Source organism: Tinamus guttatus, unplaced genomic scaffold (assembly GCF_059628265.1).
Source record: "Tinamus guttatus ecotype Peru unplaced genomic scaffold, ASM5962826v1 Tinamus_guttatus_pri_ptg000628l, whole genome shotgun sequence".
Lineage (NCBI taxonomy): Eukaryota > Metazoa > Chordata > Aves > Tinamiformes > Tinamidae > Tinamus > Tinamus guttatus.
In genome coordinates, this window is record NW_028289162.1 from 1 (window position 1) to 128,528 (window position 128,528).

A 128,528-nucleotide genomic window follows, 5' to 3' on the forward strand; every position below is an offset into this window, starting at 1 on the left:
CTGCCCATCGCGCCTGCAGCGTCCCGGCTCCATCCCGACACCGGGATCCAATCCCACTGCAGGGCTCCCGAGCGGGAGCCGACGCCGTGCCGGAAAGGCCGCGGGCAGCGTTTCCGCCGGCGCGGGCGCCTTCCCAGCCGCGTCCGGCGCGCAGGCTCCTCCCCGGCTCCGAGGATGCCCGTAAAAGCCCAACGCCAGGAATTACGCAGCTGGGAAAAATGCAGCCCGGGGCTCCGGTGCTCAGGATGGCCTCACCGGGGACACTGGGTGGCCTGGGGACAGGTGGGGAGCCAGGGCTCTGCCCCGGTGACACCCCCCCCGCACACACAGTGAGGTGTCCTCATCACCACCCCCCCGCCCCAGCCGTGCCAGCCCCGCTGCCAGCCAGAGACTTAGGGGGGATCAGGGAAAGGGTTTAAATTAAATAATAATAAAAAAGGCGGCTTTGGGATTAGGGAGTCAGGGCAGGACAGAGCGCCTCCCCCGCCCCCCCCCCCCGGCGCCCTGGGACCCGGCTACTGCGTTAATCCGGGCGCCTTGGGCAGGCAGCCGATCCCCATCCTGCCCCGCCGCTAATCCCCCGCGCCGGGTGCTCCGTGCGCAGCCCGGGGCTGCCGCAGCTCCCAGGCCAGCATGAGCAAGCAAGTGGGCCTGGCTGCTCCACTCGCTCCCGCCTTTTCCGCTTCCCTGGAAAAGCCTCTCCGCCCTTCCCGGCTCCCACGGGCCTCTCCATCCCTAGGGGCCCTTGCGGATGCTCAGGAGCCGCCTCCTGGCCCAGCAGGATGGATCCTGGTGGGGGTGGGACACAGGGTCCCCCATGCACCCAAGTGCCGAGGCTGCCACAGCCCCCAGAGCAGCAAGGGCCGGGGGCTCCCACGTGGCCTAGAGGTTGGCCGAGGACTTTCGGACGCGGCCCAAAGCCACTGTCACTGCTGCTGGAGGCAGGCGGGACAAGGGAAGAAAGCGGGCGGCAGCAGTGGTGACACCCTCGTCCCCTGTGATTATGGTCTCTGCTTCCAAAATCACCCATCCCACAACATGGAGTGGCTCCCTGAGGCACAGAGTGCCCTGCTGGGTGCATGGAGAAGCCCTCCCATGGGGCCACGTAGACCAGAGAGTATCTCACCAGCTCGTCCAGGTTCTTCAGGTCACACAGGGAGATGCGCTGGGCCTTGCTGGGGTAGACCAGAGCCTCAGAGTCCAGGCTGTGGCTTTCCCGGTGCATGTCCAGCACCCCATAGGCAATTTGGTCCCTCATCTCCTCCTCGATCTCCTCCTCCATCTGGATGAGCATGGGGGCAAGCATCCCAAACTTGGAGCCTCGCCTGGCCACCTCCAGCAAGCAGAGCACAAAGTTCTTCTCATTTTTCTTCAGCACCAAGTCATTGGTTTCAAACATCAGGACATCCTGGATGCCAAGGTCCTGCCGACACCACTGGATGAAATTGGAGATGTTATCCCTGGCGATGAAGGAGCCGGGCACCACATTCTTGGCCTGGAAGATGACCTCGTTCTGAGGGATGCGCATGCGGGCCGCGGCCTCGGGGTGCTGCTGCTGGAATTCTAGGGCGGTGCGGTTCACATTGTTGGCGTGTTGGCAGAGGTCGTAGCCCGTCTCCAGCGTCTCCATGAAGTTGTCAACGTGGATGTCCAGGTCGTAGAGGGTGTTGAACCACTCGGCGAGGTCCTCCTTCATGGCATAGAGGTACTCCTCGCTGGAGCGGAACGGGCGGATGCTCTTGGAGGCGGCGCTCTGGATGTTGCTCTGGTCGGCCATGGCGAGCGGCTCCGCGCCGCACGTCTCGCTTTGCGAGGGAGGGCATGGGCACGTTAGGGAGGGCTGACCCCACCGAGCTGCTCCCGTGGCCCTGCCAGCCCCACAGGATCTCACAAGGAGCAGAATCTGGTCTGGAATCAGGCCCTTCCACCCTCCCTGGCCTCCGTTTCCCCCTCCTGTTGGCGGCCGGCAGAGCCGGTCCCACCTCCACAACCTTCTCCCCTTTGGACTTGCCAGCTCCAACCTGCCTGGGGTTAATGAGACCCTTGTCACCACTGGCCCCCAGGCAGCCGGGAGGGAGGACCCCCCCTCATGAAGGCACTTGGGCTCTGTCACCCCGCAGGAGTGTCACCGCCACAGGGTGTCACTGGAGGTGTCAGGACAGTTGCCTATACGGCCCCTGCTCCCGAGGGGTGGCCGGGCTACAAGCCCCATGTCCCCACGAGCCCCCACGTGGCTGCCTGGGCTGGGGATTGGGGAAGGTGCTGGTCACGCTGTGCCTGTGGGGGGGGGCATTTGCTGCAGGCCCTCCTGGGGGGGGCACTGTCCCCACTGTGAGCCTGGCTGGTGGCCCCCACTCAGAGCTGGTGCCACCAAGACCCTCTGTCCAGGGGGGTCCCTGAGCCCTAGGGGGAGGCCCTGAGCTGTGGGGGGGGGTCTTGGCTCCCCGGTGGGGGCGGGTCTGGCTGGCAGGGGGGTCCCCTCTGTCCTGGGAGGGGGTTCCCCCGGGGGATTGGGTCTCTGTCCTGGGGATGTCTCTGCCGGGGGGTTGGTTCTCTGTCCCGGGTGGGTCTCTGCCTGGGCTGGGGGGGAAGGGGCTGTCTCAGAAGAACTGTCTGTCCGGGGGGGTCTTGGGCCCAGGTGCTCCCTGCTGGGGGAGGTCTCTGTTCTGGGCAGTCTCTGTCCCGAGGAGGTGACACTGCTGGGGAGTCTCTCTGTCCCGGGGGTCTCTCTCCCGCGCAATCTCTGCTGGCGGGGCAGAGGAAGCGATTTTGTTGCTGGCGGATGGGGACGGGAAGGGGGTTGGGAGCGGGCTCAGCACCTGCGAGGCAGATGCCGAGTTGGGCGGGCAACGCAGGGGACACCCACGCGGGGACGCCCACGCGCAGGGACAGCGGGACGCGGCGACCCCCGCGCGGAGCCCCCCCCCCCCCGTCACCCCGCACTCACCGCTCCGGGGCTCCGGGCCGGGCCGCTCCCGGCAGCGCCACTACCCGCCGGGGGGGCCCCGCCGCCGCCGCCGCCGCCCGCCGCCATCCGCCATCGGCGCCGGGGCCGCCCGCAGCGCCCGGAGCCCCCGCAGCGCCCGGAGCCCCCGCAGCGCCGCCGCCGCCGCCGCGCAGCCCCGGAGCCGCCCGGCCGCTCCCGGGCCGGGAAGTTGGAGGCGGCCCAAAAGGGGCCGGGAGCAGCGCGGCCGCCGGGAGCGCCGGGGCGGGGGCACGGGCGGCCGCGGGAGCAGCGCGGGCGGGAGCAGCGCGGCCCGGCCCGGCGCGCGGCGCGACCTACAGGCAGACACACACACGCACAAGCACACACAGACACAGGCACACAGACACACACAGGCACACACAGACACACACACAGACACACACAGACACACGCACAAGCACACACAGACACAGGCACACGCACAAGCACACACAGACACAGGCACACGCAGACACACACGGACACATGCACATACAGACACACGCACAGGCACACACAGACACATGTACAGGCACACACAAACACACACAGACACACACACAGGCACACACAGACACAGACACATGCAGACATGCACAGGCACACACACACACAGGCACACACAAACACATAAACACAGACACATGTACAGGCACACACAGACACATGCACAGGCACACACAGACACACGCACAGGCACAGACACCCAGACACACAGTCATATACACACATATACAGACACTCACACAGTCACACACACACTCAGCCCAGGGCAGTGCCAGGGCACCCGGATGCCTGGGCTCCTCAGGGCCAGGCTGCAGCAAGAAGGGGCAGGAGGGGGCGATGGGGCCACTCTGGTCACACTGGTGGCCGTAAGGGCAGACTGGGGTTGCCAAGGCCAGGCGAGGGCAAGAAAGACCAGAATGGGGTGACCAGGTCCTGCAGGGGCCAGTAGGACCAGACTGGGACAATGGGCCTGAGCTGGGCCAGCCCAGGACTAAGGGGGCCAGCCCAGGGTGCAACACGGGGCCGTGTCACCCTGCATGGGACACGGGACTGGGACACCCCAATCACGGCAGCAGCTTCCTCCCCTCCGCGGCCCTGCCATGTCCCAGCCCCGAGGGGAAGTCACAAAGCAGAGGAAAGTCCCCGGCGGCTGGGACAAGAGAGAGGCCCCGTCCCCAAGCGCCACCTGGCACCTCTGCGGCCTGTGCCGGGGGGGTGCCAGGTCCTCCCCATCTCCTCTGCATCTTCCTCCGATCCAGCAGCTTTCCCGGTCGGCATCGAGATGCCAGCTCCTGGCTGCTGCTCCGACAGCAGCAGGTTTCTCAAGATTGAGGCCAGAAATGGTACGTTTAGAAACAGGTGGAATTTTATTTTAAAAAAACATCACAACCATTAACATCGTTACAGTTAGTCGCCGCCTCCGGGTTCTGCGCATGGTGACAGGAGCATGCTCACACAGGGGGGTTGCGGCCGGCGGGGATCAGTTAACAACCATTTTAAAAGGAAAAAAAAAAAAAAAAAAAAAAACTCGGCACACTACCATTGAACTTGGTTTTAATGTTTCTCCACAAATGGTGAAAAATACTAAAGTACAGACAAGGAATAATCATAATGTTGTGGCCAACATTATAAATATGGAATTATAAATTTAAAACATTTTCTGGTTTAAAAAATAAATCTGGTAGTAAATGCAGCCGGGCGGGCGCGCCTCTAGTAGGGCCGGTCTCTGCGCTCCTGGCGGTGCTCCCCCCTGCAAGCGGAGATGCCGGCTGAGCCACGGCGCCCAGGAACGCGCCTGCTCCGAGCGCTTCCTCTCTCCGGCGTTTTCCCCACGGCTCCCGCTCGGGCGCCGGGCCCGCTCTCCCGCCCCTCGGCCCGTGCTCCCCTCGCTCCCCTACGTACTTGTCCATCTTTCCTGGTCCGCCGCGCCGCCCGCCTCGGCCTCCGCCTCCCATCTGCTCCAGGAGCGGCCCGGGAGGGCCGCCGGGTCCTCCTCCTCGCCGTCCTCCTCCGCCGTAGCCGCCTCGATCCATGCCCCGACCCCCACGGAAGCCGCCTCTGTCGCCGCCACGGCCACCTCTGAACATGCCGCCGGGTCCCCCGCGGTCCATGAGGCCACCTCCTCTTCCGCCTCTCATCCCACCGGGGCCGCCTCTACCGCGCTCTCCACCTGGGAGAGAGGAGAACGTTCCCAGGAAAAGAGCAACTGAGAGCAAGAGCTGATGGACACAGGAAAGTTGTGCTCCAAGAGCCGCTTGCAGGCCAGGAGATCTCTCTGCCCCGTTATGGCTGGGGGCAGCAGGACCAAGGGACCGGGCTGCTGGCCCAGCGAGATGTATCCAGCGGCGACCAAAGCCAAACTGGGGCTCCGAGTGTCCCCGGGCTTCCCTGCAGCCTGGAGGGACGGGACTGATCAAGAGGGCACTGCTGGGAGGACTGCGCTGCTCTGGGGAGGCCCCGGGAAGAGGTTCCTGGGAAGCGCGGGAGCGAGTGCAACTCTCCCCGCTCCGCTCACAGTGAAGTCTCCCCGGGGCTGGAAGCGGCCCCACGGCCCGCACGTACCTGGAGGGGGGAAAGGGGGCGGCAGGAACCCTTCTGGCTTGGGAGCCTTGCACTGGTTGCACTCCGTTCTCCAGGCGAAATTCTGGTTTCCGCATCCCCTGGACAAAAGCAGCAGTCGGCAACGCTTGCGCCCGCGGCCCCAGCACAGCAAGGGGAGTGCGGCGTCCCAGAGCCACCCCACGGCCGGGATTCCGAGCCACGCAGGGAGGGCAGGTTCCGTGCGGTACTTACGGATTGGGACACTGCCAGTCCCCGGCGCGGTGCTGGACGCTCCCGCCGGAGGGGTTTCCTCTGGATCCCCGGGGTCCCCTCGAGGAGAAGCCACCCCTGTCTCCACCTCTGCCTCCCATGCGACCCATGGGCCCACTGGGCCCACCGGGACCACCCGGCCCGCCAGGACCACCCGGACCTGGAAGGAAAGCTCTGTTAACTCCAGCGACAGGCAGAGCGGGGTGCAGCTGTGCGGGTGGCGCGGCGGGGGTACGTCACCTGTGCGGAGCGGGGGCGGCATCCCGCGCGGCTCGCGCGGCGGCAGCCCGCCCCGCACGCTGTTCATCGGGCCCTTCTTCCGCGCGAGGCTCACTTTGATCTTGCTCCCCTGGAAGTCCTTCCCTAGGACGAAGAGGGCAAGAGCCTCACTTTGTGCTGGGAGCCTCCGCTCTTTACGAGGCTCCAATACCACACGCATCTTTCTACCAGCCTGCGGAAGGGCAAGGAGTCACTGACTGCACAGAAAAGGCCACCCAAGCGTCAAGGGCAGAAAGGAAGAAGTCAGCCTGAGTGGGACTAGGATGAGCTCCAGCTACAGCAGAGTAATGGAGAGAGGAGCTGAGACTCCTGGGACAACCGGGACCCAAGCAGCGTTCTTCTGTTCCAGCTAAAACCTGGAAGTCGTGAGGCAAAAGCCTGCATGACGACGTGGAGCAGCTTCCAACAACGACGACCCTGCCTGTCCCCAGGACAGAAACAGCCACTCCCATCAGCCAGAGATCTCCAGGGAAGCGTTTCCAGCACGGAATGCGCTCCCCGTACTCACCATCAAACCAGTCTATGGCCGTTTTGGCAGTGGACGGGTCATCGTAGGACACTGTGGCATCTCCTTTGGGCTTGCCCGTTTCCTTGTCGATGTACAGGTGGATCATAGGCTGCCCAGTCCTCTTGTTCATCTGGTAGGGAACAGACCATCATCTCAAACCACCTCTCGCCCATAAGCTGAACGATTCCCTGCTCTGTTCCACTGTTCAATCCCATACAGCTCAGCGCAGTAATTCCCGGCTCCCCCCCCCGCAGGGGTCCCAAAAAGCATCGCCTGGCACAGAAGCCTCGCCTGCAGTGCAAGAAATGGGCTACGCAGAGACAGAGCCAAGAGGCAAAATCTCTTGAAGACAAAATCTCTTCTCACGCTCTCCCATCTCTCCCCAGCCACCCGCTCCCTCCAGCCTGCCGGCAGCAGATCCACAGGGACACAATTCCTCCATCCCAAGAATATGAGCACAGCTGCTTCCGTAAATCCCACTGGGATGTCAAAGGACAAATCCTGCGCAGCTTCCTCCCCATGGCCCGAGGCACAGGTCAGCTCCGGGCTGTGGAGACGTCAGTGCCCCCGGCAGGAGCCCTGTGTGGCTCCTGGATGGGGAGGGTCTCAAGGACATGAGCCATTTGGTGGCAGGAAGGAGCAGGCCAGTCCTTGTCCCCCCTCCGTGAGCCGGGGACACGCTGACCAGCCCGTGCTGCCCCTCACCTTGACAACACCGCACTGCTTGAAGAAGTCTGCCAGATCCTCCAGGGTCACATTGTCATTGAGTCCCTGCACATAAACTGAGCTGTTGTCCAAGTCCTCGTCCGGCTCCATAGGAGGGCCTAGGAGGGAATTCACAGCGTCATGACAGTGATGGAACATGAGGGACACCAAAACAGTGGGGTGCTTTCACCAGGCCAGCCCCCAACGGGCTGCTGCTTCTCTGCCCAGGACTGTTTCCATATGCATATATATATGGAAATCCTGGTGTTTGGAGCAGCAATTCTGCAAGGCCTCCTACAAGCGGGTAGGGGGAACAGCACGAACGCTGCACCGGCCGCCTGCAAGGGCCTCGGCTTGGGCACAAGCCGGGCTGCGTCCATGGGCTGGGATCCTTTATCCCAGTGCAGCAGCCGGGCAGACGCCCGGCCGGGTAGTGCCAAACTGCAGGGATGAAGCACATGGCTGCCACAGGGGCATCTCAGTGAGGCTGCTACTCAAAGGGCCACGTCTCTCAAACATGGGCCATTCCCACCCTGCAGGTGTTCTGAGAGGGAGGAATAAACCAAGTGGCCACAAAAAGCCTTGTAAATGACCGAGCATCCGCGTGCTTCTTCTCCAGAAGGGCAGTAAGAGCGGAGCAGAGGAGCAGCACAGGAGAGCCCGGGGCAGGGAAGCCGAGCAGCTGTTTACAATTACCTAAATCAAGGTCTGGTCCTTCCTCCATGTGTCCTGCCAGTCAGGAGAGAAGCACAGAGAGCCCAGTTAGTGCACGTCTTGCAGGCCGAGGTGACACACACAAAACTATCTACTTATAACCACCGTTCGATGGCATCGGTTAAACTCGAATCTGACCTGCATTGCACAAATGTCAGCAATGCACCTTTTACTTGGTGATCGGTTTGCTATTTTTAGCAGCCTTTCAAAACCATTAACCACTATCACACTTTTTTAATGCTTTACCAGGCCAATCAGTTTTAAGCTTATTAAAAAAAAAAAAAGTTACTTTACAAAACGTTATTAAATCCAAACCAGTTATTTTCCCCAAATTACAGAAGTGGTTTCAATTCCTCCACGTTACCCTGTGTCCTGTAACCGCATACCCCTAGGCATTGCCGGCAGTACCCATTACAGTCTTGTTGCACATGTCATTTTAACCACTTATCAAACTAATAAAAAAATTACACTTTTTTTTTTTTCTAAAAACTGACTGCAATTTTCATTTTTTTTTTAACACTATCCAGCGTAATGCTCAAAAACTTACCACCAGGCTTATTGAAGCCACCTCGCTCTCCAGCGCTGCTGGGGGGATAAACGAAGAAATGAAGGCCTGTCCCTTTACAAAGCCAGCACCGCTGTGAGCCTCTGCGGCTCACGGGGAAGGAGGGCACTGGCTAAACATCTCCAAAGAATGCATCTGTCTGTCTCTCTCTCATCTCGTCACTATGCCTTTCTTCAGGGCAGCTTGCTCAAATTTCCTTTTACATACGCAACCTCGCTCGGCTGCTTTTAGACACCACTTTTGCTGTCGGTACCCTTTCGTCACTCGTACTTGTATTATCGGTGCAATACTTGGCTGAGAAAAATCCACGTTTCTGAGCGCTCCGAAGCGGGGCTGGCTCTAAAAGTAGCCCCGGGGCCACGCGCTGGTCAGCTCCCTCCCCTCGTGTGTACACAAAGGTGCACCCTCGGCCTCCCGCACGGGGAGCGCGGCGAGCCCGCAGGGCCCGCAGGAACAGGTGAAAAGGCAGGAGACAACCACACGCGATGCCTACAACACAGTTCAGCTGACATTTCCGCTAAAAACCTCCGTATAAAGCCATACATTCAGGTCGCTACTGGATTTAACAAGTCTCTGTGGAAGGAGAACTTACAGAATACAGCGAGGGCTCCAAGGCCTGGGGTGCAGCTTTGTGGACACGGGCCAGGACGGCAGATTTGGGCGCCGCGGCTCGAGCGGACGCTCCGCAGCAGCTCGCGGCTTACGACCGCTTGCAAGCGCCGCTCCCATAGCAAAATGCCCCCCGAGGAGGATTCTTTAGGGTTCTTTTTGGAAAGGCAGAACTTGGTTGGAAGGAGACAAGCAGAGGAGGGAGAGCACCACCTATTTTCTAGCAAGTATTGCACCTCTAATACTGGAAAGAAAAGAGTTGTCAATACACAGTTTCAAGCTGTTGCATGCAGCTTTGCCTCCTTGCGTTAAAGTACACACCATATATGTAATGTCTCTCTTTTTAAACACATACTTTTACACTTTTTAATGTTACACAATTCTAAAGTAGTATACCTCCTCTGGTTTTATTACCAAAAAACAAGTATGCAGTTACCAAAGTTACAGAAGGATTCCATTTATACAATGAATACATTTGGTTAAAAATATTCTATGTATATTTTTCCTCTCCATATGGACACCGTGTCTAGTCCCACTTTTCATTATGCTGCCGGCTGAGTACTGAGTACGGGTACTTTTTAAGTATTGAAGTGTATACAAGGCTCTCACTTTGTAACCTGTAGCATATAAATGCGACAAAGCATGTTAAAAAGTTTCCATGTTTAACAGCCAATGAAAATATAAAATAATTGAGTCAATGAAAAAGGGCATGTTAATAACATTGAGCTCCTTACCTGCTGGAGACACTGAAATCCATCACCACAGCATGTTAAGAAGGGCCGAGTTCCCCTACCTGCCCTGGGCGCCCATGGAAAGGCCTCCTTTTCTATGGACAGCAGGAAATCCATGTCCATAGAGCAGGGGGCCCTTCTAGTCAAGTGGGAATCACTACGTTCGTTAATTTAATCTCGGATTACGGGTGTGATTAGAGATGGATGGCAAATCTTTTGCAGTGAGAAGCTCTGAAGGAACTAGAAATTTTCAGATGTGATGATAGATATTTCAAGTGTCTACATCTACTTTAAACCGTTAGAGATAAATACATCATGGGTGAAATCTTTATACAGAACCAAGGGACTCGGCTGCACTTGTGCCAATTCAAGCCAAATGTCTTCCAACAGGAGTAAAATCTTTTCCTTCCATTTCCACAGACAGTTGCGTTTCTCCGATAAAGATTTCAAGCCACTTCAGTTCATTGGGACAGAGCTATGCAGACTGGCACTGGCACTCGCCCAAACTCTGGCTGCCCCCGGGCTATACGACCTGCTTGCCAGGTCGCCCACGCGCAAACAGCTGCCCGCAGGGCCGGGACCCCGTACCCCGCGCGCTGCTCCGCGCACCTCCGGCACCCTGCATAGCTCTGCGACGCCGCGGGGGATGAACACACACAAAGCTGCTCCCTGCCGCTCTCCTGAGCCGGTGGGACCAGGCCGCCTTCCTCACCTTCAGTCAAACACACCCCATGGGCGGGGGGACAAACTGCCCAGCCGAAGGCCCAGGGTTACTAAACCAGGTTTTGCCATCGGTTGAAACGGCCAAACTGATTTAGATTCCCCAGCAGCTCCGAGGGGGAGCGGTCCTGGAGGCCAGGGCAGGTGTCGGTGTTGTCAGGGCTGTCCTGCATGGGCCAGCGGAGCTCGGGGTGCCCCACGCACGCACCGAGGACAGTGGCTACTTCTAAGGCGAGAGGCTGACACGAGGCCTGGCCGTGCACGTACCTGGACTGTCAGGATCCCCTTCGCGAGGCCCAGGAAGGGGCTCCTGGGCCTGGCGGAAGGTTTGTGTGTGTTCGATCCGAGGTTACTGTTAAACCCTGCAGAGGATTTTGCCTCTGTGCAACCATGAAGGGAGCTGAAAGTTCCAGATTTAGCAACACCCGTAATTCCCCCATGCCCAACCAGCTGCAGGAACAACAAAAAGCAGATCCTGCTCCTATTTCCCCTAGGAGAATGTTTCCATGGATTAAAAGCAATGCTGCTACAAAGGTTAGCTCCATGGAAGTGTAACTGGGATTGTCAACCTTTCAGTCCCCTCTTTCCATTCCAAATCCTATGGGTAAAACGGATTTAGGTAAAAGGAGAAAAGATTTGCTCTTACCCCATTCCACCGCGTCCTCCTCCCCGCCCACCTCTGCTCATGCCTCCGCGATCATATCCCCCTCTGCCCCTGCCCCGGCTATCGGGGCCGCTCATGTTCCGGTTCTCTCCCGGGCCTGAAAAGCCTCCGGATTCCTGTCCGTAGACACTCATGCTGCTGGGATGGTCCTGACGGAACGAACCTGAGGAGTTTGTAATGGACACGTTAGGCAGTTGCAGACAAGAGCCGGACTAAGATGCCCAGCCCCTACTAAGCCTTTTCTTCCCCCTCACTTTCAGAACATAGGGAGCATCCCCAGACAACTGTCCACTCCGTTCCCCCAGCCTCAGTGCTGTTTCAACGCCAAGTTTTATCAGTCCAAACTCTCCCAGGCTGTCACCTGGGAAGACACAGCTGCTCACGCCGAGTCCTGCCCACCCCAGGCCGCACCAGCATTTCGTATTTCGGTGCCTTTCAACCACTCACCCACCTTCCCCACCCCGAGGCATCCACTGTGCTTTGCCCCGAGCCAGACATGCCAGTTTGCAGCAGGAAGGGACCAGAACAGCCCCAGTGATGCTCTGCCCTCGATGCAAAGCAAGCCCTGACCTCACATGCAAAGCCTCTCTCTGCACACAGCGCATCTGGCCATGTGAGAGCCATGGAGGCAGCCCTGCAGCTGCTGCTAAGCACGTGGCTCGTGACCCACTCACTCTGCTGGCCGTAACTGCTGCTCTGCTGGCTGTACTGGCTGGGGGCCTGGCTGTAGGATCCCGTCTGGGGCGGGTAACTGGTTGGGGGAGGCTGCTGCCCGTAGCTGCTTTGCTGCCCATAGCTCGTCTGCTGCCCGTAGCTGCTCTGCTGCCCGTAGCTGCTCTGCTGCGAGTAAGTGCTCTGATCGTAACTGCTCGGCTGCGTGGAGGAGTAGCTGAAAGACAGGAGCACGGAACACGCAGAGGAATGAGTCAGTTCCCCGGGACGGGTGCATTAGCCTGCGCAGCGTCTCGCTAGGGAGTAATGCAATTTTAAGCCCTATGTATTATCGAAAAACAAACGAACAAACAAAAAAAACAAACATTTGAAAAGATGAAGTCAGCTTGCAGAGGCTATTCTGATGCCAGGGGAAAAAATAAATCTGCCTGATATTGCTTTCAGCAGGCTACAAGACCACTCACGTTTTGTACACAGCTCAAGAGAGAAGCAAAAGCATCAGGGTTAAACTCAGAGGCAACGCAGACAACAGGCTTCCCTTCTGCCTCAGTGCTGAAATGTTCCTCTCTGATGGAGGGTAAAACAGTTCTGCTTCAGGTATTTCAGGCTTTGAGAATTTCAAAGCATGCCTGCTAGAAGTCAGCAGCAACTCCGCACCTAAGAGCGGGTACTAGGGACAGCCGAGGTCACAGCCACATTCAAGGACGTGGCCAAGGGGCACTTTCACACTCCAGATCCAGGAAACTTCTTAAAAGCATTTGGCATTTTTGCCTTGTTGGTGCAGGTATGAATGCACAGACACCTATTCACCTGCGCATAGCCTCATCTTCCTTATGAGAAGGAGCAGACCTGCCTTCCCGCAGGACATCAAATCTCCCTTTACATTTGTTCATATAAGATCCCTTTCCTCCCCCCCAAAAACATGCCCAAGCTGAGGCATCAGTTCCAAGCTGAGCTGCCCCAGGCTTAGCCTTTGCCAAGAGTTACCTGGTGGGAGGATAGGATGGAGGCGCCGTGACGGGCTGCATGGGGTAGCTGGCAGGCACCTGAGGATAACTGTAGTTACTCTGGCCGTAGCCCAGGCTGGGCTGGCTGTAGCCCGTCGTACTCGACGGGGGCTGGCTCGTCTCTGCTGGTTTGCTGCCATCCTGGGGTCTGAAAAGCAGCATTGAACAGTGAGGAAACACGGGCACAAAGCTCAGCAGGTAAAGCCCCGGATCCGCCCCCTCCTTACATAAAAGTGTGCTCCCTGTTTCTCAGGGAATTGCTACAGGCTGGCATCAAATCGGTGCCCAGTCATTCTGAGAGCAGCTAATACACAGCAGTTACACAGCAAATGTTTTGCCATCGCTGGTAGGTGCTTTATCCACTCTCCTGCTGCCAGGAAAGGCCTGGGCAACATCGTTATGGAGCACTTAAGAAGCACTAAAGCTGCTGTTGGCCGGCTGCACTGTGAAGCCTTAGGCCAGGGATTGAGACTTTGGCTCTTGAGTGACTGGAGGATGCGGCAGGGCCGGGAACCGGCAGCGGTCACTGCGCTCGGGCTGCTTCGTCGCAGCCCTCGTAAACCATTAGCTTGAAAGCAGCCAGAAACTGCCAGTTAAAGGCCTCTCTGTTTGGCTTCGAGCTCAGGGCCATGAGATCTTGCTCCATATAAATTATCCAGTGCCTGGGGAGCAATGTTTGGGATGAACCCTAAACATCTGAAAATGAAGAGGGCTCTTGCACGGAATTCACACTTCCCCTTCTTTCAGTTTTGGCCCTTCCTGTTTATAATGTTACAGTGTTTCCTCAAAGCCAAGTGAAAACAATTCAACTACTTTTGCTGTGGAAGCTGGGAAATTATTTGTTTTAAATGACATCAGAACTTTGCTTATCTGAAAGATAGGGAGAGAGCTGTGCTAGGCTCTATCTTTCCTAACCAAAGCAGTTACTGTAAGCACCAGGTAAATGAATAAAGCAGCTCGTACTTGCTACTAAATGAGGTTTTATTATGTATTCTAAAAACTTCCTGTACTGAGCAAACACGCAAACAGCGCCGGGGGCTGAGTGGTTTAAAGAGCAGCCTGCCTCCCGCACGTGCACCTCTTCGCCCCGCAGCCCCCGGGCGAGCTAGGGTGCAAGGAGAGGCTCTGACCTGCTCAGTCTGCTCTGTCACACGCGCCCGGCGCCCCTTTGGGCTGGGTTTTGCTCTTCCCACCTCGTGCTCACGGTGCTGACTCCCTGCACTGAGCAGGAGCTACTGCTCGGGCGCCAGCGCCTCGGAACGGCGCTGGGATGCAGCAGAGCAGAGCTCCAGCAGGAGGGGCAGAGAGAAGGCCCGTGCAGAGCCAGCGGGGCCAGGGCCTGCCCCGAAGGGCAAACGTGGCTCGAGAAGCTGGTGGGAGGCAGAGGGTACCTGGCGGGCGCCGACGTGGCCGGCTGCTGCCCGTAGCTGGGGTAGGCGGGCTGGGTGCCATAGGCGGACGGGGCTGCGTAGGAGGCCTGCGTGGTGCTAACCGTGGCGGTGTTGGTGTCGTAGGCAGCCGTGCCGTACCCCTGCACGGGCTGACTGTAGGCCGGGGGTGCCGCCGGCGCGCTGTAACCTGCAACAAACAACAGCCGTGTCAGGCGATGCCCCGCACTCCCTCGCGGCTCCCGAGGCCGCAGGTGCTGCTCAGGATCAGTCATTTCAAGACGTGGCAGGGAGCCTCAAAACGACACCCAAACGCGCTACCCTTCCTCGGATAACCCCCGCAAAGGGAAACCTCCTCCTGCATCCCAGGGCAGCCAGGAGCCCCATTCCCGGACCTCAGGGAAAGGCACCTGTCAATGGGCGGCTACAGGCGGAGCATTCACAGCTGCCGCCACTCGGAGGCCACGTGGGACAAGCGGAGACACGTGGGGCCTTCTGCAAAGCAGGAGGGCTCACAAAGCTCCCGCTGGCTTTACAGTAAAATAAATGCAAATGATTAGAAAGGGGGAAAAAAAAAGTTCAATCCCATCTTTTCAGCATGAAAATGAAAGCACAGAACAACCCTGGAAGTTCGTACAACTGCATTTCTGAACAACTGCCCAAGAATATCCGAGATCCCAAATGATCTACATTTAGATCAGTCTTGCCAGCGGCCACCACGGGACAGTTTAGCTGATGGTTTGGTTCGATACAAAGATGAAAATCAGGTTTTAGCCTCAGTTAGGAAACTTCCGAACACGTTTTCAAATCGCAGAAGACTGCACGGAGAACTTCACCAATGGAAAACGTTGCCAGCAGAGGCCGACTTACTTAAAATACAAAACTTTGACTGCCAAAGAGCATCCAACTGGTCTCTTAGTATCGTGTCCATAATTGCATCAATTAAAACAGCAGCTTCTCCTTTGCTTGTTGTTTTTCTTAAACGTAAGACATGCGTGATGTACTCTTCCTTCTAGATACACAGCATTTTAGACTCACTGCAATGTAGTGTTTTTTGTTTCAATTCCCCAATTTGCAAAGAGCAAGGAGAGTGAAGCTGATGAATCTGCAGCTCCTTCCTCTTCCTCACAAAGTCCCTTCCCAGCTCGCTGGGCTTTGCAGGTACCTGCCACCACACCAGGCCCCTTCCCAACTGCCTGGACCAGGAAGAAAACGGGAAGAAGAGTGAGAGGAGGAATCGCTAAAGCACGAGACGAAACTTGTCTCCCACCAGGAAGCACCCGCACGAACTGCCAGCAAAGCAGTTCTCAAAATGGTTCAATCCTTTCTGCTGAGAGGATCTCTGAACAGCAAAGTCCTGTTCCAAGCGCTTCTGAAAAGGGTGAAGATAAGTTGACCATGAGGCAGCAGTGTGCCCTTGTGGCCAAGAAGGCCAATGGGATCCTGGGGTGCATTAAGAAGAGCATCTCCAGCAGGTTGAGGGAGGGGATCCTGCCCCTCTGCTCAGCCCTGGTGAGGCCACATCTGGAGTATTGTGTCCAGTTCTGGGCTCCATAATACAAGAGGGATGTGGAGCTGCTGGAGAGAGTCCAGCGCAGGGCCACAAGGATGATCAGGGGCCTGGAACATCTGCCCTATGAGGAGAGGCTGAGGGAGCTGGGCCTGTTCAGCCTGGAGAAGAGAAGGCTGAGAGGGGACCTGAGCAGTGTCTAGAAGTACCTCAAGGGAGGCAGTGAGGAGGATGGTGCTGGTCTCTTTTCAGTGGCAGCCACCGACAGAACTAGAGGAAATGGCTGGAAACTGACACGCCAAAAGTTCCACTGGAACTTAAGGAAAAATGTATTAACAGTGAGGGTGACAGAGCACTGGAATAGGCTGCCCGGAGAGGTTGTGGAGTCTCCTTCTCTGGAGATCTTCAAGACCTGCTTGGATGCAGTCCTGTGCCACGTGCTCTAGGTGACCCTGCATGTGCAGGGGGTTGGACTAGATGACCTCTAGAGGTCCCTTCCAACCTTAATGATTCTGTGATTCTATGAAGGATGCTGCACAGGATAAAACAAACACGACTTAGAGCCTCAGGCAGACTGAAACAGCCCCAGTGTTTAACGGGAGCTACCCAGGACACTGCACCAAGACTAACCAAGCCAAGAGTTGAAGGAATCCTTATATTACAGGGCTCACGCCTGAAAACTGACTGAAAAGGATTACAGTCTGCAACCAAGGCGATTTGAAAGTAAGCGTCACGGAAACCAAAGCCCAGTCTCACCCCACGCGAGTTCTGTCACCGCTAAGAGGCACAGAGAGGTCTTCCCAAGCCTGAACCCCTTTGGAGCAGTTAGTGGTACCCGTATCCCTCAAAAAGAGAAGGGGGGAAAGAGATTATCCTGAAATTTAATGTTTTAGCTGGAGCGTTTCCTTTGTGAAAATGTGCCTACCGGTAGTCTCCCTGCAAACAGAAAGGGCTGCAATTTAAAACTCCCCTGGCCTAAATTCCCATTTCAGCAACTCAGTTCAGATGCATGGAAAACCCTCAAGACTATTTTGTGTGTGTATGTGGGGGCGGGGCATTAACACTGCATCTCTTCCCACCATTGAGAGAGGCTGCAGGACAGGTACCGTAAGAGGAAAAGCAAGAGAAGAGCTTTGATAACCTGCTTTAAGTCTGCTTATGTGGCTCAGTTTCCTTTCCAGGTATCCACGTCTGCAAGCAAAGCCACAATTTTCGTATAACACATTATTGCAGTAGTCAATACAGCTATGGCTGAGTTAAATTGAAATTTTAAGTATTTTTTTAAAAAGGCTACATATCTAACTCCTAAATTTCCCAGGTAAAAAGAGAAATGGGAGCTGGTTATTTATAGAGGGTAGGCCCCACTTAGCTAGTTAAAGAGGTTTCGTACTTGGATATTTGAAATTCTGCATTTGCCCCCAAATGCCATTTTCAGCAATCCAATAACCGCAGCAGATGTAACTCTTATTTACTCCCGTAGTTCATGCTTAGACACTGCACTGATTAAAGAGCAAACCTCGCCTGCAGATTTGATGGGGCCGATTAATCCTCTAATCCACTTTGCGAATGGGGAGTCGCACACGAGTCTGCGGATTCCCGACCCCCAAGTCCCTCTCTTTCTTATCAAGGTGACATGATGACTCCAAGACACCTTTTCCTGTGGCCTTCTGGAGGGGAGAAGTAACCTGTGTGTTAACTGCCCCCTCGAGCAGCCCGCGAGGGCAGGTTGCTTCATCCTGCGCAAGGTGGCCAGGCAGGTTCAAAGAGCCCTGATCTGAGGGGATGCAGAGGAACCGGCTCTGCCGCTCCTGCAGACTCAGGAGGCTGCGTCTGCCCAGCGCGGGGACAACGACAGCAGCATCTTGCACAAAAATGGGCTGCTCACAGAAAACGGCACTCTGCTCAACTAACTCCAGTCGCTCCCCTGCTAGAAAAAGTCAATCCCTAAGAGAAATGCATTGAAATTTGATGCAAAAACCGCCAGTCTCCTTTGGGCACTGAGGTTGATGCACCGGGCAACACCATGAAAGACCAAGCGAGGATGAGGAGGAGCAAGAGCGATCGCAAGAGCGGCCTTCAGCACCGCCTGCTTCGCCGGCCCCGGCGCACGGAGAATACGTGTGGTTCCACCACCAGGATGGAGGCGATGGTATTCGCAGGCCTGATGTGATCTTCCATTTCACTGCTTTTTAAGGGCTTTTTTTTTTTATGAAAAACATAAGCCTTTTTGCCTAAAAATAAGCTGTACAGGCAAGATTTATTCTCACTAATTTATTATTCTTCCAGCAAGGCTACCCTCAAACCAGCAGGGCAGGCAAAAACTCATCCAGCACCAGCACCCATGACCCTCGCAGGCCCAGAGCCAGCGGTAAGGACTAAGGAACTCGGGCACTTACAAAAACAAAATCCTAGGAGTCTACGTTCTCCTACAGGTTTATATAGTTTATATATTTTCTAAAACATGGCTTATATAGTGTTAAAGGGAAAGAAGAAGCGCACAGTCTACTGTGCCACTGACTAAAGGCTACTTGTTTTTCACTCTGCAGGACACGAGGTAACTGCCAGGCAGAAACTTCTGTCATCCATAAAGATGTTTAATCTTCACATCCATAAAGATCTTTAATCTCCACATCCATAAAGATGTGAAGTGCTGCAGAGCTGGATATACTACAGGAGAGTTTTCTTCCTCTCTACTTGCTCCCTGAAAAGCGTCTCCTACGGTTTCTGGAACCGGACATACAAGCACAGTGCCCATTCGTGCTGGTACTCACAGTCTCTGGGAGTATTTAAGAAAGCTTCTGCTGTAGACGTTTGTCTTTCACAAGAAAGGGTGGATCTGCAGAAAATGGTACTTAGAGCACTGTATGAAGGAAACCTTGTATTTTTTCTTCAGCAGCTTCTGAGTAGTCAAGGCCAGATACGAAACTGTCTCAATAGTTTCTTTTCAATAGCAAGGCATTTTCACAGAAGTCCAGTTTAAAGAGCGTAAGTCAGAGGAGTATACAGAGCACTTATGAAGATGTGAGGGATGCATCTGCACTGGAAACCCAGAGACAGAACACAGAACATGCAAGGGTGGTGGTCAGCATGCCTGACGAGTCTAATCATACTGTTCACCCTTTAGGAAATGATACAACAACGGGTTAGATTCACCTGAAAACTCTTGGAATGGCTGTTGTTACTGCAGGGGAAGTTTTATCCATAAAGCAAGTTGCTCAGATGAACTTTTCACAGCTGCTCATTTGAGAGATGGGGAACTTGTGTTACAGCCTAGCAAAATGCTCACCGTATCTGGGCGGTATTGTGAGCACTGTGATGCTGGGGGCTTCTAGTGCTAAAAGGGACACCTAAGGGGTTAACACCACAAGTCTAGACAGGACGAGACAGCATTTCCCATGCAAGAGTGAGCAGGATAGTCAAACCTGTACTGGTCCCTTCTATTGTGGGAAGTACAAGACAAAACGTAGAGGGAACACTATGAGAACAGACCCCTGGGCACGAGCACCGCTCCGATCTTCCGGCAGCTGGGAAGTGTTCAGGGAAAAGGCTGTGTGCACGAGTGCCGAAGTCAGGCATTCCCCCCGGATTGCTGCCCGGTGGAGGGGGGCTGCTTTACTCTTTTTAAGTAAAAAGGATGCTCTGTGGCCACGCTTAGCTCCACAGCGTAAAGCAGCACCCAAAAGGTTCCCTGTAATATCGAACGGGCCTGTTTGTTCACTCCTGGCACTCGGCCTGCGCATCCTCTTGCTGCCCTCTCCTGCAATCAGCCTCTCGAGGCAGTAAAACCCTTTCCACACCAAAGCAGCACAGCAATTCCGTGTGGTTTAGGCTGGAGTTCCCCAAGACAGATAAACTAAAGCGTTGAGCTCAGCTCCTTCCCCAGCACGAGGCAGATGCTGCAGCGGCACTTACCGGTCGGGGGCTGCCCGTAGGACGTCGCGTACGCGGTCTGCCCGTACGTCGCCGTCGTCTGCGGCTGCGTGTAGCTCACGTCGGCGGGCTGGCCGTATGTCCCGTAACTCTGCTGCCCATAAGTCTGCTCCAGAGATGACAGGGGTTTAGCTGGGGAAGGGGCTTACGCGCGTCGCGCGCACACACACTGCCCTGGTGACGCACGCAGCACAGCCCGAGCCCAGGCTGCTACGAGGGTTTGGTGCTGCTGCAAACTGCCATCCAGGGAATTCACGAGGGCAATTTCTCAGGGCCATGACTGGAGGGGGATCTTCTTAAATTAGCACAAAACACCCCTGCTCTACGCAAAGCGAAACACGAAAACGTCTGGCTCGTCACTATCTAGGCACACAGGAGCATTAGCTGCTTGGGTCTGCTAAGAGGGCAGGACCGCACTACAGAAAATAAACCCAGTCACCTCTGCACAAAACTGCCTCAGCACTGACTAAGAGGGACCCATTTGAACTTTCAGTTAGGAATATTCTTTATGCCTACTTGACAACAGTCTTAAAAACGAGAGCCTATGTGGGCATCCTTGGGTTTACCCTTCCCCAAAGGGTCCCAGTTAGGGTATGTCTCTTTTGGTGCCCTTGAGGATGCGTTTGGCGAGAGCCCTGGAGCACACAGCCAGCTCCACCACTAGGGCCACCACTAGGGCCAGCTTATGCTCCCCGCCTCGCTCAGTGCCAAGGGCAGCAACACGAGCAGCAGCCCTGGCTCGCTGGATTAGTGCTGAGCTGCTGCTGCTGCAGTTTTACCAGCTTAGGAGCTATCTGTGCCACCGGCTCAAACGTCAGGAGGCAGCCAGCCTCAGGCGCACCCGGGTGGTCAACAGTTTGGGTTAGGACAAAACTCTACTTACGGCTTGAAAAGCAGCACCAAGACAAGCCTTAATGCTAGATTCCTGAAGCTATTTACTGACTGCAGGGAGAGCTGGATACCTAATTGCCTTTTTGGATCTAAGCTGGTCTCACTAAACTCAAACCACAGGTCTTAACCAAGAGCCGGAAAGTTTGACCAGACTCGATTAATCCCCGTTAGTCAAAATCCACAACACCAAGAGGCAGGAGATGCTGTCATCCTGCCATGGCTATTCGCCTGCAGCTGAGTTTGAGACAAGTCAACCTCACACTACAAGCACGTTGATGAGGTCTGTTTTTCTGCGCTCACCAGGGCATTTTCACTTATTTTTCTGCATAACCTCTGCATTCAGAAATAGTTCTTGGAATTGTTCTGTCTCAATGTATTTATTCAACACAAAAGTCTTCGTAGGCACCATTTCGGATGACCCAAATGCCAGGAACGAGCCTCAGGCTCCTCCTGTAACAGTGTTATTTTTACAAAGCGCATTTTTACACTGCAGCAGTAAGTTAAAAAAAAAATAAACAAACTAAAAAAACACTTGGAATGTACATAAATGTGTTTGGACCCTAAGGATTAAAAAAGCATCATTTAATTAATCTCTTAAAGATTGTTGTCATTTTGCAGTCTAGTCAACTGAAAATATTAATAGCTTAAACTTAATGCAAAATCTGTTCTCGCCTCCAACTGCTGCAATTGCACAAACGGCATCTCCTCTTATTTATTTACTTATTTTTTAAAGGTTTCTCTCCTACCCTGCACACCAAGCTCAAGATTTTTGTAACTGTCTCAGCACCAACAATCTCAGGCTAGGAAATATCAAGGGGACTGCTGAAACTCTTTGCCTTTAAGTTGTTTTTTAGGGAGGTAGTTCTGATTGCACGGGAAGCCACAAGGCAACTTCTTAATGATGGTTTTTGACACTGATATTTCATGTTTTTCACGGCTGGCAGAGCCCTATGTAGGAAGACACGTGATTCTGTAGCAATTAGAAAAACAATCCATGTTTTACCTGGGTGGTCTGTGCATATCCCTGCGCTGGCTGAGGTGCGTACGCGCTGTAGCTGTAAAACGAATTTAAAGACACTTAAAATGCAGCCCCGTGTTCCCGACCTCGGTAGCATATGCAGCACACACGGCAATTTTCAAGTATCCAAATGACTTCTGCTGAAATCCCAAGGCAAAAAAGAATCTAAGATTTAAGGGAAAATCGTAATACCGCACCTATACTTGAGTTAAAATATAATTATTATACCTTTTTAGAGGACAGAAGATAAGACTATGGTGCTACTTACCCCTGCTGGGCTGCAGCTTGGCTATAGGTACTATAATCTACAAAGAAAGAAGAAAAAAAAGGTTGAAAAGGCATTTAACAAAATTAACAGGGTAAGAGCACAGCAAAGATGTTTAACAAAATCCACAGTGTAAAAGCAGCTGGAATTTTCTCCAGCAGCTTGAAAAGAGAAAGGGCAGCTATAAACCCCTGGAAATCATAGATTGGGAAGGCCTGAGGTATATGCACTTTTACAGTCTTTTTTGAAGGAAACAAAACCTCTCTTCCCCGCATTGTTCGGGCTGTTTGTAGCAGCAACTTTGATCTCAAATGACCCCATTTTAATTTAACTGCCACCTTGGATAACACCCAGGCAGACTGGCAGGAGGGTGTTTTGTTTGGGAACAAAAGAAATGCTGGGGCTGACACTTAGATACCCTCCCTTGCAGAAGGCCAGGTCGGTTGCAGCTCTTTGGGTCACAGACATGACGATACTTCCCGCTTTCTATTTAACTTTCAGGGGCAAAAACAAATTGCTGGAAAGTTCTGCCTCTCGGAATCAAAGTTCAAGAGAGGCCGCTGGCAATAAATCCCTTCCCAAAGCCCTGACCCGAGGCAGGCACCTGATCCAGAGGAAACCCAAAATTCGGAACCGCATGCAAGGAAAGTCTACCCTGAACCGCCCGGCGCTGCAGGGGATGGGAAACTCAGCCGCAGGGGATGGAAAACGCAGCCGCACGGCAACTTCCAGGCTATATTTGAGATGGTTACAGCTCCTAAAGGGAGGCTTCCCCTCAAACTGCAAAGACTTTCCTAGTTTCCGCCCGAACGCCTCGAGCAAACAGTAGCGACGAGTTCGTCACTTCGACCAAACCTTCCCAGACAAATTCCAGCTCTGCTAGGATCGGACGAGTCCCACACATGGACTGCCCAGACCAGGAAAGAGGCCAATCCCTGTCCGTATTTGCCGCTGTGCTGGAAGCCGGCAGGTATGAAATCCTGTCACAGCTTCTCTCATGCAGAGCCAGGCAGAGAGAGGTTTAGGTGTTTCTGCTACCACACCACTCGGAATCAGTTAATCTCTGGTAAAAACCTGATGCTCACGGGTCTCGGAGCTTCACAGCCACCAGTTATTCCAGCTTACAAAAACCTCCTTGATCCCATTAGCACTCCAGCTGTTTGCAACTCGACCCGACAGCACCAGAAAACATTTCCAAAATCTTATTCTATGATTCTATGATTTTCTGAGTTTCCTACACCAAAGACCCCCGTTTCCTGAAGCCACGGACTCATCCACAAGAAAACTTCCTTCTCCTCTTCCTAGCCCCTCCAGGGGAGGCAATTTCTCCTCTTTCCCACTCCTCTCGCGGCAGGAGCTCAGGCGTGGGGTTCGTGTTGATAGAAACGCGTTAGAGAAGAGATGCCAAAACTTTGGTGGCAGTTTCTGACAGACGTAAAGTACCTCGCGCTGGCCACAGCCCAACGCAAAGATGCTCAGCTGCTCCTCAAGGGCTTCCAAACACCCGAGACGAGCCCCGGAGGGAGCTCTGCCAAAGGCCAAGGAGCACCGGCACCGATTCCGCCCATCCATCCGGGCTTCTCCCAGCTCCTGCTGCAAACCCAGGGAGGTCACTTCAACCTGCAACTCATCTCCAGGAACTGTCCTCTCATTTGCCAGAACACGGATTAACAACCATATATATATACATATATATATATATATATATAAAACACACCCCAGCTCTTATTTCCAATGGGAAACCAATCTCCATCCTTCTGGTCCACGCAGCTCCAGTGCGGCCCTAAAATAGCGGCTCCCGCCGAAGAGCATTTCCATTTATTAAGCGAAAAGGCAGCTGTATTGTCACCCCCCTCCTGACACTCGTGTCCTTAGTAACCCTTTTTCCTAAAGGCTCCCCGGCGCTATCCGTGCTGCTCGGCAAAGAGGGGGCCAGGATCTCGCACAGACCCGCGTTGGGAACCCTAGATCTGGGCTGTTTTCCCCTCCGCGGGCCCTCCTGGCACCGGCGGCGGCTCCCGAGGCCTCGGGGAAGCGGGCGCAGGGGGCCCATCCGCACGGCGGGATAGGTTCACCGCTGCCACTGGCTTGGCTTTAATTAAGATTAATTTTAAAAGAGGAAAAAAAAAGGGGGGGGGGTGCTCCCTGGGTTTGCAGCTGTGAGGGGTCACCTCAGGGCAGCAGAGGGGACCCGGTAGGGACATTGCGGGGGGGACCCGGCCCTGCCGCACCGGGAGGGGGGGCGGGTTGCCTGGAGGCCCGCGCCGCCCCCGCGCACCGCGAGGCCGCGGCTGCCCCCGCCCGGCGCCGAGCCGCGGAGCGGAGCGGACCGGGCCGGAGCGGACCGGCCGGGACGGGCCGGGCCACAGCCCCGCTCACCCGTCGACGCCATTTTCTCGCCTTCCTCCTCGGCGCTCCCAACGTCCGGCCGCTGCGGGCGCCGCCGCCCCGCGCCGCGCATGCGCCGCCGCCCCTCCCACCGCGGACCGCACCACGGCTCCCGCGCGGGGGGGGCCTCTGCGGGGAGGCCCGGCCACCGCCGCCTCTGGGGGAAGCGCGCACCGCCGCCGCCGCGGGAGCGGGTCTGCAGTGGCGGAGCTGGGATGTGGGGCCGGGCTCCGGGGCGGCGGGTGCCGCTGGGAGCCGCGGCGCCTTTGCCCTCTCCCGAGCCCCCCCTCGCGCGGCTCGGTGGTTCGGCCCGCCGCGGTTAGGGAGCGTCGCGCAAGAGCCGCCCCGCTTGCGGGGCGCCGGCGCCGCCTGACGTCACGCGGCGGCTGGTGGCGTCTCCGCGCGTGATGTCACCGCCTGACGTCACGCGGCGATCGCCGCGATGTCAGCAGGGATCATGGCGCACGCGGCGCCGCGGAGCGACATCACGGCAGCTCCCATCCGATTGGCTGCTGCGGGGGCTCGAGCGTGATGTCATGCCGCCACGCTACATGACCTCGTCCTCCCGGGGACTGCCAGCCAGGCGTGACGTCATGCAGCCGGGAAGGGCACCTGGGCTGGGCTGGGTGTCCCTGTGGCCCAGACTGGGCATGAGCTGAGACCGGATCCAACTCGTTGCCCCTGTCCCCTCCCAAGCTGGCCTGGGGGGAGACTTGGGCCCGGCTGGGGGGCCCCCGATGTCCCCAGTGTCCCCGTTCCCGCAGGCTCCCCACTCCCGCTGGAAGCAAACGCACGCAGGCCGGACACAAGCTTGGGGCAGGCATTTAATGTCCTCAGGGGGCGGTCAGTGCCCAAGCAGCGGGGCGAAGCGGGGAGCCCATCCCGTGGCGCCCGGCGACGCAGGGGAGGACACACGAAGCGGCGTCAGGATGCGGCCGGGGCGGCTGAGAGCAGCACCGGGAGGGCAGCGGGGGCACCCATCGTGGCTCATGGGGTGCTGGCGGGCGGGCGGCGGGAGCGCTGCGGCTGGGGGGCGCCGGGCGGCCCCACGGCGCCGCTGCCCGAGCCGGGCTCCGGTCCTGCGGGAAGAGGAGGTGTGAGGGCCTTGCACAGCTCCCACCGCGGATGGGGGCCCTGGGGACCTGGCTCCCAGTGGCACCGTTCCCGGCGGCACCGTGTGCGGCAGCCCCTGCCCAGCACCCGGCTGGCACCCACGGCAGGTGGCAAGGAGCCCCCTCCCCGCGGGTAGGAGAGCAGGTTGGGGGGCAGAACGGCACCCACGGGCGCCTCTGGGGTCTCCCCCAGCCCAGGAGGGGCCCCGTGGTGTGAGAGAGGCTCCCGGGGCTCCCTGGGGCCTTGGGGAGCTCTGGGGGCTCCCTTGATCCAAGAGGTCTCCCTGGTCTCCCTAGACCCAAGATGGTCTCCATGGTCTCCCCTGGGTCAAGGGATTCTCCAGGGTCTCCCTAGTTTCCAGAGGGGCTCCAGGCTCCTTCTCCCCGTTATTCCTTGGGGAGCCCCAGGTTCTCCCTCTTGGATCAGGGGTCTCCATGGTCTCACTTGGCTCGAGGGGGCTCTGGAGCCCCCCTGCTCCTGGCGAGCTCCGGGGACACCCTCGCTCTGGGCAGCCCGGACGCCTGGGCCCGCCGGCGGGGGGACGCGGCAGCCGGGCGGGGGCGGCAGGCGGCGGCGCTGTTACCTGGCCAGGTGACAGCTTCCAGCAAGGTGACCCTTCCAGCCAGGACCTCCAGCTGGGCCTGCTGCCGCCGGAGGCTGTGGGAGCTACTGGCCTGGGGGAGAGCGAGAGAGCAGAGCAGAGAGCGCATTCGCCACGGGTGACACGGGTGATGCGGGCAGTGCGGACGCAGTGCTGGGGCTCTCGCGCACGCACGGGGAGGGTGCTCGCCAGGAGGCCGGGTGCTCGCGGGGATGCCCTGGTGCCAGCGGGTGCTGCGGGGCCCCTGGTGCCAGGGCTGCCGGGTGCTCCCGGGGGATGCCGGGGCCTCCCTCGCTCCTGTCCCCCACGGTGCCTCCTTGGGGGTGTCCCCATGGGCTGCAGATGTCCCCCTGAGGGACACAGGGCTCCCCCCACTCTCCTGCCCCACCACACATGGACCCCGTGCAGCGCTGGGCATGGGGGCGTTGTGTCCCCAAGCTGCCCTGGTGGCACCTGGTGTCCCCAGCGTGGAGACAGGCAGAGGCATTTGTGGGCTGCCCCCATGACCCTGTGCCACCAGAGGGTCCCCTGGCCCTGCAAGCAGGACCCGGCGTCACAGCTTGACCGCTGGCGCCAGCGATGGTGTCACGCCATGGCGATAGTGGCCGCGGGGGCTGCGGCTCCCTACTCACCGTAGAGCCCGATCATGGTTTCCAGGATGAGAACCCTCTCTGCTAGGATCTTCAGCGCCTCACGGAGCTGGTGTAAACCCTCCCCCTGCGGAGCGAGACGCGGTGGCGTGAGGGCGCGTGGGGCACCCGCGAGTGCTGGGCGCTTCGGGGCCCTGCAGCTACCGCCCCACTGCAGAGCTGCCCCCCGGGCTGGGTGCACCCCGGCACCCCTGACCCGCCGCGGTGGGGAGCAGGGATTTGGGGTGCCCCCCTCCAGAGCCATCCCTGCCCTGCACCCTGTGGCCCTGCAGTGCCACCCCCACCTGGGGACATCGACACCCTGGCATGGGCAGCTGCCACCAGCCTCGCATTTGGGGATGGGCGAGCAAGTGCAGCAGGGACTCCGTGCCATCGTTGGAGTCCCAGGGATGTGACATGGGTGCTGGGCACAGCGGGGGCCCCCCTGCCATCACTGGCACCCCCAGGGGTGAGAAGCGGGTCCAGGCACAGTGGGGACCCCCATGGCATCATCGTCATGCCGGCGATGAGTTCTGGGTGCCGGGCGCAGACAGGTCCCCCCAGCAGCACAGGGGTCCCCAGGGTGGCATGTGGGCACCAGGCACAGCGGCGACCTCCGTGCCATCGTCAGGCTTGAAGGGACGAGACACGGGTGCAGGGCACAGCAGGGACCCCCACACCAGCGTCGAGGTCCCAGGAGTGACATGCAGGCACCAGGCACAGCTGGGCACCCTCATGCCACCATAAGGGTCTCAGGGACGAGACGTGGGTGCAGGACACAGCTGGAGACCCCCACGCCACCGTCGGGGTAGACAGCAGCAGCACACTCCCGTGCGGAAGGTCCGCGCCATCCCCTTGCTGGGGTGGTGGCCCGTGGTGGCATCATGCGGGGCCACCGAGTGTGCCTGGCATCAGTACGAAGGACGCGGCCGGCGGCAGTTCCCCCTTGGCCCACGTGGTGGCACCCGCGGCGGGGGCACCCACCGGCCACCTTGTCCCCCGGCTGCCTTGTCCCCCGGCCGCTTGCCACTCACCCAAGTGCCCTTGTCACCCGGCTCGCCCCTGGGGCCTGGCTCGCCCTGCAACACAGAAAGGAGAGGGACTGGCAAAGGAGGGGAACAAGGGGACAGGTGCGTCCCCCTCCCGGCGCCGGGTCCAGCCACCTACCTGTGCCCCGTCGCGGCCGCGGCTGCCCGGCTCTCCCTGGGGGCCCTGGCGAGCAGGGGATGGGGGGTTAAACAGTGGGGACGTGGTGGTGCAGCCCCCGTGGGGAAACGGGCACCGGAGCAGGGCCCGGCTGCCAGCGTGGTGCCCCCTGCACCCGCTGCGGGTGCTGAGACCTGCCGAGCTCGTTGCAGATGTGACGCCCGCCCTGCCCTGAGGCCGGGCACCTGGAGTGCCAGCACGGGGCCGGGTTGGAAGCGGGGACAACGGTGACAACTCACCCTGTCTCCCTTCTCGCCGGCAGGGCCGGCAGCCCCGGGTGGTCCGACTTTACCCTGTGATGAAAACACCCGGTCTCAGCCCGGGGGTGTCCAGCGTGGTGCAGAGTCACCCAGGGCTGTTGCTCCTGGCACTCACCTGGGGTCCGGGGGGCCCAGGCAGCCCGACAGGGCCGGGGGGGCCTGGGGGTCCTGCAAGGAGATGGTCATAGCTCAGTGGGGGGGGGGATCACATGAGCTGCCCCCCCAGCCGCCCCTTGGCAAGGGGGACACTCACCCACGGGTCCTGCAGGGCCGGGGGGGCCGGCAGGGCCCACGATGCCCCCGGTCACATCCGTGAAGCTGTTGGAGAGCAGCGGGTCCCCTGCGGACAGCGGGCGCCGTGGGGGCGGGCAGTGGGCTCACCCCCCTCGCTTCCCCGTGCTCTCCCAGGCTCCCGGTGCCACCCAGGATGCGCCGGAGCTGCCGCAGCCTGGCAGCGCCTCCCGCCTTGTCCCCAGCCCCGCGGGGACACGGACGTGCTAGATGTGCCCGCACCCCCCAGCGGGCCGTGGCTCCCGGCTCATTCGAGCCGTGTTTGCTGGCGGAGGCTGAGAGCTTCCCACGAGACCCGGGAAGGCCGGAGGGGAAGAGCCCTCCGTGCCTGCTGCGCAGAGGGGCGCAACCCCTGTATCAGACAGCAGAGAATCCACCACAGCGCTGCCCGCTCTGCCAGCGGGGACCTCCCATCCATCCCTGCGGCACCATGGACCCCCCGGGGTGGTTTCCCCCTGGAAGCCCTTGTGGCGACCCTGGGGGGTGGCCCCAGGCCCCCCGCCCTGTCCCCAGATCAGCGCTGCAGAGGGGCCCTCCTCACCTGGGCTGGACACGCGGGATATGGCCGGTCCTATGGGGGCCCGGGGAGGGCCAGGGGGACCTGGGGGTCCAGGGAGCCCTGGGGTCCCCTTCTCCCCGGGGAGGCCCTTGGCTCCATCGCGGCCGGGGGCTCCGGGGGGGCCCGGGGGCCCTGCAGGGAGGAAGAGGAGGGCGAAGGCTCTGACCATGCTGGGGGGACTCCCTGGAGCCCTCCCCATCCCTGGTGTCATTGGTGGTGGCCCGAGGGGTAGCTCTGACCTGGAGGGGGGTCACCTCCATCCCAGGGCAGGCCCTGATGGAGCCGGGTTGGGAAGAAGCCCAGAAGGGCAAAAGGAGGGGATGGCTCCGGGCTCCATGCAGCATCACCAGGAGCTCGAGGGGAGCTGGGGATCAGTAATATTTGGGGGAGGGGGTGACAGGGAGCTCTGAAGGCTCAAGGAGGGGCTCCGTGTGGCAGGGCAGGAGTGGGTGACATGGGGCACTGTGGGGACCCGAGAGGCGTTTGCGGGGGACGGGGCAGAGGAAGGGGGAGAAAGGAGAGACCTGGGGGTGCCAGGGGTCCCTTGGGCGGGACAGCTCACCTGGGGGCCCCGTGCGGCCCTGGGCTCCGGGCCCCGCGGCGGGACCCCGGCCTCGCACATCGCCCTCGGGGCCGGCTCGCCCTGCACCGGAGCAGAACCTCAGGGAGGCCCCTCGCCTCCATCCCCCCTTTCCCACCAACTGGACCCACTGCCACCACGCCCGGACCCCCGGGGCGCCCCCCCCCAACACTTACCGTCCTCACCGGGGCTCCCGCGGGCGGCCGGGGACCCCCAGAGCTGCCCAGGGCTCCGTCCCGTGGGGGGACCCCAGGGTGCCAGCGAGGGCGGCGGGTCGGGCGCCGCGAGCCGGGCCACCTGCAAGGAGAGGGTGGCACTGGGGGGACACGGAGGCGCCCCCCTCGGCGGGGCGTCCCCCCGCGCTCACCTGGTGCTCCAGCGCGGCGAGCCGGGCCGCGAGCTCGCCCAGGCGGCTGCAGTTGAGGCACCCTGTGGGTGCGCGGGCAGGTCAGTGGGGCCGGCGTGCGCCCGGGCCCGGGGCCGCCTGCCGTGTCCCCACCGTGTCCCCGCCGTGTCCCCGCCCCCGAGGCACCCACCTGAGAAGGCCGCGGGGGGCCGGCCGGTGCCCCCCCGGCCGGGCCGGGCCGCGTCCCGCAGCGCCAGGGAGCCACGAGCGTCTGCGGAGGGGAGGGGGCTGAGGCGCCCCGCACGGGGACACCCATGGGGACACCCCTGGGGGGGCCCGGGCTGCACCCCGCGAAGGGCGAGTGGATCTGCAGGGCCCCTCCATGCTCCTGTCCTGTCCTTGCGCCCAGCACCTTCAAAGCCCCAAACCCACCCGTGACCCCGTGTCAAGACCCCCCCTCTCCATGGCCAGGAGCCAAATTTGCCCCCCAGAGCACCCAGTGCTGTGAGCCAGGACCCTCAAAGCCACCCAAGACCCCGAGCCAGATCCTCCCAAACGACCAACATCCTGAGCCACGTCTCCCCAAACCCACCCAGGACCCCCCAAGTCCTCAGGACCATGACCAGGTCTCCCTGGACCCCCCACCCAGCAAGACTCCCCAGCTCAGCTCAGAGCCTAGGGGAGGTGGCAGGGGACATGTTCCCTTCGCAGCAGGACAAGGGTGTCTGGGGCAACGTCCCGCCCGCACTACCACCACACCCAGGCACTGCCACCTCCGGAGGGGACAGCCAGCGCGACCATAAGCGGGGCCAGATGTGGGGCACAGGGCCAGCGCACAGCAGGGAGGAGGAGGAGGGCAGAGGGAAAGCACGAACTGAGAAGAAGGAGGAAGGGCCTCCCCTTCGCAGCTGCCACCCAGCTGGCCCCAGGGCCCCTGGGCATGTGGCAGCTGCCATCCCGTGGTGACCGAGCCCCAGGCCCCCCAGCCCTCCGCACCACCCCACAGTCCCCACAAGTGTCCCCGTGTGGCAGGGCCATCTGCTGGGAACGTCCCCCTTCCCGGGGGCAAGGCCACCCCCACCCCAGCACAGCCAGTTAGGCCTGTGACGTGGCCCAGTGCCCGCTCTGCTTGTCACTCGCGGGCAGGCACAGCCGCATGTGGGCACAGCCACCCGGCCGCTGCCCACCCACTCAGCCACGCACATGGGAGCAGCCACCCACGCGGTCCCTGGTCCACAGGCACAGCCATCCGTCCCACCATCCCTCCTTTTATCCACTCACCGACTCATTTACCCCTCCATGCATCCAGGAACATTCTATATCCATCCAACCAACCATCCATCCACATGGGATCCATCTGTCCATCTTTGCCCCCACACATTCATGGGTGCCCAGTCCACAGAACCTGCCAGTGCCCCTACCATGTTCTGCATGCACATCCATGAGCAGCATCCATCCACCCATCCATGGGTGCACAGCACCCAACACTTGCTTGCTCTCCTGCCCCATGCTGCCTGGCCCTGCGGCAGTGGCGGTGACTGCAGGGACACACTCTTGGAGGGCCACCAGCGGGTCCACCACTGGGTCCTACCTTCCTCGCAGCTGGGGCCGGCGTGCCCGGGGCAGCACTTCCACTGCAGCGCCGTGAGCGTCTTGTAGGCCACGCGGTACATGGGCCGCACGACGGTGCGGTAGCTGCTGGCATGGAGCGGGGCACCCGCGTCACCCGTGTCCCCAGGCTGCCAGCCAGGCCCTGGCACCACGACTCATCTTACCTGCCGCCGCCGCAGGCCAGGGGCCACCGGCAGCTCTGGAAGACGCGCTGCAGGAAGGTGCCGTTCTGCACGTGGCACGACACCGTCCGCGTCACCGGGTAGGAGCACCAGTTGCTGCAAGAGGAACCGGTGGCACCCGCAGCCCTTGGAGGGGGCCCTTGGGTGCCAGGCACGGGTACCCCAAAGCACAGGGGGCTGAGAGTCCCACTGCTAGAGCTGCCCGACAAGTGCCCGTGGTGCCATCTGCCTCCTGCATGGGCTGGCTGGCACCCTGCGGACCTCATCCCTGCTCCAGGGGGGCTGGGCAGGATGGGACCCTCCTGTCCAGGCAGAGACCCACAGGAGATGCTCCCAGGTGGCATCTGCTGCGCCCCACGGACTGGGGGCCCCCGCATTCCTGCCGCATTCCCGGGCGGCTCGGGGCTGGCGCCAGCTCGACGTCCGTGCTGGAGCGGGGCCGCTGCCCCCCGGCGCCCCGCGCCCCCGTCCCATCCTGCACAAAGGCTCCTTTCACCGGGCGCCTCCACCCGTGTAGCTGGTGCCAGCCCAGGGGACCATGGCGGGGACAAGCACGGTGCTCCCAAGCGCAGAGTCCGTGCACCGGCCCGCCAGGTGGGTCAACACGTGGCAAGAGCGCAGAGCGGGGATGGTGCCCGGAATGCTGGGATGCTCCGGGAGAGGTCCCAGATGCCGCGTGCCAGTGGCAAACAGGCCCCAGCCCGTTCAATCTCCCCATCTCGGCACGGGCTCCACTCCCGCTCCAGGGAAATGCCCGGCTTGGAGGTGTCTGCGGAGGCTGGGCCCGGAGCGTGCGAGCGCTCACATGGCCCGGCCTGACCCGACCCACCCCGGCACTCGTGCAACGAGCATGCCTGGGCTCTGCACCTGGTGCTCGGCGCCGGGATGTGCTCCGAATCCCAACAGACCTCCCTCGGAGCATCCTCTTGGCTCTGTGCCCCTGGCTCGGGCACGTGGGACCCCAGGGATGTGCTGGCGCGCCAGGAAGGGGGCCGGCGGGCACCAGTGGAGCGATGGACACCGCAGGGGCTGAGCATTGGGCTGGGGGAGCCCGAGGCAGGACAAGGACAGTTGGTGCCAAAGTTTCCTGGGCTTGGCCGGGTGGGAAGGGGAAATGAGGCAGCTTCTGCCCGTCGCCTCGCTGACCTGAGCGGAACCGGGAGGTCCCGGCAATCCGGTGCCGGAGCCGGGGCCCGAGCCAGAGATTTCCTGTAAACAACCCCCCCGGCCGCCCGCCTGCCACTCTGGCGGCGTGGGGACAGTGGGGACGGGGTGTCATGGGCCTGTGGTCCTGGGGACACCAGGGTTCCCCCAGCGCTGCATCCCCGGACACAGCAGGATCTTGGGGATGGGGCGGCTCCCAGGAGAGCCCAGGAGTCCCAGGCAGCCCCAGGAGCCTGGAGGGGTCGCAGTACCCTCCCCGTATCCAGGCCTCCCACTGCTCCAGTAGCTCCATTACCCCTGGTTAGTGGGTCCCAGAATTCCCATCAACCTTGTATTTGTGCCGGCCCTGGTGGCCCCAGAGCCCCATGCCAGCCCTGGTGGCCCCAGAGCCCTGGTGGCCCTGCTGGCCGGGAGCCAAGCAGCCCCTCCGTGCCCGGTACCAAGTGCTGGGCTACACCGGGTGCTCATGTCCCCATACCCAGTGCCTTGCCGCCCATGCCCCGCTGTCCCTCGTGCCCACTGGCCCCCGGTGCTCCGTGTCCCCAGCAGCCCCCGAGCCTGCTGGTGCCGGTGGCCCACGCTACCACCGGTGCCGGTACCGGTGCCGGTATCGGGCCGTACCTGCGGGCGGAGGGCTGCAGCGCGGCCGGGCTCCATGTGCCGGAGCCGGGGGACGGCAGGAGGCAGCAGAGCCCCAGGGCGAGCAGGCGGCGGGGCCAGGCCCCCCCGGCGCCGCCCGCCATGCCCGGTACCGCCCGGCCCGGCCCGGTTCGGCCGGTTCGGCTTGCTGTGCTGCGCGGCCACCGGCGCCGAGAGGGGCGGCCGCCGTTGCTGCTCGGGGAGGCGGCGAACGAGGAGGAGGAGGAGGCGGAGGAAGAAGGAGGAGGAGGAGACCCTCCGCCCCCCGCCGCCTTCCGCCCGCCCGGCCCGCGGGTCCCGCTGGCGACGGCGGGAGGGGAGGCGACCGGCACACGGGGCAGCTCCGGGGCACCGGGCGTGGGGGGGGGTCCGGTCCGAAGCGGGGGGTCCCGTTGCGGGGGCTGGCTGGGCTGGGATCTGGTGCAAGGGGGCGGGCCCGGGGGCCCCGAGAGGGATCGGTCCAAGCGGGGACGCGGCTCTGGGGGAGCCTGGTCCGGGGAGGGTCCGGTCTGGTCCAGGGGGATCCGGTCCAGGGATCCTGCCGGGGTCCTGGAGGGAGCACGAGTGGCTGGTGCCAAGTGGCTCCATGTGCGTGTGTCCCCATGTGGCTGTGCGTGTCCGAGCTGCTGGCAATGCCCGCGTGGGTGTAGGTCAGCGTGCGTGTGCCTGTGAGCCTCCGAGTGTTTGTGTACAGGTAGCAGCGCACACACGTCACTGGGGCTCGCGCCGCTCCTCGTGTTTGTGTCTGTCCGGCTGTGCATCCGGCTGTGTGCGTGCATCCGGGTGCGTGTGTGTGCGGGTGAGCGTGTGTGGTCTCTGCTCCAGGGCTGGAGGAGACGAGTGTGTGCACGGGAGTGGGTGGTCTCCAGAGGGGGTGTCAGTGTGTGTAGCAGTGTGCGGGGGGTCCGCACAGGCGGCGGGTGTGGATGTGCAGGGGGCTGTGTGTGCACGGGGTTGCAGTGCTGGTGGTGTGTGCACACCCACACAGGGTGTGTGGTCTGGGTGTGACTGTGTGCGTGCAGGGGTCCGGGGTCTGTGTCACCCCAGCGTGATGCCCTGTCCCCATCTTCCCCCCTGGGCCTGTCCGCATAGCAGTGTGGGGACACGTCCCGCGGGGTGGCTACTTGGGGATAGGGGTGACATGGGGCCCTGTCCCCCACTACGAACCAAGGGACAGCAGCTGTGGGGAGGGGGCCCACGGGTGCCAGCCTCCCCTGCAACCACAGGGACAGCAGAAAGGGGACCCTGTTCCGGCGCGGCCGGCACCGCCGGTGCCTGCCCCAGCCTTGGCCGTGCGCCCGGCACGTGGCAGCCCTGGGGGCGTCTCGGCGCGGCCCTCTCGCCCTGCCTCCAAGGGGCTCTTCAAAGAGCCTCTTTTCTCCCTCTTTTGTGATGCCCCCCCCTCCCCGCGACGCGCCGCAGGCGGCGCGGGAAGAGCCGAGCGTTTCTTCCCGCGCCAGCGGGAGCGGAGGCTGCCCGGGCATCCGGGAACATGCCCGGCGCGGTGGGAGCATGGCACTCACGGCAGCGCCGCGCTGGCAGGCAGTGCCATCCCGCACCACCACCCCGGTTCCCGTGCTGCCTCCAGGGTGCCACCGCAGCCACCAAAGGAAGGGGAGATGATGCAATTGCCTGCGCATCAGCACCCAAGGGTGCACTCGTGCCCATTGTGGGTGCGTGGCCCCGTGGGCTCCCCCAGCTCCGCGCACCCGGCTCTTGCCGTGGCACCAGGCCAGGCGGCCGAGGACGGCAATGGGCAGCAGGCCAGGGAGCTTAGCGCAGCCAAGGCTGCCTGGGCCGCGGCCAAGGAGCTGGGATGCACCGGGCTCCTTGCGCCGCCTCCTTCCTGCCCCTGGGGCCGCACGGCCATGGGCAGAGCCCTGAGGTGGCACCGGGACCCCACGTGATGAGCCCCCTGCCACCCACCCAGGTGATGCTGAGTGGCAGTGAGGCCAACCTGTGGGGCCACCACAGGGCTGGGGCACACGTGTCCCCCCATGTGTCCCAGCATCACCGGGGCATCAACGCGAGGTGGCTTCCCTGTCCCCAAAGGGACACCAAGCCTGACCCCAGCGCAGCCGCTCTCCTTCCCTCTGGGCAGCCCGGGGCCAGGTGCAGGGAGGAGATGCCAGAGGCTCCCAGGGCTGGCCGGGCAGGCAGGGCCTTGCGGAGTGACCGGCAGCCATGTTCAGCCTGCCCGGCCCTCTGGGAGCTGAAGGTCACCGCGCTCCTCCTCAGACTAAACAAGGCTGAGGGAGGGCCTTGGGCTAAACTGCAACCTGAGGCCCGGGCAGGGGCTGCGTGGGGCTGTCCACAAGGGACCCGCCCTGTGTCCTGTCCCACTCCCTGCTCTGGTGCTTGGAGGCCTCCTGGGCTCCATGGTGGTGAGTGGAATCCTGTCCCGTGTCCTCGTCCCGGCTACATGGCCCCTATGTGGCCCTGTGCCATGGCCCTGTCCCACCTCCAAGTCTCTGTTTCCTGTTCTTGTCCTTATCTCCATATCCCTGCCCCAGTTTCATTTCTCAGTCCTGGCTCCATATCTCAATGCCTTGTCCCTGTCCTAGCTCCCTGTGCTGCCTCCATGACCCTACACCATGTCCCTGTCTTGGTTCCCTGTCCCACCCCCATTTCCCCATCCTTCTCAATGCAGTCCCACGTGCCTAAACATCCCACGTCCTCAACATCCAGAGTGGCACCATCCGGGTGCCGGAGTTTCCCCAAGATGACTGATGGGCACCCTTCAGTGCATCTCCTGTCCACAGTGATGACTGCAGGGGAGGTCTGTGGGGTCCTGGTGCTCTGGGCAAACTCAGAAGCCACAAAACTACCTGCAGGTCCCCGAGCCTGGCCAAGCAGTGCCAGGGTGACGTCAGGGTGATGGTGAGTGGCGCAACGAGGTGTGTTCTTGTGCATATGTCACCTCCAGCCATGTCATCTTTAAGGCCCTAAGCTCAAGTGGCCACAGGGGCTTGTTCCTCCCACTGTCTCTGTGGCCAGTTCCATAGGTTGGACCATGTAGTCGATGACCAAGGGACCCTCTGCCAAGCTCCATCACGGCAGTGTCTGCTGGGTTCTCCAAACCCGCTGCAGAGCCAAGAGCACCCTCATGGCTCCAGCACACAGGGTGGTCACACTCCGCATCCTGGCGGATCTGGGGCCACCCCAGAGAGCAGGTGGTGGCTCCCGCAGCATCTGCACAGGGTGGTGGGAGCAACAGGACCCACAAAGGCCCCGCGGTTGCCAGGCAAAGCAAGGGCAGGTGAACGGGCGAGCCAAAGGCAGCTCCGAGCTGGCAGCGGGCGCCTTGCAATGGAACTTGGGCACAGAGCGGGGTCTGGGCTGAGATGCAGAGGGGCTCTGGGGCCGTGGGGAGATCCCAGGTGGGGCTGCAGCACCCTCAGGAGTCCCCACCGGGCTCCCCGTCCCTGGCTCGTGTCCCGTTCAAGACCCCCAGGCCCTCGTGCGGCTGCTGCCCAGCGGGTCCCGCACCGCGAGGGCCCCGATGGGCCCCAAGTGGCCGCGGCTGGGACGCCCCCCCGTGGCGCGGGAGCCCGTTTGGGCCCAGCCGGTGCCCCGGCTCCCTGCACGCTCCCGCCGCAGCCTCCGCTGCTGCTGCCCACGCGTGTCCGTGTGGCGGCGCTGCGCGCGCACCCGGGCAGCCCCGGCGCGGGTGCCCGGCGCGGCCGCGCGCGCCGCCGGTGCCCGTGGCCGCCGCCGCCCGGCCCTGCGCTGCCGCCGCCGCCGCTGCTCCCGGGGCGGCTGCGGCTCCCGCTGCGGATGCGGCCGCCGCAGGTAGCGGCGCGGGCGGGGGGTGGCACCGGCGGCGGCAGCGGCGCGCGGTGGGGAACGGGGCAGCGGCGGCGCGACCGGGAGGCGGAGGGGGCTGCACCGTGCGGCGGGTGCGGGGGCCCCGGGGGTGCCGGGTACTGAGCGGGGGGACCCGGGGACTGGGCCCGCCTCTCCACCCCCCCGGGAATAACCGGGCTCCGGGGTGGGGGGGATTGCACTGGTTGCCCCCCCTGGCCGCCTCTCCTGCACCGTGTTTTGGGGGGTGCTCGGGGCTCCCGATGGGTGTTTGGGGGGGGTGGCTGGGTTCACCCCCGTGGGAGGTGCGTGGCCGTGGGGTGCCTGGGGCTGCCGCACGCCACGGTCTGTGTGTGCGCCTGTCTGTGTGAGGCTGTGCGTGTCCATGTGTGTTTGTGTACGGCGGGCGGCAGCAAAACGCATCCCCGTCCCCCTCTGCATCGCTGGTTCCGTGGGGTTGGGGGAGTCAAAACCTGGGTGGGGGACACGGGCAGGGGGAGCTGGTGGCCCGGGGTGACCCCCCATGGTGGCACCTGCAGTGCAGCTCATCAATCAGTGTGGCTGGAGCGGGTGCGCGGGGCCCGGGGGCTTCACGCACGACGCAGCGGGTGCGACGGGGCTCCCCGCGGCCTGTGCTGCCCCCAGCGCTGCTGCCACTGCATGGATGGGCCCCGTGGGGGCTGGCCCGGGGGGAACATCATGGGCACCCACTGGCGCCGTGTGGCTGTCCCCAGTGCGGCCAACCAGCACCGTGCCCCTGTTTTGCAGGTGACATTAACCCCCTCGGCTGTGCTCTGGGGACAGCGGCAGAGCCATTGGGGACACAGACTGAGTAGCGGGGCCTGAGCAGCACCAGGAGGGGGGCCCCCTGCTCCAGCCATTGGGGACACCACATTTGGGGACTCCACTGCCGGGAACATCACCATTGGGAACATCAGCACTTGCCACCCACCGGAGGGCCACCGGGGCCACCTGTCTGCAGCATCCCCTGGAGCCGGCTGCCACTGCGGGATCCTGTGCCCTGAGCCCCATCCTGGCACACGGAGTGCAAGGACGGGGAATGCGCAGCAGACGGGGACGCTCCCGGGCTGCCGGTGCCGCTGGGTGATGGATTGTCCCCGGGCCGAGTGGCTGCCCCGCGGGAGCGGTGCCGGGTGGCCGTGGAGCTGCCGGGAGCCACCGGGCACCTGCAGAGCCCTGCAGTGATCCCAACGCCTGCAGCATCTCCCAGGGGCCCACGGAGAGAAGAAGGGTGACAAAACCCAGCCAAAAGTTGCCTCTGCGGCCGTCCTGCTGAGCCGCCATGGCCCGGCCGGCGCTGCTGGCGCCCGGTGGCTTCCCAGCGCGTGCTGTGGTCTGGGAATGGCTCAACGAGCATGGGCGCTGGCGGCCCTACTCGGCTGCCGTGTGTCACCACCTGGAGAAGGCACTGCAGGAGGACGCGCGGGGCCGCGTGCCGCTGGGCCCGGCCGATGGGCAGCTCGCGCCCTACGTCATCGACCTGCAGGCCATGCACCAGCTGCGCCAGGACACAGGTAAGGGACGTGACACCCACTCGTCCGCCCGCCCCACGGGGCCGCCTCTCCGTGCCGGCCTCATCGCCTCCATCCCAGTGCCTCTCCGCTTGTTGATCTGCACTCCGCTCCTACCATCAGTCCAAGTGCCCTGGTTTCTATCCATTTATCTGTCATTTCTTCCGTGCATCCGTCTGGCCGGCACGCGGCCTGCTCTCCGTCTGGCCTGTTTCTGTCGTTCCTTGGCTTGGCTTCGCTGTGCTCCCATCTGGCCGGGAATGTCAAGAGACTCTTCCTCCCTCCTTCCTTCCCTGCCTCCTTCCTCCACCGCAGGTCCCTTTTTAGTGGGGGGTGGCCCCTGCCCCCAGAAGCCAGCAGGCACTGGGCCACCACCGTCCTTCCCTTGTGGTGCAGCCGGAGTCTCCGACCAGGATGCAGGGTGCACTTAGGCTGTGCATCCTCGCAGGAGCCGGGATCCCATCCCGCAGCTCCGTGCTTGGCCGCCTCCATCCCTGTGGAGCCAGCACTGGCCGGGCATCAGACCAGCGGCCTCAGGGCTCTGTGGCTGCCGGGATGCCCCAGGGATGGCCGGGGATGGCCCTTGTCAGCTTTGGCTTGGACCTGGCCAGCACGGGAGCTGCCTCCAGCCCCGGAGCCACTGGGATGCTGCTGCGAAGGTGCCCTGGTGCATGGGGACACCAGGGCCCGGGTGCAGCGGGGAGGGCCGGGCCCGCTCCGCAGCTGCGGCAAAGCTGACGGTGCGAAACAAGGTGACCCCATTCCCTGCTGCAGGGCCACGGCTCTGCTCCCCATGGTCCCAGCGGTGCCGGTGATGCTGTGGATCCGGCACCTTCCTTGGTGCATCCATCCCCATCCCTTGCTTGGATAGCGATGGGGCTGGGACACGGATGAGAGCGGAATGAGGCATGGGGTGCAAAAAGGGATGCAGGATGGGGATGTGGACAGGATGCGGGATACAGATGTGACAGGGATGTGGGACAGGGATTGGAGTGGGATGCGGGATACGGATGTAAGCAGCGTGTGGGATGGGGATGTAAGTGAGATGTGAACTCAAGAGGGTTGCAGATGCAAGGGGGAAGTGGGACGTGGATGCAAGTGGCAATGGGATGTGGGGCACAGACATGAATGGGATGCAGGACACGGGACACAGGTGTGAGCAGAGTGCGGGAGGTAGGGTACTGATGTGGCTGGGCAGCAGGGTGCAGGAATGGATGTGAGCGGGCAGTGGGATACAGGATGCAAGAGGGATGTGGGATGCAGAAGGATGTGGATACGAGCAGGCAGCGGGATGCAGGACATTGGTGCGAGCGGGATGCAGATGCAAGACATAGGATGCAGACATGAGCAGGCAGTGAGATGTGGGTGCAAGCGGGATGCAGGACGCGAGCAGACAGCGGGATGTGGGACACAAGCAGGATGCCGAACGTGGGGCACGGATGTGAGCAGCATCGGACGCGGATGCAAGTGGGCAGGTTTCCATTGGCGCCCCGCGGCGCTGGCTCAGCATGAGCAGTGCTGGGGCCGGGCTCTGCCGCCTGCAGCGGCGGGTGATTAATGACCCTTATTAGAGTCGTTAATAGGGCTGGGTAAACGGGACTGGAGAGGGGAAAAAAAGCAGCGGGCGCTTGAGGAGAACCAGGTGCAGCGCTGCCCTCGCCCGGGATGTCCCCCACACAGTAGCTGCGCGTGGGGCTCCATGGGGCCCTCTGCACCCACCATGGTGCAGGCTGCTGGCAAGCCACCGTGGGAGCAGCACGAGCCGCAGCGGCCACCGGTGTCACCGCACAGAGTTCCACGAGTCCCCGGGGAGGGCGACAGCCAAGGCAGACGCTGCCATCGATCAGGCCGTGGGCAGGTGCCGCGCGCTGCAGTGGGGAGCGGGGTGCCCCACGCTGCCGGCCCCTGCACCCGGGTGGCCCGAGGAGCTGCTGCTCTCACCCTGCCTCTGCTCCTCCTCTTCCTCTTCCTCCTCCTGCCGGGAGCAGGGTGAGGGTGCTGCCTGGGGCACTGAGCGCTGCATGAGCCCTCGGGAGGGACTAGTGCAGCCCTGCAGGCAGGGTGTGTGCTGGGGTGCTGTGCCGCGGTGCCAGGGTGCTGCCCTGCGTGCCATGCAGGGTGGCATGGTGGTGCCGTGTAGGGTGCTGCACTGGGTGCCATACAGGGTGCTGTACTGGGTGCCGCACATGGTGCTGCACTGGGTGCTGCCCCGGGGTGTCGCACTGGATGGGGGCCATGCCAGGCACCCCGTGCCCATCCCTCACCCATGGGCGCCCCGCAGGCACTGTGCGCCCTGTGCGCCGCAACTTCTACGACCCGTCGTCGGCGCCAGGCCGGGGCATCGTGTGGGAGTGGGAGAACGACGGCAGCTCATGGACGCCCTATGACATGGAGCTGTGCATCACCATCCAGAACGCGTACGAGAAGCAGCACCCGTGGCTCGACCTGTCCTCGCTCGGCTTCGCCTACCTCATCTCCTTCAGCAGCATGGCCCAGACCAACCGGCAGACGCAGCGGCGGCGCCGCCTGCGCCGCCGCCTCGACCGGCCCTACCCGCTGGCTCCCGGCGCGCTGCCCAAGTCGCGCTCGTGGCCGCCGGGCGCCGCGCAGCCCTGCTGCTGCCAGCAGTGCCTGCAGCCGCCCGCACCGCCACGCCGCCGGCCGCACGCCGGGGCCCTGGGCGCCACGCGGCGTGGGGGGCCTGCGGGCGCCCGGGGAGAGGTGACGCGGGCGCCCGCCCGCAGCCAGAGCGCGCCCGGCGCGCCGCTGCCCAGCCTCAACGACCTCAACCGGCCCGGCGGGCGCCGCGGCGCTGCCGCCCGCCCCGCGCTGCCGCCTGGGTAAGCAGAGCTGGCGCCACCGCAGGGGCTTTGGGAGCAGGAAGGGCCGGGGACTCGCCCCCAGCCTCCATAGTGCTGGCCCCTGCAGGGCTGAGCCCTGCCAAACTCAGCGCTGCAGTGGCAGCAGAGGGGACCAAGTCGAGCGGCTCTTCCCCGTGGTCCTGGTGCCAGGGTCTAGGCAGGGCAAGGGGAGAATTAATGTGGCTGCCCACAGGGATGCGTGGAGGCAGCTGCATGCGTGGCTGGGCTTGCCAGCGTGGCCACAGCCAAGCGCACACAGGCGCATGCACAGCCATGTGCACGGTGTTGCACAGCCGACAGCGCACACACACAGCCACTGCTACACACACACAGTTGCACAGTTGCACTCATGGCCGCATGCAAACACTTGCACCCCGGTCACACACACAGGCGCATGCGCCATCGTGCTCGCAGATGCGCTGGCCCTGCCCTGCTGTCCCCACTGAGACCCCTGTGAGCAGCTGCACCTGGGCCAAGGAGGATGCTCCAGGGGTGGGGGGCACCCAAGGGTGCTGCCAAGGCCATGGCTGAACATGGGGGTGATGCACAGGGGACACATGAGCTCCCCTTTCAGGAGGTGCCCAGGAGGCATCTTGGAGGGGTGCAGAAGGAAACAACTTCTCAGATGCTTCTGGGAGCCACCCAGGCCCTGCAGGTGGCACTGGCTGACACCCACCAGTGACAGGACAAGGGACGGGGTCTCGGGCAGCACCGGGGCTCAGGCCGCTTTCCCTCCTGTCCCCGCACAGGGTGCCGGCCCTCCCGGTGAAGAATCTCAATGGCACCGGCCCAGTGCATCCCGCCCTGGCAGGTAAGAGGGAGTGCCGGGTGCTGGTGCCAGGTGCCGGTACCAGGTCCTGGTGCCAGGTGCCGGTGCCAGGACCCGGTGCCAGCTCCAGCGCTGCCCAACGTGATGGGGCGTCTCGGCGCAGGCATGACGGGCATCCTGCTGTGTGCGGCGGGGCTGCCCGTGTGCCTCACCCGCGCGCCCAAGCCCGTCCTGCACCCGCCGCCCGTCAGCAAGAGCGACATCAAACCCGTGCCCGGCGTCAGCGGCATCTGCAGGAAGACCAAGAAGAAGCACCTCAAAAAGAGTAAGGAGGGAAACCGAGGCACGGGCGCTGTGGGACCCTCATGTGATGGGCTTGGTGGACCGTGGGCACCACTGGCCATGATGGAGGGTCCCTCGTGTCCCCTTGGCCACATCTCCGCCGTGACGGTGGGGAGTGGATGGGGGGCTTGGGTAGACCTGCTGCCCCACGCGCAGGACCTGACATTCCTTTGTGCCCGCTCTCCCTGGGCAGGCAAAAACCCCGAGGACGTGGTGCGCCGGTACACGCAGAAGGTGAAGAACCCCCCGGATGAGGTGAGGTGACCCCTGCTTTGCACTGGGTGGGTGCCCAAGCGCTTTGCATTGCCACCCCAGGGGGGTGGCAAAGGGCCCGGGGACATGGGTGGCCCTGGCGCGGCACTGACGCCGCTGGCGGTACCGCCAGGACTGCACCATCTGCATGGAGCGGCTGGGCAGCGCCTCGGGCTACGAGGGCGTCCTCAGCCCCAAGGGCACCAAGCCGGAGCTGGTGGGCAAGCTGGGCAAGTGCGGCCACGTCTACCACGCGCTCTGCCTCGTGGCCATGTACAGCAACGGCAACAAGGTGAGCCCGGTGCCTGCGAGACCCCCGCGCAGCTCCGTCACCGGCTCCAGGTGGCGCCTGGGGTGGCATTGCTGGTGCCTGTGGGGACACAGGGACGGGTGCTGCCGGGACTCTGCGTGGCTGCTGTTGGGGCATCACCGGTGCCTGTGGGGACACAGGGATGGGATGTGGGTGCTGCCAGGGCATCGCCAGTGCCCAGGGGGCACCCAGGGTGCTGGCCCCTGAGGTGCTGCCCCCCAGGATGGCAGCCTGCAGTGCCCCACATGCAAGGCAATCTACGGGGAGAAGACGGGCACGCAGCCCCCGGGGAAGATGGAGTTTCACCTCATCCCCCACTCGCTGCCGGGCCACAGTGACTCCAAGACCATCCGCATCATCTACGACATCCCCACGGGCATCCAGGTGAGCGCCGCGCGGAGGGGCCGCCGCGTCCAGGTGGGCGCCCGCTCACCCCTGCCACTGCCACCAGGGCCCCGAGCACCCCAATCCCGGCAAGCGGTTCACGGCGCGCGGCTTCCCGCGGCACTGCTACCTGCCCGACACTGAGAAGGGCCGCAAGGTGAGCGCGGCGGCGCGGGTGCGCAGTGGGGGACCGAGCTCACGGCAGGCGCCTGACATCCGTGTCCCCACGCAGGTGCTCAAGCTGCTGCTGGTGGCCTGGGAGCGGCGGCTCATCTTCACCGTGGGCACCTCGAGCACCACGGGCGAGTCGGACACCGTGGTGTGGAATGAGATCCACCACAAGACTGAGTTTGGCTCCAACCTCACGGGCCACGGCTACCCTGACCCCAACTACCTGGACAACGTGCTGGCCGAGCTGCGCGCCCAGGGCGTCTCCGAGGCCAACATCAAGGACTGAGCGTCCACAGTGCCCCTGGACCCCCGATGTCCCTGACGCTTCGCCGACGGTCCCCTGTGCCATGTTGTGCCACTGCTTGTCCCAGGGGTCCTGGCACGGGACCACCGCCTCCGCCTTCGTGTGTGTGAGCAGCCGTGTGCCCACCCGCCCCGAGGGACAAAGCCGTGTACAGTATATATTACATAGAGATATATATCTGTATATAGACAGTATATGCGATATAGATATATATCTGTATATGGACACTATATGTTATATAGATATACATATATCTGTATACGGGCAGTATATATTATATAGAGATTATATATCTGTACATGGGGAGAGCAGAAGAGGGGCCCCGCGCGGAGGGAGCGGGCGAGGACTACAGCGCCCAGCATGCTTTGCGCGCGCCGACGTGCCGGGCGCCGCGGGGCACGCCGGGAGTTGTAGTTCGGCCGGCGGGTGAGTGCCCGAGCGCCCCCGTGTCCCAGCGCCCCGCCCATTGCGGCGGGCCACGCCCCCTGCGCCGGCCACGCCCCCCACCCCAAGCCGCCAGCGCGGCTCGTGGCCGCCACCAAGGGGACATGCGTGGGCGCCAGGCCCGTGGGCGCGCGGACAGGGCAGCGCGCACGCAGGGACGCGGGTGGCACAGAGGAACCGGGCCTGCATGTCCCAGTGTCCCCAGTGCAGCCGGGCCGGGGTGCTCCAGGTGCTCCCTGTGCTGCCCGGGCTGAATCCCCCCGCTCCCAGTACAAGCTGGCCCCGGACCCCCATCAGCGGGGCCGGGCACCCACCGGTGAGCCCAGCACGGCCAGGAGCGGCAGCCCTGGCGGCACCAGTACGGCCAGGACCGGGTGTCCCTGGCATTCCCAGTACAACCAAGGCTGAGCACCCCAGTGATCCCAGTAGAGCTGCAGGGCGGAGGCAGCCCCAGTATTCCCAGTACAACCAAGGATGGGCAGCCCAGTGGTACCCCGGGTGTGGGTACACACACCAGTGATCGCAACAGAGCCAGGGATGGATTCCCCAGTGCCCCCAGGGCAGGGCACCCCAGGATCCCCAGTGCAGCCAGCCCCCAGGGCCACCCTATCCCCTGTGGCCTGCCACAGGTGCCATTGAGACGCACCAATGTCTCTGCAGGTGCTGCCTCTGCTTGGGGGTGCCAGGCCGCCGTGGGTGGGACTGAGCCCCATGCCCCAGGCCCCAATGCCCTCCTTCCCTCCCCATCCAGCCCGCAGCTGCCCCTGCTGTCCCCAAGACCCAGCACCATACCAGTCCCCTCCTCCCTCATGTCCCCAAGGCCATCCTGTCGCCTTGGTACTGCTGCAGTCACCATGGCAGCAGGATGCTGCCTCCGTCGCCTGTTCCTCTCCCATGGTCCTTGTCGCTGTCAGGTGCGCAGGCCACAGTTACAACTGCGCACATTGGACCCCCCCAGCCTGCTCCCAGCACAACCCATCCAGCCCCCTGCCTCAGTTTCCCCCCCCATGAGGCCACTTTGATGCCCCCCAGGGAATGTCCTCGAGGAATGCGGCTCAGCCCCTTTTCCTCTGTCCCTGAGCTGCCTTCTGCCACCTCTGCTGTCCCTGCTGCCGTCCCTGCTGCCCGCTACCTGGCCTTGATGAGGTGGCTCTGCAGCCCTTGGATGCACAACTGAGCCTCCGTTTCTGTAGCAACCCGTGTGTTGCTACACCATGTGTCACCGTGTCCTGCCTGCTGCATGTCACCGTGACACCAGGCCTGGGGCCCTCCCTGAGCCGAATTTCTTTGACAACATAGGATGGAGGAGCACGACAGGGGAAGCTGGGGAGCCTCAGCAGGATGGAGGGGACAAGGGCTGGAGCCAGGGCAATTTTGTCCCTGCTTTCAGCCACCTCTGGGGACTGCCCTGCCCCTTCCCGCATTGATGCCCCCAGACCACCAGCTTTGGGGGATGCCTGTGCCTAGGGCTCAGCCTGCTAGGGATGGGGATGAGGACATGCTCTGGGGTGGAGAGGGCCCTTGGGGACACCCTCCTTCCACCCTGGGCGTCATTGGGTGCATGGCAGAGGGGAGCATTGCTTGCTGCCTACACAGCTGCAATCAGGAACCCCCAAACCAAGGGGTAAAGCTGGGCACCCCCCGCTTCCCCCGCTCACACCTGGGGAGGGGGGAAGGAGGGACAGAGCAAAGTGACACGTGGTGTCGCCAGTGAAGGCTGGAGGACAAGGGGTTGCACGTGGAGCTGGAGACCCCCGTGGTGCAGAACCTGGGGATGGGGGCTGCTTGGGGACAGCATCCCCTTCGAACAGCCATTCCTGGGCACCCTCGAATGGGACTGGGTACCCGGGGGCCACCTGGTCCTTCTGTCCACCCGTGGTGGGTGATGCTTTGTGGAGGGCCCAATGCACCCACGTTCATCCCATGTTCCTGCTTCTGTCAATCCTCTTGTTCACTGGGGACAGCAAGTCTCCACGTCTATTAACAGTGTGTGTGTGTGTGTGGTATTTGGGTGACGAAGGGGACAGTGCAGGGGTATAGGGCGGGTGGGAAGCCTGATGGTGTCTCATTGTGTGACTAATGGCAGCTGCTGAGGACTGCCAGGGTGTCACCAAGTGGGTATTGGGTCCCCAGGGTGTCCCTGCCCGGACGGGTGTCACCATGGGGACAGCAGTGGGACCCGAGACACCCTGCTCGGGAGCACCGCAGCCCCCAGCCCGCATCTTCCCGTGTGGGGAGGTCGCTTTTGGGCTGGGAGCTGGCAGGGCCCCGGCGTTCGGGACCGGGGAGGCGGGAGTGCGCGGTCCGGGCTCCGCATTTGCCATTCGACCCGTTCCACGGGCGGGGTGGGGATTCTCGGGTGTCTCGTAGAGCCGCCGGCCTTGCGCCGCGGCTCGGAGGCGGCGCCGCGCAGGCGGGGGCGGCCCGTGGGCCGGGCTCGGTGGCGGCGGCGGCGGCTGGGCCCATCCGCGCCCAGCGCAGCTGCCGGGGCGGCGGTGGCGGCCGCGGACGGGCCCGGGCCCGGGCGGGCGGCGCGGGGCGCAGCGCGGCCATGAAGCCGAGCGCAGGTGAGCGGAGCGCCGGGCCGGGCCGGGAGCGGGGCCGGGGACTCGGGCGGCCGCATCCGGGGCGGGCCCCGTCGGGGGAGACGCGCCCTCCCCGCGGCGCCGCTGCCACTGCGGAACCGCCGCGGGAGAGTCCGGTTCGGGCCCCGCTCCGGCGGCGGCGCCTGCGGGCCCGGCCCCGGCTCGGTGGCCTCGCCGCGTGTCCCTGCCCCGCGGTGTCCCCGGGCCGGGCAGCCTCCCCGAGTGTGGCAACGTCTTCTGCGCAGAGCGAAGGTCGTCCCCGTGCGGCAGGACGGGGCCACCCACTCTCGTGGGTGCCGCTCGCGCTGCCGTCCGGGAGGTGCTGGCAGGGGACACAGCGAGGGATGTGCCCTGTGGGAGCCTGGCCCTGGGAAGGCTGTGTGCCCATCGGGCTCCCTGGGAGGCCTCCATGTGCCAGGCTCTGGGCACGGCGGCACATCCCAACGGCCTGAGGCACTCCCGGATGGCGCAGAGGGTCCCCTGCTCCTGGCCACAGGCAGATCCCCAGCTCTGCATTCAAGCTCACTCCCTGGCCCAGCATCCTCCACTTGTGCCCTGTCCATCCGTGCAGTAATGTCCCTGGATCCTACAGGGCAGGAAACCCCGGGCCGCTGGCCCTGCTGTGGGGCTATTCTTGGTGGCAGACGGAGCAGGGCTTCCAATTTTGGCCACCAATTTGGGCACGTGTGCCCTGCGCTCCTGGTGCGGGGCGGGCAGGACCTACAGCTATCGGGAAGGGGGTTCTCCTTGGAGTAACATCGCTGTGCGGCCATCCAGAGGAGCCGGTGCTGCTGGCGGAGCTGAAGCCCGGCCGGCCGCAGCAGCACGACTGGAAGTCGAGCTGCGAGACGTGGAGCGTGGCCTTCTCGCCCGATGGCGCCTGGTTTGCCTGGTCCCAAGGGCACTGCGTCGTCAAGCTCATCCCCTGGCCGCTGGAGGAGGCCGAGCTGTGAGTACTGGGCTACCCGCAGTGCATCCCGCCCGGAGGCAGCGCGTGGTGGCACAGCAGGAGCGGAGGGGACCGTGTGGTGGCAACGCTACCCTCTCGCAGGAGCTGCAAGACCTTGGAGCGCAAGAGTGGCAAAGCGGAGGCGAGGAGCCGGGCAGGCGCCAAGGAGAAGACGCTGGAGTGCGGCCAGATCGTGTGGGGCTTGGCCTTCAGCTCGTGGCCCCCAGCTGGCCCCCGCACCGCTGGCCTCCCCTGCCTTGTCCTGGCCACCGGCCTCAACGATGGGCAGATCAAGGTCTGGGAGGTGCAGACAGGTGAGCAGCACCGTGTTGGTACCGCAGCCGGGGTGAGCCTGGCTCCCTCCTTCCCTTCTCCAGCGTATTTCCTGGAGGTGAGCGGGAGCCGCTCCAAGGGGACAGCCTCCATGCCAGGGACACGGCCCCATCCCCTGTGGCGAGGCAGTGCTGAGCGCAGCCCCTCTCCGCAGGGCACCTGCTCTTCAGCCTCCTGGGGCACCAGGACGTGGTCAGAGACCTGAGCTTTGCTCCAAACGGAAGCCTCATCCTGGTGTCTGCTTCGCGGGACAAGACATTGCGCGTGTGGGACCTGAGCAGGGATGGTAGGAGCCTCTCCCAGGACCGGGTCACCTCGCTTTGGTGCTGGGGAGGGGGGAAAAGGGTCTTGGGGGACAGTATTTGTGGCCACACCCTGCAGTGCAGCACAGAGCCACCATCTCCAGTGGGACCCTGGGTGCAGAGGGGTTTGGGGAACTGACATGGGCCAATATCCCGCCCATCCCACATTCCTCCTTGCGGAAGGGATAATGGGAGTGCGCAGGGGCGGGCCGGCCCTGCCTCTCAGTGCTGCCCGTAGGTGACTCATGCGCTGCTGTCCCCAGGGCGGCAGGTGCAAGTGCTGACGGGCCATGTGCAGTGGGTCTATTGCTGCTCCATCTCCCCAGACTGCAGGATGCTCTGCTCCGTCGCTGGTGAGAAATCGGTGAGTCCCAGAGTGTGGGCGGTCTGGTCTTCCCACTCGAGCAGCCTCGGTCCCCTCCGTTGGGTTGTCCCCGGTGCCATCCTTATGCGGCGCCGCTCACCGTGTCCCCAGGTGCTGCTGTGGAGCATGCGGTCGTATGCGCTCATCCGGAGGCTGGAGGGCCACCAGAGCAGCGTGGTGTCGTGCGACTTCTCACCGGACTCAGCGCTCCTCGTCACCGCCTCCTACGACGCCTGCGTCATCATGTGGGACCCCTACACGGGGGAGCAGCTGCGCACGCTGCGGTATGGGGGGATCTGAGCCTTGCTGGCCCTCCTGGCCTCTGTCCCAGTGCAGGGAGCTGCCGGGCTCCGGTTCCTGACCCCATGCGCTTGCTCCCTCCCCAGCCATGTGCCCCTGCATCCGGGGCTGGAGAGTGGCAGTGACGTCCACACCAGCTCCCTGCGCTCCGTGTGCTTCTCCCCGGAGGGCTTGTACCTGGCCACGGTGGCTGACGACAGGTAAGTTGGTCACAACTGCGACTGGGGGGTCTTCAGAGGGGAAAAGCACCAAGAAGCATCTTGGGGGACGCTGGAAACCTCCCCTGGTGTTCAAGGACCCAAAGGTCTCGTTTGGGCTCCGATGGCTTCTACCCTTGCTCCAAACTTTCTCTTTAGGCTGCTGAGGATCTGGGCTTTGGAGCTGCGCTCGCCAGTGGCCTTCGCGCCCATGACCAACGGCTTGTGCTGCATGTACTTCCCGCACGGCGGCTTCATCGCCACGGGGTGCGTACAGCAGGAGCGCGAGCGCCGGGGTGAGCGGAGGCGCACGCGCCAGAGCCGCCTCGCCACGGCCTGGCCTCTCCCCGCAGGACCAGGGACGGCCACGTGCAGTTCTGGAGCGCGCCGCGGGCACTTGCCTCACTGAAGCACTTGTGCCGCCGGGCCCTGCGCACCTTCCTCACCACGTACCAGGTGCTGGCACTGCCCATTCCCAGGAAGCTCAAGGAGTTCCTCACCTACCGCTCCTTCTAGCACAGCGGGGACAGCGGGGATGCAGCCCGGGGCAGCACCGGAGGATATACCAGTCACGGCACCAGGGACCGGCCCCTGCCCTCGCTTGTGACCGCGGAGGTTGTTTTGGCCGAAATGACGCTGGAGCCCAAGGAAAACGCGGGTGGGGGCGGAGGTGGCCCCCCGGGGGACACGGGTCCCCCCCACTGCCTGCGGGTTTAGGGGCTGCTGCTTTCGCTTGCGGGGCAATGTCGTGGGTTGACGGTTCGCAGGGGGGCTCCGGGCAGAGCTGCTGCCCTCGTTGGGGTTGGGTGGCGACAGCCACCCTTGGCAAGGCCAGTGGGCACCCTTAGGGGCAACCCTGCCACTCTGGAGGGCTGGAGGAGACCCCCCTGCAGAGCCGAGGGCAGCAGTGACAATAAAAGATGGTCCCTCACTTCCTTGGCGCTCATGAAGGTGCTGGTGGGCGATGGGGACGCGTGGCAGGTCAGGCTCTGGGACCCAGCGTCCCCACGCTGCCTGCAAGGGGCTGCGCTGGCAACAGGGAGGTTTGCTCAGGCAAACTGCTTGATGCCGGCGCGTCCCCTGCGTGCTCGAGCGCTGGGTCTGCACAAAGCCCTGGGCCAACCCCAACCGTTTTCCCCGCGGCACAAAACACACAGGGCAACCTGCTGGGATCCGGAGGGGCTGCATTTCCCGGGGAGCTGGCTGTGGGCAGAGGGATTGCTGCAAGAAAAGGAAGGGGAAAAACGGAGCAATACGCGGCTCTGCCCAGAGGCAGGACCCCGCGCCGCAGTCCTAGGCTTCGGCCACGATCAGGTCCCTGGTGACTTGGAAAGCTGCGATGAGGGAGCTCAGCTGAATCTTTTCGCTCGTCCCTGCTGCCAGCCGGTACCTGCAGCAGGAGGAAGGGGCCAGGTTAAGCACCAAGGTCCCAAAGTGACAGCCCTGCTGGGATGTGCACAAGGAGCACCCATGCCTGGGAGCCTCACGCTTACTCGATATCTGCCATCTTGCTCAGCAGCTGGATACGGATCGAGGGCGGGAAGTCGACTGCGGAGAGAGGAGAGGGAGGTGAGGGGCGAGCGGAGCGGGGCTGGGCGCACGGTGGGGACCCCATCTCACCCCTGTGCACGAGCAGGTGGATCTCGGTGAGGATGTCGTGCAGGGCCAGGCCCTTCAGCGTCTTCAGCTCGGCGATTTCTGGGCCATGAGTGAAGGCATTTCATAGAATCACAGAATGCTTAAGGTTGGAAGGGACCTCTAGAGTTCATCTAGTCCAACCCCCCTGCACATGCAGGGTCACCTAGAGCACGGGGCACAGGACTGCATCCAAGCGGGTTTTGAGATCTCCAGAGAAGGAGACTCCACAACCTCTCTGGGCAGCCTGCTCCAGTGCTGTCACCCTCACTGTTAAGAATTTTTTCCTTAAGTTCCTGTGGAACTTTTGATGCTTCATTTTCTGACAACGGAAAAGAGGCCGGCCCCATCCTCCTCACTGCCTTCCTTGATTTGCTTGTCTGCTGTGGGAGCCCAGCTGTGCCCTGACCCGCCTGGGGCAGAAGGCAGTGGGCTGAGGTGCTGGGCAGGAGGAGGGTTTGTAACCATGGGGATTAGGCCCACGGCTGGGGGAATTAGCAGGGACTAAGTCTGGTTGGAGCGCGCGGGGCCCCGGCCCTCGCGTGGCCTTCGGGCTGGGGGAAAGAGGCTGGGGGGAAAAGGATACTCCGGTAGGCAGTGGAAAAGTCCTGGTTGAGCATCCAGTCAAGGATGTTGGCAATGTCACACTTGAGGGGGTGGCCGGTGCAGGTGTAAACGTTCTCCTCTGTCACCGTCCCGAAGGCCATGCTGGTGCTCTGCGGAGGAGGAGGAAAGGGGCTCTCTGGGGCCAGCCCTTCCCTGCGGCTCCCTCCGGAGCCAGGACAGCTGCCTCCGGATGACACAAGGCAAGGAAGATACCCTGGTCGGTACCTGCAGGATATTGAGGGCTCTGCGCATATCGCCGCTCGAGAGGGTCACCAGGGCCTTCATCCCGTCCTCCGTCACGTCCACCCTGGAAGACAGGGAGAACCGCGGCTGATGCACAGGGCAAGGGAGAGCCACAGGCTGGATGGCTCCCTGGGCACCAGCAACCGCCTCTGTCCTGGGAATATCCACAACGGAGCCTTGTGGCACGGGCTGCCTCTGAGACACTCCCACGGAGCCCAAGGATGAGGCCGGGAGCTCAGAGGTGGCTCCAGCTGTCTGGAAGTTTGCAGCCACCCCAGTAATTATTTAATGGCAACTTGGGGCAGGCAAGGGTAAAAAGTGGATGTTGTCCTTTGCAGACCCCAAAAGGAACATTACGGCTCCACCAAAACCAGCTGAAGAGAAGGTTAAATACAAGGTTGCTGCAACTCTGAAGACTTTTGTGTCCTAAAGCAAAAATTAAAAACCAGCCGTGGGGTGAATTTTGCTCAAAGTACACATTTCTTTTTTGTCCCCACCACCACGCTGGCTCACAGCAGCCCTAGCAGGGGACAGAGGTGGTGGCTGTCCCTGAGCATTGCTAGAAGCCCCCACGCTGCAGGCCCGGGTGGATCTGTGTGTGCCCATTGGTCTCCTGGCATGGCCCACAGCTGCTCCAGGGCAGGAATAGCCATGGAGAAGTGTCACTAGCTGGACAGGAGCGGAGATGGGGGGGATCCTACCCCTGGGAGTCAACCCTGCTCAGGGAAGAGCCGCAATAACTTGCTCCAAGCAACCCTGGGACAAGCAGTGAAGCTGCTGTCCCCTCCCACTTGGTGCCCGTGTCCCCCACTCACTTCTCCTCCTCGATGACATGCTGCAGCCGGGGCACCATGAGCTCCGGCGTGAGCGGGCCGAAGCGGAAGCGCGTGCAGCGGGACTGCAGGGCCGGGATGATCTTGGACAGGTAGTTGCAGATGAGGCAGAAGCGGGTGTTCTCCGTGAACTTCTCGATCACTGCAAGGAGAAGGCAGGAGAGGCTCCAGCTGCCGCGGCCACAGTCTCCATCCATGACGGAGGACCCAGGGCACGACCCTCATGGAAGGGGGCTGCTAGCCATGTCTAGCCTCTTCCTGGCTGGAACAGCTTGGGGGTGCCAGGAGCTCAGGGTGACACCCCTGGCCTGACTGAACCCCCACAGCACCCACCTCTCCGCAGGGCGTTCTGGGCGTCCTGCGTCATGGCATCCGCCTCATCCAGGATCACCAGCTTGAAGCCTTTCCTGAAGGAGAGAAAGGAGCCGGCTGGGTCCCGCGGGCCCTTTCGGAGATGCCAGGGTCGAGTCAAGCTGGACACTGGAGAAGAGGGGTCAAGAGGCACCAGTCCCCAGCCCAGCCCTGGCTGGAAGATGCTGCTTAAAGCTGAGGCTCCCTCTGCTTGTCCCACGTCCCTGCAGCACCACTGTAGCCCCAGCCTTGCTCCCACTCTCTGGGCCAGTCGGGCATCCCGAATCCTCTGCCAGCCGCTCAGGCATGGAGCCCACCCCAGCAGCACAGGCTTCCTTGTCCTGCCACCCCCCAGGACCCAGGGCCTGGCTGGGGGAAAGTGATGGGGGCAGAGCTTTGGAGCGGGGAAACACAGCCCCTCCTGCTTACTTGAAGATGGTCCTGGTGCTGGCGAAGCTCAGGATGGGCCCTCTGACTATATCAATTCCTCTGTCATCGGAGGCGTTCAGCTAGAGGGGGACAGAAGGGGGACACAGCAGTGGCAGATGAGGCCCTTCTACCTCTGGTTCATGTCTCTGGTCTTTGGTCCTCCCAGGGGAGCCCAGGCTCCATGCAGGGTGTAAGGAAACCAGGATGGCCACCCAACCGCAAGCACGGTTGGCCAACCAGAACTCAACCTGCCTGCCCCGGTCCTTGTCTCTTGGTCTGGATGGCACCAAAGCGCCCATCCCACTTACCTCTAAAACCATGGAGTTGAATTCCCGGTCCTTGTAGAGCTGCCGGGCGCAGGCGAGGATGGTGGAGGTCTTGCCGGTGCCAGGCGGCCCGTAGAGCAGGAGGTGAGGCAGGCGGTCCTCGCTGATGAACTTCTGGACTGGGGACGGGATGCGGGAGAGGAGGCAGCGGGTGAGGAGCGGGGCCATTCCCGGTGGCAGCGATGCCAGCCCGGGGCGGGCGGCTCCAGCTCCTACAGGGACGCGGGACGAGCCGGGGGGGCCGGGCCGCTACTCACTGGTGCTGAGGATGTCCCGGTGGGACACGAGGTCGGCCAGGGCCTGCGGCCGGTACTTCTCCACCCTAAACACGGAGAGCGCCGTGAGAAGCGGGGAGCGACGGGGCGGTCCCGCCGCGGGTCCCGGTGCGGATCCCGGTGCCGCTGCGGGTCCCGGTGCGGATCCCTCCGTACCAGGGCAGGTTGCGGGGCCGTCCCCCCGCGCCGCTCCGCTCGCCGCCCGCCGCCTCCATGGGGCCGCCGCTGCCCGCGCTGCCGCCGCGGGGGAGGCGCCTCGGCGGCCTCGCGAGAGCGCGCGCGGGGCGGGAGGCGGCGCCGCGCCCGGGCCGCCCCGGTTCCGCGCGGGCTGCAGCCTCCTGAGGGGCGAACGGCCTCGTTTAGTGGGTGCCGGGATGCCCCGGGGTTCGGGTTAGGGAAAAACGGCTGCAGCGGCCAAAGCCGGGCCGAAGTAAAAGTCTCCCGCTCGAATAGTGCTCCAGCTCGAGAGCAACTGTCCCCAAAAGCGGGGCATGGAGGAGAGCTGAAGTCAAAAGGGCAAAAAATCCCTTGGGAATCCCGCTGCCAGCGAGGGAAGGAAAACCCCAACGTGCTCCCGGACTATTTACACAGCACAGCCCCGAGGCTGCTGGAGGGAAGTGGAGAGCTGGGAGCTTTAGCGCAGCGTCCTGCTCGCAAAGAGGTGCCAAGTGACACGCTGGGCCACCAGCACGCGAGCGCATCACGTCATCCTGCAGCCCCCAAAATAGCCGGGCGCGCGGGATGGGGTGACTGTGGCTGCCTGGCGCTGCAGAGGATGAGCGCGTTCCGAGCGGCTGCTCCGTCCTGCTCCTCCCGAAGGGAACCCATGGGATGGTGGGATGTAGGGATGTGCAGAGAGAAATAACCCCGGGGAAGGGGATGATTGATCCATGTGGCAAACAAAACTGCGGTCTCTGGATCCCTGTAGCTACAAGTGTTCAGAGTAAATGGTCAGAGGTACACGGCTGGTGTGGAGAATGGGATGCGCGGGGGCCCATGGATTGGGTTGTGGCAATAACCTGTAATCTTCCTCCAACACCACTTTATGGAAGAGGGAGCGCGGCTGAGCTGCGTGGCCCCGCAAGCCTTGGCTGGCGCGGAGAGGATGGTGAGGGCTGACGAGGAAGCAGCGAGCACCTGGCAGCTCTGGGGGGAAGGCGATGCCTGGCGGCCCTGAGCTGAACCTTGCAGCCGGATCGCATTTCTCTCGGGTCGGTTGCTGCGCGCTATTAAGAAATCCAATTTTCCAGTGTGCACCAAACACCCAAATGCTAAATAATCCGCAGGGAAATCCCTCGCCCTTGTGGCTCGGTGGTGCGGGGAGCCACAAGGCTCCGTGTGTGCAGTGCGCTGGAGCGGGAGGGCAACCCAGCGCGCACCTCGCGAGCACCTCTTTCTAATTTCTTTTTGTTTTTGTTGCAACTGCAGAAGGGGAAGCAGCCGCGCGACGCTGAGCTCAGCAAGCCTCATCTGCTCCTCCGGACACGTGATGGCCAGGCCAGATGGCCCCGCGGAGAGCGGGGCGGCGAGCTCGGCGTGCTCGGGCTCGCCTCTGCTCGCTGTGCGGGGCAGGCAGTGCGAAGGGAAAACGGGTGTTTGCTCATGGCTCTGGGGCTGGGGCCGGCACTGGGGTTGGCTCCGCGCTGCTTCCGGCCCCAGTGCAGCCACTTGCTCCGCAAATGGATAGATCCTGTGTCCGAGATGGGAAGAGGCTGGATCGGGTTTTGCAGCCTCCCCAGTGCCAGGGTTTGTGCCTGGGCTCCGGAACCCTCTGGCAACGGTGAGCAGCAAAATGACAGTGCTGCTCGCTGAGATGTTTTCAGCAAAAAATATCTGTTGTTGCAGATGCCCTGAGTACAAGGAGTGCCGGGCCCCGTTATCTCTGTTTTGGTTATTGCAAGACTCAATTAACCACAGAAGCCATCAGGAGAGAAAAATTCCTTTTTTTTTTTTTTTCTTCTTTTTTCCCCCTGCCATGCTCGGGTTAATGACACAAAAGCGGTTGCGTTTCAGACGCAGGTGGGATTTCAGCACCTGCCTCTTGCTGCCATCAAAACCTTCCTGTTGCAGCCGTCGGTGGCACCCCGTGCCCTGGAGCACCAGACCTTGTCATTCCTGGGCTAAATCCTGGCGGAGCAGGAGGGTGGTTGCGCTCTGGGATGAGTCGGTTTGGGTATATATGTATGTTTGCATTTGTATGTGTACACCTACCTATACACATACATATGTCTCTGGGACTGGGCTGGTTTGCACCACATAGGAACCTGGCCCTCTCCGTTACCCTGGACTAAAAGGGAATGTGCAGATGTGTGTGTCTATAGGAAACACTCCAGCTAAAAATTCCAGTTAAAATGTAAATATATAAAAATATGTAAGTACATGTATATGTATGTACGTGCTTTCTGGAGGGGCTTTTTGCCCTTGTGTCTCTGCTATGCTGTCTCTGAGCACGTGGCTTGCAAGGAGCCTGGAGGGATGAGCTGCTCTTGAGGGTCAAGTGCCCGAGCAGGGATTGATGCTCTACCCTTGGGGCCTGCGGAGCCTCCTGCTTGTCCCCTTCCCATCTTGTTCCCTTGGGGAAGGATGTGAGGGCAGAGGCAGGACTGGGGCATGTTGTATTTTTGCACATTATGCCACTGCACAGGGTGTTTTTGCACATGCAGCACGAGAGCTGGAGCTGCCTCCTGCCCCCGAATCCTGTCCTTGCGGCACCAGCTGCCCGGGACACCCACGGAGCAGCACCGGGACCCACTGCAGGAGCCCACACTTGGCCTCGAGGGGCATCTCGGTGCCCTCCTCCCACTCTGGAGCACACAACCCTGGGTCTCTGCTCCCATTCCGGAGCCCCAGGGGTTCCAGATCCAAGGGGTGCCATTTCGGAGCCGGGCAAGGAGGGGGAGCCGCGAGTGGGGGAGGCGTTGCAGCAAGCCTGGCAGCAGGCGCTTGGCATTTTGCTTTTGGTTATTTTTCTTCTTTGATTATTTTTCTTTCTGGCCCCTCTGCAGCTCCCAGGGCTTCCTCTTGCGGCCCCAGCTCAGCCTCCTCAGGCTTTTGGGGGCATCTCTGTCCCCCGTAGCTGCGCTCCCTGCCCTGGCCCTGCACGTGACCTTGGCCTGGCTGCCTCTGCACTGGGGGCTGCCGCGGGGCCCCCGTCACAGCACGGCCCCTGTTGCAGCAGCTCCTGCCCTGCTGAAGGAGGTGACCTCATTGCACTGCCCCCCCATTGCAGCAGGACACCCCAGTTGCCGGACCCCCCCATGGCAGCAGCCCCGCACTTTGCAGCAGGGCTCCCTGTTGCTGCAGGCCCCCCCACTGCATCAAGGTCCCCGTGATGCATTACGGCCTCCTGTTGCAGCAGGTGTCCTCTTTGACACAGACCCCCCGACTGCATCAGGGTCCCCAGAACCCGCCTGCCGTCACCATCCTTTCATAGCGCCCCCTCCACCTGCACCCCCCTGGCCAGGCACCCCCGGGGCTCCTGCAACGGTGCGTGGGGTGCGGAACGGGGTGGGGGGATGTTACGGAGGGTCTGGGATGCCGGTGTGTGGATGTGGGGGGGGGCGCGGGGGGAGGGGGATGGAGGAGGGGATGGGATACCGGGTGCGGGGGGATGCGGGGGGGGGATCCGGGATGCCGGGTGCGGGGGGGCGCGCAGCGAGCGCGGCCCCGCCGGTGCCGGAGCGCGCCGCCCCCGCCCCCGCCCCGCCGCGCCCGGGGGGAGGCGGCCGCGGCGGCCGCGCTCACGGCTCGGTGGGCAGCGCGGCGGGGCCGCGCCGCGCCGGGCCGGGCCGGGCCGGGCCGCGGCGGCCCGCGGGGAAGATGCTGCGGGCGGCGGCGCGGGGCTGAGCGGCGGCGGCGGGGGGGTGGGGGGGCGCAGCCCGCATCCGGGCGGCGGCGGCGGCGGCGGCGGGGGGGCGGCGCGGCGCGGCGAGCGATGGATGAGGCAAACATGACGAGGAGCGAGGAGCAGCAGCTGAGTTTGCAGAAAGCCCTGCAGCAGTGCGAGCTCGTGCAGAACATGATCGACATCAGCATCTCCAACCTGGAGGGGCTCCGCACCAAGTGCGCCGCCTCCAACGACCTCACGCAGCAGGAGATCCGCACCCTGGAGGTAGGGGCCCGGCCCGGCCCGCGCCCCCCCTCCCCGCCGCGGCTCCCCCGCGCCGCTGCGGCCGCCCCGGAGGGGCTGCGCGCTCGGCAGGTGGCCCCGGGGGGCTCCGCGCACGCCGAGAGGGGCCACGCGCCGAGAGGGCCGCCGGCCGCGCCACAGCCCTGCTGCAACCTCGCCGGTAGCTGCAGCGCCCGGGCCGGCTGCAGCGCCGCGGCCGGGAGCATCCCTGCGATTGGGAGCGTCCCTGCAGCCAGGCTGCATCCCCATGGCTGGGAGGATCTTTGCACTGGGAGCATCCCCATGGTCGGGCTGCATCCCTGGGCTGGGAGCATCCTCTTAGCCAGGAACATCCCCTGGGCCTAGGCTGCATCCCTGTGGCCAGGAGTTTCCCTGCAAACAGGGGCATCCCCTAGGCTATGGCTGGGAGCATCCCTTGCCCTGGAAGCATCCCTAGGCCGGGAGCGTCCCCTGGGCCCGGGCTGCATCCCCACAATCAGGAACATCCCCATGGCAGGAGCTTCCCTGGGCCAAGAGCATCCCTACAATCAGGAACATCGCCCAGGCCAGCAGCATCCCTGTGGCTAGGATCAACCCTTGGACCAGGAGCATCCCTGCTGCTGGGTGCATCCCCAGGCCCACAGCATCTCTGCAGCCAGGCTGCATCGCTGTGGCTGGGAGCACTGCTGGGTTGGGGAGCATTCCCGTGGCTGAGAGCACCCGTATGGCCAAGCCCCAGCCTCCCTGGCAGGCTGCATTCCTGTGGTCGGCAGCATCCCCATGCCAGGCTGCATCCCCACTGCCAGGAACATTTTCTGGGCTGGGAGCATCCCTGCAGCCAGGCTGCATCTCCTGGGCCTGGAGCATCCCCACAGCCCGGATCATCCCTTGCGCCAAGAGCGTTCCCCGGGCTGGGAGCATCCCCGTGGTGAAGCTGTGCCCCTGGCTCTGGCCTCTCCAACAGGCTGCATCCCTGTGGCCAGGACAATCCTGTGGCACGCAGCATCCCTTAGCCAGGCGCCATCCCCAGGGCCGGGCTCCGCTCTCTCCGGCAGGCTGCGTCCCTCAGCCGGGCTCCATCCCCTGGGCTGAGCTGCCTCCTTCCACCGGGCTTCAGCCTCTCCTTCGGGCTCTGCCTTCAATTCCCTGTGGGAAGGGGAGGCCTTGGGAGCCAGAGCCTCTGGCAAGGCCTGCAAGGCCTTTGGCATGGTGGGAATCACCTGTGCCCTTGTCCTGGTGTCTCCCCTTAATGCGGGGCAGACGGGCACAGGGAATTTAGGAGGGTTTCTGAGGCCTGAAGCCCTCCAGCATGGCACACATGAGGCCTTGCCAATGGAAATCCCATTTATCACCTACATTGTGGGGTGTAGGTGGGTAAAACTTGCACACGGAATCCCCTGGGTGCAGGAAGGGACGGATGGACCCGGTTCCCATGTCCTGGCGTGAAGAAACTCCCTGGGAGCGAGCTGAGTCCGCGCGCTTGGGCTGGCCCCTTGCTACCATGTGGGGCATGGGTGGCACGAGGCTGTGGCCGGTCCCGTCGCGTGGCCTGGTGGCACTGTGGGGACACCACAGGTCTCCAGCCTGGCAGATAGAGGAACCGGCATCCACAGGAAGCACCGGGACAAGCTGTGGGGTGGCCCCAGCACCTCACAGGCCCTGCGGCCAACAGGGCACGGACTTTTTTTGGATCCAAGATCTCATTTTTTATTGGATCCAAGATTGCTTTTTTTTTCTGGTTAATCCTGATATGCTAAAGCCTGATTTTGCAGGATTAATAGTAGTGCCATGATTCATTATTATTTTTTCCTTTTTTTAAACCATCTTAGAGTAGAGGCAAGTGCCGATGTTTTCCACACTGCGATTGCCCAGGGAGCTGCTGGCACCGGTCTGGGCCTGGGCTCCTGCCTCGAGGCGCTTTGGGGATGGATTCAGGAGCCATTGGCCAGGTCGGGTGCCTGTCCCTAGGGAACGGAGACTTCCAGGTCTCGAGCAGGTTCCGGGAAAAGTTACTGGCTGGCGCAGGAGCATTCAGTGCTTTGGGAGGAAGCTCCTGGGAAAGCATGGTGGCCATGTCCAGGCGTGCGAGGACTGTGGCAGAGAGAAGGTTACGGGCTGCATTGCACAAGCCGGGGTTCCTGGGATTTCCTTCCTCGCCACCAAGGACGTGGATTCCCTGGTGTCTAATACAAAGGGCGAACACGCTGCTCCCCATCCCTGCCGCTCGCTGCCCTTCTGTGATCTTACCCGGCTGACCAGATTTCTACGTTTCACTGCCATGTGCTACCATTCCATAGTGGGACTGAGGCCGGGCACCCGCCGGAGGCCTGCGCTTGCTGCCTGGCATAGTGCCAGGGAAGAAGGCTTTCCCAAGACGCTGCCAGCGGGATCGTCCCCGCTGGGAGCCGGAGCACCGCGTGGGCACCGCGTGGCCACCAGGCAGGGCCGGCCCCAGTGTTGACGTCTATGAGGCTCCATGGGCACCGGGTGCTGCCACTGGCCACTCGCTTGGCGAAAGGGGAGGGAAAATGCCGGCTGAGGCTGGGAATGGCATCCCCACCGCGTGGCAGCTCCTCCGGGATGAGCCCCGCGAGGCTTTCCTGGAATTGCCCTTGCTCCTGGGGCTTGCGGAGCCCTGGCTCTCTCTCTGCTCGCTTCTACTATACCACATATATATTTTTATGGATGCTTCTCATATACCTCTACCTACACGTATACACATGCATTCTTTTATTGAGAATTTAGTGTTTCTTTGGGATAAAAGTGGACATAGCGGATGCTTCATCTCATATGTAAGTGGCTCTGGCTCACGGAAGGAGCAGGGCCCAAGTGTCCTGGCTGCTGCCTGGTGCCGCAGCCCAGGAGGGACCTGTGGACAGTTTTGTCTTTGGGACTTTTGGCTGAGCTGGAGCCCCAAATATTGCCCCCAGGGAAACAGGGGAGCAAGAGCCACTGAAATACAGGGCTTAGCAGGATGGATTTGCAGACCAATCCCCCAGGTGCTGCTGGCAGCAGGTTGAGTTGCTTGGGTGCTAATTCAGCTCTCACTTGGTGGCCCCATAATTTGCCTATAAATAAGCAGGAATTAAAGCACCTCAGGCCTAGGCTGGCTCCTGCCAGGACTTCCTGGGCCTGGTGGCTCCCTTCCTGGAGAGCAGGGCTGGCAGGTGCCTGTACTGTCCCTGGTGCTTAAGGGCTCTTGTCCCCAAGGTGTTTTGGACCCCTCTGCTCACCCATTGCTGCAATGTTTGGGGCTTTAGCAGGGAAACTGAGGCAAGGAAGGGGTGCCCGGCTGCGGGGATGTGTCGCTGGGTGTTTGGGGGCTGGATGCTCCTCACGAGGACGAGCTGGTGGCCCCAAGCAGCACCTGTGCTGGCTGTGCATCCCCGAGCAGCGATGAAGGCTGGGACCATGCTCTGCCTCCCCACCTCGCCCGCTCTGCGGGCGCCTGGGCACCAGGTGCGAACCCTTCCTCGCTGGCAGGGGACCCGCAGGCACCGCTCGCCCCTCTGTGCGCTTCTTCTTGGGGTTTTCCCGGCTGGTGAATGGCCTGATACCACCCGAGCTGTTTCCCTCTCTCTTGGTGTCCGTGGGGCTTCCAGCAAAACCAGAAGAGCCCTGAGCTGCTCCGATCGGGACGTGGGGTTCCCTCTATTCCTGGCTGTTGCTTATTACTTATTTTTAATTTTATTGCTCTGGACTCTGTTTTCGGGGCCGCATGGTGGTGGCATAGCACCATCTAGTGTGAGCGGGGACTGATCCATTGGGAAGCGAGCTCAGGAAGCACTGGTGCTGCAGCGAGGAGGCTGGTGCCCTGCGCTGCTTTATACCTGGGCTCTGCCGGGCCGTTGGATACTCATTTCCCGTTGGAAAGGAACAAGGAGCAGATGTTCCTGTTCCCAGCCCTGGCCCTGGGCAATGCTGGGGGATGCTCCAGCTGGTGGGGGTCTCTCTGCCCCAATCTTGGATATATCGGATGTGGGGAGACCAACCCCCTGGAGCCCAGGGAGGGCTGGGGGGAGAGGATCACGCGTTGTCCTTCTGTCCCCTCCGGGGCGGCAGCGAGGGTGGTGCAGTCCCTGGATGGAGGAGATGCTTGGGAAGAAGGGTGGCTGGGAATGGGGAAAAGCACAGCTCCAGGAACCTGCTTGTGTGCCAAAGGGGTCCTTCTTCCCCACGGGAGTCCCATGCGTCCCTCCTTGGGACATTCAGGGAGCAGTCTGGGGATCCGCACCCCAAAGTGGAGCCCCCTTGGTTGGGAGGAGGCCGCCAGCCCTGGGAGCTGTGGAGCTGTCACCATGAGCAGCCCCGCGCAGCCGAGGGCTCCCACGGCGCCTCTCGCCCTGCCTTGCAGAGCAAGCTCGTCAAGTACTTCAGCCGGCAGCTCTCGTGCAAGAGGAAGGTGGCCCTGCAGGAGCGCAACGCCAAGCTGGAGGGCTTCCCGCAGCTCCTGCACTGGTTCCGCATCGTCGACATCCGCAAGGAGGTGATGGAGGTAACGGCCCCACGGCACGCGGGGCGGTGCTGCCGGGGGGCGCCGTGGCCGGGGGACATTCTGGGATGCGGGTGCTGGAGGAGTCTCCCTGGTGATGCCCAGCAGGTTGGGAAGGGCCCAGCCGTCTCTTGGGCAGGTGTTCTTGGGATGGGGCATCTTTTCTCCTCCTCTCTCACTTGTGCTCTCCCGCAGGAAATCGCGCCGGGGCAGCTGAGCCTGGAGGAGCTGCTGGAGATGACGGACGACCAGGTCTGCGCCACCGTGGAGAAGTTCGGGGCCAACAGTGAGGAGTGTGCGCGGCTCAACGCCTCCCTCTCCTGCCTCCGCAGCGTGCACAAGTCGGGTGAGCAGCGCCGCGTGGCCCGCGAAGCCTCCTCCCGCTGCCTCTTTGGAGTCTTTATAGTTGGTTTTTTATTTCTGAGTGATTTGGGATTGCTTTGCTAAGGACGTGTAGCTGGTGCCATCCAGCTAAGGGCTTTTGCTGTGGCAGGTTCCAGCCTAAAGAGCTGCCTTGGGCAGCTGGGAGTTGGGAGAAGGGAGATCTCAGGCTTGGCAGCTGCAGCTGGAGCTTTGCTGTGTTGCTCCATGCTTGGTACAAATAAAAGCCTCAAGAAAGGCAGTTTGGGGCCGCCCTGGCCCTGGCTGTGCTCATGGATGCAGGATATCCCTGCTGGGTTGGAGGGGAAAAATCTCTGATGCCATTTGGGAGAGAAGCGGGTTTGGCCGCGGCTGCCCATCAGAGGCACCCACTTGCTAAGGGTCCTGCTCTCGGGGCTCCACGCGCTTCTCTGGGGAGTGACGAGTTTGTGAGGTCCCTGTGCTCTGCTCCGCACCGTTCCCGGCTCGCGCCCGGGCCCCTCGGGCGCCCCGAGTCCCGCAGGCCGCGCGGGCCGGGCCGGCGGTGCCGGGCGGTGGCAGCAGAGCTCTGCGCTGGCGCTCGCCGAGGAGCCGCCGCGGCCGCAGCAGCGATGGCTCCTCTGCGGCTGCCATGCAGCCAGGAAGGAGCCCCCTTGGCAAGGGGCGCCCGGGGGGCTCTGCAGCACCGTGGGGGTGATGGGGGGGACCAGGCGGCCCCCCGTGCTCCCCCTCTGCAGGCTGCCCTTGCCCGGGGGATCCTGCCTGGCTGCTGAGAGTCGGCATCTCCTTTCCCAGCCTGGAAAGGCCATTGGCTGCCCCTCAGTCTTGCCCCCCGCTCTGTGCTTGGTGGCGCCTGGTCACGTCTGTCCTTCCAGGGATCCCTGCAGTGTTTTGGGGCTTGGTTGCAGCTCGGGGCCTGGGGGAGGTGGGAGCGAATCCCTGCTGGCATGTGGGCACCCACCGGCCTTCGGAGCACCCTCGTGGCCATCATCCACCCCCATCGCTTTGGAGGACCCACACCACCATGGGGGTTTGCCAAGGTGGGTTGGGGGGGCTGTGACACCTGCAGTACTGTCACCCAGTTCAACAGGGCCCCTGTCCTTCCCTCCGTGTTTCTTGCAGCTTTTAGGGAATCGGCAGCCGGGTGGCTGTGACGCTGGCGTGGGCAGGGGACAGCTGAGCCCCTGCCTGACCTTTCCCACAGCCCCTGGCCTCTCCCTGCTGTTGAACTCTCCAGATCCAGCTCTGTCCTCCTCCCCGCCGGCTTTCCGCGGCAGACGCGCTGCTCTGGGCATCCCACCGCCAGCCCCTTCGCTCGCCCCTCGGGGCATCCCAGGGGGAGCCGCTTTGGAAAATATGTGGGACCCTTTGAAAGAGTGGTGAAGATGCTAAAATAACCCCCCATCCATCACCATGTCACCTGGTCCCAGGAAAACTTCCGTCATGGGCTGACCTCTTTCCCAGGCTCTTCCCATGACCAGCGCATCCGTCTTGCTGCTCTCAACCCATTCTTGGTGTTGGCTCCGGCAAGCGGCTGCTTCCTGGGAGAGCTGCTGGGATGGGAATGGGCCATGGAATGGACATTGGTCCTCCGAAGCCGCATGGGATGTGAGGACAGGTCCCCTCTTATCAGATGCTAAGACTTTGCTCCAAGGTGATCGATGTTGGATGTGCCACAGGGCAGTAGATCGTATTCATGTTCTTTTTTTTTTTTTTTTTCTTAAACAGCAATATTCCTAGTGTTAAAATGCAGTTAATGAGCAAGCTGCTGCCTTGTTAAAACACGGTGCTGTTTATTTGCAAGCACCAAAGCGGTCGCCTTCCTGTAGCCGAGAGCAGCGTTAATAAAGCTGGAGCGAGGCGCGGGATTAACCTTTCCCATCAATCTCTCTTCACTGAGTCATTAATTAGAGGCTTCCCACTTCCCAGGCCCATCTTCCATGGAAATGGGTGCTGGCAGAGGGAGGGGGGAAGCAGGGTGCTATTTTATTTTAATTTTGTTTATTCTTTCGCTGAAAGTACAATGAATTGGACGAGGATGTGATGGGAAGGAAAGCAGCCCATTTTGGGGGTGCTGCGGCTGCCAAAGCAAAGGGACCTTGTGACTTGTCCATCCCTGCTCCACAAAGAACAGAGCTTGGGATGAGGAGAACTTTTTTTTTTTTTTTTCCCCTTTTTGAAAAGTAAGGGCTTATCTTGGCCTGGTGGAGGAGGGGAGATGCAGGTGGTGTCCTCAGGGTCTGACACACGTGAGCTGGCAGGGAAGGCCCCTGCAGGATGCTACTGCAGCAGATCCAGTGCAAGCCCTGTATCAAAATGCCACTTTATTGCCTTAACGGCTCCCCATTGGGTTTTCCTGCGAAGCCCTATCCGGCCAGCAGTATTCCATTAGTGGCCGAGGCCTCGCGCTCGAGCCACAGGTGGTTTTGAATTCGATATCCAGCAAGAGCGGCCGGGCAGGTGGCAGTGCTGAGGGGGAGCAGCTCTGTCCGTGTCCTCCCCGAGCCCCGTGCGTTTGGACGCATCCCGCCTCCGTATCCTGCTCAACGTGCAGGAGCTCAAGGCATGTTTGTGCCTGCTCAGGTTGGTGCCTCACTTAGCTAATTCCTAGAAACATTTTTTTTTCTCATTATTTTAAGTCAAACTAGGTGGAAATCAAGCTCTACAGCATTCTTGATCTGAGCTATTCCAGCTCTGGTCTTGCGTCTTGCTCTGGTCTTCCCTGAAACGTTGCCCAGCTTTGCTCAGCGCTTGTCCTAGCAGGAAAAGCTCCCTGTGCCCATACAGAGCTCGTGGACTCACTCTGCTGAGCTCCCCAACATCCCTGTGGGCCCCTCAGCTGCTCTGATCACCTCCCTCTTCAGCAGGACTCTTATTTTCTTCTGCTTTTGCGGAACGTTTCAAGACAACTCTCCTCCTTTTCCCCTCCAGAGACATTTTTCAATCAAATCCAAAGCCTCTCATTTCAAAAGCCTTTATATATATAATTTTTTTTTCTTCTTGAGAGTTTGAAATAAAACGTCTCCCTTGAAAAGGGTTCATAGATAACAGGACAGGCAATTAATAACCGAGCAGGGCTGGGGGGGAAGGAGACTTTTTAAAATAAAGAGATCGCATTTTTATGCAGGTTTTATTAGAGGAGACGATCAAAAGAAGTAGGTGACGAGATCTCGAGCCCGTCCATCATTTCAGCACTCTGAAGTTGGTGCAGACAGGCTTTTACTCAACTCAGCACTGGTGGGGACTGATAATTAAGTGCGGCTCCTCTCGCTCTTTGTTTTTTTTCCCACCTTTTCTGCACCCTGCAGAAGAAGAGAAAGGAGAGACTGGGATGGGGGTTGGAGGTGATGGCCTCAGCTGGGTGGGTGGGTTGGAGGTGGTAGGTCTTGGTTGGGTGCTGGTCTATTGGAGGTGATAGGTCTCAGCGGGGTGGTTGGGTTGGGGGTGATGGGTCTTGGCTGAGTGCTGGTTTGTTGGACGTGATAAGTCCTGCCTGGGCAGTTGGGTGCTGGTATTTTGGAAGTGATAGATCTCAGGTGGGTGGTTGGGTTGGGGGTGATGGGTCTCAGTAGGGTGGTTGTGTTGGAGGTGGTAGGTCTTGGTTGGGTGCTGGTGTGTTGGAGGTGATAAGACTCACCGAGTGATTGCGTCTCAATCTAGTGGCTGGGCGCTGGCCTGTCAGAGGTAATGGGCTGCACCTGGGTGGCTGGGGTGACCCTCTCCTTGTGCCTGCAGACATGCAGGGCCTGAAGGTTTCCCAAGCTCTTAGCTGGTGCTGGCTGTAGCCTGGCCAGCTCGACGTGGTGCTGGGTGACAGCAAAGCTGCCCCGTGCGTTTGCAGCCCTGAGGACCTGGAGCGCTATGGGCGCCGCGGTGCTGCGCCCTGCTGCATGGCCCCATGCACGTGTCTCGTTGCAGGAGGCAGCCTCTCCAAGCAGGACTGGACCATCCAGTGGCCAACGCCGGAAACGGGCAAGGAGAACAACCCCGTGTGCCAGCCTGAGCCCGGGCCCTGGCTCAGGACGCACCTGGCGCCGAGCCCCAAGGTGCCGGCCAAGTGCGCGCAGCACTCGTGCCACGCGCCCGCGCCGCATGGCCACGCCGACCGCCTCACCGTGGAGGGGCTGCCGGGCGCCGAGCCCGGCCACCGCTCGCTGCCGCCGTCCCCGCGGCAGCGGCACGCGCTGCACACGCCGCCGCGCACGCCCAACATCGTCACCACGATGACGCCGCCGGGGACGCCGCCTGTGCGGCGCCGCAACAAGCTGAAGCCGCCGGGGACGCCGCCGCCGGCGTCGCGCAAGCTCATCCACCTGCTGCCCGGCTTCACGGCGCTGCACCGCAGCAAGTCGCATGAGTTCCAGCTGGGGCACCGCGTGGACGAGGCGCACACCCCCAAGTAAGCCGGGACCTCCTCAGTGCCGAGATGCTTTGCAGAAGGGCCCGGGTCTCCCAAATACCGCTGTGGGATTGGGGGATGCAAATAGCCCATACTGGCGTACTAGTGGGTTATTTGCTGAGGGATGCAGGGAGCTCCACGAGGCTGCTCCTCGTGCTGCCCCATTGCCCTGTCCTTGCCTTGGTGTACCTAGGGCACACCAGCTCCTCACAGGCCTGCAGGAGCACAGAAGTCCCCAGGGCAGGACATGCAGACGGTCCCTTTTGGGCTATTTTGGGCTCACTGTGTGTCCTCCAGCCCCTTTGCAGCCAGAAGGAGGTCGGTGGTCTGGTTTAAATATCCCCCAAAAAAGGCAGATCTGGGCTCCAGGAGTGGGGATGGTGCCGGCCGTGTGTGCTCCGGGTGTGCATCAGCTCCGCTATTTGCTGGAGCAGGATGCAGCCCTGCCATTCCCCATGTCCTGCGGGGTCTCCCCGTGCTGCTGGAGCCGGGATGGGGCTCACTTTGCCACTGCAGCGTGAGGATGGTGGTGCCCAATGTTGCCGTAAGGGCTGGGTGCTGGTGGGAGCACGCGCGAGAGCCAAAGATGGAGAGTGCGCACCCTGCGTCCTGGGGCCTCCCCGGGCATCCCGCCTCCCTGCCGCTGCATGCACAGGGCTCCTTGGCCTCCTCCCAGCTCCATCCTGGTGTTAGGAAGGCTTGGGCAGCCTGGAGCACTTAGTCCAAGCAGGACTTGGCGTGTGGTGCTGCCTGAGCACCACGGAGCGGTGCAGCCCGGATGCCTGGGCCCACAGGGGCAGCGTCAGTGGATGCAGCAGTGGGCTCAGGAGGGTGCTGGGTGCCGCAGCACCCTTGGCCCAGGGGCACAAGGTGGCAGGGAGGATGGCAGCGAGGACGGCCAGTTCTGTGGCTTCCGCGCCGGCAGAGGCTGCTGCTGCGCAGCACAAGGTTCCCGCGCTCCGGCTCGGCGCGACATGAGGGTTAACGCGGCCCTTCTGTGGTCGATGGGCCCAGGCGTCCTGCACCCCCCAGCAGCTGCCTCAGAGGGAGCCCTTTTGGGAACAGGACGTGGTTTGTAGTGGTTTTTATCCAGTCTTCAGCATCTGCTCCACGGTCTATTCCTATGTGATGTTGCTGTTAGGATATTGCCAATGGGTAATATTCTGGGTTGGGATAAGCCACTGAGAAATGCCCAGAGCAAAGTGGTCCATGTCCACCCCTCAGTTGCCCCAGGGCCATGAATGTCCCAGGTCCATCACAGTCCGGGTCATACACGAAGTTGCAGTGGGGCTGGAGCTGCTCATGTCTGCACCAGGCTCCAGAAACTCTTCAGGCCTGGATTCCCAGCCACCCTGGAAAGCTGGATGGAAGAGCCGGGTGCCTGGACTGCCTTTGCCCAAGCCAAGGGAATCCCATGGGCAGAGATGGTGTTTTCTGCTCCACTTGCAGCTTCCCTTTGGGACTCAGCCCCTTCAAATGGTGCAACTTGCCTTTCCAATTAGTGCTGCCTCTGGGCAAATCCCGCAACCCAGGGAATTTAATAAACAAATTTAATAGAGGAAAGACGTGATGACAGCTAGCAGCACTCTGTTGCGCTAGTGTCCTGCGGGGCTCGGTGGCACCGACGCGGAGCAAGGGGGCCCCACAAGACCCGGGCTCCCCGAAGCTGCTCGCAGAAGTGTGGAGGTTAATTTACTCTAATGGCGCTTAATGATTTTCAGGAGGCAACCACTAAATCCTGCCTGCTAATCCCATTAGTGTTGCAGGGTGGTAATTAGTGCATTAAAGAGGCAGCGTTTTCTTCTCCCCTCTCCTCTCCCAAGCGGGAGGAGCAGGGGGTTTGAAGGAACGCGGTTCTGGCTTGCTCGGAGCCCTGCAAAGCTCAGCACATCCCATGTCCATCGTGGCGAAGCCTGGGAAGCAAAGTTGTCCTAAAGGGCAGCCTTGCCAGGGCAATGCAGGGAGGGTAGGGCCGCTCACTTGCTGGGCTGTGACATCGGCTCATCCTTATTTTATGGCATTGCCCACATAATGCTCACGTTGTCTAGGTTTTCTTTCTAATCTCACCGCTTCTGATGGCTAATGTTGTGCTCTGCTTTGCGAGGAAGAAGGGGTTTTTATGCCTAACCTAAAACATGAAGGTCATTGAAACTGAGATTATCCACACAAAAATGTATTGAAACCTATTACGAATATGCCTTTTTGGAGTTTTAGCTATGGATTGCTTCTGATCTTGACTTTCCATCAGCAATGTGATGTCCCACCATGGCAAGAGGTGCTTTGCTTATCCCAGACAGCCAAAGGCCTCCAGAGGCAAGAAGTGAGAGTTGGGTAGTGCAAGAGCCTGCCTGTATGCGCAGGCAGAGGGTTGGGGGGTGATTTATGCTAGTGCAAAGATTTGCAGTGTAATTCCCTGCATGAACAGAGTGTGACATGTCTGTGTCCTGGTAATCAAATCCCATCCATAGCCTGGAGTGGGAATGGCTTTTTCTATGTTAGAGTCACTTTGGAAGCAATTTAATCTGAGTGAAGCTGCCATTCTTCCCCAGTAGACGTCCACAAGTGGGAGCTGCATCAACGCGATGGTTGTCCTGGTATAAAGGATCTCCTGTGTAGGTGAACTCTGTTGTTTTGCTTTTCTGAGATGGAAAATTGTTGTGTAGCCGGGCAGTAGTTGCCAAAGAACAAGGGGACCGGGAGATGCGAGCTAACTCATGGAGCAGGTTGGTTGAGCTGTGTCGAACTGGGTGGATGTGTCTGCAGAGCCAGGGCTGCCTGATGCCAAGAATGAGCCTGATGTCTCTTGGGGTGATTTATCTCATCCTCTTTTTATCTTATCTCAGGAGGGGCTGAACTGTGCTCAGAGGAGCTAGAGACACTCCTGTAGAGGGGAGCTGGAAAGTTGTGTTGGAGTGGGCACCTAATGACTTCAGTTGAATCCTATGCTGACTAAAGCCACCCGAGCCATCCCTGCTGGTGGGATCTGTATCTTCTTGCTCAGAAGACTGTGTTTTGGCTGTTAGATTGTTTCAGAAGGCATCTCTCTTCTCCATAGCCAAATGCATCCATTCAGCTTCCTCAGGTAGAAATGTTTCCAGGAGCTGCTGGCAGTGGTCAGCAGGAGCAGGTAGAGAGCCAAGAGAAGGACCTACTCACGGAGAGTAGTCCGGGACCAGGAATTGGATTCCTCACACCCTGCAGCTCTTGCCACATTGCAGGTCTGCAGTAACAGGTTCACCATCACGTTCAGGGATGGATGTAAAAGAGAACAGGATTTGGGGGAGAGCAGCAGCAGCTCTGTCCTCTCCAGAGGATACCCCTGTGCACTGCTTTACTGTTGATGACAGCATAAGGTTTTTGCATCTTGTCTTTAGGAGATTATGTCTATAGTGTAATTCCTTGTCTCCTTTTGCCCATGTTTCCGTATTCTTAAATCTTCTGAAGCAGGGGTTAATTTTTTGATCTTACAGCCTCAGATTTTCCAGCACGGAACCTCCAGCTGTTGACCGTAACTTTGGGGTATGGAACATTACTCCTAAAAAGATCCCCTGGCTTCCATAAATCCACAACCCATAAACATCCCATGAATGGTCTGAAAACGGAAACAAAACATTTAGAGTGGCTGATAATATAATGCCCATTTAATACCTCATGAATTCCACGGGCCATTTAAATCTTTCACAGATAGTTAATGATTATTCATCAGCAAGAAGCCAAAATAACAAACTCTAAATGGGAGGTCTTAAAAATACATTACTTGGGGAGCAAAAGTCAAGGCAGTTAAAAGCAAGCTTGGGAGGGTGCGTGTTAACCCTTGAGGAGGTACGTGCAAACTAGCTGACTTGAAGCCCTCTCCACATCCTGCTGCCCAGCGCTGCGGTGGGGTGGCTGCTCCAGCTGGTGCCCTGGTCCTCAGCCCTTCCAGCTCCCGTGCCCGTGGTAGGCGAGCCCAAGGCCTCGGCCCTTCACAGTCGTGGTGCGTTTCCTATGCTCCTATCTAGCCAAATTAATGAGCCCTAAGGTCTACACCAAGCTTCGGTGGGGTGATGAGCGTGTTGTGTCCATGGTAAATTGAAGCAGTGTGACCTACCATGCCTGAGCTCTCTTGACAGAGTTAAACGAGGCAGCAGCTGTGGGTATGTATATTAGGGGAGTCCCTATGGTTCGGCTTGTGCCGAGGTCCCCACTCCTGAGCTGGCTGTGCTGGGGACACGGGCACATCATGCCACAGAAGGGTTGGGGTGGCTGAGGTCACATGTGCTGGGACAAGGGCACCGACTTCCTCAGCCACCTCCTCCCACCTGATCTCATTCCTTGACCTGGGCCACGGAGCTGTCTCTGGCACCGTGCACCAGCTTTACATCTTGTCTCCTGTTAATCGCAAACCTGTCCGCGTAACGCACGAACTTGCATATGTTCTCAAGGAGATCTCCTTGTCCTGTATCTCTGCAATTGCATTCAAGATATGAATTTGGATAGGGTTAGGCAAGCTGATGGAAAAGATGCTTATCCGAAGTCTCACGACGATCACCTTCGCTGCCCTTAGGCTTGTTGATGTTCAGGTTCTTTCTCGGTGCTGTTTTTTTCGAAACCAGGATAAGGATATCCTGGATGGAGGAAGATACCCATCTGAATGGGTGAGAGAGTGTGTATCCATTTTTAGTTTTCCTTTTTCCTTGTGTTCTTTCCAGCTTTAAATTGGTCGTTGCCCTGAGTTCACTTCTGCAGTGCTAGAAGTGAAGGCACGCTCTGTTATGGGTGTTTTCTCCGTAGCGCATACCAGAGAAATCGTGTAGAACAGGGCATTTCTTGTATCGTTTGGCAGCAGCCTTCGGTTCCACTTCAGATTTCCAAAGCCCTCAGTCTGCTGTAAATAGGGTCTGTGTGAGCAGTGAGGAAGGCATGGTCAGAAGGGACGGACTCTTCTGGCTGCTGAGCAGCAGGGGCAGCTGCAGGTGACGGGTGCTGCTCGTTCCTGATGACTGCAAGGGCCAAATGGGTTTGAGTCTTTTCAGCCCAACAAAATTGTGCTCTGAGCTCCCTTTCCTGAAGGTGCGTCCCTTGTCAGCATCATTGCAGTGCTTGAGCTGAGCTCTGGGTGAGTTCTTGTCTACAAACCCAGCTCAGAACCATGGTGGCTGGGACTGCGTTGGTCACATCTAGCTTGGTGGCAGGAGACCTACCTGGAACTGCTGCTCGAGACTGCCCCATCCGACTGGATTGCAGGTGGCTGGTGGAAAGCATGGGATGAAACGCATCCTGCTGGGATGCCCCAGGTGAATGAAAGAATCTGGCTCACAAAAACATGGGACCAGAAGTGACTCACCCGTTCCCCCGCACTGAGCAGCCTGTGCCTATCCTGCCCCTCAGGGTTGTTATCTGAGCCAGTCTGAAATGTTAGCCAGTGATGGGTCATTTATTCTAATGCTCTGCAACCTTTACAACAGCAATGATTTCCCCAGTATCAATTCCAATCGACATTTCTACGTAGTAGATCGATCACTGATTATTCCGCATGGCTTTGATACACAAGCTAATGCTGCTGTCCCCTGTCCCTCTGGATGCAGTTGGCCTTGGAAATGGGGACAGACTCTTGGCGTGGCGGGATCAGTGACGGCTGATGTCCCAGGGCAGGCACATGCAGCGGGATGCTGCTAAAATGTGCGAATAATCCCGATGCAGGATTGGGAAGCATTGACTTATTTGCCTCGTATTCTTGTGTAAGCTCAGAGACCTGCTCGGTACTTTTGCAATGGGTGGAGGATTAAAAGGGGGAGACCTGCGAGCACAAAACAAGCCCCATCCACATCAGTTTTCCAACAATCTTCCCGATCTGTCGCGGTGCTTTTTGTGTTGCAGCGGCTCTGGACGGTCTCGGCAGCGATGTGCAGCCTCCGTAGCAAACTGGCGCTCCGCTGCAATTGCGCGGCTGCTCGGGGCCGCGGTTCTCCTTAGGTGTGTCGTTAATGTTAATTACTGCCGTGGCATTGCAGCAGGAGCTCTGCCGCGTGCGGCAGCGAGGCTTTTCACTGTGTCCTTTAACAAGGAGTTGAGGATCCTTTCGCCACTTGAAGAGCTGAGAGCGTGATTAGGAATTTAGATGAGAATTAATGCAGCCGTCGCGGTGGGTAGCTCTGTTGTGGCCCTTGTGCCACCAAGTGATGGGCTGTGTCCCCGCAGGGGGACAGCAAGCGGGATGGCCCAGGCTGGGACCATGTTTAGTGATGAGGAAAACTACTCCCCGTGGTGCAAATGCAAAAACATCCAGAGCGGAACTGTTGGGAATGCAACCGCAGACGGAGGATCCTTGGCCTCGGCATTGTTTCTGTCCCGCTCACTCGGCTGGGGCAGGCGGCCGCACGGCACAAAGCGGGGTTTATCTGCCCCGCTCCTTCCATACCCCCGAAGGACCAGGCCTGAGAAAACAGACGGACTTAATGAAAAACAGGAGCCTTCAAGATCCTGGCAATTAGCTCCTTCCGCCCCGCGCTGCTGCCCCCGCCGCGGGGCCTGTGTTTGGCGAGAAAAACTTCCAGTTTGGGCGAGTTGCCTTCAAAGTCTTGCCGAACTCTATAATTTGCAGCTCGGATAAAAAAGAGTTGCGCTACAAAAAGAGAATAAGAGATCAGTGAGAGTCGCACCTGAGCATCCAGCCGTCCTGCAGAAGCAAGGACGGGCACTTGGATAAATATTTAACTGCCAAGGCTTTGATATGAAGAAGCTGCTTTCTTGCTGGCCTGGGCAAGAGGGTTTTTGTTGCCTCTTACAGTAATGAGGAGGATAAATGAAACAGCTGGTGGATACGCTCTTTTTTTCCATATCAAGCTAATATTGCATGGAGCTTGTTCAGCTCAGGGCTTATAACAAGGAAACTCCATCCATGTAAACAGCTCCGGCAGGTTGAACTAATCTCCTGGATTTCCCAGCACATTTGCCTTGGACCCTCAGGGTGCTGAAGCTGCTGGCTCCTTACGGAATGGGGAGGCAGCTCTTCCTGCAGGGAAAAACACAGGAGGGGCCACTGGGCGCCGGACAGCCAGGGCGCAGAGCAAGCGCTTAGGCTTCGCTCTCGTTTAATACTGACTATTGGGCAATTAAGCCAGTCAAAAGGCCATAAATCTTCCAGGCTGGATCCTGATGGAGGCTGTGCACTTAAGGCCAGGCAGCAGCAAGCTTTAATCCTTGCAGAAAGCTGCAATGCAAACACAGGGTTTTCCTCCCCCCACACAACCCCTTATTGCTTTTCCCTGTCTCCCAAAGCGATTCTTGCACAGGGACCACAGTGCACTGGAGAGGAACAAAGGAGGAAACGGAATTGGAATCAGGCGGCCATGGAGGCCAAACCTCCTGTGTCTGTTAAATCCTCTCTTTTAATTTTGATTATTATTGGTGATAGCATTCTCAAGTGACACCAAAAGCCCCAAGCGGCTCCACTGCGTCTCTCCCTTTCCATCTTTCGTCTCCCAGGGAGGCCTGAGCCTGCAAATACCACCAAGACTGTAGCTTGTGCAACTGCAGAAAGGCTCCGTTTCCATTTCGGAGGGTGGGAATGTGGGTTTGGGGGTTCTGCCTGACAAATAAGCAATAGCTGTGATTTTTCTTAATTATGTTTGAATAGGAAGCTCGCGGTAATGCAGCACACCAGCGAGTGAACTGGGGCCAGGTGCGCTTGGGTTTTGTGCATGCCGGGCGCCTTCCCGGCGCTGGGATCTATAGGAGCTGCTGCATGCCGGGACGCCGGCGCGGGGCTGCAAGGACAAGGCCTGTCAACGCGCTGAAAGGAGGGCCGGGCCGCTCCTCCCGCTGCCTGTCAGAGGCTTTCAGTGCTTGCTGAAAGCATGAATATCTCCTTTTTGAAGCCGCCGAGAAGCGGTTGACTGGTTTGGTGTCGCAGGTGGGGACGGTGCTTTCAATAGGGATTGATGCCGAAAGCAGCTGGCGCTCAGCGTGGTGGCCTTTGCAAAGGGCTCGTCCTTGTCCTGCGTAAAATCACATATCTACCATGGGGGTATATGACCCTATGGGGTCTGACACCGGGTTGTGGCATATAGAGGGTCCCCTTTGTAACTGCCCTCTGTCACCCTGTTGGACCATGGTGGTGGCATAGGGCGCTTGGGTGTTTTTTTTCCCCTCCATATTTTCCCCCTAGAAAAATGAAAAATGAAAAAAAAAAAAAAAAAGCTCTCTGCCCAAAATCAGTCATCCTTCCTCATAACAAGAGCTGTCAGCAGCCCTGGACGACGAGGAAATGATGCGCTCGGTAAATACTTGCTCTGGAGCTGATTTATGGGTGGAAAAAAATAAGATTACGGGGGCTAATGGCCGCGTGGCAGGAAGCTCTTTGGGGTCTCGGGCCCTGTGCGCAGGACCCTGCGGAGCCCTCAAAGCGGCCGCTGTGTTTTTCCTGTGCGGGGAAGCAATTAGCAGTTTAATTTTTGCTGGCTAATGAGGGCCACCAAGTGCAGCGTGGTCATTTCCTCTCCATTGGCAGGTCCAGATGCCCCGGGCACCGCTGGCAGCTCCGGCTCTTCGGAGCGCTGCGCCCGCTCGGCTGCTCCTGCGTTTCTCTCCCCTGATTAAAACTCCAGCACTGTGAGCAGGAATCCCCCGGGCTCGATAAAAGGCATGTGGGGAAACGGGCCAGTGGTCGAGGTAGTCGACTGTGCAGGCAGGTGTGTGTTGAACATCTGGATTTCTCCTCCCTTGGGGTATGTGGCTATGGGAGAAGGACTTGGAGATTTTATGGAAACAGGTGGCAGTGGATGAACATGGACATGTTGACATTGCTGGCAAGCAAAAGGTTAATCAAAACTGTTAACAAGATGTGTGTGGGTGACGAGGGACATGCAACCCCTTGGGTGCGTGGCGTGTTTTGGGTGTGCTGCTGTGGCCCTGGGGGATTATCCCCTCCAGGTTCCTCGTGCTTTACTCTCTTTCTCCTTCTTCTGCTTTCCAGAGTAAAGAAAAAGAACAAGCCCTTGAACCTCAAGATCCACAACAGTGTGGGAAGCTGCGAGAACATCCCCTCACAGCGCTCTCCGCTGCTCCCGGAGCGCTCCCTGCGGTCCTTCTTCGTGGGATACCCGCCCTTCCTGCCCTCCACGCCGCCTGTCCACACTGAAGCCACCTTTTCTGCAAGTACGTCCCACTGCGAGGGCTTCTCCTCCTTTTATTTTTGTCCCTGGGTTAGGGTGTTTAACATGCTCTGCTTGAGGCCATGCATGAGATGTGACCACAGGGAAGCTCTGGGGGAGTCTGACTTTGGAGCCGATGAGATGGATAAATGCACGATGACCCTGAGGCTGTTGGCCAACTGTTGAGTAGATGCCAAAAGGTGCACTTGTTTATGTTTTGGCCTGAAACGTGCTGATTTAAACACAATGTGCAAAAGAGATGAGCTTGACACGCTGTCCCTAGGGTACTGTTTGCCCCAGGATACCTCGGTGCCACCTCCAGTCGCAGCTGGGAGCTCTGGAGGTCATTCAGACCTTGGGCGAGCTCTCTTGGGTGCACGCACGTTGTAGGGATAGCCGATGGCAAGCGTGTCCCCCCTGCAGCTGCTTTGAGTGGGTGTCTGGAGCTGCATGGATACAGTTGCGGACAGATTCAGTCTGGTGTCCTGGTGGTGCATAAGTCTGTGGGAGTGCGAAGGTGGCTACTTTGCGGATCCTCAGCATGCGAGGGCTCCCTTCCTAAACACAGTGGGGATTTGTCCTCCTTTTGTTTCTCTTCCACCAGGCTTTTCCTCCTCTTTGTCGCCTTCTTCCTTTCCCCTTCTGTCCACTTACTTGCTCAAAATGGGGTTCCTATCAGCAGCCGCTTGCTCCTACTGCCTGGCCTCAGGCTCCCATCTCCTTCTGAGTGTTCCCAGGAGGCGCTAAGTGTGGGGCAGGTAGAGCAATCCTTGGGGGCAAAGCCTCTCCCAGGCCACCTCAAGGCAAAGGGCCTGTGATTTATTTATTTACTTATTTACTTTCACCCAAATCAGCTGCCTTTCAGAATTGTTGAAGGGTCCTTGGGGCATTTCTGGCATCCTTTTACTCCCATTTCTGTGGCTTTGGGGACAATGGGACCTGGCAGGAGCTCTGTGGGCAGGCGACGTTATTTATAGAGAGATGTCCAACTACCTGACTCTTGCTGGCGTGGCCAGTAGATTTGCCTGGAGTGAGGGTATTTTTGGGTATCGCTCTTCACCCTGCAGCCTCAAATGAGTCTAACTTGCTGCCTGCAACGAGGGGGAAGTAGTGGACCAGAAACTGAGGAATCAAGCCCATTCTCAGCACACCGACGATGTGTCGTGTTGCATTAGGCTTCCTCATGCATCAGCATTGGATTACATCCCGTAGTGTGATAACCTGATGCAATGTGGCATAACAGAAGCGTGCCGCAATGAGAAGTGATGGACTCTCGAGTGACTAACGCTGCTGCAGAGGTGGCTTTTTCCACTGCCCTCCCCCTGCTACTCCAGCTTTAATGGCTGCTGCAGTCGTTCATGGTTGGAGCTGGACAGGAGCCATCAGGAGAGCGACTTGGCCGCATGAGGTGGTGGGTCTCTGTTAACGGGTTTTAGCAACGGGCAAGACGGTGGCTTTGTAGGTAGAATCTTGGAGCAGGTGGGGCTGGGCTGTCCTCTGCGTCCTCACTCCAGGGCTGTGACCCTATAGGAAAGCCAGGCACGTCCTGCAGCCGGCTGCTGCGGCCGGTCCTCTGACCCTGGGGACGGCGGAGCTGAGGGCAGGGATGGCTCACCAGGGACAGGCCGCTATGCAACGGGCTTAATGGAGCTTGAAGGCAGGGTTCATTATGTCGCAGGGAGGAGATGAGTTATGCCAAGCAGTGCCAGAGCAGACCTATTTGTGGGGAGGAGTGAACATCTCTGAAGCACGTGCCGGGCTCTGGCACGCTGCCGCTTGCTTCCCCTTGGACGCTTGCACCCCAAGGCCTTGCCCTTGCTCGCTTGTGGGTCAAGATATGGGAATTGCTCCGTGCCCTGTCCAGCACCTCATGCCTCCAGGGCTGCTGGCATTTTTCTTTGCCTACCCTAGTCAACACTGCATTGGTCCTGGCTGCCGTAGCTCTTTGCCTCTGACCCAGGCCTCGAGGACAGATGTGGATACACATCAGCGTATTGCTTCCCCAAGGAGCATCCTTAAAGCCTTTAACATCCTAATTGGAAGAGTCCTCTTCCCTTTCTCTCATCATGGTGTAGGATCAGCCCTTGAGACGGGCTGGATTGACGTGGAATTGCTTGTCTAAGCTGACAAAACAGAAAATGTTGTTGCTGTCGTATTAAGATGCTGGTGAGCAGCCTCGCAAGACCTTTCCAAGACCTCTATCTCTCAGGCTGAAGGATACTGTCTCTCGATGATATCTCTTCAACACCCGGCTGGTCTTGCAGTTTGTGGCAGGAGCGTGCTCCCATCCGAACCGTCTCCGCTCCTCAGCAGATTGCGGTGATGTGGGCATGCTTGTTCTGTTTTATGTTTAATGGCAGATGTGCCCGCATTGGGATGTGTTTTTCCCAGATGCTCCAGAGTGCCAGGGAGATGGCTGGTGAGGCGGAATGAAAGATGGGGTGTGTATGTGGTCTTTGCTAGGGCAATTTTACTCCTGTTGAGGAGCTCGAAGCTCCCTCTCCCTTCAGAATATCTTCTTCCCCAAGCCCTTTCTCTATCAAGCCCTCGTGGAGTTGGATCTTTTTTTCCACAACCAGCTGCCAGGTCTCCTCCATTTTGTTTGAACCTGGTGATCCCAAGGAACTTTCCAACCACTGATATATTTATATGCACAAGTACTTATGGATCCTAGCATCCCTGGATGCAGGATGTTCATCCTGGCTGAATCCAAAGACCATCTCTTGATGCCTCTGGTCACTCTCTGTGACAAGCCATGTGACCAATGACTGTTAACTTACAGACAACAGATAGGAGTTAACAGCCCATGACTTGGCTAGAAGCAGCCAAAAATCAGGTGGGTTCTTCCTTTTACTGTAGGAATCTGTCTTGTATATCCTGGGCTCCTTCCTCTCTGCTATGTGGTGCCCGGGAGCTGGTTGGCATCACTTCTGTGCCTGTGCCCTTTCCTGTCCTCTTCCCTGCTGTAAGCCTGGCCAGAGCACTCTCACCATGCGGATCAAACTGCCCTCTTGAAGTCTCCAGGACGGGCCACCAACATGGTTTCCTTCCTAAACTGTTATTAAAAAAAAAAAAAAAAAGAGAGGTGGAAGGGCAAAGGGATGGAAGGGCAGACAGGACAGAGAAAATGAAGCATTTCTCCAGCTGACTGAACTGTTTCATGCTCAGGTCTGCAGTGTGGAGACCTTCTTGGAGGCCTGTGCCCAGGAGTTGAATGGTGGTTGGGTCCTCGCATCCCTGCGCATGCCCCAGCTTTAGCCCTGGTGACTCTGGAAACAGTCTTGCGTGAGCTGGTTTCTTCACAGGCTTGGTCTTGCAATTGTTCCTTGCAGATCCAATTAGTTCTAATGTTTCCAGGGTCTGCAGGAAGTGCTGATGTGGTTGGGAGAGCAAAGCAGGGAAGCATGGGCGGTAGGAGAGACCTCACGGGACAGGACACTGGTTGGATCATGACCCTTCCCTGGGGGACATTCTTGCTGCAGGAGCAGGGACAGAGTTGGAAGGGGGCTCTTGGGTGGGCTCCCACCCCACTGTGATGGCCTCTGTGACCCTCAGCACTCAGAGACTCATGGAAGGACCATCCCCACCACGTGCCCTTTCTCCAGCCATAGCGAATACTTGATACTCTAGCCAATGCAACATAACATGACCCAACTGGTAGATGGACCTCTTGGGCCCTGTTCCTGGCTCTGTCTCCTGGCTTTGTGACCAAGGACAAGCAGCATCTGCAATTGAGGGCTCTGGTTTTGCCTTCCTGGGGTTTAGGGCCGCCAAGCAGTGGTGGCTGAGCAAACTGCAAGCACTAAAATGCCACCATTGCCTTCTGTTTCCTGGTCCCCTGAGTGGCTGTGAAAGAGCCCTGTGCCGACTTGGCCCTGGGGCAAGTCCGACAGGCTGCTGTGGGGATTTCGGGAGCTAATAACGTCTGGTGGCTCCAGCCCTTGAGCCTCTGCCTGTGCACAGCAGCTCTCGTGTCTCTGGTACCTGCTGCTCACTTCTGCAAGCCAAGGGCTGATGCTGGTGTGAGGAGCACAGGGGCAAGGAGAGGATAAGTCTACATGAACCTTCCCACTGGCGCTGTCCCAGCCAGACGTGCTGTCAGCAGGGGACTTTGCAAGTCAGATGTAGTTTTGTGTTTAGCGACTATCACTGGCTTCCTTCTCCCTGAGCTTGCCCTACTGCCCCTTGCACCCAGGCAAAGGCACCCGGCACACCATGGTCTTGTGTGGCCCTATCTGCACCTGACAGCAAGTCCAGCTCTTGGTTCCGATGGCTTTGGTTTTACTGGAGCCCTGTCCACAGCTGGTGACTGTGCCGTGGCTCTGCTTGTCGGAGTTTCTCGCTCCAGTGCCGTTTTTTCCAGAGCATGATGTCTGTGAGCGAGAGATGGAAATCTCCATCCTTCCCACTGGGAAAGAGAAAGGTTATTTTGGTAGTAACAAAAGTCCCATGAGCAGCCCTGCCCCAGCTCACAGATCACACACGTGTTGCTAGCAGGGTGCTCAGAGCTGGTGTTTTACACCCTGCAGAGCTGATCCTACCTGTTTTGTGCTGGCATCAAGGTGGGAACTATGTCCTGAAATGTTTTTCTTGCAGGGATGGAGCTGGCTCTACTGTTGTCCTCTCCATGGGGCCTTCCCTGTCGGCTCTATTGTGGGGACTGGATATGGAAAAGTCTCCTTGGCCATGCTTGGCCGCCAAAGCCCAATGATGGTAGATGAGGTGATGATGAAATGGAGATGAGGTGGCATTCAAGTGTGCCAGCTCCCTATGGTCAACATCTGTGCAAGCTGCATTTCTGAGGCTGGAGGTCGGTTGGTTGTGAAGGTGGAGTAGAAATGTAGGAGGTGGCCTTTCCTCTGTGCCATTCCCTGTCTGTGCCAGCCTTCGGTCCTTCCTCTCTTTGCTGGGGAGAGCTCTGCATTTGCAGCGAGGTCAAGAAGGCCGTGTCTCGACTGGCCTTGGTCTTCACAGTCAAGACCTGTAGCACATGTTAAAGCCAACAGTTGGCCCCGAAGCAACAGGGTTGTGAACGAAGAGCTGTCATTGAGATGAGCTGGTTGGCACCTGGGCTGCACTGCTTGGAGATGGTTTTAGCCTTGGCTGGCAAGGGTATGAGCCCAGGGGCAACAGGATCTGCTCATAGCTGAGTGAAAATAGTTGTCACTAGCCCAGAGTAAGTGTTTTGCCAAGAGGGTTGTGCGGCTGCGGAGCACTCTTGAAGGAAGACTCTGTGCGGGAGCAGGCTGGCAAGCAAGAGCCCCAGGCCAGGGTCGAGCACAGAGTTGCCTTATAGCTCCTTGGCATCACCCTGAGTCACGCCAGGGTCACTCTCCAAACTTGCTCCCATCGGATTTATCCATCCCATTCACGCTGCTCGAATGGATTCGCATTGTTTAGTGTGGAGGGAGAAATAGGGCTTGTTCATCCGGCTGTCACCGTGGCGGAGAGCAAATCCAGACCAACTGCCCGTGTGCCAACAGAGGAACAGGCCAAAACGCCACTGCGAGGGATGCAACTCCATGTACCCGCTTGAAATGACTTTGGGGCAACTGCTCTGGTTGGCAAAAGAGTAGGGTACCCACCTTGGCACAGGGGTGGTGGGCAAGTGGCACCGTCCTTGGGGTGCTTGGAGCATCCCTGTGCAGCTGGCCAGGAGCGAAGTTCCAGGAGGGCTTGGGGAGGGCACTGGGGACTTACAGGGCCCATCAAACCCTTAGTGGTGGCGGGGGGGGCACATCTCAAACAGGCGCCTGCAGAGCAGGCAGCGGGGGCGGCGCGTCACGGCCCAGGCGCTCGCCGTGCCCCCGTCGCCCCGGCTGTCACGGCTGCCTGTCACTGGTGCAGAGGGACACGCGGGGCCGAGCGCCTGTCACCTCGGCCGGCGCGGTCCCCTCCGCCCCGCGCGCCTGATCCCCGTCAGGCGGCAGCTGTTGATTCAAGGATAAACTGTGCCGAGCGGAGCGGCAGCCACGGCCTTTCCCGATCACTGCGGTTGGTGCCATTTAACCCATTCGCTGCCACATCCAGCAGGGAAATGCATCAAGTGCAGTGGGATGTTATTTATTAGGGAAAATTCCTTTTCCCTCCATTAACCTGGGCACTTTCCCTGTTTCTCTGGCTGTTTTATCCCCCTCTGTTGCAGCCAGCAGCTGTGTTGCTGCAATTGCCACTTCCACACTGCCAGCATGCAGTTCATAAACTGCAAATTGTCGAGGCCTCATCTTGGTGAGGAGGTTAAAATCCCCAATATGCTTTAATAAAAGCACCTTTAGAAAGCAATTAAAAGTCCGGGCCGTCTTCTTGCATCCCCCCTCTCCCTCTGCACTGTCAGGGCCGGAGCTGTGGCAGCTGCTGGTCCTGGTGCATCCAAGACTGGTCTCGTGCTGGCCCGTTTTTTTACTGCTCCAAAGCCTTGGGAGTGATAGTGAGCACGGGCAGCCGCATGCAAATGTAACCTTCAGGCAGGGAGGGCAATTACAGTGCGCTTGGCCTGTGTTATGAAGCGGGATATTAAAGCAAACAGCGCTGCTCCCCGCGCGCAGGGGTAATATCGAGAGCAAACGCGGCAAGCTGGCGGGCGGTGTGAGCACGCAGCCGACTCCAGAGCCCTGCGCAGCGCTGCTGGGGTGCTGATGTCTTGGTAAGAAATTACTCGGGTACTGCTTGGGCTTCACTCCCCCTTTTCCTTCGGGAAGCTTGGAGAGGGCTCTGGATTTGCCCTCCAGCGTTGGCTGGAGATGGTGTGCATGTGCATATGCTCTCACAAGCGCGTAGCTACGCGCACAGGTGTGTGCATGAGGTTCCCCTGGGGCATCAGGGTTCCCTGGTCCCTGCCAGGCTGCGGGAGCCCCCCTTGGCTCCCCAGGACCTGTCGCCTGCAACCGCCCCTGCAAGGGGAATTCTCCCACCAGAGGGGCCCGGTTCCCGCTGGCCCGTGCTCTAACGCGGGCTTGTCCCGCCATGTCCCCTCCCATCTCCCCTGCAGACACACTGTCAGTGCCTCGCTGGTCCCCGCAGATCCCCCGCCGCGACCTCGGAAACTCCATCAAACACAGGTATGAGTCCCCATGTGCCCAATTCCATCCTCCTCCTCACTGCCAGGCCCTTTCCGCGCGGCTCCATCCCTCCCTCGCCAGGCCGGGGGGACTCTGCACTCTCCCCACTCAAAGCCCGTTTAAATTTCACCCATATGTAGTGTAGATAAGACACTATCAGTTAAAAGGGAAGAAAAAAAAAAAAAAAAGCTTGTTATTGACTGCCCCACCGACCTTCACAGTTTCCCCTTCCCTCTCCCCGGCGGGGAAAATTGTGCCCAGCAGCTGGGATGCACGTGGGGGTACAGGGACATGGGGGACTGGTGGAGGCGGCTGCTCTCATCCCTCCTCTCTTGCTGCTGCTTCTCCCTGCAGGTTCTCTACCAAGTACTGGATGTCGCAGACCTGCACTGTGTGCGGCAAGGGCATGCTCTTCGGTCTGAAGTGCAAAAATTGCAAGTACGTTGGCACCGCAGACATCTCTGAGGCTACCAAATGCTTTATCGCTTTATATTCATATATTTTAATGTATTTTCCCTAAAAGCCCAGATTTTTCAGAAGGAAGCACAGTTTTCCTGCCCGCTCCCTGCTGTGCTTGGGGGTACCAGGTTGGCATCCAGTCCCGGGGGCTGGGGCACTGCCCCGTCCCCATCCCTCCTGTCCTTGTGAGCAAGGGCAAACACAAGGCATTTCTGCTAGGCTGGGGAAGGAAAAAGCAGGTATAAACAAGCAAATAGCTCCAAAGAGGAAAAGCTTCCGAGATTCCGCTACCAAATGAATGCTCAACGCTTTCCCCAGGAAACGCTTCCTAAGCAGCGCTCCTCGGCTCTCATTACCCAGCTCACTGGCTTGTGTCTGCTAGAGGTTTTTTCTTTTTTCCACCCCTTTGCACTTCATTCGTGGAATTTTTTTTTCCCTTTGCCATCCCCGCGAGCCGGAGGGTTTTGGGGTGATGGGATGCAGCTGCTGCCTCCCCGCGTGGCCCCAGGGACGGGACAGGCTCTGCGGGATATTGAGCGGAGCCGGCGGAGCTGTAAATGGCCTCATTATTTGGGGGAAGCGCCCTGGTAATAAAGCTGGGATTCATGGAGAGCCAAAGGGAGGGAGGGGACCTGGTGGGGGAAGGCGGTTCCTTCCCCTCTGCAGCGCTGGAATTGAATTAAGCGTAACCCTGTGGTCAGCAGGGAAGCAGCTGGGGTTTTCCCCGAGTCGGGATGCCCCTGGCGCTGGGGAAGGAGGAGGAGGCAGCAGCTCTTTGGCCTCTCTGGCCTCTCGCCTCCCCTGGGGACAACAGAAATACCTGGTGGGTGTGATTTTTGGTGGGACACTCACATGTCCCACCATGCTGGGGTGATGGTCGGTGATGGGCATCTATCCATGCTCACGTTGCAGATGGACCAACAGCCCATCGGGTTCTTGTCTGGAACTTCTGTAATGGAAAATGCGAGTGTTTTCATGTGAAAGCCCCCAAACCTGACAGGTTGGAGCAGCAAGAAAACTGGGCTTTGCAAAATGCGGATGTGAAATCAAGCACCCTGCACACCTCCCATCTCTTTCCTTATGGATTCCTTCTCTTTATTTTCCCCTGCCAGGCTCAAGTGCCACAACAAATGCACCAAAGAGGCCCCCCCGTGTCACCTGCTCATCATCCACCGTGGAGGTAAGAGCCTGTTCCTCCTCGCGGGTGCTTTCCGCCAGGGATCCTTCCCGCAAGCACCCCAAGCCCTCGGGAGGCTCCTGGCGGCCGCCGGCTCCCAATGCACTGGGGCGCCCTGCGGAAAACCGCTACCCGCCGGAAAAATGCTACCCACCGTCTTTTCCGCTTGTAGGGAGACGAGCCGGGCGGTGCGAGGCAGATTTGCATCCCAAACCGCTTCCACCCACCCTCCCCCTGCCACCTTTCCTTTGCAGATTCCCCACAGCTCGGGGTAAGTGCAACAGGTTTTAGCCTTTCGCTACCGGTGAAAGCTGGCCTGGGTGGAAGCGTGTCCCCCGTGCCCGGCGCAGGACACCGCAGTGCGCTGCGAGGACGCGGGATGCCGCTCGCCACCGCTTCCACTTGCACAACTCGGCTGGGCGCAGGAGGGGAACGGGGCGGCGTTTGGTGTCCATCCGGTTCAGGCTGCTGCTGCATGTGCAATAGCACCCAAATATTCCGAGTATTCAGAACATTTCTCATTTTAAGAAGGGGGATGTATATAAGTTGCTAGTTGCTGCAAAGCCACGGCGCAGGTGTGGGGCTGATCCCCATCTCCGAGAACAGCTGAGTTGGGGGAGCTCCTGTGCTTGGAGATTGCATATCCTGCTGTGAGCTGCTCCTGCACCCCGGTGCTTCCCGCACCCCCTCGGAGGCTCCGCATGGAGAGTTGCCAGCAATGGCAGAGCTCAGCCCTGAATCACCTCCTGCCCGACCTGCTCTCCTAAACCCTCATTCTTTCTCTCTCGCCCCTCTCCATCCCTCTCCCCGTCTCCTGCCGTCGTGCAGCGAGGTTAGTCCGGACCGAATCCGTGCCCTGCGACATCAACAACCCCCTGCGCAAGCCGCCCAGGTACTCGGACCTGCACGTGAGCCAGACGCTGCCCAAGACCAACAAAATCAACAAGGTGCGAGGCCGCGTTGCGCCAAGGCGGGGTGGTGTGCTGGAGCACTAGGACCAGCGCCTCCCAGCAAACCTTCCAATTTCTGGCAGTTCTGGGGATTTCTGGAGGATAAACTGCTCTTTGGCTCTCTTTGGGGAACTTATTCAATCTCCCAAGACCCCCAGGTTCTTGGGGGTGGCTTTTGACCCTCACTTTATTTTCCTTAACCTTTCCCTAACCATAGCATAATGGTGCCAATTATATAAATGCATGTGTGTGTGTACATGTATCTATTTAAATAGCTCTACATATATAATTATATTTGGAAAGCTGCAGAGGAAACACATGTAGCACCAGTGCATGTGACTGTAAAATGTGTTCATGTATGTGTATATATATTTATGAGAAACCTATCCTGAATATTCCTTTACCCCAGAGTTGTCTCCCTTAATAGAGAGCAATTAATAAAGAATTAATAGAGAGCGAGATCAGGCAGGCAGGCACGGGTGTGAAGAGATGTCTCGGGATGCTTGTGTGCTGCTACAAGGACGTGGATGGTCCTTTCAAACGTTGTGAATGGAGCCCCCAGCCCTCCTCCACGCATGGTGCTGGGTTTTTGGCTTAATGTGAGGTCAGCAGGAGCTGGTGTCTCTAAGAACCAAGCCGCAGGGAGGCAGGTCCTTCCTGTGGGTTTATGTGGCCGTGTCTTGGAGATGTAGGCAGGCTTTGGGAAGCCCTCAGCTGAGGGTGCACAGCATGGAGGGGCTACAGGGAAGCCCCATTTCGTGCATAAAATGACCTCAGCACAAAAGGAAGAAGACAAATGGCTTTGGAAAGTGCTGCTGCTGGGCTCTGATGGTTTTCTGTGGAACGTGAAACGTCAGCTCATAGAGGGACGTGGCCAGCTAAGGTGCCATGGGTGGTGGGCTGAGGAGGGCTCAGAGCGATGGACACTGTCCTGTCTCACTCTGCTCATTGCAGGAACTTCTCCTGAACCCCCTGGACACCTCCATCCTCCCCGGGCAGTGAGCAAGCCGTGAGGAACACAGCTCCCTACTTGGATGGAGCTGCAGCTCCTGCATGGGAGCTGCTCACCATCCCAGGAGCCTGGGAGGGTCTAGTGTTGGGAAGAGCTGGTTGGCACCGCTCACCAGCTCTTCTCTCCTGCCTGCAGGACCACATCCCGGTGCCCTACCAGCCAGATTCCAGCAGCAACCCCTCCTCCACGACCTCTTCCACGCCGTCCTCGCCTGCGCCACCGCTGCCGCCCAGCGCGACGCCGCCGTCCCCGCTCCACCCCTCGCCTCAGTGCACGCGGCAGCAGAAGCAGTTCAACTTGCCAGGTACTACTGTGCGTGCCCATGTGTCCAGCCCTGATGAGAGGTGTCGTGCAAACTGCCCTGGGGAGGGAGGCTTAGGCTCATGTCCCTTCAGGCGGCCGAGATCTGCTTATCTGCCTGTGCTTTGGCTAGGATGGGGAAAACTGCAGATAGAAGAGCAGCAAACCCAAGCTTAGGACTAGTGTAATTAGGGCTGGAATGGACCAGGAGTCTTTGGTCCAGGCTCCTGCTCAGAGCAGGGTCAGCTCTCAGCCTAGAGGAGGTTGCCCAGGGCTTTATGAGGCTGGGCTTGAACCTCCAAGTTTGAAGCCAGCACAAACTCTGCAGACAACCTGACCTACTTGTGGCAACCAGAGTTTCCAGGCATGGCTCGTCCATGACGTGTGGCCCCGTGTGCTCATTGCCCTAGTGGCCAATGGGTAGCAAGTTCTTATGCCTCTTCAAGGGAAACCTGAGAGGCCTTCACTGCATGTTTGCAAGGGTGATGTACCTCCAACAAGCTTGTTCTCAGAGTAGGGCCACAGCACACGTGGAGCGATGGATGGGAGAAGCTGATCCTGGAGAGTGTCTGATTACCTCGGCCAGCTGAATCTTCTCTGCCTATCTCTGTCCTGAGGCCTGGAGGGGCCCCTTTGCCAAGGAAAGGCTTCCAGATTCATGTCTTTTCATGGAAGATAGAAGAGCTAACTTGTTTGCAGTGTGCAGGTCCCTGGTGAAGCACGGACTCTAGCACTAGAGGATGGTGAGGGCCGGTGGCTGGAAGCCACAGCCAGGTGACTCCAGGCTAAGAGGCAGCAGGAGGGGTCATCGATCCTGGGGAGCTGCTGTCAGGGCAGGTGACACCTTCTTCATGCTTTGCCATCTTGCTGGCAGCGTGGTGGTGCCGTTGGGGAAGCAACCCTGTAAATTGCTTCTAAATTAGGGGCTGGGGCAGGGCTGGCTGGGGGAGGCAGCAGAAAGGCAGCAGTTGTATTGCACGGCCAGAAGAGCCTCTTCTGGCCTACAGATCTGTTGGCTGTCTATGTCAGTCCTGAGCTGTTTGAGGATACCCCTGGGACAGTGTTGCAGCTCCAGGAGAGGTCCCTTGCCTGGAGGTGATGGCTCAGCTTGTCTCCTGGAAGCACTGAGGGGCTTCAGGCTTCCTCAGCCATCGCCTTCTCTACCTGAACACTCCAGAAAGTGCCCGGGGATGGAGGAAGGGAGGAAGTCGTGACCTGCTGAAAGAGCCCATGATGAGATCTCTCTAGGCTGAAGCAGCTGGGAGTTGGGGTGCTTGCTGCTCCAGGTTGTGCCTCTGGCAGCAGATTACTTCGGCAGAATCTCCAGGAAGACTTGTGTTCCTCTTGTGTGGCTAGTGCCTGGTAGGCTGGTGCCCTGTGGCTCTGAGGACCAACACCCAGTCAGCCAAGCAGGCCTGGTGACCACCCGCATGGCCGTGGCCTCTGAGTCCCCCAGTGCTGCCGCTCTCTGATGAGACCTCAGCCATGAAGTCGGGATCCCTCTACTTTTTCTGGCTACGAGCCCCGGGCTTAGCACACTGCCCAGGCTCGCGATGGGGGCAGGCGCAATTGCTCCTCTGCCAGAGCCAGACGGCTCCTTCGTGCTCTGTTAACTCTCCTGTGCTCCTCTCGATTCCTCCCCTTCCATCTTGACAAGCCTTTAGATAGGGAGGAGGAGGAAGGAGGCTGAAGGGAGGGGGGGACTTGACTGGCAGTATCTGTTACCATGGTAACCACCATTTCCCAATGCTGGGGGAAAAAAAAAAAATCAGCGCAGTCCTTGGCTTGTGCCTGGTACCTCAAGCTGTCTGTGGCCCCAACAAATTCCCCCTCGCTGGAGCATCTCGGGGATTCAGCCAGGATGATGGAGGGGAGAGAGGAAGACATCGGAGGGTATCAAGAGGAAGAGTTTGGTGCCTGCTGGGCAGTAGCTCAGTGGTTTTTGACAGCCTTTGCATATGTGTAACACACGGTGTAGCCAAATCTCCCTGCTCATCCCGCTGGCTGGGGCAGAAGAGGCAGCAGAGCTGCTCCCATCCTGTGGTCACTCCGTGAGCCAGATCTCCTGAGCCACTAGCAGGCTCCAAGACCTCAGAGCAGAAGCTGCAAATTGCAAAGAGCAAAGCACAAGATTTGTTTCCACGCGTGTATGAAAATATTGGTGTTGGTCAAGCCAAAGTCAACCTAGTGCCAAGTCCGGTTTCTGTAGAGAACGGATGTCCGAGATGCTCTGCAAGGACATGGAGAGCTGTTTCCCCTGAATATGTGCATCCAAGCAAGCAAATGAAATGTGGAAACTAAATGTAACAAAGAAACATTTGGAATTTAGCCTAATATTCTTCTGTTGGACATGAAGATTGTGGTGGGAGCCAGTTTGATGCAATTTCTTGGACAGCTTTTATTTTCATGCATGGGAAAGCCTTGGTGCTTTAGAGCAGCCTCATCAAGATGGTCGTTTTGGGGATTAGGATTTGAGCTTGGAAACTGATACAGGAACTTTTCCCCTGGAATTACCTTTAAATCTGCTTTGATCTCAGCTCAGAGAAGCACGGATTCTGCTGTAAAGCTGATGGACAATCTTCTGGGCTCTGGACGCTTCAGGGGGAATAGTGGCTCCGCCGCTAGCCCTGATCTTTGGAGCTGCCCTGGCTGCAGTGACTCTGTGCTGATCCATGCCTGCTGCCCACCTGCCCAGCATAAGGCAAGCAGGGCGCAGGGTTGGGACCTGATATCTAGTGGCCTCCATCTCCTGGGAAGAGCCATTGAGGCCCACCAAGACCCAACGCTCCTGCTCCGCTCCAGCACCCCGTTGGGGGCTGTCCACAAGTGCGTCGTGTAGCATCTTTCCAATGCTACAGGCACAAGTCGTGGGATAGCAGGAGCTGAAACCCCAGGGGCTTTGATAAGTATCGAACGGCCATACCCCTCAGGGGGCTTCACAGACCCCACCAGCACTCTATAAATGCTAATTACAGGCATAAAGTAGGAGCTGAAACCGGCAAAGAAGGAGTAAGATTTAATAGCCGGCACACGCTCTCCACAGCTGTCTCCAGCGCTCAGAGCTGCAGCCAGCGGGCGGCTCGCCGGCACCGGGTGGCTCCTGTCACTCAAGAGCCGCGAGCTGGCGCGGCATCCGCCTGGGCACGACCCTGAAGAGCTTGGGATGAAAATAACAGGGTAAGGAGGACACGCTGGAAACCAGGAGGGAAACTCAGCTTCCACGTACGCTGAATATGCTTGGAGGGTCAGTGAGAGGCTGCAGGAAGGGCTGCATTGCATTGCTGGCCCCTTCTGTTGTGATACATCCAACTTATTGGAAGGTCGAAGGTCTTATTTTTTGGCCATCCATTAAATGTGCATGGGCTTTGGGGGAGTAATAAGGCATTTATTTGAGAGATGGATGCAGGTGAGGGGAGGCTGTGCCCAGGAGATGCTGGCAGGAGGGATCACATGCTGGTCACCTGTTTTGTGGCGCTGAGTTTGACATCCCTTGGGTTGGATTCTCTCCAGCACTGGTCTCTGAAACACCTTTTTTTTTTCTTTTTTTCTTTTTTTTTTTTTTACCTTCCCTTTCTGTTTTCCAGCTTCCCATTACTACAAGTACAAGCAGCAGTTCATTTTCCCTGGTAAGTCTCTCCAAAATGCTGGTCAGTGGCAAAGGCAGTGCGCTGGGATGCCCCACGGAGAGCTGGCGCTGGTTGGCAGGGATATGTGTGGACATATCACCCTGGATCTGTGCAGGGGAAGGGGTGCTTGACGGGGGTTTCTCCCCCAAAACAGCCACGGGATGGCCATGAGAACACCGTGCTGCTCCAGGACAGTGTCCGAATAACATGCTGCAGACCAAGGCTGGGTGACCCTAAGTTCTACCCAAGTTTTCCCTGGATGTGAACCGTGGTTCTCAGCCCAGCTGGAAACACGGGTTGCATTTCCCTGGGTACCCTCGGCCGGCTCGCTGGCTGCAGACCCGAAAAGGCCCCTCGCAGCGTGTCCTGCCCTGCTCTCACTGAGCTCTCTTCCTTTCAGACGTGGTGCCCGAGACGCCAACGCGAGCCCCGCAGGTGGTCCTCCATCCTGTCAACTCCAACCCCATGTAAGTGGCTTCCCCTCCTCTCACTGCGCTCTGGCCCCTCATGCTGCAGCCCTGGATGGGAGCCTCAGCTTGTTAGGGAAGTGTTAACGAAGGTATTGTTCCATACAAAGCCCAAGTGATTAATCTTTTCATAGAAGCACAAAAACAGGGTCTTTGAGTGGGGACACCTCAGATGACCTCAGTAAAGATTCTTGTCCCAGCCCTACCTGGAGCATTTTCAAGAGATAATCCTTGAACTCGGTGCTGAAGGTAGCTTGGAAATTCCGTATATAATTGGCACCCAAGAACAGCCCTCCCAGCGGTTTGGGTCAGAGTTTATCTGTTTAACCCAGGGTTTGCTGCAGCCCTCCATGACTGCCGTCATCCGTGGTACTCTGGCAGCATCCAGCAGCCACGTTGCCTTTTGCGGGTGGCTGCCCTTCCTTTTCATAAACGCCACTTTTGAAGGATTATATAAGCTGGAAATTTAACAGATAGGATCTCAGGCCAGACAGAGACGTAGTTTCTATCCAGCTCGCCCACACGCCGCTCGCTGAACTGGCAACCTGTCAAGGGGGTCTGAAGGATCTCGTCTCTGTCTCGGAGAGGCGGCCAGAGGAACGGAGACGGAGCGGCTCTGCCCATTGGTGCTGGCAGCGTGGAAATTAATGGCAAAGCAATTAAGATAAAGCCTTAAAAAAAAAAAGATTTTTTTTTCCTTAGCCAAAGAGACCAAAATGTATCTAGTCATAAAGAAAGATTTTTCACACTGCTCTTCTCCTGGGTTACCTTCTGTGTTGGTAGTCAATGAGACTGGAGTCCACCCTGCCAGGTCCTCGTATCAAAAGCGCAGTGTCAGAACTGGGACCGAAGGGTTTTGGTGGGTGAAATAAGGTCTGAATATGCAAAATTCGTGGTTCTCAGCAGCTTACCCTGCTGCAAGTAACCTTCTGAAACCCCAGACGTGGCTCCATACGTGGCCGGACTGAGAAGCAGGTTCTGCTTTATATCCCGAGATACTCTGGAGAGGGATATTAGCGTCTGCATTAAAGTTCAGCTGAAAGAGCCTGCTTTTTCTGCTCGCTGCCCTGCGTCATGATGGCTGCTGGCCTGGGAGGGTTTGCAAAAAGATATCACGCAGGGCCTCATGGCACTTGAGTGGGGACTCAGTGGAGGAGGAAACACATGGGACCACGGTGCCCGTGCGAGGAGAGCTTGGTTCTCCTGCTGTCCTCGCCCGCAGCTCCATGGGGAGGGAGCTCTCACAGCTCTGACCCTCCTGCGCTCTGCTCGTCCCTGATGTTCCCCGTGAGCTGCCACATACAAGTGCCTTGAGACCTGGTTGGTTCTGGTGGTGGCAGGCGCCGTACGAGCAGAAAGCAAAAAGAGAAGCTGACCCAAAGAGCCAGCAAGATAAATCGCTCCTGCTGCTGGGGCGTGTTGTGGTGCTTTTGCTGTGCAGAAGGGCTCTGCAATCTCCACTTTGTGGAAATTATTGCAAACCCCAATTTCTTCCATTCTGGCAAGCAGCCAGGCATGCGTGTCACAGGCTGGGATTCATGGGGAAAGTCAATCTGGGCTTGGGAAGCACCGGGAAGGGCTGGGAGCACCTGCCCCAGTGGCGCTGTGCTGCTCAGCCCAGGGTGCGGGTCCATCCCTGGGTCTGTCCCTGCGGACATGGTGCCCGGGCACAAGTCCAGCCCCGCCGCCATCGCTTCGGGCTGGCTCCCGAGCCGACTTGCGGGGCTGCCCCTTAGACTCCGTGTCGCCGCAGATGATGCCGAGGGGAGCGGGAGGTGACAGCCACGTCACGGTGCTCCACGCTCTGTCACAACCTCCCCACACCGCTCTGTTTTCACACTGTGCTAATTTTTTTAACAGCCTGGAAGGAAATCCATTACTTCAAATTGAAGTGGAGCCAACGTCGGAGGTAAGATGCCACTAGTCGTGGCACAGGCTCTTCTTTTCATTTCTGGAATGAAAGGAAAACTTGGGAAAGCAAAGTTTATTAAACTGCAGGGTGTGTGGCAGGTCAACCTTGCGGGTCGAGGTTGACCTGCCGCCAAAACGGGCAGTGGCATCACGGTCCCTTGTGGGCTTCACGCCTCTTCTTGTGCTCCTAGTTCTGTCCCATTTTATAAGACTCATTGGAAATGTGGCCTGGCCTTGGAAGGCCAGCATGAGGGATGCAGCTTCTTGGGTGCACTTAGATCTGAGGAGAAACACGCAGCTCAGGAGAGGGAAATCCAGGATTATCCCAGGCTCTCCAGGGTGCAGACCTTGGGCCCTGCGGTGGGAGCTGATGGTGGCACTAACAGGGAGGCGTGGGATGAACTTCTGCTTCCAGGTGGATCAGTGCAGTGCTCTGGTGGGTCTCTCTTGCTTTTAAGCCTGGATTTGCAAATTCCCATGGCATCTCCCACAAAATCTAGATGTGTTGACCTCTGCCTTCCTCTGGCCTTGCGTAAAATATAGATGGAAGCAGGTGCCACCTGCGCTCAGTTGCTTTCGGGACATACCTGAGCGGGTGCTCAGCTCTGCCTCTCTCCCCACAGAATGAGGAGGGCAATGAGGAGGCCCAGGAGTCGGAGGACGACTTTGAAGAGATGAACCTCTCCCTCCTCTCGGCTCGCAACTTCCCCCGCAAGGCCAGCCAAACCAGCATCTTCCTCCAGGAGTGGGATATCCCCTTCGAGCAGCTGGAGATCGGGGAGCTCATCGGCAAGGGCCGCTTTGGGCAGGTGTTCCATGGACGCTGGCACGGCGAGGTGGCCATCCGACTCATTGACATCGAGCGGGACAACGAGGACCAGCTGAAGGCCTTCAAGAGGGAGGTGATGGCCTACCGGCAGACCCGCCACGAGAACGTGGTGCTCTTCATGGGAGCCTGCATGAGCCCTCCTCACCTCGCCATCATCACCAGGTGAGCCTGGCACCTCCCTGCGTGCCGTGACCGGCTCGGGCTCTTGCAGAACTTGCTGGAGGAAGGTCCTTCAGCCCACCGAGCCGCTGACGGGATTGTGTTGGGCTCAGAGATCCTTATGGGCTCTGCAGTTCTGCATGCCCTGGTGCATGTAGTTCTCGGTCCTTTCGACTGCCAAGCTAGGGACATTGTTATTTTGAGTAATTTCCTTCTCATTCCAAAGTATATTCCAGCAGTCAAGTGCTCGCTCTTGACAAGCTGCTAGAAGGCATCGCGAGTCACGTCCTCCTTGCTGCCCTGACCAATGTTCTCTATTGCCGGGGATTTGCAGTGTGATGCTGGGAGCAGTCCCTCTGTGATTGCGCTTGCCAGGGGCACAGCGAAGCTTTGGTGCCATCGGGGAGGCCATAGTGTGGTGTTGCCACTGGGGTGGGATTGCTGTGGTGTCACCTAGTCCCTGCCTAGCAAAGGTGCAGCTGGAGGGGCTGCTGCCCCCTCTGCTGGTCCAGTGCGTGACGGGATCTGGAGCCACGCGAGCAGGGCTGCGGCGCTGGGAACGTGTCCGATGCTGTATGCCAGCGGGATGGACCTGCTTAGGGCTTGTGGACCAGCAGGCGCCTGCAGCGATGTTGCCACAGGGAGCTCTTGCAGTCAGGCAGGGGACAGGGCTGTCACTGGAGCAGCTGGGGTTACTGAACCGCACCAGCCTCGCCGCTCGCTCCCATAATTACAGCGTGGCTAACGAGCGCTCTGAACATCTCCAAGGGGAAACGCAACTCCGGGCAAATCACTTCCCAGCCACCGTGAAGCTCCAGGGCTAGTGGTTGCCTGGGTGGCCAAGTGCCGAGTCAGCGCTGCCCTCAGCCCAGCTCAGTGGACAGGGACGCTGCAGCCGGCTGCCCCTCTGCCCCGTAGCATGGAAGAGACCTTTCCATGGAAGTGCCTAAAACAATCCCTTGGAACAATGCCTTGGAATGGAAAAGCTGCATAAGGCCATTAACGGTGAAATAGCGTGTGGCCCTTTTGCCTGTTTGCCTTCCAGAAAGCTGCTTCCAGTGTGGTTGTCTCGGCTCTGAGGGACACTGGAGGTGTAGGATGTATCCCCCAAAATATGGCATTTCTTGTGGCGCCTCCTTGCCGTCGGCTCTGCCACCAGCTCTGCACATCGCCTAGTGTTGGGTTTCCTGCTTAGGGAAAATGCAGCTTTTCCGCCCTGCTCCTTGGAAGTAACTTTTGCACGGAGAGACTTTCGCAGTGCCTGTTTGCACAGCCTTTGAATCCCATTCAGCACCAGAGCTTTGGGTAATAGGTTTTTTAAAGCTACAAAAAGTGCTTTTTGACTTTAATGTTGCTATCTAAAAAACCTCTCAGGTGCCGCTTTTTGACAGTTTGACAAAATAAATACGTGCGCTGCAGTGGTTTGATGCATTAATATCAGGTCTGCGAAGCGGGGTGAGCTGCTCAGGGGTTGTTTTTCCCCTTTTCCCAGCTGCAGCCTGGGCCTTTTAAGGTCAAAGTCAGGCATTACTGGCTTACCCCCTAATACGCCCTGTGCCCGCGACGTCTCCGAGCACAGCGGGCTCACGGCCGGGCTTCGACGGCTGAACCCGGGTGACTCCAAGGGCTTGGATGATGCCGGGAGCTGGTGCCGGGGCCACACGGGTGCGAGGCCGCGGCCGGGTCGCTCAGTGAGGAGGGAGATGCTTCGTGCGGCGGCGGGAGGGACCTCGTGTTCCTGCCAGCACGTCACCAGCAGCCGCGCACCCTGGAAGGGGCTTCGCCGCGCGGCCCCGTGAGCCTCCAACACGGGTATTTTTAGCCACTTTTATTTTTACTTTCTCGTGCCGCTCCGTTTTCCTTCCTTCCTCTCCTGCGCCGCTTTCCTTCCCAGCGGAAAAGCTCAGGAAGCTGCAAGCGGGACAAGCAGAGAGGGCTCCGGTGGGACCAACCCCCTGCTCTTTGGTTGCCAGCCCCGGGCCAGCACTTCTGCAGGAGACCCTCGATGTGTCCGTGGGTCCTGGGGCGCAGGGGGACATGCAGTGTCCCCTGGGGAGCGGGATTGGAGGCCGCTCCAAGGAGAGCTCCCGTGCGGGCTGCTAATGAGCTGCCTCTTGGGTAACGAGCGGTGGGGACAGTTAACATCCATCTTAATTAGTCTCGAGGTGGCACTGAGGCAGCCTCACAGGCTGCGTAATGGATAGCACGGACCCGACGTGAAAGAAAGAACTGAACCCCCTGCTTCGTTTTTTCCTATATGCAAAAAAAAATCAAGGTTTTTGGCCAGGGGGTAGGCAAACCCATGGGGGCCCCTGCGCGGGCCGAGTTGCTTCCAGCGCCCTTCCAGCCTTGGGTTTTGGCTGCCCATCCACCCTTCCTTTCGGCTGCCTCCCCCTTTCCCAGCATTTAAAATAATGAAGCTCGTCCATCATATAATAAATAGCTATTGACTTCTTGCCAGGGGCTGCAGCAGAATGGATTGACCCGTGGGAACGCGCTGCCCCGCGATCGATAGGCGCCCATCAGGCTGGATAAATCTTGATAACGACCGGCACCCGGGAAGTCGATAGGGGTATTAATACACACGTTAACAGGGCATTTATCTTCCCTCGAGACCTGGGGCTTGGATTCCCTCGGCTGCATGACGCGGAATCGGGACAGCGGGGGCGACGTTGGGGATTCAGGAGGCTCTGCTTGACTTAACGCCCCCGGGACGGACGCGGCTTCCCGCGCTCCTGGGCACAGCATCTCCATCTGGGAGAAGCTCCTTGCAGGAAAATTGCATTGCGTTTGCTTTTTTGTTTGTTTAGTTTATTTCCTAAATAGCTCGTTTCTTGTAAAGCCCTGATGGAATTGCAGTGACTTTTTAGGGGGAGGATTAGCTGTTCCCCTCCTCTTCCTCTTCCTGGCTGCCTTGAGATGCAGCTACCTCAGAGGGGCTTTTTGCGCCCCTTTGGCTCCTGCAAAACCGCCTGCGTGGGAGCGCCCCATGGCACCGTTCACCCCCACTGCAGCTGCAACCGTCGCTTTGGGCGTTCCTGCCCAGGAGGTTTCGTAAGAGAACAAGTGTTTCCCGGCTGATAACGCTGCAGGCACCCGGGGGAGGTGGCTGAGCTGCCCCTAGGAGAGTTTGCTGTGAAAATGACCCCCTGTTGCTGCAACCTAGTGCTCTGCAGCTCTGTGCAACCTGCACCCTCCTTCAAATCACCTTGGGTGCTGCCGGCCCTGCAAAAGACCCCATGTTTTGCAGGATTTTGCAAACCCTCTTTTTAACCTCTTCTTGCTTCAAATCCAAAGTCCCTGAATAGGAACTGGCTGTCCTGAACAAGGGAGCATGGTTTGTCACTGTGCATTTGCCTGGGAGCTGCCCGGCTGTGCTGGGGATGAGCCCCAGGGCTGGCAGATTTTGTGTTGTGACCACATGCCAGTGTCCTGGGGTCTCTGTTTTTCCCTTCTCTTGATTTTGAGTAAAACAAATAGGAGGAAGACTCTGTTGCCCCTCCAGCCCTGCTTAAATTCCTGTTTTAGGGAAAATGCTCCTTGCTGCCTACCAGCTTTTGCACTGCCCATTCCCTGTGGCCAAACACTAGTGAAGGAGCAAAACGAGCCGCTCGGGGGCTGTGTTGCCGTGGAGGATTGAAGCTCCCCGTGTCGCTGGGAGGTTTTTGCACCGTTCTCCTTACAAGCCCGTGCAGCTGAGGTGGCTCAAGCTGTCCCTGCCACCGGCCGGGACGTTTCTGAGCCTCGTGGTCCATCTGCGTATTAGTCTGATACTAAAACCTCAAGCAACGGTGAGCGCGGGAGCTCCCAGCAAATGCCCCTTGGCTCCGCGTCTATCTCTTCCCCCGCGCGGCTGAACCCCGCGATCGGAAGTATTTTTATAGCGAAATACGTATTATTAATTCGCACTTTCTCCTCTGGTCTCTCCCCTGCCGTCTATCACCATGGCATCCAAGCAGCTTCCTCATAAATCACTCCGGCAGGAGCTTCTCGGGGTCTGGCATTTATCACTTTGGGGCATCAAAATGATGGATTTGGGGGGTTGTTCTTTGCTGCTTTTCCTCCCGCTAGTCATTTTGCCGTGGTGCTTTGCTGCAGTTGGATCAGGTTGCGGGAAGCAGTCGGGCCGGGTTGCGGAAAGCAGCCGCATCCTTCATCGGAAGGGGATTTTGGAGAGGGGCAGTTTTGCCGTGTGGTCGAGGGGCACCACCGTGTCAGGACGCACGGGTGCTTGTGTGGTGATAAGAAATGCAGAATATTGCAAAGCACCGAGCTTGCAAGCTGGGTCAACCACCTGTCCGTCCCCAAAGGTCCGTTTTGCCCAGGGGTGCCGGGGTGGCAGTGGTGGCAGCGCTGCCTGAGCTCTGCGCTCATGAGCAGGAGAGGCTGCAAACTTCAGAGCTGCAGAGATTCTGCCCATCAGTATTGCAAAGGGAGGAAATAAAATGAGGTGGGGGATAAATGAGGCTCCTTTCACCTCAGCTGGAAAAAAATATATAAGTGGCAGTGCTCCAGATAGTCCCAACTCATCTCTCCCAAATTGCTCCTCTGCAAGTCGCTTTGGCTTTACTCCCGGTGCTGATGTCTCCAGCCCACGCCGGCGCAACGCAGAGTGTTTATAAAGCAATTTGGGATTTGGCTTGCTTGGCTGCACACTTCAGAAACTCATTTTGAATAGAGAGCGCATCTGCCGCGGGATGGGGACGGGGCCCGGCACCTTCGGAGCACCTGGGCTAGGAGCTCGGTGACACTCCTGTGTCCCCCTCACCTCTGCGGGGGGAGGACGGGCACACAGGAGCTTGGACTACGTGTCACATAGCGGAGATGAGAGCGGTTGTAGTCCGGGGACAAGAGCCCTTGCAGGATCCTGGGCTGTGGTCTAGGGGCAAGCTCTGACACTGCAATTCCTCCTGCCTAAATTGTGGGAAATGGCTGAACTTGTTCCCTTGGGGCTCTCCTGGTGAGGCGGATGGCAGATTTGAGGAAGGACGGGTGGCATGTGGCTACTACACCCTTAACGCGGAGCGGCTGCCGCTTGCTCGAAGCCACTGTGTGGTTTGCTTGTGACAGTTGTATGGAAAAGCGAGGGGAGAAGCTTTTGCACCTGGCCCCGTGCCAGCAGGTCCCACTGGATGGGAGGAAACGGGATGCTGGGGGGTCTGCCCAATGCGGATCCACAGGTGCCAGCATCCCCACAGTGTCATCCTTCCAAGGGGTCTTTGCAAAGTACTTCCTGATGTGGAAAAACCACATCCCCACCTCACGTCCTCCACTAGCTCCAGAGAAAAAAGAAAGTTTTGTGCAGAAGAGACAAGTCTTTGCTTACACATAGGTGCTCGAGTGGTGAATAGGCCGGTAGCTGCCGCGGCTCCCGAGCGCCTGCGGGCTGCGACCCTGCGATGCGAAGCCGCGCAGCGCCCGAGCAGGCGCCTCGCTTTGCCAGTGCGGGAAGCAGCTATTCAGGAGCCCAAATTGCAGGGAAGCGCCGTGAAAAGGTAGCGCAGGTGGCTGCTGAATAGGCTCGCGGGCATCAGCGGGGCTTTGTGCTGCCGCCGGCAGCTCCGCGCGCGGCATCGCGGCTCTGCTTCCCCGGCAGGAGAGATTCGGCAGCGCAAGGATGAGTCACCTGGGAGGGATGGCAGATTTTTCCGCAGGTCCCATGGACTCGCATGCCGTGGGGGGGAAAAAGTTCCTGCTGGCCCCTTCTTCCATAATTTCTTCTATCCATCTAGGGATTTGTAGCCATTCCAATCCCTAAGCAACTTCCTACAATGTTTTCCTCTGGGAAAGAGAGGGGAAGCTGCAAGCGCTGGTTTTGCATTCGGGTAGCGCCAAGCAGCCCTTTGCACCGCAGAGCTTCAGCTCTGCAAGCTGGGTTAGGAAATTAGTGCAAAAGCTTCACTGTTGAGAGGCTGCTGGGGAAAAAAAAATGCTAAGGGGGAAATTCTGCAGCCTTTCCGCTGCTGAGCAGCCCAGGCATGCTTCTCCTCCAGTGTTTCTTTGCAAGTGAGATTTAAGTGACTCGGGCTCTTAATCTTCAGTGAAATTCCTATCTAGGTGAGACTGCAGCCGGGAGATTAGTGCCAGGGTTACTCAGGAGAAGATGGCTTTGCAGTCGGGCAAGCCTTAATTTTCCCAGAAAAAGACAGGGGAGTCTCCAGGGAGCTCTTTCCAAGATACCTAATCAAGTGGAAGCCCCAGGGAGGAGCAGTTTGGAGGGATGTCAGCTCGCACCTGGCTGCTCACCCTGGGCTCCAGGGTGTGTTTATCAAGCCGTGAAACAAAATCTTCTTTATTCCTTTTAATTTACTGTCCGGCAACGTGAGCGCTTCCCAGTGTCCGCATTTCCATCCTGGTTGCGAACTGTTGGTGACTCGCGCGCTTGGCGCAGGCCGTGGAGGAGGAGGAGGCCGGCAAGGGGAGGTGAAGGGGAGCCGGGGAGACCGAGGAGTTATAACGCGTCGCTCTGTTGTGCCCGGGAGCGAGGAGGAGCCGCAGGCGGGGGAGCCGCCCGGCCGGGCGCAGGTATCGCCGCCGCACGCGGGGGCGGCTGCGGGGGACAAACAAGCCCTTTCTGGCGGGCGGCAGCCGAGGCCACGTCCGCCCACGTCCCCATTATGATATTCAAATGCCAATATAGATTTAATTGGCTTACGTGCCCCCCCTCCAGCTGCCTGCGGTAATTAGGGCTCTGCAAATAGATTTTACTGTAATTGCTACGAGGAGGAAAATTGGAGGCCGTTGTACGGTGCATTGGCTTTCCCCCGCCTCCTCTTTTGGCTCGTGTCACATCTGTGGCCATTGGAGCTGAGAGGGACAAGGTGGAGGGATGTGGGTGTCCTGCACATGGGACTTGAGCGAGGAGGCCAGGAGGTCCCTTTCTGGTGAGGAAACAGGAGGGGAAAGGCTGAGAAATACGGCTGGGTTGGAACCCGAGTCCTCACGGCTCTGCATTCAGAAATTGGGGATGTTCCTGAGTTGGGGTTTCTGAAATGTTTTATTATTTTCATCGTTATTTTTCTCCTCTCCCTTTTCTCACTCTTCCAGCCTGTGTAAAGGACGGACTCTCTACTCGGTGGTGAGAGATGCCAAAATGGTCCTGGACGTCAACAAGACGAGGCAGATAGCTCAGGAGATCGTCAAGGTGCGACGGCGGCCGGGCGCCCTGTGGGGGCTATGTCCCGCGTGGTGCTGTTGGCGCGTGGGGCCATGTGGCTCCGAGCGCTGCTCAAGGGCCTGTAAATACGTGCTGGGCAGGAAGGGTGTCCCAGCGGAGCCAGAGTGATGCGGTGTGTGAAGTGGGTGCTCACAACTCTGAGTTTCCCTGCTTGTGCCCGGGGGTTGCGCTTGACCAACCTTGGGTTTGGCTTTGGCCAGAGAGCTCCAAAGATGGGGAATCACTGTCGGGCCATGCTAGTGCCCTCCCCGTCTGAGTGGCCGTGGTGGTGCCAAACGCCACCTCTCCTGCATTTGCAGGGGGATCCGCGCCGGTCCCGCGGCAGCGGGACATTGGCGGCAGGGTGAATGGCCAGGCCCCGACTGGCTCGGGAAGCAGCCGCAGCAAAGACTCGGCTGCCCTTCCGCGAAGGACATCCCGTCTCTGCCGCTTGGCTTTGCAAAGCCACCGCTTCCGACGGGGCCCTCGGGGCCTCCACACCCGCGCGGTTCTTGGAGAGGGATGCACGGTTGGTGCCTCCAGTCCTTCCCCCAAAGGACCCGTTTGGGGCCACATTCTGCATCTCCACAGAGGCAGTTTCAGCTAGCATGCGTCTCCCTCGCCTGCCCCTGCGCGCCGGCCCGGCTGGCGCCAGGATTAACGGTGCTCGCTGCTCTCCCCGCGCACGAGGCTGCTTCTCCTACGACGCTGAACGCCCGCCCCACGGAGCCGTCAGTGACTTTGGCTTTCCCACCCGCGGCCTCTCTCTGCATCATTAGCAATAATTTTAATTAAGCACCATGAAGTTTTCCTAGGGAAAAAGAATGAATGCGGGGCTCCTCGGAGCTGCCTGCTTGCAGGCTAATGGGGTCTGCGTGCGCGTGGGCAGCCTCGATGCCCCAGGCCAGGCGTGCAGCGGTGCCGATGGGGAGCCCTGTATTTTGGGATGCACCAGCCAGGCTGTCCCCATGTCAGCAGTCGCAGGAACTGCCCCAGCTTCGCTGGCGTCGACCCTCTTTGCTCCAGTCTCTATTTTCAGCTACTTCAGAGTTTCTTCTTTTCCACTCCTAGGGAATGGGTTACCTGCATGCCAAGGGCATCCTTCACAAAGACCTCAAGTCGAAGAACGTTTTTTACGATAACGGCAAGGTGGTGATCACGGACTTTGGCCTCTTCAGCATCTCAGGAGTGCTGCAGGCGGGCAGGTAGGACACCGGGGCTGGAGCAGCAGCAGGGTCTCTGCAAGGATTCAGTGCATGTCCTGCCAGGAGCACCGAATCCTTGAGGTTGAGAATCCCTGAGGGTTGAGGATCCTCCACGCGGATCTGGTGGGGGGACATTGCCAGACTGCTGCTTCCCAGTCTCCAGCACCTTTTGACGTGAAGGGGCCGGACCTGGCTCCAGATGGCCCCAAACACTTCCGTGCCCAAAATCCCCTGGGAGAGGTTCCTGGGGATCCGTTTCACCGGGGTCAGGAAAGCCAGCTCTCTCCTTGCCCTTTCCCCAGCAGAGCCCCTGTAATCCCCCGGCAGCTGTTCCAGCTCGCTGGCTGCCGAGTTTTACTGACAGTCCTGAGGATTCCCAGCGTGAGAGAGGGTTTCCACTGAAAATGTTGTGCTAGAAGTGACCGACGCGAACACAGTGTCACCCTCACCAGCAGCCCTGGGCTCTTTGCTCTCGGAGCGTGAGGGGATGCTCAGGAGATAAAGCATGCTCAGATTTACATGGTTTTCAACTTATGGTATAGCAAGGTGAAAGGAAATAACTATGGTCTTCCAGGCTTTTTTTTTTTTTTTTTTTTTTTGGTACAAACTTTCCCAAAAGCTTTGGAAGCCCCCAAAATGGGGCTGCTGCTTTCCCCAGCAGTCTGGCAGTGGAGAAGGAGCTTTGAACTTATCCTGGCTGCTCACTCCACTGAAACGACTGGATTTTGGCACGAACTTTGGCTGTTGCTGGAGATCTGGGGGAAGGTTTCCCGCTTTTGGGGGCTGCACTCGCCAGCTGTGACAGGTTTCGAAGCAGACAGTGTCCAGGGATCTGATTTCCCTTCTCGTCGTCACGTCGCCGATGTTCCCCAGGGACTTTCTTGGCTTGTTATGGCTTTTTCCCAGACAAGGACGAGCCAGGATGGGCCCGTTAAGGGACCCCTGCGGCTCACGTGGCCTTTGGGTGAGCGTTGGACTGGAGCAGGGAGCTCATTGAGGATCAGCCCATGCTATCACCTTGTCTTGTGGACGCGGATGAGAACTGCACTCCGGGTTTTCTTCACCAGGACTTGCCTTATGGTGACCAAAGTGTTAAAAACCCTCCTCTTCCTCCCAGTGAAGGCTTTCCTTGCACTGCTTTCTGAAATCTGGGCAATAATTCAGTTGTTCCTCTTAAGAACACAGCCGGCTATCATCACTGCCTTCGAGAGAGTTCGTAATTGAACGTCTTTAGCCTGATAAAAAACATATTTATCTTTCCTTTATATAAAACATTGTTGGGCTCGGTAGGGCTGTTCTGTAATTAGGAGGAGCGTGAGGTGGATTTTGAGAGCTCTGAAGAGCTCTTCTGCCGGCGCTTTTAACGGCAGACTCGCTTTCCATTGCAAGACACTCTCTTGATTCAGCCGCTTTCTATTAATCAAAGTGGCCGTGTCGTGTATGAAACCGGCCCAGCTTTTGTTATGAAACCCTCTATTGCCGTCATCTAACCAGCTCTGGGTTTTGTTGCAGCTCAGCCCGCGATGCTGGAAGCTCAGGAGCCCCTGAGGGTGCCTGGGTGTCCGTGGGCATTGGAGAGAGCTGGGGAGGGCTCGTGTAGGCACTTGAGGCCAGACCCCACTGCCAGGACCTCCTGGTGTACCAGGACCTCCGAGCCTTGGGCTGGCATCGCGTTGGGCGAGCTGAGCACACAAGGGCCTCGGAGAGGAGCTTCCTCAAACCATCTCCAAGCTGGGAAAGAGGAGAGGGGGACTCAGAGGATGGCCCCCAGCCCGAGGCCCTCCTTGCTGAGTAGCTGCCTGGTTGTCTCTCCCACTTTGCCCTCTCGCGAGCAGCAGTCAGGAGCACAGACGTCAGGAGCGCCGGTGGGGAAGGCAGAGAAAGTTCCTTTGTGCCTCTGTTAATTGACCCCAGTGCTTAACGGCGCCTTGTAATTAAGAGCCCTGCGCATAGATCAAGGATGGAAATCGGAGCTCGCCGGTGGGAGCTGAAAGCTTCCCTCCTGTGCAGGAGAGCTCTCACCTCTGCCTCCCGGAGAACAGAGGTGCCCGAGCATCCCCCCAGCTCTTGATTGCCGCGCTGCCCTCCTACGCGGCCAAGATGAAGAGGAGCTGTCAAGTTCCCAGAGTGCTGACGGAGACGTAATGAGCGGAGCCTGTTCCTTGCGCTGTCCCAAGGCTCCTGCGCTATCTCCTCCTGCGACGCCGCGGTGGCCGCGTTGCTAATGGGCAATGTGACTTGCCACCGCTCTGCCTGAGCGGGCGTGGGGGAAACGGGCCTGGGAGGAGGGAGATCACCCCTCAACATGGGCAGGATTGTGAGACAGACCCAGATTTGAGAGAGATTTTGGTCTCAGACTGAATTTGGGAAGACAGATGATTCCGAAGGCTGTTGCTCACCTTGTGACCTATGGAGGGAATCAAGGCACCCAAAGGTGAAGCCTCCTCACTGCACAGTTCCTGCTGTTTTACGCTGCCAGATTTGGCTCAGACACATGATTGAGATGCTTAATGCATCACCACCCATCAGCTGCACTGTGGTACCATGTAGGTGCTCTTGGCTCACTGTAAATGCAAAGTAATGCTGGGCAGTTCCTTGTTGGACCGCCTGTGTCCCACAGCCCCATCCAGAGCAGCTTGTCCCTCCAGGAGACTTCAGCAGGCAAGGGAAGAGTCTTGGATTTGTGGAGTGGCTCCTTGGGCAGCAGGAGCAAGGGGAATGCCGCGCTAGTTACCCGGAGGATGTTTTTTTATGGCAGTGGTACCTGGTAGATGCCTGCTAGAAGGTAAAGGGATGGGGAAGCAACTACCTGAGGGCAACGGAGTCCTCTGCCCAGAGAGGCTGGCCACTCTCCATCCTTGGAGACACTCATAAACCATCTGGACAGGGTCTTGGGCAACCTGCTGGACAAGCTGCTTGGAGATAGTGGAGTGCCCTTATAAAACACTTGAAAAGGCAGTTTTTCAGACCGTTTTTGTAGGATAATTTAGGTTAGAAGGGATGTCTGGAGGTTTCCAGTCCAGCCTCCTGCTCAGAGCAGGCTGAGCTTGCACCAGGTTGCTGAGAACCCTACCAGGTCAATGGAGAGTCCCCCAGCCTTCAGGGGAGGCCTTTTGGTGCAATCATGGCAGCGGGAACTTGGCGGGGATGCGAGGACGTGGCCAGCAGCGGCGCCAGCCTGCTGCGCCACCACCCCTCATGGCGGCTCCCGTGTTTCCACAGGCGAGAGAACAAGCTGCGAATTCAGAACGGCTGGCTGTGCCACCTCGCGCCGGAGATCATCCGGCAGCTCTCGCCCGACACCGAGGAGGACAAGCTGCCCTTCTCCAAGCACTCGGACGTCTTTGCACTTGGGTGAGTCCCCGCGGCAGCGCTGCGCACGGTGCAGAGCTCCGGCGCCATCCAGGCCTTGGGACCCGTTCCCAGCAGCCAGCTGGGAGGGCAGCTGGGACAGGAGTGTCTTCTGCGTCAGGAAGATCCCATGTAACCCCCATAAACCACCAACCTGCCGTGTTTCAGCTCTAGGGAACTGGCCTTTAACATCCCCAGTGCAGCTAGAAATCTGTGGGAGAGCAGGATGGGGGACAGTGATGCTCCAAATCCTCCAGACTCGTGGGGATCCGAATCCCCGCGGTAGCAGCGCCATTGATCTCCTGATGAAAACCTTCCTTGGAGCTGTCGGTTTTGGAGCGGCGGGTTAATCTGCTGGCACGCTGCGCCCGTGGACAGCGTGAAGGCTGCAGTCCGCAGTGACTGGTGTGCAGGGAGCTGCTATTGGATGCAATATTTCCATCAAAAATGCAGTAATTAAAGCTGGAAGGGGTTGGAGGTTTTTTTCCTCTCTCTCCATTCCTGAGCATAACTTTAGCTCAAGAAAAACAAAAAAAAGAGAAGTAATTAAGGGATCTTATTGAACTGAGTAGAAATCGGTTATTTAGACTCGAGGGATTGTTTTTCTTTTTTTTTCTTTTTTTTTTTTTTTTTGAGGGTTCTGCACTCATGCCAAGTTTGCTTTAGAAGGTTTTTCCCCTTGGTTTTGATTTTTCTGGCATTCCCAAAGCCCAGGAAGGTGCTAAAAGCTCTGTCGCAGCTCCCCCTTCCCAGGGGACAGAGCCAGGGCTCGTACAGGAGAAGGGGAGACCTGACACTGCGGTGGGGCCGTGAGCACGGGGCGCTCGCTTGCGCTGGCCGCCGCATCCTGGGCTCTGGGTTCCCACGTGGCGCTGTCTGTCCCGTGGGGTTTCTCCCTCCTATCTCTAGCGGAGGTGCGTTGTCGCGTGGCGTCCCCTCCATGTCACGTCCCTCCACCGTGACCCCTCCGTGTTGCATCCCCTGTGTGCTCTGGACCCGGCCGCTCTCTCCCACAGCACCATCTGGTATGAGCTGCACGCGCGTGAGTGGCCCTTCAAGACGCAGCCGGCAGAGGCCATCATCTGGCAGGTGGGACGGGGCATGAAGCCCAACCTCAGCCAGATCGGCATGGGCAAGGAGATCTCGGTAGGTGGCCCGGAGCGGGTGTGTGGGGAAGGGGGACGGAGCGTGGACGTGGCACTGTCACATGCCCTGCTCGCCCCAGTGCTTCCCATGGGGACGGAACCCCGGGTTTCCATGCGTCACAGGGGTGGGTTTAGCGCTGGCCACAGGTTCTGAGGCACCATCGCCCTTGCAGGACATTCTGCTCTTCTGCTGGGCCTACGAGCAGGAGGAGCGGCCCTCCTTCACCAAGCTCATGGACATGCTGGAGAAGCTGCCCAAGCGCAACCGCCGCCTCTCGCACCCCGGGCACTTCTGGAAGTCGGCAGAGTAAGTGGCTGCCTCCCCCTTCCTTTCCGAGCCCGCCGGGATGTGTCCTGTGCCCCAGGACATCACTGAGCATTGGGGTTAAGGGGATACGCAGAGGAGCCGGGCGCGGGCACACAGGGACCTGGATTGCTGGGAAGCAGGGCAGGGAGCGGGGCAAGGAGTTGGGCTGAAGCAGCGGAGGGGGAAGTGGCTCCCTGTGTCCCGCAGCGCGTTCCCAAGGCGGTGCTGGTGCCAGAGTGCTCCACTGTGGGCCGCCACACTGAGCACGTGCCCCGCGTGCTTCCCCTCCAGGCTGTGACAGCAGGACGCGAGGGACGGGCCTTCCTCCCCGCTTCAGCTCTCCTCTTCCTCCCGCCGAAGAGCCGAGGGCGCTGCGGAGCTGGGGAGCTGGACCCCGCATGGCAGCATCGCCCCGACCCATCCTGCGTGAGGCCGTGGAGGACGCGCTGCCCGCGGCACTCCGGGAGCGGCTCCTTCCCGCCATGCAGCCGCAGGAGCTGCCAAGGGACGCGGGTTACTCGAGAGGCCGTGGCAGACCGGGCTCAGGCCACGACTCACTGCTGGGTTTGACGGGACCGGCCATCCCTAGCGGCTCCTGGGTGCCACAGCCAAGACTCTCACCCGCATCCTGAGCATCAACGGGGTCCCCAGCTCGCGCCACGGCCGAGGGATGAGTTCATGTCCCCAGGCCCTGGCTCCTCAGTGGCTGCTCCCTCCTCCCTTGTGATCCCGTTTCCTCCACATCCCCCTTGTCCTGCTCTCTCCTCTGTCTCCCCAGGGGCTGCACTCTTCTCCATCCCCAGCTCCACCTGAGCCCTGAGCACCAGGGTCTCTGCTTCCCGCCCCAGCAGGAGCCCTGGGGACACCAGGTAGCCACACACTGGATTTAAGCTCAACCATCCAAACTGGTGACTCTGGGCTTAGCCGGGGCCACTCTGGAGCTCAGGCCCATGGCCACCGAGCCGCTCGGCACCCCTAAGGAGGCTCTTTCCGGAGATGCTGCCGGCAGAGCGCGTCCAAGCCCCTCCTTTGCACCCGTTATTTATTCCTATTTATTTCTATTTATTTATTTCTTCCTTTGCCAACAGTGAGTCTTAAGGGAAGCTTTGTCCGCTGCAAAAGCCTCTTGGGTTTCCGCTCCCTGTAAAGTACGCTGTTACATTTTCTTGTACATAAGGTATATATAAATATATATACATATCTCTATATGTATGTATATAGATATATACATATATAATGAGCTCCAAACCCTGTACAGTTTCCAACTGGACGCGATGGCCTGCTTTGTTTTCTCCGTGTTAGTTCTGACCGCTGCCGAATGAGCTACTTTCCGTTCCCAGTTTCCTCTACTCCCTTTTCTTTTTATAAATATATACATAAATATATATATATATTTTGTGGTGGTTGTTGCAAAATTCTTGTTGCTGGAGAAGAACAGGTGATTCTGGTGAAAAAAAAAAATCCAACACAAAAAAGAGTCAAAACACAACCCACACGAACACACACACCCCGAGACAGGCACGATGGCTCTCCCCCATGTAAATTTGTACAGTAACATTTATAACGTTTTCTACACTTTAAGAAAGTATTTATAATTTCCGCTGTCTGACTGAGTGCGACGCGCTGTGACCTGCCGATGTGGTTAGCCATTTCTTCCCGGGGGGGTTTCCTTTTGCTCCGTCGTCCTCCCTTTCCCTTTTTCTTTCTCTTTTCGTGTGCAGTGTTTGGTGAGGTGACGGTGTATGAATTATTTATGCCAATAAAAACCTTTGCAAATGATTGCACCCCGGCTCATGCTGCTCTGCCTCTCCTGGGGACAGGGGGACACTGGCACTGGCCTCCGGCTCTTTTCCGTCCGAATGCTGCTCCGGCTTGGAGAGGGGAATGGGTGCCCGGGGCTCTCCCATCCCAAGCCATGGTGCTGCTCAGAGCCGGCTCCGTTGGCTGATGTCCAGGAGAGCGGAGCCCCAGCTAGTGGCTAACGAGGCTCCAATTAATTAACCACATGTGTTAGGGCCAAGGTTGTGAGTATGGGGCTAAGGGGGTCACAGCTGCTCCTGCTCTGCAAGGCAGACCTGTCCCCTGAGCAGGATTAGCCGGGGTCTCCTGTTTCCCGGACCAGGTGACTCCAGCCGCTGCTCCGGAATGGTCTCTATGCGCTGGCCGCTGTGGTGCCCACGTGTCCCTTGCTCGGCTGTCCCTCACCTCTATTTTTATACTTCCCCTTTTTCACACAGGCCCTCGAAACCGGTCGTGGGCCATGGTGCCCAGCCAGCGTCCCTAATGGCTCCCTGGTGGCACCCCAGGGGCGTGGGGGACCCCGTCCTCTGTGCAACGTGAGATGCATCACGGGCCAGGCGTAGGAACATGGTTTGTACTTGCCCAGCTGCTATTTCTTCCCGCTTTGGTGCCTGGCATGTAGCAATGGGGCCGGTCTCAGCCCCCAGCTCCCACTCCCCATCAATGGGTGCAGGATGAGCAAGGAGGTCCTGAAACCTCCCCCCGAGCATGAGCAGCTCCACAAGGAGCTGGGACACAAGCACAGGGAGGAGAGGGGAAGCGGGAGCACCGGAGGAGATGCTGCTCCAGGGGGAAGCGATTAATCCACCGGCATCACGAATCCGGGGAAGGACCGCGCCGCCCGCTGTTCCGGAGGGAACGGCTCTGCGATGACGGCCAGGCCAGCAGCGGTGGCATTTAGAGGACTCCAGTGTAAGAGCAGCCCCGGAGGCGCCGTGCAGGGTAACCCAATCCCCCCTCCCCGATCCTCGTGCCGCGGCGCTCGTAGTTGTGTCGAGACCTCCTGCCCGGGCCCGAGCATCCCTGCAGCTCCCGGCAGCCTGCTCCCGGTGGGATTAGAGTGGTGCCGCCGCGGCAGAGCCGCGACTTGGGTTTCACGCTATTTCGGGGGCTGCAAATCCGCAGGGGGAAAGCTGCTGGCTTGGGAGGAGGAGGAGGAGGAAGAGAGGTGCACACAGGGCTTGGAGCAGGGAGCTGGGGCTGCATCATTACACGGGGGCTGGGGATCTTGTGGCTTCGCAGCTGGGTTTGGGATCTGTAAGGTGCAGCTGGAACCGGAGCCTCTGCTCGCTCTCCTGCCAGGCCTCTGTGCGCATGATGCGCTCGCCTTTAAACTTCTCAAAAACGAATTAAAAAGACACGAGCTGCTTTGCTTGCTTCCAAGCAAGAGAGTCCCTAGCTGGGCTAACGCAAAGCTCCTGCCCTTGGGTGCTGGTGCCGGAGGGGACACGGGACCCTGGAGTGCTCGGATGGAGAGGCCCCCGTTTGACAAGCGCCCCGGCTCCCTCGCGGTGCATCTGAGCTCTGCTGGGCGTGTGGGAGTGAGCAGCGACCCGCGACGCCGCTCTTCTCCCCTGCGCTTGGCAGGTGACGAGAATCAATGCAAGTGCTTTGAGGTGGCTGGCAAGGGCCGTTATCTCCCGATGGAGCCGGGGAGATAAAGTCCAAAGGAAACCTCACGGTCGCTGCATGAAGGACGAGCGAGCTCCTTGTGACCCAGCTCCAAACACGGGCGCTGAATTCGGGAAGGAGCAGGAGGACTTTCTGCCTCAGAGGTTATTCGTAATGAAGCGACTCTGCTGCAGCCCCAAGGCCGACGTGAGGGTCATTGGTGGGGGACACAAGGCTCCGGTGCCCGGGGGGGGATGGCCAGGAGGAGGAGCTGGGCCTGGGAACAGCAAAGCTGTGAGACGGGCTCGGCTGTGGTGGCGGTGTGCCAGCCCGGGGAGGGACACAGGCGCTGATCACCGGCCACCTGCCTGCAGGAAACCACCAAAACGGCCACTTACCACTTCCCGCGCGGGCTTCCCAAGGACAAGCCCTGAGATCCGCCGCCATCTCTCTGCCGTTGCCCTCTGGAGAGCCCTGCTGCTCCGGGACGTCCCTGCTGGGGCTCGGGCTTTTGTTTGCTGTCCCTTTTTGGGCTGCGATCCCGTGGCCTGGAGGGAGGGAGGGAGGGAAGGAGGGAGGAGCGGTCCCCGCGGTGCCCTCGGTGCTGCGGCCAAGCGGCATCTGCAGCGGGGGCGAGCGGCCGCGCGGGCACGGGGCCGCGCGGGGCAGGCGGGTGGCCCTGCCGCTGGCCCCGGGGAGCCCATACCACTCCGAACACAAGGACACAAGTAAGGCCGGAGGCGTGAGGTGGGGGGAGGCAAAGCTGCGGGATGCACCCGGGTGGATAGGGCTGTCCTGCCCATGAGAGGCTCCTGGACTCCCCGACCACGCCGCGTGCACAAGGTGCAGCCACCGTCCTGGGAGGTGTCCAGGGTTGGCGCTCAGCTCCAAATGTGTCATTCCGGCTGCACGTGCCAGGGAGGGATGAGCTGTTCAGATGGCAGTGATGGGAGGGGTCCTGCCCCTGTGCGGTGGCCCTGCCTCTCTCCGGAGGCTCTGCCCATCCCGGGAGGCTCCGGCTCTGGAGCTGGTCGCCAGCCCTCCCGCAGACCCGTGGGCACTTGCCGTCTGTGCGTGGGCTGTGCCCTGGTTGCTGCCACCGCAGTTGTTGCTTTGGCGTCACGGGACAGAGTTGTGGTGGCTGCGTGGGCTGGCCGAGATGGGGACACATCGGGACATCCGTGCAGCCACGGGCAGTGGCGCCGCTTGTGCTTTGTGGGCTGACAGGCACAGGGAGGTCCTTGGTAGGGCTGGTTGTGCTCAGACGAGGGAGGTTTGTCATGAAGGGCCAGCATGGGAGACCTCCAGCTCCTGGACCTCCTGCCCTGGCTGCTCTCCCCTCTCGGGCAGATGCAGAGGCGCCTGCTGGGCCCATCTGCTCCTTCCCCTTGGTACTCGCAGGCCAGTTGGACTGGGGGATGTAGGAGCATCCCGAGACCTTGGCCAATCCCAACGCTCTTCCGGGACCTTCAGGTTCTAGTACGCGTGATGGGCAGGTCATGCTCGTTGCCCTGGAGACTCCGCGCTGGTCGGGAGCGCCAGCTCGCAGGCACCGGGTCACATCTGTGCGGAGCTCCGGAGCAGGGACCGCTTTCATCTCGTGCCCGTGGAGCAGCAAACACGGGCAGGCGCCGATCCCTTCGGAGAGCGAGGGCCTCATCACGCCGCTCGCAGCTGCGCCGCTTCCCGGCAGGGCCCATTGCCGCTAGCGCAGCCGGGTGCGCGTGGGACCGGTGTCATCCGGGGCTGCGGCGCCTGCAGATGCGGGACACTCCTCTCCCTGCTCGACGCGGGATGTGTTTGGAGCGCTGATCAAAGCGGGATTCCATCTGCTTCTGACAACCTGAGCAATCGGTGGCAGCGCCTCCATTCCGACTTGCGCATTCCTCAGTAATTAGACTTTGCAAAGAGCCCATCTGGGGCTTTGCATTGCAGGAATGAAAAGCCAAGGTGGCTGTGGGAGGGGGAAGGTGGATTTTTTATCCTTAGCAACCCAAAGCTAGAAATATTACATCAGCGCCAAAGAGGTGTAATTAAGCAGGAAACAAATGAGCCCAGCTAATCTGTTTTGCTTGTTTGAGCATAGCAGAGTGCCGAAAACAAACAGAGGGTGAATGATGGATGAGACTTTGGGTTTTTAAGGAGGGGAGTGGGACACGAGTGTTGAAAAGCGGCTGCTCTCGGCAGCGCGTCGGCCCCGCGCCGGGCTCGTGACTTTGAAGGGACAGTGGGGACAGAGCCGTTGGGGAGCTTGCCATTCTTCCTTCCCTTGACTCCTGTGGATGCCTTCTGGAGCAGTCGGGGATGGTGCTGGATCCCTCTGGGGTTCATCCAAGCAGCCGCCCCGCTGGGCCAGGCTGTCGCTGCCCTTTAGCACGGCTGCAGCCACCGTCACTGTCACCTCGGTCCCCTGGCAACAACCCCGGGAGCTTCCGCGAGCACCGCGGAGGGGACGCACCGCTTCCCAGCCTCTTTCGTCTCTGGGTTGCTGCCCTAGACAACCGACCCCGTCGGTGCTCCCGCGCGGCAGGAGGAGGGAGTGCGGCCTCTGCAGGAGTGTGCAGCCCCGTGCCCAAGTCATCCCCAGGAACATGAATCCGGATAGGCTGCCCCGTAGGCTTAGGAGGGACCTGGCACCTCCCTGTCCCTCCTCCCCTTTGCTTTAGGCTCCATGAGCACCTAAGTATTTGGAGAGGGACAGCAGGGCTGGATCCAAGACTGTGAAGTCACGCTCATGGGTGAGATGCGGGCAGCGTTTCGGTGCCCGGTAAGCACCGCGGTGGCTCTCCTGGTGCCTCCATGCAGCCCGCGCGCTCTGGCTCCCTCCACCTGGTCTCACTCCGGCTGCCTCCGGCCTCGGCCTCCGTGCGGCCTCGGCAGGGCCCGGGCGGCAGAGCGAGCCTGGCAGGGGCCCGAGCGCTGCAGGCGCCTTGCAGCCTGGTCCCGGCGCGCGGCAGGGCCGCTCGCGCTGCCGGCCGCGCGCTCGCGCGCTCGCGGTGGCTGGTGGGGACGCGAGGTGCCAGGAGCAGATGGCATCCGTCAGCCGGTCTCGCTCTCAAATCTCCGTGGCTCCTGGCAGCGAGCTGGGCAGCTGCTCTCCATAACCCCCTCACTTCCCCCCCGTGAGCCGGCCAAGGACGCGATGCTTCCGCCTCCCCTTTGAACGCAGGCGGCATCTGAGCCCCTCTGCCACTGCTGGGCGCTTCCCATGCGGATTTCCTGCACGGCGCCCATGCTTGTGCTCTGGTGCCTGCGGAGCAACGCCTTGAGCCGTATCCAAGCTGCATCCAGCCCAGCGCATGCCCTGGGGCCCTGTGAGCCCCACGCGCTTCCCAACAATGTCCCCTCCTCCTCCCCTCACTCGCCCCAGCCAGCAGCATTGCATCTTGGCCTCCGCAGGGGGTGGGAAATTGGGAAGCGGCCAAAATGAAACAAGTTTTCCCCTTCCCGCCTGGGTGACAATTCAAGCCCTGCAGGAGCTGTGCCGCGAGCGAGCGCCGCTGCTGTGCTCTGGCAGCGGCCCCGCTCCGGCCTCCGGAGCAGAGCCCGGCCCGGAGCATGCCCGGCACATCCCACTGCCCCTCCTGCCTTCCCAGCAAAGGTCACGGTGCCGCTTCCCCGAGTGCAGGTGTTCACGGGGTTGCTTTTCATTTAGTCTGTTTGCTCTTGGCTCTCTCCAAACACCCCGGTGCAGAAGGGCCCAAGCAGCTCAGCAGCGGGCAGCATCCTCCTTGCCAATGGAGAGCGGCGCCTTCCGCCTCTCCTTGCTCTTTCAGATGGATAAATTTGCCAGACAGCATCGATATTAGCTCTCAAAGACTTTATCAATTTGCAGTTGTCTTTTGGAAGATACTTTTGTTTTTTCCTCTTTCTTTATTGAACTGTTGGAGATGATTTCCAAAGAGAGGCCTGCAATTCAAACCATTAAGTAATTTGGAAGAGCAATTAGTGTTAATCTGGAAACTCCCCGTGTTGCTCCCGAATAAATCACCCGCTCAGCCAGAGCTGCACTCAAAGTCTGCACTGATTTACATAACACGGGGGCTCTTGGTGGCCTCCAAAACAACAAGGAGCAAGTTTCTTTCCTGGGAATCTCGCAGAGGAAGGCAGCGTGCTGCGGAAAGCCACCGGACCTCCGGGACATTCCCTCCAGCTGACAGGAAGAAGGTTCATGCTGCAGCCTCATGCAGGAGCTGGAGCTCGGGCCATCCAGGAACCATGCTGGTGAGATCCTATGGGTTGCGTAGCTTGGACTCACTGACTCACGTGTCCCGGTGACATGAGGGACAAGTGGAGCCTGCAACGGGCTGCCCATGACCATGGAGGGGTAGGTGTGCAGGGAGGGGAGGCAGAGACCTCGTGCAGGGCACTTGCTTCATGAGAAGTTATCTTGCAGAGGTGCTGCTCAGAGCCTGGGGCCCCGGCTTTGACGCGCTGCTCATGGTTTGCTTCTGGCCTTCGCTTTGTCCGTGGGGAGATACAGGACATGCAGCAGGGACCCGGGGTGAAAGGAAGGATGAGTAAATAGTTTGTGCATCATGAAGGTGTGGAGGAGCCCTGGGCATCCTTCCTTGCGTTGCTACACAGTCCCGTGGGATCTTATTAGCTCTGGATGCCTCAGCTCTCTCCCAGAAGCAGCTCTGCTTTGCACCCCAGAGCACCGCATTACACATCAGGCACCAGAAACGCTGCGTGATCCAGCTGGCTGGAGCTGGCTGCTCGCTGAGGTGAAGCCTGGTGTCCTTCTCCTCCTCCACCTATTTCTCGGTTGGCATCAGCTCAAAAACAAACAGCAAAGCTAAGCGTGAAGGCTCCAGAAAGGAGAGCATGCAGGTGAGCTCTGTGCTCTGCCTGGGCCCCTTCCCAGCCACCCGCAGCACGAGAGCTCCTTGGTCAAAGCAGCACCAGTTGGAGAAGGTTGCTCAGGCATCTTTCCAAGTTGTATCTGTGTATCTCCAGGAATGGAAGTGCTGTGTGTCCATCCGCCCTTGTTCGGGTGTTTGTTCACCTTCATGGGGGGTGTTTTTTCATATGTGGAGTCAGAATTCCCCGTCTTCCAACTTGTGTTGTTGCCTCTCGTCCTTTCCCTTGTCACCGCCAAAAAGAGACTCTCTGTCTTCTCTTCAGCTTCCATCTAGGTAGTTATAGACAGCAATCAGGTGTCTTCTTCCCTTCTCTTCATAGGCATACTGTGGTTTTGCTAGTACAGCCCAGTAAGTGGATGGTGACGGCAATGCTGAATGTTGTCTCACCTTGTTGTCCACCAGGCTGTTCCCATGATCTTCTTATCCATCGTGTGGGCGGCAATGCCTTCCGGGAGGGACGACTCCATCACTGTCCTGAGTAGTGCAGGCCAGCTGAGCAGCTTGGAGCTCTCTTGATCCCCCTTCAGGAGACGCTGCTGGTCCCTGTGACCTTCCAGGGCTGGAGAGTGGCCTCATGGTGACATTACCTGGCTCCCTTGGCACTGTCCAACACATCTGGTCTCATACAGGGGACTTAAGTATGTTTAGCTGGTGAAAACGCTCTGTCCCCACAAGCAGCATGATCCTATTTGCCTTTGTCTTGCAGCCCATGTCCTTGGAGCAGCCTCTGTGGCCCTGCCACCTCCATCCCCCGGTGAGCTGTGACTTTCCCAGCTCCATCCCTGACCCTCAGACGCTGTTGCGCTCTCTCCATCCCCACCCTGGGCCATGCCTTGTGTTTCTGCAATCCGTCAGGATACCCTGCTCATCCTTGGGGCCCAGGGAAGGACAGAGGCCATCGGAGGAGGGCAGAGGAAGGTGCAGCCTCTCTGTCCCCACGTCACCTTCCTCGCTAGGGCTGTCCCAGGGAAGGCAACTGCTCGCAGTTCGCGTGGTAGCACGTCACGGGCTGCAGCTTCTCCCTGCTTTCTGGCGGCTGCTGTTTCCACATTCAAATACTTTTACAATCCTCCAAGGGACCTCACAGGTCCCTTTTTGTTCTTCTTTTCTTTTCTTTTTTTTTTTTCTTTTTTTAAAGCAATTAGCTCAGCTTAAGCTCTCTGCAATACATCAATTAATACAAGCTGTGGCAGTAAATTAAAGGGAAACAGGAACAACTATGCTGGGATTAGGTCACTGAAACTATAAACTTTGGAACAAATCAGATTTCCTTGGGAAGTGGAATGGACAGCGATGATATGTCAAGCAGTGAGATGAGACAGGCTCCGAGCAACTTTCCAGAGTCTCTGGACTTGCCTGCTGGATGCAAGAACTTCTTCCCTAGGGAAGTTTTGGCCGCCAGACCCCGCTGTTTCTGATGCTGCTTGGAGGGGAAAACAAACAAACAAGGAGAGAGGGGAGATGCGGGAGAGGGTGGGGGAAGCTCCGTGGCTGCTTCGGGCTGGTGTGTGTCCATCCGCGGGGCGCGGAGTGGGGACTCTGCACCTGGACGCAGCAGGGAGAGAGGAGCAGGAGCAGAGCCACACGCACACGATGCGGAGCAGGATCCCGGGGGCTGTGCTCCTTTTCTGGAGCCATCGCGGAGGATTATTGCACCCAGAAGATGACAAACCTGAGGTACTTTTCCAACATACCAGTTTCAGCCCAAGACCCTGGTGAGAGGTTCCTCTGACTGGGGTTTATGGATTTGGTGGCCGAGGTTTGCTACACGTAGCTCCTTGCTTTGCTGCAGAACAAATCACAGGACTTCCCGAAATTCATCCTTGTTTGAACCAGCACAAGGACAGCCCCATATTAGCCTTTTTATACTGGCCCTTTTTCATTTTCTGCATGCAAACAGAGCCTGTTTGGATCCTGGCACTTTCCTTTTAAGCGTTTTCTTGCCACTAACCCATCTCCAAATGCTACATTGAAAAATGCAAAGCTGGTGAGGGGACTTCTGTAGCAGAAACATGTAGTAGCACCAGGGATCAATGCAAAGGAAGATGAAACCTCCTCTTTATTCCTCCTGAGAGTATCTCCAAGCCTTGCTGCTGTTCCCGGGCCATGTCCCCTATCCTGTCTCCGGTGTGACCGATGCTCCCGGAGGCGCGTGGCACATTAAAAGGACATGTTTGCTCATATGCAGTATTCCTGCCCTGTGTAGCTGCATGGGGAGCGATGCTGGGAAGGGCAAAGTTGTGCAGAGGGGCCAGAGGAAGCCCGAGCACTTGCCCATCTGTTCCAACTGGCAGCCAAAAGGGGAAAATAAACCCCTTGCAAAGGCCATGGTGACTGGCACAACTGCAATCTGTGTGCTGAGGGAGGGGGACCATCTTACTGAGAGCTGCTGCAAGGTTGGGCAGCTCCCGCACCGCTGTTCGGTCCCCAGGATGCACCGACTGCCCAGGGACAGACTCAGGTTTGCAGGGCCACTGCTGTGTGCAAATCCGCACCGGGTGCTGTGCGGGCAGCGAGATGCTCCGAGACGGAAGAGGAGCTCATTTGTCACCCCCCTCCCAGTGAGGATCCCCTCATTGTCTCAGTAATTAGTGACTGGTCGAAGGCCAAGAGGGGGACTTTGCAGCCCTCCTTCGGCTCTCTCATCAGCAGGATGATTACAGGCCATGTATTCTCATTAGCCGTAAAAACGCCTCGTCCCTTTTGGCCTCTTATTCAATTCTTGGCTTCGATGAGATCCTGTAAACTGAATTACGCCGTGTATGCATGAACAAAACTTTCCTGACTCTCAGGTCTGCATCATGCCTCCCTCCTCTCTTCCCACCACTTCTCCCTTGGCCTAGCACCTTGACTCCGTGAGTCTCCCGCTACCTCCCTCGCTCTGCTCTGACCCGCAGCACTTAACCCTGGCCCACGCGGCTTCATTAGCAGCTGTGTGAAGGCCACAGAGCTCCTTCTCTTGCAGTTGAAGTTCTTGTTAATGAAGGAAGAAGATCTCCTTGCTGAGTGAGAACAGCGTGGGAGCTCCGGGATGCAGCGCTCTCCCGAAAAATAAACCAACCCCATTTGGCCTTTCCCTGGCTGCCATTATGATGCTTCTCAGCCCTGCCAGCTCAGTCAGAGCACTGACATTTGGAGCTGATGCTTTTGGCTCCTGGTGTTGTCAATGAGGAGAGGTAATCTCCAGAGCTCTGCATGAAGGTTGGCTCAGTGTTTTCCACAAGTGCCTCTTGCCACTGCTCCAGGGACAGGGACTGCAGCAGGGACCCGCTGGGTCCGTGTGTCTGCAGAGCTCTAGGGCAGTCAGTGCAACTCCAGAGCCACCCCAGCGTGGATGGGGGCTAATGTGGTGGTGGTGCTGGAACATCATCCGGGTAAACTTGGTGGAGATGCAAATTCGTCAGGATGTGGCCATCTCACAGGAACACTCGTAGAGATGCTCCTGAGACCATTCGTGTTGTCTTACTTAGCTCTTCTGTGCAGGTAGCACTCCTGCCTCCCTCGGGCCGGGCTGCCGTGCCACGCACACGGCACATTGTGCTGGAAACGCACTCGCTGGGTCGAACTGCCGGCTTTGCCATCGCCAGCCTGCTCCGCATGGAGACAGCATTCTCTTTCCCTCTCTGTGTAAACCATCGCCCTAATGAAATGCTGGGAGCTGGTTGTGGTGAGAGGCAGCTGTTCAACCCTGGTGAAATGGTAGAGACATTTCCATCACCCTGCACAGCTAATTTATTGGCCTTTCACCTCCTCTTCATCTCTATTGTGTTGGAGAGGGAGGAGAAATGATGAGATCTCAGCATTGCTGAAGACAAAATTGGATCTAAATGATGATCTTCTCTCTTCCACAGGCCCACTATAAGTTGGCTTCTTTCCTGCCCTTCTCCTCCTCTTAATCCTTTTCCTCTGGACCCTCCTGCCCACTTGTTGAATAGAGAATTGGCCCGGCTGAATGGGCAGCCTTGCAATGTGAGGCAACCTGGAACCCTCCATGTTCATTCAGCTCAAAGACTTCAGTCAGGAGGAGCCTCAGCCAACTTACATGAGTGGTTTGATAGCACCTCAGCACCCTGGAAGTTGCTGTGAGCACAATGAGGAGTTGGGGTGCAGCATGTCTTGCCTAATGCCACAGCAGATCTTCCGTATTCCAAAGTCTTGTTGATATTTTTGAGGTTTATATCCCGAGACCCCTCCTGGGATGCAGCACACTCCATTGAGTGAGAATGAGCCATTAGGCTGGAAGAGACCGAGAGAGCAAAGCAGGGCAAAGTGGGATTTGCAGTTGGCGCCAGGCAGAGCCCCGCGCCCGGGCTAATAACTGCTAGTAACTGATCCTCCATCCATGCAGGGGACTCCCCTGGGGCTGGGTGCCCCAAATATCCTTCCTATGTGTCCACCTGCACCAGGGACCTCTGCAGCCGCCTGAGAGTTTCTGGACTCCTCGAGCCTCTTGGGGGTGGAGACGACTGCAGCAAGATTGGGAGGTTCAGACGCTGGCTAATCCTGTTAGGAAGCCGGTGGTTATTGCAGGGCTTCCAGTGGGACCTGCTAAATGAACTGTAATTCTGTAATGTGATTTCCTTTTCCCGGCCAGACTAAATGTTTCTGGCCACTGGGAATAAAAGTTAAAAAAATAAAAAATAAAAAAAAAAGAAAGAGAGAGAGAAAAAAAAAAGAGGAAAAAAAAAAGGAAAAAAAAATAATGAGGAGGAGGGAAGCCTGTCTCAGGCCCTGTCAATCTTGATTGTATCCAAGACCTGAAGAGCTCTCAGATGTGCCTGTTTATTGCAGCTCACTTCTGCACCCCTTGAGCGCAGCTGTAAGGGCAGTAGATTGCCCTGCACTCCTCGGCAGGCGGTTGATAGGGCCCTGAGAGCAAGAAAAACGCATCTGGGGTTGTGATATCACTCCAAAACCCAGCCAAGGCGAGAGAGGCTTCTTTAGGAACCAGCGGGGAGCTGCAGAGGGAAAAGGAAAGAGGCCACGGAGCTGGTGAGCAGAAAACGCACCCTAGAAAGACAGGGATTTCTGTGCAGAACAAGTAGAATTGCACAGAGCAGTGTCCAAAACACACCCTGACATAGGTGTCCTGCAAGGGGAGAAGCAAGGAGGCTCATTCCCTCTCCCGCGAGATCCTTGGGGTGTATTTGAGGGCAGAATTTGCCCCCTTGGGTTATTGCCCCCGAAGCAAAGGGTGAGAGCCCTGGTGTGCTGAGGACCCTTTGCCCAAGGTGGCCGCGGGGCAACAGCTTGTCCCCAGCTGTCCCCAGCAGAGCAGGGTTCTCCCTGGTGGCCTCTGGCACCATGGGGACCTGAGGTGACGATGTGTTGTCCCTGCAGCCTCAAGGAGACTGCAGACAGAGGGGTTGGGAGGCTGCTCTGTTTGCACGAGTGAAGCAGCAGTGGACACTCAGTGTCCACTGAAGTGCAGCGCCGCGCTGGGGACTGTCATTAACTTAAACACTCTCCGCTGCCACCGTGGGACCATCTGTGCCTTGCTTGGCCCGGCAGCTGCTCATCCAAAGCAGATGGCACCGGCCATGCGGGACGAAGACAAGGACCCAGACCGTGGGGGCTGCTCCTGTGAACCTGCATTGTGTCCCCCGTGGAGGGACATGTCTCGGGGACGTCTGGAGCGCATCACGCCTATCATGCGAGCAGCTCCACTTAGCAAAGGGCTCCAGGAAGCATCTCAGTGTTTTCTGCTCTTTGACAAAGTGGGATTCTGGTTGCGGAGCTGCAGCCAAGGGAATCCGGGGAGGCCCCCCCACTTTTGCTGCAGTGCAAGTGACGAGGAGGAGCATTGTGCTTTTGGAGGGAGGAAGGACGCTCCCTTCCCTGCCTCCCCCAGCCCTTGCTTGCAGGTGTTCCCAGATGATCCAGACTGGCCTCAAGGCAAGGAGGCAGCCTCCCCCTGAGAGAGGCTTCTTCAGGTGGGGAGCACGTTGGGCTCCTCATGCAACATTTTGCTTGAAGTTTTTCTCCTCTTCCTTGGAGAGTCCTCCAAGAGGAGGAAAGGCTCCTCAGCCCTTGGTATTGCCTGAGAATGAGCCAATTGTCCCTTCCGCTCTGCATTTCCCCTCTTATTAAATGGGAACAGGCAGGAGCTCTCCACACTGTGGTGCTTTGTGGGACCACAGCAGACTCAGTATTTGTAGAGATGTTTTTTTCCCCATTCACCATGTTTGTAGCCTGGATATGTTCCCTCGGACCATGTGCCAGTCCCTTGCTCCCAAACTATTTCCCAGCCACCGACTGCTCAGGTCTTACTCTAGCTGCAGGGACCTCAAATTAGGGGAAGGAAATAATTGCTAAAAACAAAACAAAAAATTGGAATGTGGGTCAGGTGGCAGCTCTATTGGCATCTCCCATGGGGAGAGAAAAGTTCTGTGTGGGCGTTCATGGCATCTGATGTGACACAAGTGACAGCCGCAGCCGGGAATGTTGTGATGAAGACTAGAGGAAGGGCAGCAACATCATGAGCTCTGCTGCTGATGGGCCTTGTTATGGAGAGAGGAGATATCTGCAAGTTTGTTGAGGACCACAAAAACTACCCCTGGCAGGAGTTAGACTTATAGGTTGGACATTAGTGCCTGGTAATGGGACACATAGCGACCCTGCTGAGCATCCTTGCAGGACATGAAACCTCCCAAAATGTAGCAGGGCATGGGGGAGCCTGGCAGTAAAAGCCACTGGGGCCTGTCCAGCATCTTCCCAACAAGGGAGGGTGCCCTGGGATGGGTTCCGAGTCCCGGCTCCACAGGGAGCCGGCGTCGGGAGCGGTGCCTGGCAGGACCACGGGGCCGTCGTGCGCTCGCAGTGGAGAGCGGCCTGGCTGGAAGGGCTGCCCGGGGCCAGCCCGGCGCGGCCACGCTGTGCTACCTCGAGAGCGCCTGGCGAGGCCAAGGGCTGCTGTCTGCAGCGCTGGGGTTGCTTGAGGGGCTGCTGTACTCTGCTTTCTTAAGCAAGTGGGATTGGTCTCTCTGCTCTTGTGTGGGCATCAGCCCCAGCATAGGCACCTGCCAGCCGAACCTGGTGGAGAGAAACCTCCCGAATGGGCCATTTCGGAGAGTCCCCTCAAAATAGGACTCTGGCCACGTAAGCGAGCGGGGCGCAAGTGTGCGGGGTAGCAGCGAGCGTGCAAGCAAACCTCTGCGGTGGGCAGGGTTTCCGTCATCATTCCATCATCGCGCCGCTGAGCCCGGCCCCTTGGTCCCCCTGCACCAGGCGCTGAGCTCGGGGTGGTGCTGGGGCCGCTCGGCCCCTTCCCACCCTGTCGGTGCTGGGATCAGCGGAGCCACCGGGATGGAGCCCTGGGGAGGCCGCCCGGGGTGGGACCGAGCTGCCTGCAGGCAGGTGGAGCAGCAAGGAGTTAGCTAAAGCATTGAAGCTCTTGCAGACCTTTAAACTACAGCAGCCTTTCGTCATCCCGTTGAAATCATTCCAGGAATAAATCTAATTCCTGGCACAGCTTCTGCAAACTTCACACTGGTCGCTGGGAGGGCTGAGCACACGTTTTCTTTTGTTCAGGTGAGAGAGGAAAAAAAGGGAGAAAAAGTCCCCAGCCCCAACTGAGGGTCATCGTTCCCCCCCTGGTTCAGGGAGCTGCCGATGGGCGCTTTCAGTCCGGGAGAGCTTCTCGGCGCTCCTTGGATGCAGCTGGGTGATGCCATCCGTCGCAGGGAGGCCGGTCTTCACTGGGCACCTCTATCCCAGCATCATCCCAGGTCCTCACTGCCCCTTTTTTTCCAGTAGTGGAATTTACTTATTTTATTTTTTGGAAATTTTAGAGCTCACTGGCAGCTTTTTCTCTGTTTTTAGGCTGCTCCCTGTTTGCTTTTTTTTCTTTTTTTTTTTTTTTTTTTTGCAAGAAATGCTTTGCAGATTTGCCTTATCGGGGCTGGCAGGCTGCTCAGAACCCTCCTGCCTCCGCCCCGGGCTGTTTACCCAGGGTGCTCGCTGACGCAGGGCCCTTTCCTGCGTTTGCCAGCACCCACCCCACAGGTCCTCCTGCGATAACGGCTACTCGGAGAGCTGGGATTTCTGCCTTTCGAAACAGTCTTTAACCCACGCTGCTCTGAAACACGCAACTTGACAGGAGAACCTCTACTATATTATTTAAGGTCAACCCTTGAATTAATCTTTTCGGTTATAAATACCCCCCAAATTGACCTGAAGATTAAAAGGGACCTGATGCTACCAGAAGTGAATGGGCTTGAAGTAAAGACTTAGATGGTACAAAAATATTGAGAATGCATTTTTTTTTACCCATCCTTAATATTCTTGATTCTGCCAGTTTCGCTGGAGGGGCAGAGCTTTGCCCCTGTTGCCAGTCTGCCCCCTAACTAGCCCCTTTGCCCAACAGTGCCAGCATCGCATTTAACAGCAGTGATTGCGGCTGAGTAACCCAGAAGTATCTTGAACCTCTTTCTGCATGGGAAGCGAGGCCCGGAGGTTTTTATCCTTTTTTAAATTAGACCTTGAATGTAAAAGAAGTCCTTGAACTTGGATATGTTTGTGAGCCCTCCAGTGCGTTTGCAAAATGGTAATGGGAATAATTTAAATGTTGATGGAAAGGTGGTAGGACTCATGCTGGAGGAAACGCGACGCTGTGACTTTTCAAGGGGGGAGTTTTCGCGTCTTGAAGTGCCGGGGGAAGAAGCGTGAGGGCAGACAGGCAGGTGCTGCTCCGCACTGTGATAGCGATGAAACATTAATTCATCCCCCTGGAATTTCTTGTTTGTGAGCTCCCGTAATTTCATTTCTTTGGTGTCTGCATGAAGCTTGAGCTAGTTTAATGCCAGAAGCCAAATACTCTTCGACTAATATCTTTTTATTAGATTCTGCACGCGCGTGTGTGTGTTTCTGTGTGCCAGCGCATGTGAGAGAGAGAGAGATCACCCTTTATATCCCTCTCGATGCTGATGCAGCCTTTGAAATTTGCTCTTGAAGAATCTTTCCGGGGACGCGTTGGGAAGCGGAGCCCCTGGCGCTGTCACATCTAAGCTGGGCGCTCGGGATTTACACCCGGCTCTTTGTGGGGAGGGAGGTGTCTCGAGTATGGAGCGGGAAGCTGGCATCCATGCCGGATCCCTATGTTATCGTGGTGGTGTCCTTGCAGTGCGTGGTGCCGGGGAGGGAGGAGGAGCGCTCCCGGAAAATCCCGGAAGGGAAGCGGTTTCCCGCAAACCGATGCCCCGGCGTGCGGGCAGCTCCTGAGCTAGCAGGGCTTGTCACGGGGACGTTGGCAGGGAGAGGTCTCCCAGTCCTGTCCCCACAGGCCCTAAACGCAGCCCGGATGGGATCAGAGCAAGGCTGCAGGGATCAGGATGCTGGAGAGCCCCCCCATGCGCACAGGACATGTGCGTGCCCATGCAAAGGAGGTAACAGGACACCCCCTGGTACCATTTGGGCACAGACCTGGCCTCGCTGTCACCCAGAGCACTTTGCTTCGGCCAAAGGCCAGGCTGGGGACGGCCGGTCCGCGGCGCTGCGGCTGGGCAGGGGAACAGCGAAGGTTCACTGCCACCTCTAGGCAAGCACCAGCAAAGGCACCGCTCTAAACTAGAGCAGAGACACAATCCTGGGATTTGTCCCAAATCGCTGCAGTCTCTGTGCCAGACCCCCATCAGCTGGTGTGTGTGTGTGTGCGCGCCTGGTTACATAGGCTCCTTAAGCTTTAGTATAAATATATTCAGCCGTTTCTTTATTCCCGCGGCGGTAATCCCTCGAACACGTTCCGAGGTGAATAGAAATAGCAGCCGGCTAACTCCAGAGCGGCGGCTGCCGGGGAGATTGTGTGCGTGATCTGCGCCGAGGCCGCGGCTCCCTAAGGATCTTAGCTTCCCGCGGGCGCACGGAGCGCGGCCCCCTGCCCAAAGAAGACCCTGCACCGGCTCCTTCCCTGGAGCCACCATAGGGAGCCGTTGGCTCCTGCAAGAGGTGGGTGCGAGTGGGAGCCGGGGAGAGAGCTGAGGAGGAGGGGAGGAAACTTGGCGGGTTAGCGGCTGGGGTTGTGTTCGGCTCCTGTGGCCGTGGTGAGCATATGGCGAGCGGCGCCGGGGGTGTCGGCGGGCGAGGGGGCAGCAGAGGCAGCCGGGTGAGGGGCAGGAAGAGGCTCTTTCCTCTCCCGAGCCCTCTCATTCCCATGGCTCACTCAGACATGCCACTCCTGCCTCCAAGTTGCTTCCTCGGGCTTGGATGAGCACAGGGACCAGGGCAGGGACCCACCTTGCTTCCCTTGAGCCTCGGCTTTGCAAGCAGGATGAGGCAGGAATGTGGTGCTCCCTACAGGGAAAGGCTGTTTGCAGATGCTCTTGGCTGCAGAAGGGGAACAGGCTGGGTGGCTGTGGTTGGGTTGAAGAGGGTCTCTCTCCACCTTCTCCGTTTGCAGCCCAGCAGCTGTGACATTAGTTGTTTACCAGTCTCCGGGCTGAGTCACGGCTCCGGGTGGGAAGCGAGTGCTCCCCCCGGCTCCGGGTGCTTCACGGGACGTGCCCAGGCCAGCGGCTCCCTTCCCTGCCGAGGTCCCGCTTGGCAGGATTGATGGTGCTTGCAAAGCGGCGGGCGCTGCGCCTATAAAAATCAGTGCCACTTCATTAAGTTTGATGCAGGTGGAGGCTGTGGTGCCCTGGGAGGACTTGGCCCCTGGATGAGCAGGTTGTCTGGCTCCCCGCTCCAGAATGGAAAAGGAAATGGAGCCCTTGCAGGGCTGGGACTGTGGCTAGTGGTCAGTGGAAGGGGCTACTGGCCACAGAGGTCACAGACACGTGTTTGGGGCAGGTTTTGCTGCCCGATGGCTCAGAACAGATATCTTTGGGTAGCTCACTATTAAATTAGCCCTCCTGCATCTCCATTGGTGTAATTACATGTTTGTCAGCCCCAGACCGGGCTCAAAGCGAGGCTGGTGCAAGCAGGGGCAGTGTGGGTGAAGCAGCCCCAGGCCCCAAACCGTTCCGGTGCCGACTTCGTCGGGGCCACCCTCTCCCTTCCCCACCTCTGCAAAACTCCCTGTGTGTTGGAGGAGGAACAAGGCTGTTTGATTTCCTTTCCCCTGTGGGAAGTTGAGTAATTGAATCGCCTGCTGCGCTCTCCTCCCTCCGCGTGCCTCCAGAGAGGCAGCGGGGCGGCCGGGCGCGCTGCCCCTGCCCAGGCTGCGGCCACGGCCCCGTGCTCCAGCGGGGGCTTAGGAGCAGCCTGGGAGCAGGTGAGCGGCGCAGACCTGCCTGAGAGCCTGCTCGGGTTTATATAATATTATATATCTCTAATTGTGTGTTTGTTGTTGCCATGGGAATGAGCGCAGTTGCAAAGCCTGGTGACTGGTGTCAAGCCTATGTCTACACCGGCCCTTAGCAGGTACAAGTCAGGGCTCAGAACAGAAAACGGGATGAGGAGAAGCCCTTTCCCTCACTCCCCTGTGTGTAGCCCGGCTCTAGCAGGAGGAACGCGGACAGCTCTAAAGCAGTCCTGTGCTGCAGCGTGCGCCCAAGTCTGGCCTCGGCGCTCAGGGCAGGTCGTGGCAGGATCCTGGTGGGGCTGACACCCAAGGGTGGAGGTGGCCCTGGAGGGAGAGGGGGCTCATCTGCAGCCTCCTGGTCTCCACAGGCTGGAACCCGGCTCCTTCCCAAGGCAAGGGCAGGCTTGGGAAGTGAGGAGGGATGCAGTGCCTTTCCAGGAGCACCAAGCTGGGTCCTGATGTAGCGCAGCTGGGCAGGGGTGCCAGGCAGCCTGAGCCCCCTTGGGACAAGCTGAGATGGGACCTAGGATGCGGAGCGGTGCTTCCCGACAACAGGCGGGGGCTGCAGGGCCAGGGGGTGTCTCTCATCTCTTTAATTGGTGGGGGAGGCGATGCTCCCTGGCGAGGGGAGGGAGGGAGGGGAAGAGAAGCCACCCTGGAAATGAGGTTATATAAAAGATGTATGATTTGGAGAGCGGAGTGTCTCCTAATGAGGGCTGCACCGGCTCGCTCCACACCCATAAAAACCCTGGTTGGACGCCAAAGCGGATTCGTTTCGGTGCCGCGGGGATAAAGGGGCGCAGCGAGGAGCGGCTCCCTCCGTGCGAGCCGCGCGGGGCAGCGGAGCCGCCGAGCCCCGGAGCGATGCGCGGCCCCGGCCCGGCCACGGCCCCTCGCCGCCCCACGGTAGGTCGGGCTGCCCCGGGCCGCTTCTCTGCGAAACTTTGCGGCGGGGCAGCGGCTGCGGGAGCGGCACCCTCGGG

The 128,528-nt window shown here is 59.3% G+C and overlaps 7 protein-coding genes across 13 annotated transcripts; 3 read left to right on the plus strand and 4 right to left on the minus strand.

Moving 5' to 3' along the window:
- Positions 1 to 1,111: 1,111 nt before the first annotated feature.
- Positions 1,112 to 2,974, minus strand: LOC148592286 (GAS2-like protein 2A; the record flags this gene model as incomplete). The annotated part of the gene is made up of 2 exons (XM_088535269.1): positions 2,948 to 2,974; positions 1,112 to 1,805 (listed from the first exon to the last, which is right to left on the minus strand). A coding segment is annotated over exon 2 (666 nt), but the record flags the coding sequence as incomplete, so codon positions are not given.
- Positions 2,975 to 4,508: 1,534 nt separating this feature from the next.
- On the minus strand, positions 4,509 to 24,419 carry LOC104575523 (RNA-binding protein EWS). Of its 3 annotated transcripts, none has more exons than XM_088535268.1 (17): positions 24,338 to 24,419; positions 21,962 to 21,998; positions 21,679 to 21,730; positions 19,767 to 19,890; positions 14,348 to 14,534; positions 12,937 to 13,104; positions 11,952 to 12,166; positions 11,260 to 11,440; positions 8,536 to 8,570; positions 7,971 to 8,003; positions 7,275 to 7,393; positions 6,570 to 6,699; positions 6,023 to 6,145; positions 5,765 to 5,942; positions 5,534 to 5,631; positions 4,874 to 5,141; positions 4,509 to 4,721 (listed from the first exon to the last, which is right to left on the minus strand). In XM_088535268.1, exons 1-17 carry the CDS (start codon positions 24,417 to 24,419, stop codon positions 4,682 to 4,684), a joined length of 2,070 nt encoding a protein of 689 aa, XP_088391394.1. In that variant the 3' UTR covers positions 4,509 to 4,681. The 3 variants fall into 3 exon arrangements, with proteins under 3 accessions (XP_088391394.1, XP_088391393.1, XP_088391392.1); XM_088535267.1 differs by having other exon boundaries at positions 8,536 to 8,573; XM_088535266.1 differs by lacking the exons at positions 4,509 to 4,721; positions 4,874 to 5,141; positions 5,534 to 5,631; ... (4 more) ...; positions 7,971 to 8,003; positions 8,536 to 8,570 and adding an exon at positions 9,015 to 9,779.
- Positions 24,420 to 25,333: 914 nt separating this feature from the next.
- On the minus strand, positions 25,334 to 33,701 carry LOC148592287 (EMI domain-containing protein 1-like). Its single transcript, XM_088535264.1, has 15 exons — positions 33,510 to 33,701; positions 31,707 to 31,820; positions 31,523 to 31,629; positions 30,122 to 30,202; positions 29,953 to 30,014; positions 29,726 to 29,882; positions 29,568 to 29,642; positions 28,988 to 29,137; positions 28,409 to 28,495; positions 28,271 to 28,323; positions 28,135 to 28,188; positions 27,857 to 27,901; positions 27,724 to 27,768; positions 26,693 to 26,777; positions 25,334 to 25,425 (listed from the first exon to the last, which is right to left on the minus strand). Exons 1-15 carry the CDS (start codon positions 33,629 to 33,631, stop codon positions 25,334 to 25,336), a joined length of 1,329 nt encoding a protein of 442 aa, XP_088391390.1. The 5' UTR covers positions 33,632 to 33,701.
- Positions 33,702 to 38,634: 4,933 nt separating this feature from the next.
- On the plus strand, positions 38,635 to 44,238 carry LOC104566771 (E3 ubiquitin-protein ligase DTX1-like). The gene is made up of 9 exons (XM_088535270.1): positions 38,635 to 38,866; positions 41,145 to 41,703; positions 42,474 to 42,535; positions 42,657 to 42,818; positions 43,029 to 43,090; positions 43,221 to 43,379; positions 43,620 to 43,781; positions 43,849 to 43,938; positions 44,014 to 44,238. The coding sequence occupies exons 1-9, from the start codon at positions 38,635 to 38,637 to the stop codon at positions 44,236 to 44,238; spliced, it is 1,713 nt and encodes a 570-aa protein (XP_088391396.1).
- Positions 44,239 to 47,199: 2,961 nt separating this feature from the next.
- On the plus strand, positions 47,200 to 50,271 carry WSB2 (WD repeat and SOCS box containing 2). Of its 2 annotated transcripts, XM_088535277.1 has the most exons (9): positions 47,200 to 47,267; positions 48,063 to 48,234; positions 48,337 to 48,548; positions 48,722 to 48,853; positions 49,133 to 49,233; positions 49,345 to 49,517; positions 49,620 to 49,733; positions 49,890 to 49,997; positions 50,084 to 50,271. In XM_088535277.1, exons 1-9 carry the CDS (start codon positions 47,252 to 47,254, stop codon positions 50,244 to 50,246), a joined length of 1,191 nt encoding a protein of 396 aa, XP_088391403.1. In that variant the 5' UTR covers positions 47,200 to 47,251; the 3' UTR covers positions 50,247 to 50,271. The 2 variants fall into 2 exon arrangements, with proteins under 2 accessions (XP_088391403.1, XP_088391402.1); XM_088535276.1 differs by having other exon boundaries at positions 49,133 to 49,517.
- A 743-nt stretch (positions 50,272 to 51,014) lies between these two features.
- On the minus strand, positions 51,015 to 54,644 carry RFC5 (replication factor C subunit 5). Of its 2 annotated transcripts, XM_088535281.1 has the most exons (11): positions 54,585 to 54,644; positions 54,411 to 54,475; positions 54,136 to 54,272; positions 53,828 to 53,907; positions 53,381 to 53,454; positions 53,030 to 53,189; positions 52,197 to 52,278; positions 51,952 to 52,081; positions 51,351 to 51,428; positions 51,224 to 51,278; positions 51,015 to 51,120 (listed from the first exon to the last, which is right to left on the minus strand). In XM_088535281.1, exons 1-11 carry the CDS (start codon positions 54,641 to 54,643, stop codon positions 51,024 to 51,026), a joined length of 1,017 nt encoding a protein of 338 aa, XP_088391407.1. In that variant the 5' UTR covers position 54,644; the 3' UTR covers positions 51,015 to 51,023. The 2 variants fall into 2 exon arrangements, with proteins under 2 accessions (XP_088391407.1, XP_088391406.1); XM_088535280.1 differs by having other exon boundaries at positions 51,224 to 51,428.
- Positions 54,645 to 58,349: 3,705 nt separating this feature from the next.
- On the plus strand, positions 58,350 to 108,396 carry KSR2 (kinase suppressor of ras 2). Of its 3 annotated transcripts, XM_088535271.1 has the most exons (21): positions 58,350 to 58,539; positions 62,891 to 63,031; positions 63,224 to 63,374; positions 67,307 to 67,787; positions 76,744 to 76,925; positions 83,910 to 83,979; positions 84,334 to 84,417; positions 85,551 to 85,618; positions 85,788 to 85,886; positions 86,444 to 86,562; positions 87,713 to 87,881; positions 91,462 to 91,503; positions 91,904 to 91,970; positions 93,831 to 93,879; positions 94,505 to 94,872; positions 101,917 to 102,013; positions 103,097 to 103,230; positions 106,453 to 106,584; positions 107,598 to 107,727; positions 107,900 to 108,033; positions 108,325 to 108,396. In XM_088535271.1, exons 1-21 carry the CDS (start codon positions 58,363 to 58,365, stop codon positions 108,329 to 108,331), a joined length of 2,901 nt encoding a protein of 966 aa, XP_088391397.1. In that variant the 5' UTR covers positions 58,350 to 58,362; the 3' UTR covers positions 108,332 to 108,396. The 3 variants fall into 3 exon arrangements, with proteins under 3 accessions (XP_088391397.1, XP_088391400.1, XP_088391399.1); XM_088535274.1 differs by lacking the exon at positions 85,788 to 85,886; XM_088535273.1 differs by lacking the exon at positions 108,325 to 108,396 and having other exon boundaries at positions 107,900 to 108,037.
- The last annotated feature ends 20,132 nt before the right edge of the window (positions 108,397 to 128,528 follow it).

Coding starts and splice junctions, on each gene's coding strand:
- LOC104575523 (XM_088535267.1), bottom strand. CDS start 24,419: ATGCGCGGCGCGGGGCGGCGGCGCCCGCAGCGGCCGGACGTTGGGAGC. Junction 11,441..11,951: donor CAGCAGTTACGGCCAGCAGA/GTGAGTGGGTCA, acceptor CAAACTCCTCAG/GTTCGTTCCGTCAGGACCAT. Junction 5,142..5,533: donor GCCCCCTTTCCCCCCTCCAG/GTACGTGCGGGC, acceptor CCTCTCTCCCAG/GTGGAGAGCGCGGTAGAGGC.
- LOC148592287 (XM_088535264.1), bottom strand. CDS start 33,631: ATGGCGGGCGGCGCCGGGGGGGCCTGGCCCCGCCGCCTGCTCGCCCTG. Junction 30,015..30,121: donor GCCCCCCGCGGCCTTCTCAG/GTGGGTGCCTCG, acceptor GCGCACCCACAG/GGTGCCTCAACTGCAGCCGC. Junction 28,496..28,987: donor ATCCCGCGTGTCCAGCCCAG/GTGAGGAGGGCC, acceptor CGCTGTCCGCAG/GGGACCCGCTGCTCTCCAAC.
- LOC104566771 (XM_088535270.1), top strand. CDS start 38,635: ATGGCCCGGCCGGCGCTGCTGGCGCCCGGTGGCTTCCCAGCGCGTGCT. Junction 38,867..41,144: donor CCAGCTGCGCCAGGACACAG/GTAAGGGACGTG, acceptor GGCGCCCCGCAG/GCACTGTGCGCCCTGTGCGC. Junction 42,819..43,028: donor GAAGAAGCACCTCAAAAAGA/GTAAGGAGGGAA, acceptor CTCCCTGGGCAG/GCAAAAACCCCGAGGACGTG.
- WSB2 (XM_088535276.1), top strand. Junction 48,854..49,132: donor GTGGGACCTGAGCAGGGATG/GTAGGAGCCTCT, acceptor TGCTGTCCCCAG/GGCGGCAGGTGCAAGTGCTG. Junction 49,998..50,083: donor GGCGGCTTCATCGCCACGGG/GTGCGTACAGCA, acceptor CTCTCCCCGCAG/GACCAGGGACGGCCACGTGC.
- RFC5 (XM_088535280.1), bottom strand. CDS start 54,643: ATGGAGGCGGCGGGCGGCGAGCGGAGCGGCGCGGGGGGACGGCCCCGC. Junction 54,476..54,584: donor CGGCCCCGCAACCTGCCCTG/GTACGGAGGGAT, acceptor CTCCGTGTTTAG/GGTGGAGAAGTACCGGCCGC. Junction 54,273..54,410: donor CCGGGACATCCTCAGCACCA/GTGAGTAGCGGC, acceptor TCCCGTCCCCAG/TCCAGAAGTTCATCAGCGAG.
- KSR2 (XM_088535271.1), top strand. CDS start 58,363: ATGGATGAGGCAAACATGACGAGGAGCGAGGAGCAGCAGCTGAGTTTG. Junction 63,032..63,223: donor TCCGCAAGGAGGTGATGGAG/GTAACGGCCCCA, acceptor GCTCTCCCGCAG/GAAATCGCGCCGGGGCAGCT. Junction 94,873..101,916: donor CACCTCGCCATCATCACCAG/GTGAGCCTGGCA, acceptor TCACTCTTCCAG/CCTGTGTAAAGGACGGACTC.